The sequence below is a fragment of the Moschus berezovskii genome, chromosome 19 (assembly GCF_049115385.1).
Source record: "Moschus berezovskii isolate FMDL1 chromosome 19, NW_MosBer_1.0, whole genome shotgun sequence".
Taxonomy (NCBI): domain Eukaryota; kingdom Metazoa; phylum Chordata; class Mammalia; order Artiodactyla; family Moschidae; genus Moschus; species Moschus berezovskii.
This window is the reverse complement of record NC_142478.1, coordinates 57,141,640-57,256,853: the sequence shown is the minus strand read 5'-3', so window position 1 is coordinate 57,256,853 and position 115,214 is coordinate 57,141,640. Positions and strand designations below refer to the sequence as shown.

At 43.8% G+C, this 115,214-nt stretch overlaps 1 protein-coding gene across 2 annotated transcripts; it reads left to right on the top strand.

The window, feature by feature from the left end:
• The first annotated feature begins 34,633 nt into the window (after positions 1–34,633).
• Positions 34,634–98,840, top strand: P2RX7 (purinergic receptor P2X 7). Of its 2 annotated transcripts, none has more exons than XM_055405466.2 (13): positions 34,634–34,838; positions 64,744–64,912; positions 66,055–66,123; positions 70,425–70,497; positions 72,236–72,332; positions 77,131–77,211; positions 77,798–77,927; positions 83,157–83,293; positions 89,536–89,626; positions 91,242–91,307; positions 91,394–91,543; positions 93,299–93,400; positions 94,916–98,840. In XM_055405466.2, exons 1-13 carry the CDS (start codon positions 34,714–34,716, stop codon positions 95,411–95,413), a joined length of 1,788 nt encoding a protein of 595 aa, XP_055261441.2. In that variant the 5' UTR covers positions 34,634–34,713; the 3' UTR covers positions 95,414–98,840. The 2 variants fall into 2 exon arrangements, with proteins under 2 accessions (XP_055261441.2, XP_088684293.1); XM_088828167.1 differs by lacking the exon at positions 34,634–34,838 and adding an exon at positions 60,251–60,441.
• The last annotated feature ends 16,374 nt before the right edge of the window (positions 98,841–115,214 follow it).

Below are 115,214 nucleotides of genomic sequence, written 5' to 3'. Positions count from 1 at the left end.
ACATCCTATGAGATAGGCGAGAGGAGATCTTAATGCCCAGATAACAGAAGAGGCCAGGAAGTCTATAGAAGCAGACAGAACCCTAGGATTTTACTAACTGGTGTTAGGAGAGAACTTACTCGGTGAATGGTATTTTGAACTGCCTCTATCAGAGTGGACACCATTGTACTTCATGATGTCAGCTGGCAGTGAAGAAATGAGAAGAAGAGGAAAAAAATGAAACTCCTCACACTCTGAAAACTTAGTAGCCTGCTCGAACATCTTGGAAGAAACCAACTACGGATTTAGCATCAGACTTACAAAATAAAGCAAAATGAAACAAATTCCTTACTAGGCATCTCCTGTATGCCCTGCTCTGTGCTGGCTGCTGGGGATGCAGTGGAGGGCACGGAATTACCTGGCCTCTGACTTCATGGAGCTGACAGTCTGTGCAGGAAGAGTGACAGTTGAATGGGCAACACCAATACAACAATAAATGCTATAAAGAAATATCCAATGACGGGAGAGTCCAGATGAAGGGTCTCAAGTTTATTTGGAACTGAAGGGACTGTACTGTCAGGAGAGGTTCCATCAGACAAAAAGATGTTTAAGGGTCAGTAAAAAGTAGCCAAACAAGAAAGGGGAGAGGTTTTTTTTGGGCAGAGGGAACAGAACATTCCAAGATGGGTACATCACTGGCTGCAGGGTGCTTGGAGAGAAATTAAGACAGGTCCCAGTTCACAGATGCTCAAGACTAGTCGGAGAAGGCAACACTGAAAACCTTGAAAAGTTAACTCTGGATGACTAAATAACAATAAAAGATGCATGCCATTGTCATGTCTTTGCGACCCCATGGACTATAGCCCTTCAGGCTTCTCTGTCCGTGAGATTTCCCAGGCAAGAATACTGGAGCAGGTTGCCATTCCCTTCTCCAGAGGATCTTTCCAAACCAGGGATCGAACACATGTCTCCTGCACCTCCTACACTGGCAGGTAGATTCTTTTACCACTGCATCACGTGAGAAGCCCAAAAGATGCATACAAGGGATGATGTAATTACTTGACCATATTGGGTATGTTAGGAGATTTTCCTGGCTACCTGAATTTGGAGTTTGGATTGCCATTGTATGGCTTCACTTGAGATTTCATTTCCTCATCTATAAAATGTGGCTATAATAATACTTTCCTAAAAGGGTTGATGTGAAGATTAAGTGAATTAATACGGGTTTTGAGATTAGAACAGTGCCTGATATTAGAAGAGATAAGTACATGCATGCATGCTCAGTTGCTCAGTCATGTCCAACTCGTTGCGACCCCATGGACTGTAGCCTACTAGGCTCCTCTGTCCATGGGATTATCCCAGCAAGAATACTGGAGCGGATTGCCATTTCCTTCTGGGTTGGATCTTCCCAACCCAGAGGTTGAATTCGAGGTTCCTACATTGGCAAGTGGACTCTTTACCACTGTGCCACCTGGGAAGCCCAAGATAAGGACATCTTACCTACCCCCCCCCACTTTAAAAAAAAAAAGATACGGTTAGATTTGCTCCTTCTCTAGTCTACAGATGTAGGCTATACAAAGATGAGTGGTTTTTCCAGTAGTTTTTAGTTCCTCTCTGCCTATTGCTGCTATTATAAAAATACTATATATTTCAGTTATAAAAATGCAATCCTGGGCTTCCCTGGTGCCTCAGTGGTAAAGAATCCTGCCTGCCAATGCAGGAGATATGGGTTTGGTCCCTGGTCCAGGAAGATCCCACATGCTGTAGGGCAAGTAAACCTGTATGCCACAACTATTGAACCTGTGCTCCAGAGTCCAGGGACCATAACTACTGAAGCCAACATGTCGTAGAGCCCGTGCTTCGCAACAAGAGAAGCCACCCCCATGAGAAGCCCTCGTACCAGGCTTGCCACAACTCGAGAAAAGCCCACATGGCAACGAAAACCCAGCCCAGTCAATAAATAAATTGATATTTAAAAAGAATGCAATCCTGTGTAAATTCAAGTGAGCAATGGAATCTGCTCTTTGTACTCAAACTTGAATTGATTTTATGCTTAATGTGATTGCTTTGAAACACAGGAAAGAATTTGAAGCCAGTCTGCATGCTGCCTGGGATCTATAACTGAGAAGTTTATATTCCACCTAGAAGCAAAGAAGATAGGCATAGAGCGGCCTTGCACATGTTGAGTCCCCGCCTACCTCTCAGGCCCACACACAGGACAAAGGAAGATTTTGCAACCATCCCTTGATTCATTTAAGATAAAAAGATTCATTGAGGGATCCAAAAAGAACCTATCAGCAATAATTTCACAACCGTGAAGGCATTGCTGATTTTATCCCAAGTTAAACCACCCACATGCATTCTTTTTTTTCCCTTAGGTTCTATATTGAGTCCTCCTTGTAAAGAAGATGCCACTTGGCTGAACTATAGTTGACATTTTTAATAGGTGAAAGGAAGTCTCAGTCACATGAGACAGCCTCTCTGAAAGATTCCTGCTCCTACCCTGACCCTCTTTCTCTCTTTTTAATAGCTTATTAAGATAAAATTCACACACATACATTCCACTCATACGATTCCATTGCTTTTACCATATATGCAAAGTTGTGCAACCATTACCACTATCCAACCCCAAAACATTTTCACTACCCCTGAAAGAAATGCCATTCTCTTTAGCTATCATCTCCCAGTTTGTAATTTAAAAAAAAAACACCCACTACTTCTCAGCCCCTGGAAACCATTAATCTGCTTTTCTTCTCTATGGATTTGTCTTTTCTGGACATTTCATATAAATGGAACCATAACGTATGTGGTTCTTCATGTCTGGTTTCTTTCACTTATTTTCAAGGTTCATCCATATTGCAGCATGTATCAGCACTTCCATTCTATGGCAGAATAACATTTCATGGTATGGATTTCTGTTCATCTGTTTATCTACTATAGACATTTGGATTGTTCACACTTTTTGGCTACAATAAACAGTGTTGCTATGAACATGCATGTACTTACCTCCACTCGCATGGATAAAGCACTTCCATTGGCTAAATAAGGTAGCAGGGTATGCACTTCAGGGACATGGGTTAATGGAGGGGTGGCCTTTCTTGGATTTGTCTTTTCCTTTCAATTATTGTTAATTTTGGCCTCTTTGTTGCTCACGGTTGCAGACTATAGGACCCAAGATGTAGATTCTTTGGAGTTTTTGGTTGTAAAACAGACTGTTGTTGAAACCTACACTTCCCTTGCTATTAAAGCACTAAAATTCCCAATCTGCTTTTCAAAGTCCTCTGATAAGAAAATGTTATTATTTGGTATTATCACCGGCCTCCAGTGGAGGAGAAGGTGGGAAGTGTGGAGGAGATGAGAGAGAAACTGGAAGCTGCACCTTCTAGTTCCCTTATTTAACCTTGTAGATACTACAAGGACCATCAACACTTGTGCACCTCTGCTCTGGTTATTCAGAGGGGAAAAAATTGCTCCTAGTCAAGTGCCTTTTCAAGACTGAGTTTGATATTAAATTAAAAATAAGGAGATTGGTCATTATCTCATGTAATTGTGAAACCCAAGGAAATTACTACCATCATGTATGGCTTGATCTGGGAACTCAATGATGTCATCTTAACTTTCTAACTCCATCTTAACTGTCTCTCATGCCCACTTTTCTCTGTATGCGCTGTTAGTAGCAAGAGGCTTACATTCTTCAAACCTAGCAACTTCAATAAAAGAATCTTTAGGGGAATTCCCTGTTCTTCTCAATGCCAAGGGCCCAGGTTTGATCTCTGGTCGGGGAACTAAGATTCCACAAGCCATTCCCCTACAAGTCACATAGTGTGGCAGAAAAAAAAAAAAAAAAGGAGGATCTTTGCTTTCATGGTTCCAGCAAATTCCCAGGGCAAACCCTTAATGGACTTAAGTGTGTCTGATCATTCTTGAATCAATTGTTATGGCTCTGATAAACATAGTAATAGATAGGGTAAGGGCAGTTTCCCAAAAGAAAGGGCTGGATTTTCTTACCAGAGGTATAGATACTGTGCAAACAAGAATAACAGATGTCCTGTTCAGGTGGTCTGGGAAGGTGGTTAAATCTTAAAACCTGGGTAAGCACAACCAGAAGAGGAAGAAATGAGCCTGTACTTATTGTGGGGTGTTTGTGTATCAGTGTAAACCTTCTCCCTGATTTCCTTCCAACAAATTATCTTCCTTCAATGCAGGCTTCCAGCATGGGCCAAATGAGATCTTGGGATAACAGCAGACCCTCAACGTCCCCATAAAAATCTGACAATGCTATGAACTTAATGTCTCCAGCCCCTTCTCATTTCAGAACTTTCCAACAAGAACTTTCCTGTGCAGAATACAGGGAAGCCAAGCCAATTTTCTGTTTTGGGTATTAAATTTAGACCTTTCATCCTGACCATGAGGTATTTCTGGATTCTTCATGAGTATTCAGTGAATGCCAGTTTTCAAGATGCTATCCCATCTGGGGCTACTCTGCATACTGCCCACTTTATCTCATTCTCTTAAACCGGAGAAAAATGACCCAGACACAGGAACAAATTCGGAAGTGGGGTATTCTGTTATCCATTAATGTTATCCATTTAATGCCTTTGCCATCTAGGTTATTTGGAGATGAAAGAAATTAAATTTAAATGGAAACCTATTCAGTTTTGCAGAGAGGCTAAATTGTCTCTGCTCTGGCAATTTAATCTTGTGGGTATGTTTAGTAGCAGAATGTGCTTTCCTAAAAGGTTAAAAGGTAAATCATATGTGAAACATTAAACTGAATGCATGAGATTCCAGAGATCTTATTAAATGCATGCCTGGTACGACATTTTTGTCACATGGTTTTTTAAAATGGGTTTTGTGAGATTAATGGGCAATGCAGAGAAGCCAAAATAATATGCAATTCATATTAGTTCCTTGATTATAATTATGGCTTGAAATATAGAATGCACCTAACATTCTTACTGGGCTCAAATAATAAGTATAGCATCACTTATTGAGTGCTTACTGTATGTTAGGAACATTGTTAAATAATCCATGTATGTGTCAGAATTTATAAAAATATTAATTTATATGTGTACTCCTTCTGTTTTCCCTCTTCTTGAAACAATCTGCATCACCTTGAGTTTTACAGGCCAAAATTAGAAGTTGCCCTTACATCTTTTGTAAAGGTCTGAAGTCTTTAGGGGAGCTTATACTGGTTGTCCTCAGGGTGAGTATGGACAGGGAAGTTCAGAGTAAGAATAGAGAAGAGTGATGCTGAGAAGATTGGGAAAGCATTACAGGTGGTAAGTTTGGGGTAGCTCTTAAGAAGGTGAAAATACCCCAAGGAGGCCACATTATCCATCTGGTGGCTTCTAGTGTGACCTAAGCTTACCTTGTCCCAGGTCTCACATGGAAGCATCAATTCCATTGGACCTAAAAGGCCCAGGCACCCCAGGATGATGGGTGGGTGACCTGGTAGTCAGTCACCAGGATGGGCCATTGACAGAAGACTATGAGTGATTCTCCGAGGGTTTTGTCACTGCAAAAGAACCCAGAACCTTGGCATCTCCCAGGAACTGTGTGAGGGAGAGAAACTCAGCACTGACAGCATGGGGGCTCAGAGTTGGATTTCCGTTGATTATCAAACAATATACTTCCCCTGGCAAATCTGAGACGTGAACTAAAATGGGTGACCTCTGTATCAGTCAGTTCCCTGGCAGGATAAAGATGGCACATTCTGGGCAATGGCGGAGAGCTTAACAAAGGACTATTTATAAAGGTGTGGGCAGGGTTTAGGGAAACCAACAAGCATCCAGCAACAAAGGCAGTCATGCGTCCCTAAGCCTGAAGCAGCCAGAGAAGGGACCAGGTACCAGAAGCCCAACACAGCCCCTGTAGGGGGAAGGTTGCTCAAGAGGAGCCTCTAGGTGCAGCCAGTCTTGGCCTCAGTCTCCTCCCACCCTCTGATCTTCTGCTTGGCCTCCTGTTGGCTAAACCTGACAGGGAACCAAAGGAGCAGGCAACCACTTGATATTATCCATGCAGACTGGTCTCCCAAGGGAGAAAATGGCAGGGTGGAGATCTGGAGGGGCAGATGGACTGAATTATAAAGCAAATTATACAATCAAAATGATGGGCCGAAAGGCCTTGTGAGGTCAACCAAATCACCTCCACATGGCCAAGCTGCCCTGATTCTCCAGCTGAAGTTCCAGGCATCTCCTTGAGTTAGGTCTAATTTCATTTCTGCACACTGCCCACACCCACATCATCTCACTTAACCTTCACAATAGATTTGCAAGGACAGTATTACTTTTTCCATTTTGTAACAAAGGAGATTGAGTCCTGGAGAGTTAATAGAGGGCCCAAGGTCACACAGCTAGCGGCTGGCTGAGCCAAGATTCAAACACCAGTCTGCTTGATCCCGAAGCCATTGTTACCAGCCTGGCTAAACTGACTCAAAACCAGCTCAGTGGAGTCTGGAAGAAGGACCATAAATCACACTGCTGAGGCAAAATGATTTTCTGTGTGAGGCAAAGGGATTTTCTGTGTGGGAGGGCCAGGGTTAACACGCTATCTGGCTTTCTCTGCCTACGAGGGCTTTGCCAAGGAAGTTCTTTTCTTTCCCAGGTAGGGCTAATGGTTTGAAATCCAAGCACTTATCCTGGAATCAAAGAGAGAGAGAGAAGATGGAGAGAAATGCTTGGCTGATGATGGGAAAAAAGTATATTTTCATTTCAGATGCCTTTCAAGTTCTTTTTTTCCCAGCTGAGTGTTGGTGTATTTATAGAATTCAGGGGGAGTATTTAAGGGTAACCAGCAGTGAAGCTGCATTTTGGGCCATCAGAAAGCTCAGAATCATGCAGGAAAACGTTGATGGGAGGGGACAAGAAAAGGCCAGGAGCAGCAGGGCATGAAGCTTCTTCATGTTGCCAAGACCTTTTCTCCTTTCTGGGCTGATGACGTCAAATCAATGTCTATAAGAGTGCTACAGATGGAATTATAGAATCAAAATGACAGCCAAATGGATGACTGGCTAAAGAACTGGTGGGAATATTATTCAGCCACAAAAAAATGAAGTATGGATACAGGTTGCAACAGGGATGAAGCCTGAAAACACTTTCAGTGAAAGAGGCTAGAGACATCAAAGGCCACCTACTGTATGACTCCATTTATATGAAATATCTAGAGAAGGCAAACCTGTAGAGACACTATGCAGGCTGGTGATCGCCAGGGGCTGGGAACTAGAGAGATTGTGGAGCAACTGCTTCTTGGGGACAGGATTTCCTTTGGGGGTGATGGAAATGTGGAAACAGACCAGGGTAGTGGTTGCACAATATTGTGAATGTACCAAATACCACTGTGTTTTCCCTTTAAAAAGGTTAGTTTTATGTTAGATGGATCTCACTTCAATTTTTTTAAGAAAATGATGGGCAGTCAGGCCCTTGGGAGGTCACCCTACATCTTCCAAGCTGTGTTTGCTCTCAGTGGCTGAAGTCTCAGGTGCTGCCTGGTATAAGATCTGATTTCACACTAGATTTCCCTTCTTTCTCTGCTCTCCTGACCACTGGTTTCCGTTCAGTTGCTCAGACACACCAAACCTGTCCCCATCTCAAGACCTTTGCGTCTGGCTGTTCTTTCCCCAGATCTTCACCAGCCTGTCTCCTTCTCCCCATCCAGATCACAGCTCAGATGTTAGATTTTCAGGGAGGCCTTTTCTGATGCTGTTACTTAAAAGTGATACATCTATGGGTCATTTTCCTTCACTGTGTTTTTCAGACTGTCAGTTATGGACCATTACTAGTAGGTATTGAAATCAGTTTAATGGGTCTTTTTTTTTTTTTAAAGAAAGGGGGATGCCCAGCTCTTTAAAATATATATACATTTATTTTTGGCTGCGCTGGGTCTTTGCTGCTGTGTTGGCTTTCCCTAGTTGTGGAGAGCAGGGAGCTACTCTCTAGTTGCAGTGAGCGAGCTTCTCATTGCAGTGGCTTCTCCTGTTGCAAAGCATGGGCACTAGGGAGTGTGGGCTTCAGTAGTTGCGGCACACAGGCTCAGTAGTTGCAGTCCCTGGGCTCAAGAGCATAGGCTCAGTAGTTGTTGCACATGGGCTTAGCTGCCCCATGGCATGTGGTATCTTACCTGACCAGGGGTGGAATGGGTGTCCCCTGCATGGCGAGGCAGATTCTTAACCACTGGACCACCAGGTAAACCCGGGTTAATGGGTCTTGATTAAAATTTGAAAAAACTGAAATGAAGTGGAATAGAAAATATCATGGGTAAATGCTTCTTTGGTCAGAAATATTATTTGCTGCGTAACAAACCAGTCCAAATTTATTGGCTTAAAAACAACACCTTTCCCCCCGAAACAAGTCTGTGGGTCAGCTGGGCTCAGCTGGGCAGTTCTTCTGCTCCATGTAGTATCTTCTGGGATCACCATGTTACTGAGTTCGGCTGGGAGGGGGCTGGAACATCCAAGATGGTTTCTATTCCTTCTGGGACTCAGTGCTGGCTACCATTTCTCCTTCAAGTGGACTTTCTCTTTCTCCTTGCGGTCCCTCATCATTCAGAGGTCTAACCTGGGCTTCTTTACATGGCAGCTGTATAGTAGGGGAATAAAAGTGAAAGCCACCAGGCCTCTTAAAGCTGAAGCCCAGAACAAGTACAGTGTCATTTCCATCACATTCTATTGGTCAAAGCAAGTCACAGGATCCTATTAGGTGCAGAGTCCTGACCACTGGACTACCAGAGAATTCTCTAGACTCCACCTCTTGACTCAGGAGTGGCACGTGCATACCAGGAATGATGTTAGCCAAATTCCTGGTAGACATCTTCATAGACAATCTACCACAACTTATGTGAAAGTTTTATTTCAGCTTAGTAAACATGCATGTGTGTTCATTGGGTCACACAATAAAAATATTTCTTACTGTGAGTCACAGTCAAAAGACTTAAAAAAACACTCTGGGACTTCCCTGGTGGCCCAGTGGTTAAGAATCCGCCTTCCAGTGCAGGCGACTTGGGTTCGATCGCTGGTCAGGGAACTAAGATCCCTCATGCCATGGAGCAACGAGGCCTGCACAGTGCAACTACTGAGCCCAGCTGCCCTGGAACCCGTGTGCCATAACTAGAGAGAAGCCCTCACGCCACGACTAAGATCTGACGCAGCCAAATAAACAAATATATATATTTTCAAACTCCACACTTCTTCCACATTCATTTTTTTAGTATCTTCTATAGCACTTAGTGGAGAAGGAAATGGCAACCCACTCCAGTGTTCTTGCCTGGAGAATCCCAGGGACGGGGGAGCCTGGTGGGCTGCCGTCTGTGGGGTCGCACAGAGTCGGACACGACTGAAGCGACTTAGCAGCAGCAGCATAGCACTTAGTACTCTCAGAATTTAATTTACTTTACTACATGTCTCTCCCATTAGAATATAAGCTCTCTGAGGGCAGGGACCTTGTCTGTCTTGTTTACCATTATATCCCCAGTACTTATCAGGCCCTGGCACTTAATAGGTGCTTAATAAACATCTGTTGTTGAATAATGATAAGTTATCATTTACTAGGTGCTGAACATTTAAAAGAACTATGTCATTTAACTTGTTTAATACACTTGAGCTTCTATTGTGTGCTGGTAAAACAACAGTGAACAAAATAGATAATAATTTTGCTGTCACATGAAGTTTACATTACACTATGACACTAGAATACTATCGAGTAGATTGTTGATATTATTTTGACAGATAAGGAAACAGAGTCAGAGAAGTCAGTCAGTTTACCCAAGGTCACACAGCTAATAATTTCACCCTGACACCTGGCTCTTCTCCACTCAGCCACAGATGTTAGGTTTTGCCCAGAGATGGGCCTATGTGGTTACAGATCTCAATTCCTGCAATTGCTTCTCTGAAGGATTAGACTTCTTTCTGGGAATCAGGCACAGGGCAGTGGGAAGAGGCAAGTCCCATGACCTCAGAGTCCCTGCCTACCCCACTCCCTGCCCTCCCCATTCTGTGACGATGTCTCACACCTGGGGTGTTGCAGATTTGAGCCACAGGTCTCAGTCACCCCCCCACTGTCTTATCGGCATGTGACATCCCCAAGTGGCTGGGGCCTGCAGGCCTGGCAAAGAATGCAGCCCGAACAAAAATAAACCTGCCACATTCCTTGGCAGCCCCCTGCCCCTTCCCGCTCTCCAGCCATCCATCCTCACTGCAAAGCTTGCCAGGGAAGGCCGAGAGGGAGAGCAGGGTGGAGGAAGTGCTGCGGCAGCCCAACCCTGAGAAAGAGAGGGAGAGGGGAAGAGAGGAAGAGAAAGAAAGAGAGAGATCACCTTATATGGGAACGTGCGCAGACAATGTGTGGCAATGGCTTAGAGGGCAGCAGAGGTCAGATACCAGACAGATGGAAGAAATTAAACATGGGACAGAGCGTGTTCCTAGGCCCTGAAAACAGCTCTTGTTTCACAGCGAGTTCGCACAAAACCTGGCCCGTTTTCCTTTTTTGCCTAAGCCAAGCAAGATGTGCATCCTAAACTCTACATGACTTTGAGTCAGGCCCCCGACTCTGGGGTCCCAATCCTCTCAAGTCATTTCTTTGACGAACAAAATTCCTCTTTGGAAAAAAAAAGACTGGGCTTGTTTCCCAAGAGTTTCCAATATCTCTCCAAAGCACATAAATTAGCAGTTAATGAGTAAATACCCCTTCACTTCTCATTCATCCATTCACTCATTCAACAAATACTGAGGACCAATTATGCCCCACGCATTGAGCCAGGGTCTGAAAAGACAGTGTTGATGATGATGATAATTGTAAAAATAGTAACATCAATAATAATAATAGTTACCATTTGTTGATCTGTATTCATCTGATAAGTATTTTAATTCATAATAATTTACGTAGTACCTTCCATGTTCTAGTCATTAATGATACCGAATATTGATCTTAAATCATCCTGTCCCCACCATTGTGGAGTTTACAAGGGAGTGGGGGAACAGAAATGACAGATATTGAACACATGATCCCACTGGATCCTTACAACAGCTTTTAGAATTAGTTACCATTACCGTCTCCATTGTATACAAGGTTTTCAGCCTCAGAGCTATGGACATTTTGGGTTGGACCATTCTTTGCTGTGTGTGTGTGTTGGGGAGACTGCTCTGTGCACTGTAGGATACTTACCAATATCCCTGGCCTCTACCCAGGGCTTTCCAGGTGGCACTAGTGGTAAAAAACCTGCCTGCCAGTGCAGGATTATAGGAGATACTGGTCAGGAGGATCCGCTGGAGGTGGTCATAGCAACCCAGTGCAGTATTCTTGCCTGGAGAATCCTGTGGATGGAGGAGCTGATAGGCTGCAGTCCATGGGGTCGCACAGAGTCGGACACAACTGAAGCGACTTAGCATGCACACACTGGCCTCTATCCACTAGACATCAGTAGCAATACTCACCCCCCTCCAACTCCTCCACTTGTAACAACCAAAAAACACCTCTAGACATTGTCAGATATTCCTGGGGGACAAATCACTTCTGGGTGAGAATCTTTTTTTTTTTTTTTTTTTGAGAATCACTTTCAACAGATAAGGAAGTAGAGACTCAGCGTGGGTTATAAAGCCTCCTTAAGGTCATACCACTGGAGAGTAGGGCTTACACCCTGATCATTCTGATTCCAAAGCCCATGGGCCTAAGCGTTACAGCGTTACTGTTTCCTTGTTCTAACAGATGATTCTGGATTCATATGATTGTAGACTTCACTGGCTTATTTCACAAAATGGAAGTCATCTGTGTTCAGATTCCCTGAGAAGCAGGTGTTAAGATGGGCATAGATTTGCAAGAGACTTACTGAGGATTTATTTATTTATGCCTATGAAAGATAAAGGGGAAGGGAGGGAGGGTAGGCAAGAGACTGTTCAGATTGTGAGGCTGGTCTGATACCTTTGGCAGGAGAAGGGGACGGGAGGATAGTGTAGGAAGAGCCTTGGACAGCAGCACGGTTCTAAGAAAGTTTTGGCCATGCTCAACAGGAGTTCCCCAGCCACAGTCAGCTGGATGAGGGATTCCAGGTGGCACAGCAGTGGGGCTTCACTAGCACTGTCATTGGCTAGGAGCAGCCCCGGGAGGTATCCTTGGCGGATCCAGAGGGGTAACTAGTGCTGTCAGTCAACCATGCTCTTCAAAGCAGAGCTCTCCTGAAGGAGCTCTGAGCGGTGCACTCCACTGCCACATCATCAAAGAAGTTCTGCCCAGTAGTTACATCCACTTTAAGACAATGAGATTTAAAAAGCACTGGGGATGCAGTGGGTAACAACGCCAGCTTGGCATCCTTGAAGCAAAAGGGTTCCTTTTTCCCTGCAATGTCTTGAGCTTCTTGGTGAACTTCGAAGTCAGCTCCAACTTGGGTACTATCAGTGAGGAGGTAAACAGTGCAGCCTTGAGGGTCCAGTTTGTAGTCTATGGATGTGAGCACTGTCTGAGCCTTAGTTTCCCCATCCACATAATAGAATTAACTTGCCTTATCTCATAAGGTTCATGTGAGGATTCAACAGATGTTCACAGAATTGCTTCTCAGGAGAAGATGGAGCTCCTCCTCTGCAAACTTTCTGCCCATGCTTTGGTTTTGTACAGACATCTCCCTACTAGCCACCGTCTCATCCTTCCCACTAAGATTCATCTTGGCATCTACCCAAGAAACAAAAAACTAGCATCTCCAGGGCTAAGTCTGACAGATAGACTAGTTGTGTTTGGCTCACAGAATGCTAAACAGATAAACCAACATTTGAAAATTGAGATATTTCAGGAAAAGAAGAGTCAAAACCAGTGAGACTCAATTCTGTTCATTGGGACTGTCTGGATTTCTGGGTTCCATTGAAATTTTAGGAAATCAGGATATACTGTATGGCAGATTGGCTGAAGCTGAGAAGAGGCTGCCTCCTTCAGATGGGACGTGCACTGACCTGTTTGTCACAATGTCCATCACTTCCTACCATGAAGCTGTTGTCAGTTGCTGATTATCATCACCTTTGTGCTGCCATTCTTCATAGAATGATATTCCTTTGTCTCATGCACCTATTGAAGAGGAGAGTGTAGATGAGGAACCCCATGTTCTTTCTTGTACCTGCTCCTATTTCAGTCACTTAAATCATCTCCTGCTGCCCGCAGCATCCAAGTTTACCTTTAAGCTTGTCATCCTTTTTTAGCCCTTCTCAAATCTTCTTCCTAAAATTATCCCTGAAATTTCATAACAGATCTCTACATTTTTATTTCCTTTCAGTTGGCAAAGCACTGTCATTCACTTCTATTATTTCTTCCATTTATTTATTTTAAGTGTAGTTTAAAAATATATCTTTATTTTTTAATTATTTTTTTGGCTGTGCTGGGTCTTTGTTGCCACACACAGGCTTTCTCTAGTTGCAGTGAGTGGAGGCTCCTCTTCTCTATGGTACACTGGCTTCTCATTGGGGTGGCTTCTCTTGTTGCAGGGCATGGGCTCTAGGGCATGCGGAGTTCAGCAGTTGTGGCCCACTCCCCAGAGCATGTGGGATCTTACCAGTCCAGAGATCGAACCCATGTTCCCTGCATTGGCAGGTGGATGTTATCCACTGAACCACCAGGGAAGTCCTGTTTCCTCCATTTTTGAGAGGAGTTGTCTTAGAGGGGTGAAGGGCAGTGCCCAAGAACACAGCTGGTTAGTGGCCGAGCAAAGTCCTTCTGACTCTAAGTTTAATACTTTATCCTTTAGGCTGCAAAGTGTGTTACAGCTTTTAGTTGCAAAAGACAGAAAGTTTGCTGAAACCAGCTTAAGCAAAAGGACAATTTATTAGCTCATGTAACTAATGAGCTAATCCAAATGAGCCATAGGCTTTAAGCATAACTGGAAGTAGGAGCCCAAATGTTGTCCCAAGGACTCTGTCAATCCTTCTCCATTTCTCTTTATTGACGCTTTACTGTGGTGCCTTTATTCTCAGGCAGCCATTCCACTCACAATGGCAAGATAAACATCATCTGTTAGTTTCCAATCCAAAGGAAAAAGAGCTGCTCTTTTGAGACCAGCGGGGACAAACATGAACTAAGTCTCATTGATCCTGATTGGCCTGATCTAGCCATGCACCCCTTAGCCAATCACTGGCCAGAGAAATGTGGTGTTTTGATTGATCAGTTTCAGTCACATGACCACCTCCAAACAAGGGGATGGGTTAGCTACAACCAGACAGAAGCTTCTGTTTGACAGCGGAGGAGAGATGCCCCAAAGGAAAAGTGGGTGCGGTTATCAGAAGGGAGATGAATTCTAGACGGACTAAGAACCATGTTCATTACACCTAGGCTCTTCTCCACCACTGACTCCTTCTCTCTAGCCTTCCCAATATGCATCAGTTTTCTTCTCTACTCCCACCTGCCCTGCCTTCTTCCTGGGACATTCCCTTTCTCTTACTGGAAGGCCATCTTCAGACCCTCTTTCTTCATTCAAACTGACTTCAAGACCCAGGTAAAGCCTCACCTATTCAACCATTCTGGGCTACAGTGAAATTGTTCTCCTGGGAACTCCTAATACAGTGAGAATCTGAACGACACACACCCGCACTCAACTCCATAGCTGTTGAATGAATGAATGCAAAGATAATTTACATGAATTTCAATAATTAGAAAACGGGGTCAAGACTAGAATGAAATAAACAAAAATGTTAGTGGTAGCTATTTTGATGGGTTATGGGTGATTCTGTCTTAATTCCTTTCAGTATTTTGTACAATTAAGAAAAAGATTATGATAAAAGCAGTAATATGAGTTTGGTTTAAACATCTAGACTATAAGTGAAGGCAAGGGCTAAGGGTTAATTCTGATACACCTCCTAGCTCCCGGCAATAGGGCACAGATAGTGTAAGAGCTAGTTGGAGCTCACTGGAAGCCATGTTATTAATAACAGCAACAGGGCTTAGAGACTGTCGATTCCCTTCCCCAAAGCCAGTCCCCTTTCCTCCTTCAGACTCTCCACACCTCAATTTTATGTGGTGTCCTTTGCTTCTTCCTCACTGCCATGCGCTTCATGGAAGAAGACTCCAGCCCCAGGCCCTGCACTGATCAGTCCAACCCAGGGTTTCTCAACCTCAGCATTACTGACATTCGGGGGCAGGATAATTCTGCTAATGTTGAGTTGTTGCATAAGCCACCCTGGAGTTTACTTGTTGTATGAAGTAAAAACTTTCCTTAATGTTTAAGCTCATGTGAGTTGTGCCTTTTTGTTACAACATCTTAACCAATCCAGGGGTCTGTTAAAGACATTGCACACACATACATACACACCATCCAAAATGTGATAATCTGGGGACTTCCCGGTGGTCCAGTGGTTAAGACTCTGCGCTTCCAGTGCAAGGGGTGCAGGTTCCAACCCTGGTTAGGGAACTAAGATCCCATATGCCATGGGGCAAGGCCAAAAGGGTGGTTGAGGGTAAATAACAGAATCTGGAGTTTGGGACAAGTGTATCACTTGATAGCCTCTTGTGAGTACCACTGCTAATCTAAAACAGTTTCCAGTGCCGGTGAAATTGCTGATAACTTGTAGAGATGCTGAGACAACGAGAGGAGCTTAATTTCTTTTGCAAAACGAGCAATATCTGAACTTGAACCCATTAGGACCCATCATATGAAAACTGCTGAAAAACACCAATTTCTGTAGTTGTTAAGCTAATATTTTGGGGAGTCTACCAAACAGTCTCTCACATGGTGCTTTTAAGTTAAGAAAATACTAAGCCAAATGACATAACCTCTAGAAGCCTCTCAGTTTGCTCATCTGTAAGCTGGGTAGAACAAGATGAGAATCCCCTGATACCCAGGATCAGAAAACACTTCCTGAACCATAAAGTAGGTAGTAAGTTATCAATACTAAGCAGACAAGACATACAGCAATGCTGTTTCTAGCATTGGAATGTTCTAAATCTAAGATGTGGTATCACCAAAATTGTGTGTTGATTGTTTCTTATGCTTCTGAGGTTCTGCTTTCTCATTTTTGTACTATGGCAAGACCTCATTCTGACTCTGCACTGAGGATAAAATGCGGTTCTTTGAAAAAGAGAAACATATTACTATTATTTCCCACGATTTTTTGTCCCATGTCAGACGATAGCAAGAAGGCAAGCAAAATAGACTTGGAGGCAAAGACTCCATAGTTCACCGCTACCCTCTGCTGGTCATTCAGCAGTGCCACAGATGGATACAGAGAAGAAAGGGTCCCGGAGGGACCCCAGGAAACTGAGGCTCAGAGAGGGAAAGGAACTTGCCTGAGGCACAGAGCTAGCCTTGGACAGAACACTAGGGACTCCTGATTCTTAGCTTTTTCCAAAGGGAGGAAAATGAGGACTAGAATTTCACTCATTATGCTCAGTCTTGCTAGGTTCTCAGAAGATTTCCTAGACATTCTGATTGGGATTTTTCTCTCCTGTTTTTCCCTCACCACCCAAACTGCTTGGAACTCCCAAGCTTTTCTTCACACCAAGGTGCCCTCCATTGGCCCTGAGGCTATGAGTCCTGTTGGGTGCTGGATGCTTTACAAAAAATGATCTCAGATCCTTACAACTGCTTTGTAAGGTAAGCCAGGAAACTAAAGCTCAGAGAGGTTAAGACTCTTGCTCAAGGTCCAACAGTTGGTAAGAACAGGAACCATGATCTCAACTCTCACCTGAGACCCCAAAGCCCACATTATGCCTGCCACCAAAAAAAAAAAAAAAAAAGCAAAACATCATGGCAACATGTGTTGAAGGCATGATTAAAAGTAATCTTGTGGCGTTTTTTTAATGCCTCAGATGGCATTTGCTGGGCAGACAGACATAGGATGACGCAAAGAAAGAAAGGAATTATTTGAGCACCTACCACATGCCATTGACACTCATATACATCATCTGTCAATTCTCCTGTGACATATATATGCTCTTCAATTCTGTCGACAATATTGAGGCACAAATGAGAAAATTGAGTTCAAAGAGATTAAGAAATTTGCCTAAAGTCACTTGGTAAAAGCTGGCATTCAGACTCTAATCCCCCTGACTGGTGTTAGTAGATAAACAAATCACATTCTTAAAAACAAGGAGCACAAAGGAGGGTATATGGTAGTCTGTGTCAGGCTCGACTGCAGGCCTCCAGCCACGAAACCCCTCAGGCTCTCCCACAAATCATTTTATTCCTGGAGCCCTCAGGATTTGAAGTCCTCCTGATCTAGGTTCAAACCCATTTCTGAGCATGACTATGTGCCAGGCCCTGACTGGGTATTTGATTCTTGAAAGAACACTGTGAGGTAGATAGCAATTATTATTCCTGTTTTACAAGTGAACAGATTGAAGCTCTGAGAAGTACAGTTGACCCTTGAATAGGTTTGAACTGCTGTCACCCACTTCCATGAGGACTTTGTTCAATAGTGAATACTGTAGTTGATTGAACCTGCAGATGTGGATGAACCACGGATACGGAGAGTTGACTATAAGTTACACTGGGATTTTCAGCTATGCACAGGGTCAGTGCCTCTAACTCCTGTGTTACTGAAGGGCTGTGTGCTGTGCTGTGCTCAGTCGCATCCAACTCTTAGAGATCTATGGACAGTAGCCCGCCAGGCTCCTCTGTCCATGGGATTCTCCAGGTAAGAGTACTGAAGTGGTTTGCCGTGCCCTCCTCCAAGGGATCATCTTAACCCAGGAATCGAACCCATATCTCCGGCATCTCCTGTATTGCAGGCAGGTTCTTTACCCACTGAGCCACCTACGAAACCCCTATTGAAGGGTTGAGAGTGAAAGTGAAAGTTTCTCAGTCGTGTCCAACTACACAGTCCGTGGAATTCACCAGGCCAGAATACTGGAGTGGGTAGCCGTTCCCTTCTCCAGGGGATCTTCCCAACCCAGGGATTGAACCCAGGTCTCTCGCATTGCAGGTGGATTCTTTACCAGCTGAGCCATCAGGGAAGCCCATTGAAGGGTTAGCTGTACCTTATTCAAGTGTGAGCAAGCCCAGGTGTTGATAATTTGCCAATATTTTATATGATATTGTCTTCATGGTCTTATTCTTCCCCATTAGCAGATAGGAAAATAGAGTTAAAGACAAGTGACAATGACTTTCCTCAGGGCCTTTGCACTCACTGTTCCCTCTGTGTGCAATGCTCTTCCCAGGCATCCAGAGGGCTTGCTCCCTCACCTCCTTAGGTCTTTACTTAGTCATCTTCTGGATGTCCCTGGTGGTCCAGTGGTTGAGAATCCACTTGCCAATGCAGGGGACATGGGTTCAATCCCTGGTCCAGGAAGATTCCACATGTCTCCGAGCAGCTAAGCCTGGGAGCCCCAACTAATGAAGCTGCACTCTAGAGTCTGTGCTTTGCAACAAGGGAAGCCACCACAATGAGAAGCCCGCACATCACAACTAGAGAGTAGCCTGAGCACAGCAATAAAGACCCAGCACAGCCAAAAACAAATAAATAAATAAATTTTTTAAGTCATCTTCTAAAATGGAACAGGACCCTATGGTCCTTCCCGCCCCAACCCCTACCACCCCATGTCCTCTGTCTGCCTTTTGTCTGTAGCAAACTTTAATCAAAGAATAAGTTTAATTAGAGAAATGAGAAATACAGAAACAAAGGAAAACAATGGAGACCAAAAAATAATAATGTAGTCACTAAACATAGTCAAGGACCTTTAGTTCTTTCTCAAGGGCTATAGATAATATTCTGAGCCACATCCCGTGACCTGTCTTACATATCCTAGAACACAAGGGTGAAGAAGTTAACTATATGATGACCAGATTGTACCCACGACATGAGCTGCCACAATTCTGAGAACTGGCCTCAAAGAAATGGGAACAAATGGACCCTGGAATTGAAGATTAACTGTGTCTAAAATAATCAAGATGATGCTGGTCAGAACCCAACGACCAATTTGAAGATGACTGTAAGAGATGACTGTGCTGCTTCTACATGTAGGCCCGTCCTTCTGTCTATAAAAGCTCCTGCCTCACTGGTTTTCAGTGTAAGGGGAGGGAGTTGGCCTTTGGACAGATGTCTGCCCTCCCCTCCATCTGGTTGCCAGCATCTGAAATAAAGCAAACTTTCCTTTTCACCAACCTGGGCTGTTTATCAGCTTTTGAGTGGCGAGCAGCTGGACCTCACACACTCTTTTGGTAACCCTTCTAGACTTCTCTGGTGATCCAGTGGCTAAGACTTCCCACTCCCAATGCAGGGGTTTAAGGTTCAATCCAGGTCATGGAACTAAGAGTTCACCGGCCATAACTAAAGATCCCACATGCTACAATGAAGATCAAAGATCCCGCATGACACAACTAAGACCCAGTGCTGCCAAATAAATAAATATCGTTTTAAAAAAACAATGTCATCTTCCTAAAGGAGGCCTTTCGTGACTGCCCTATTTAAAAATTTACCCTCAAATCTTACACCTCAATGACAAAAGACAGAAAACCCAATTCAAAAGTGGACAGAAGACTTAAATAGATGTTTCTCCAAGAAGACATGAAAATGGCCAATAAGGACATGAAAAAAGGCTCAACACCTAATAATCTGCATTAGGGAAATGCAAATCAAAACCACATGAGATACCACTTCATACCACTAGGATGGCTGTTATTTACAAAATGGAAAATTACAAGTGTTGGTGGCGTGGAGAAATTAGAGCCCTCAGACATTGCTGGTGGGAATGTAAAACAGTGCAGCTACCGGAGAAAACAGTTTGGTGGTTCTTCAAAAAGTTAAGTATACAACCCAGCAGTTCCACTCTTAGGTTTTCAACTGAAAGGACTGAAGACAGGAGGACTTCCCTGGTGGTCCAGTGACTAAGATTTCATGCTCCCAAAGCAGGGGGCCAGGATTCCATCCCTGGTCAGGGAACTAGATCCCTCATGCCACAATTAAGAGTTCGCATGCCACAACTAAAGACCTCACGTGCTGCAACTAAGACCTGGTATAGCCAAATAAATATGTAAATAAATAATATTTTAAAAAGAATATGCTTTGGAAGTAGATAGAGGTAGTGTTAAGTCCCTTAATACATCTTATCTCCCTTCCTTGTTTGAATTTTCTCCATGGGAAAATCACACACACACTATATTAGGATCTACTGTTCAGCCTGTTTCTTTAGAATATAAACTCCAAGAGGGGAGGGATTTTGATCTCTTTAGCTAACTCACATAAACCCCCAAAGAGTTGCTGACACTCATTAAATATTTGTTTTATAAATGAATTAGAAAAAATGTAGTGATGAAGCAGAGTCCGGCTTCCCCAACGTTCTATGTGGTTGTTGTTGTTTAGTCACTAAGTCATATCTGATTCTTTTTGCAATCCCATGGACTGTATCCTGCCAGGCTCCTCTTTCTATGTAATTTCCCAGGCAAGAACACTCAAGTGGGTTGCCATTTCCTTCTCCAGGGGATCTTTCCAATCCAGAGGTCGAACCTGAGTCTCCTGTCTTGGCAGGTGGATTCTTTTCCACTGAGCCACCTGGGAAGCCCCCTCCCCTCCATCCCTGTCTCTAATTCTGACTGGCTCTTGCCCCTCAAACTTATGAACAATAATCCTCAGTCCGGGTTCATTTTTTCCTCCTTTTCCTGAAGAGCTAAATCCACAAGCTCTCAGCTCAGCCCCATAAACCCTTCTCTGCAGAGAGTCTGAGAGAAGAAGGGCAGGAGAGAAGACAATGAATCCATCACTATGTGGAGAAACACTGTCAGCTCCGTCACTCTGTGGCTGCCCACAGCAATTGATTGTAACCCCACACCGGTGCTGTGAGGCCATCTTGGCCCCCAGCCAGCAAGACGTCGTTCCCAGCTGCTGCCCAGGTGCTCTTCAGTGGGGACATTTAGAGAAATGAGTCAATAACCATTTATGAACAGCCATTCTAACAGCCCTGTACCAGGCACTTGGCCAAATTACAAACGTAAGATATGATCATTCACTCATTCATGTGATTATCAAACATTCATTGAGCACCTACTATGTGTCTTACACTGTGGCCCTTGATTTCACCATTTACCATTCTGAGGCACCAACACCATATAGACCAGATTTTCTCAGCTCTGGGCACTACTGACATTTTGGACCAGAAAATTCTTTGTTATAGGGGATTGATCTGTGTATTGTCAGATGTTTAGCAGCATCCCTGACCATTAGATGCCAGTAGCATTTCCCTGGTGGCTCAGCTGGTAAGGAATCCACCTGCAATGCGTGAGACCTGGGTTCGATCCCTGGGTTTGGAAGATCTCCTGGAGAAGGGAATGGCTATCTGGCCAGGTATTCTGGCCTGGAGAATTCCAGGGACTGTAAAGTCCATGGGGTCACAAAGAGTCAGACACAACTGAGTGACTTTTACTCACTCACTCAGCACTCCCACAATCATGACAACTAAAAATGTCTCCAAAAGTTGCAAATGTTCCCTGAGGGTGCACAATTACCCCTGTAATAAACCACTGGTTTAGATAAGTTGCTGTTGCTTAATTGGTCAGTTATGTCCAACTCTTTGCAACCATATGGACTATAGCAGGCCAGGCTATACCACCACACCGCATATACTCAGCTCTTGACACAGAGCCTTTCACATAGTAGGTGTTCAATAAACATATGTTGTCTGCATTAATAAACAAAATCTTTAAAAATTTAAAAACATTTAAAAAATGTTTATTTTTAGCTGTGCTGGGTCTTTGTTGCTGTGCACAGGCTCTCTCTAGTTGCAGCGAACAGCGGCTACTCTTCGTTGTGGTAGGTGAGCTTCTCATTGTGGTGGCTTCTCTTGTTTTGGAGCATGGGCTCAGTTGTTGTGGGGCCTGGGCTTAGCTGCTCCCTGGCATGTGGGATCCTCCTGGCCCAGGGATTGAATCCTGCATTGACAGGTGAATTCTTAACCACTGGACCATCAGGGAAGTCTAATTTATACTCTAGCTAGAGAGATACCAGTTGGTCACTGGCCAGCCAATGGTCTGGTTCTGCTTGGCAGTTGCCCATCCTCATCAAATCAGCCATGGCATCCCACTCCAGTACTCTTGCCTGGAAAATCCCATGGACGGAGGAGCCTGGTAGGCTGCTGTCCATGGGGTCGCGAAGAGTCGGACACAACTGAGCGACTTCACTTTCACTTTTCACTTTCATGCATTGGAGAAGGAAATGGCAACCCACTCCAGTGTTCTTACCTGGAGAATCCCAGGGATGGGGGAGCCTGGTGGGCTGCTGTCTATGGGGTCGCACAGTTTCGGACACGACTGAAGTGACTTAGCAGCAGCAGCAGCAGGGATATGAAAGGCAGGGGCTGCTGGTTTCAGGTTGAGCTAGAAGAAGTTAGGCATGGCAGAAAAATGTATTACCTCTGCTTAAAATTAAATCTTTAAATATTGGCTTATTGAACCTGGGCAAAGAGCAACCACTGTCCTTGTCTTCTAGGATCTTATATCTTCATCCTATTATTGTTACTATAATTAAGAACATATCACTATTAATTAACAGCTGCAATTCACCAAACAGTACTATGTACCAGGCATGGTGCTTTTAATGAGTAATCTCATGTTAATTCCTTTAAGGAAAATCAGTCAGTCAGAGACCTTGAATCATGTATGGCAACCCAGAGACATTTGGAATGAAGAGGTATGCTTAGGGAGAAGAAGTATAATTATTCAACTTTCACTTATTTGGAGAAACTAAGTGGTAGGTGCAATTGAAAGGAAGGCAATCTCCTGGGTAGGCAGATGCTAAGTAGAAGGCTGTTTAGGCATAAGAGAAATGCGGGTGGGAGTGAAAAAGAGACAGACAAGGGAAATTAAGTTTGACTGGATAAAGTGGACAGTGGGCGTTCTGATAAGAGCAATGAAAGGGCAGGGAGAGGGTCACAGATCTTCAAATCACGGACTCCTCCAACACCCTCTCCCTCTTTTAGCAGAAGAGAATTGGGGTGATCTCCCCACCTCTTCATGGGACCTCCTAGAGCTCAGCCTCCTGGCCCACTCTCAGCTAGCGCCCTCACTTCCTGTTTGTTGTACCTGCTCTGTTACATGTCACCATCTCTGTGTGTCCGGCCCCAGCCTGGTGACCTGATCCCAGTTTCTATCCATTCCATTGGCTTCTTCATGTGGCTTGGAGCTCTTGAGCTGGACTGAGACTACCCTGATGAAAGCCACGTCAGTGACTCCACAGAGAGGGCAGAAGCAGGTCAACATCTTTGACATGAAGATTTTGTCAATTTGACAGGGGCCAAGATAATGAGACTATTTTAGTAAACTTGTTTGATTGTGAGGAATAAATACTCAGTCACACTGGGTCACTGTGACATAATAGGAAATATATGTTAGGTCTCAGCTCCTGGTTCCTGACACAGAGTTCCTAAATTTCTTGGAATTCCCTGGGTGACAGGAACGACTTTTGTCCTAATGAGGCCACTCTTGGTGGGCTACTGGATAGGTTCAGGATAGGGGATGGTCACCAGAAAGACCAAGCCATGATTAGAGGCTTGAAACTTTCAGTCCCAGCCCCCATCTTCCAGGGAATGAAGAGGGGCTGGATATTGAGTTAATAACCCATCGTGCCTATGTTATGAAGCCTCCATAAAAACCTAAACTATGGAGCTTGGAGAACTTCTGGGTTGGCAGACAATCCACGTGCTGGGAGAGTGGCACACCCCAACTCCATGGGGATGAAGCTCCTGCACTTGGGCCCCTGCCAGGCTTTGCCCTATGTACCTCTTCACCTGACTGTTCTTGTCTCTTATCCCTTACAATCAACCAGTAAACATGTTTCCCTGAGTTCTGTGAGCCATTATAGTAAATTACCGAACCTGGGGAAGGGGTCACAGGAACCCCCGTCTGTATTCAAGTCAAAACCTGGGACCCACTACTTGTGACTGGTGTCTGAAGCTAGGGGCAGCTTTGTGGGACTGATTCCTTAACTGTGGGCCCGTGCTAACTATAAGCAGTCAGTGTCATAATTGGATTGTAGGACATCTAGTTGGGGAGAGACAAGAGAGACTTGGAAAATTGATTGGTGTGGAAAACCCACACATTTGGCGTCAGGAGTGTTGTGAGTATAGAGACAGACAGAAGTTTTTCCTTCTAGTCACAATTATTATGCATGTGATCAGAGAAAAATATGTAACATGGGATTTCATGAAAAAAACAAGAAACAAAAACCAAGCAGTTGTAAATGGGTCAGGCTTCTTGGACTCCAGAATTAATGAAGAATTCTCTGTTCAGGGTCACTCCAGGGACCCTTAGAGCTGGTGGGTCTTCATGCCAGTCCCACTCTCATCTTCTCTCTGCTTTCTCTCTGTCTCTTACTTCTACTTTTAATTTCATGTCCTAAATTTCCATCTGTGCAGCATAACCTTATTCAGTGTTTCCCTCTATTCTGTAACAGAATGCCCTGTTGGAATTAATGGTTTTCATCTCTGCTTTAATGAGAGAGAAGGTAACTCACTGATATGAGGGAAATATTTCCCCTCCTGAGGGTGAAATATTCAGCTTTAGGGTTAAAAAGGAGAAGCTTTCATGTGGATATCCTGTTAAGTTAAAAACAAAAAAAAAAAACTTGGTTTCTAAAAAAATTAAACATGCAATTATCATGATCTAGCAATTTCACTTCTAGTCATATACCCCAAAGAACTGAAAACAGAGGCATGACCAGAAATTTGTACAACCATGTTCAGAGCAAGACTTTTCACAATAGCTAAGAAGGTGGAAACAACCTAAATCTCCACTGGTGGGTGACTGGATAAACATATACAAAGAGAGAAAGACAGAATTATTCACATTTTAAAAGGAATGAAACTTTTTTAAAAACTGAAGTATAATTGATTTATAACATGTGTTAGTTTCTGGTGTACAGCAAAGTAAATCAGGTTACACACAAAGATTATATATATACAGCTACTTAAACCCAGGTGATTGGTCCGAGCCGCTCATGGTCATTTCTTCTTTCTTGTCAGTAAAGGAACAGGCATGTGACTAACTTCTATTACTAGAAGGTAGAGTAAGGTGGGGATAAGGGCTCTGGAAAAGATTTTTCTATGAAAGAGACAAAGAATAGATCTTTCTTTCTGAAAAGTGAAAATGTTAGTCGCTTAGTTGTGTCCGACTCTTTGTGACCCCATGGACTACAGCCAGCCAGGCTCTTCTGTCCTTGGAATCCTCCAGGCAAGAATACTGGAGTGGGTTGCCATCTCCTTCTCTAGGGGATGATATTGGATGTTCCCAACCCAGGGATCGAACCAGGGTCTCCTGCATCTCAGGCAGACTCATTATCGTCTCATCCACCAGGGAAGACCCCTTCTTTCTGAGGATGAACCCAGCAACAAAGATTGTAAGGCAGAGATGTAGAAAGAACCTTGATGATATTGCCAAGCCACAAAATCCACCCACTCTGAAATTTGTCTTCCCTCTCAATACCCTATTACATGAGATAATAATTTATTTCATATGAAGCTAGTTTGAGTCAAACATTCTACTTCTTTTACATAAAAATCACCCTAAATGACATAATTTTTAACTTCCAGCAAAAGATCAGCCCTGGATCAATATACATATCCTTCTGTATTGTATTCATACCTGTCCTGCTAAAAGTGATGGAGAAAACAATGGGCCCATGGTCTTGAAGAAACCCCACACACCTCTCTCCCATCCATCATTAGAAGAATGCCAGTTTTCCCCACCCTTTCCCTATCCTCTGTGTTTAGGTTTACAGAACACCTCAGTTATCACCTGAATTGGCCAGCTCTTAAAATTATATATATATTTGCTTGGCTGCATTAGATTTTAGTTGCAGCATGTGGGATCTAGTGTCCTGACCAGGGATCAAACCTGGGTCTCCTGCACTGGGTGCAGCTAGTGGACCACCAGGGAAGTCCCTGAAGTGTCCAGTTCTCGACTAGGAAATGGATTTTAAAAGCTCCCAATAAGAGCATGTGTATTTGGCTTGGAGAGAAGATCTTGGGATAAAAGAACCCCAGCACCCATGAGAAGGATACAGGAATTACACCCAGAATAAATTGAGTGAACCAAGTCATTCTTAGGGCTCTGGTTGAGTTAGAGGGAAAAGAGGAAGCTTCTTGCCCTGCACTCCAAGGGATACATGACCCAGCAGAAGGGTGACTTTGGTGGAAGGAGAGGCAGAGACGTAGCTTTGCTCACGTTTCTGGAACAAATATCAAAGACCAGAATAAAGGCAGTAGATATCAATGATTACAAACTCTAAAACTATCTGAGCCACTTGGCAAGCACTGGTTGGTCTCTAGGTGTGGAGGTGGGAGGTGAATCCTGTAGGTGGGAAGGCACCGAGGCCTTTATCATAATTTTAGTCAATGTAGACTGTTGCAATAAGACATTCATAGTCTTTGATTCTCAGTACTATCCTGGAATTCCTGTTTTCCTTGTTGGCTTGCTTCTCTTGGTTACCATAACAACCAAGAATCTTGTTTTGAATCTTCTTCTAGCTCACAGAACCTCCTACCCCTCTGCTTCCAATTCTCTTGCATCCTATTCTCTCTGCCTCCTATCTCACACAAAAAATAGATGCCATCTGACTGGGACCACCCTGACCTTCCTCATTTACCTGCAACAGTACATCAACTTCTCCTCTATCTCACATATTAGTCAGTAGTGTTGTCCGATAAAACCTTACAGTAGTGGGAATGTTCTACATTTTCAATATGGCAGCCATTGGCCACATGTGGCTGTTGAGCACTTGAATTATGGCAAGTGAGATAGAGGAACTGAATTTTAAATTTAATTTGATTTTAATTAAATTAAATTTAAACAGCCATGCATGGCTCCTGGCCACCATATTAGAAAACACCAACTTAGTGTAACTCAAATAAAAACATTTTCGAATAAGAGGGCACTAGGATTTCTCCTAACTCTGTGATATCCCTGAGCAGTAGACTCTTGACCAACTTATGAGAATTATGAATTGGGGGATAAGAAGGAAGGAAGTGAGGGTTAGAGAGGCAGGTTCACAGGAAATTGCCATGGAGCAATAAAGGTGAAATAAACATCATTTTGAAGTGCTGCTTTTAGTAGCTCCAGTTAGTTAGTTCAGTTGCTCAGTCGTGTCCGACTCTTTGCGACCCTATGAATCACAGCATGCCAGGCCTCCCTGTCCATCACCAACTCCCAGAGTCTACTCAAACCCATGTCCATCGAGTTGGTGATGCCATCCAGCCATATCATTCTCTGTTGTCCCCTTCTCCTCCAGTCCCCAATCCCTCCCAGCATCAGGGTCTTTTCCAATGAGTCAACTCTTCGCATGAGGTGGCCAGAGTATTGGAGTTTCAGCTTCAACATCAGTCCTTCCAATGAACACCCAGGACTGATCTCCTTTAGGATGGACTGGTTGGATCTCCTTGCAGTCCAAGGGACTCTCAAGAGTCTTTTCCAACACCACAGTTCAAAAGCATCAATTCTTCAGCCCTCAGCTTTCTTCACCGTCCAACTCTTACATCCATACATGACCACTGGAAAAACCATAGCCTTGACTAGATGGACTTTTGTTGGCAAAGTAATGTCACTGCTTTTTAATATGCGATCTAGGTTGGTCATAACTTTCCTTGCAAGGAGTAAGTGTCTTTTAATTTCATGGCTGCAATCACCATCTGCAATGATTTTGGAGCCCCAAAAAATTAAGTCTGACACTGTTTCCACTGTTTCCCCATCTATTTGCCATGAAGTGATGGGACCAGATGCCTTGATCTTCGTTTTCTGAATGTTGAGCTTTAAGCCAACTTTTTCACTCTCCTCCTTCACTTTTATCAAGAGGTATTTTAGTTCCTCTTCACTTTCTGCCATAAGGGTGGTGTCATCTGCATATCTGAGGTTACTGATATTTCTCCTGGCAATCTTGATTCCAGCTTGTGCTTCTTCCAGCCCAGCGTTCCTCATGATGTACTCTGCATATAAGTTAAATAAGCAGGGTGACGATATACAGCCTTGACATACTCCTTTTCCTATTTGGAACCAGTCTGTTGTTCCATGTCCAGTTCTAACTGTTGCTTCCTGACCTGCATACAGGTTTCTCAAGAGTCAGGTGAGGTGGTCTGGTATTCCCATCTCTTTCAGAATGTTCCACAGTTTATTGTGATCCACACAGTCAAAGGCTTTGGTATAGTCAATAAAGAAGAAATAGATGTTTTTCTGGAACTCTCTTGCTTTTTTGATGATCCAGCAGATGTTGGCAATTTGATCTCTGGTTCCTCTGCCTTTTCTAAAACCAGCTTGAACATCTGGAAGTTCACGGTTCACGTATTGCTGAAGCCTGGCTTGGAGAATGCTGAGCATTACTTTACTAGCGTGTGAGATGAGTGCCATTGTGCAGTAGTTTGAGCATTCTTTGGCATTGCCTTTCTTTGGGATTGGTTCCAGTTACCAGGAAAGAAACCACAGTGAATCTTGGCTAAAACACTGCATCCCTGAAGGAGAGTAAGAGGCTTGCATCATCATCTTATCATCTATTATCACTGCAAATCCATGCTAGACTTGCGACTAAGGCAAAGTTTGAGTGGGAGAAAGAACCAAGCACCAGCCGGCTACCGGTGTGGTGTAGTTATCAGTTGAGTTATTTCAAACAACAAAACAACAGCCAATTATCTTTGCATTTCTACCATAACACAAAATGTGTGCAACATGAACAGAATGGTGGCTTGATGATCTCTGATTCTATCATATTTCAAACAGTTGCACATCTTTTTTAATATGAAAGGTTAGAATACCACATCCCTCTCCCACCACCGACCTCCTCTAAATAGCTGGCCAAATGCTCTGAGATCACATTTTTTAGTAATTTCTTTCTCCTCTGATTGTAAATGCTTTTATCATACACTAAGTTCCTGCCTATCCTGTGTTTAATACTTGACTCTATTCTGTTCCATTAATTTACCTGTCAGCCTCCTAACTAGTGCCCTTTAATCCTGCAGCATTATAATCGCTCTTAATGTCTCCTGTGGCCACTGGCTTCTTTGTGAACCACTCTCTCCTTGCCTTCAGAGTGCACGCATGTCCTTGGTCTTCCTCTCCTTCCCTGATGCCTCGGCTGAGTCTCCACAGTGTTCGATTCTTTGGGGATCTGTCCTCAGCCTCCCTCTATGTCACGATGCCCCCTCTCTGGGCTGAATGCCTGCCTCCACTCTTGCCCCTTCTATCCACTTTCCACGGTGCAGCCAGAGTGACTTTACTAAAGTGAAAACAAGATCATGTCACAGCGCTGCTTAGAAATTGACTTATTGCTCTCAGAATAAATTTCTGACTCCTTAACAACAGTAGAGGAGGCTGAAATAGACTGGTTTTCCCAAAGTAGACCCTGAGACAGGATCTGGGTGAAAGTAGCTTATTTGGGATATGAGCCCAGAAAGGGGAGTGGGGAAGTGGCACAGAGAAAGAAAGGAAGATAACCAATACCCTAAGGTTCACTCCCCTGGAATTCTGGAGTTGGGCACTGATCTGGGCTTTCACTTGAATGTGAAAGCGAAAGTTGCTCAGTAGTGTCCGACTCTTTGCAACACTATGGACTATACAGTTCATGGAAATCTCCAGGCCAGAATATTGGAGTGGGTAGCGTTTTCCTTCTCCAGTAGATCTTCCTGACCCAGGAATTGAACTGGGGTCTCCTGCATTACAGGTGAATTCTTTACCAACTGAGCTATCAGGGAAGCCATCACTTGAATGGTGGACCTCTAACCATGATAGCCTCTGAGAAGCAGAGATGGCCTGTGTTTAGAGAGAGACACAGTGGGTGGAAAGAGAGAAATGCAGAGGGGGGAACATCACAGCTTTAGACAAATTGGAAGAGCAACCTCAGAAAAGGACCATTTTGTTTCCTATTCTCCTGATGGGTTCTCACCATTTGGGGCCACATTTTATGCATTTTAGTTCTGTGAGATAACAGTGTTTCCTAGAAACAACAACAGCAACAACAAAATCTTCCTTTTTTTATGAAGCAACTCATTTGATTTTCTGATTTTGTAACCAGAAACACACACAAACACCCTTGACTAAGAGAAATTCACCCAAGCCCTCCAGCCTCCGTTTCATTCAAGACCTAAGCTCTACTTCACAAGGCAACAGACCACTGTAGCCCATCTCTACTGTCTCCACTCTCATTAATCCTTATTTGCTCTATTATTTCATGGGAAAGTATCCCATTTTGAAGTTGTGATTTGAAGGATCTGTGGGATATTTGGATCTGGAGTTTCATAGACTACAGATGTGGAATTCCAAAGGCAGGTTTGGTCTAGAGATACAACTTTTTAAAATCTGTCAGTGTTTTGGTTTGTTTTTTGGTAAGGACTGCAAGGAGATCCAACCAGTCCATTCTAAAGGAGATCAATCCTGGGTGTTCATTGGAAGGACTGATGCTAAAGCTGAAACTCCAATACTTTGGCCACCTCATGCGACAAGCTGACTCACTGGAAAAGACTCTGATGTTGGGAAGGATTGGGGGTGGGAGGAGAAGGGGACGACAGAGAATGAGATGGCTGGATGGCATCACCGACTCGATGGACATGAGTTTGAGTAGACTCCGGGAGTTGGTGATGGACAGGGAGGCCTGGTGTGCTGTGATTCATGGGGTTGCAAAGAGTTGGACACGACTGAGCGACTTAACTGAACTGAGCTGAATGCATATATAGGGGGTGGAAAAAAATTCACAGAAAAGTAATAAGTAAGTCTCTTGATAAGGACTAATACCCAATTCTCTCCCTGGAGACCATCTTATACATTGCTTCAGATACAGCTAACTGCATGGACATGAGACCTGTACGGTCACACAGGAACCTAGGCTTAGAACAGATCTGAGCTTGGATTGATGCCCTGCAGATGCCATCTTGAAATTCTTCATTTTTAAATAAGGACACCTACATTTTTAATTTGCACTGCCTCTCCCCCAGTTAGGCAGGAGGACATGTTTCTAGCTATATATCTCAGAGTTAAACAAATAACATTTGCTCCTCTCACCCTTCCCTCCTCCTTTTTTTTTAGCTTTTGGTGATTCTTAAAACAATACGTGTGAATTAAATTTTCCAGAGAGAAGATGTAAAAGTTATCAATACTGTTCACTAAATATTTCTGCTTGTTTCTGGGGACATGAGGGATATAGAGTAAGACTGAATTTTCTGGTTCCCCAGCAGTTGGATGGGGTCAAGCGAGCATTTAAATGCTCATTCAAGAGTTCGAGGTACTGGTTGTTCAATTAGTCTTAGTCTCTGGGTGACTACAATGAGCAAAACCTTCTGGGTGACCCCCCATGGACACTGTATGGATGAGAAATAAACTGTCATTGAAAAAAAAAACTGGCATTGTTTTAAACCATGAGATTAGGGAGGTTGCTTGCTATTACAGTATAACCTGTCCTTTCCTGACTGATAGAAATATTAAAATGCTGACACATAATTCACGGGAACCAACATTGAGAGCCAGGGCGTGCTGTGATTCATGGGGTCGCGGAGAGTCGGACACGACTGAGCGACTGAACTGACTGACTGACTGAACATTGAGAGCCATAGGAAGATAAGGGAAACAGTCAGAGAGGTAAAAATGAGAAACTAGGAGAAAATGGGATCCAGGGGAGTTGTGGAAATCAAGGGAAGAAATTACTCCAAGCAGTAGCATGGTCAACAGTATTGAATGTGTCTAAGAGGTCAAGGAATATAAGAAATACAATATATGCACTAAATCTAGCAACTGAGAATTGATAAGTTTATAAAAAATAGTATCCATGAAGTGCCGGTGGTGTGGAAATAGTGGACAGAGGGCTGAGGAAGCAGACAGGGAAGAGCACAAGGGATCAGCATAATAGTTCAGCAGAAACTCTAGAAAAAAAATAGATGTCTTTGGGTGGTGGACAAGGGCAATACTGAAATGATTCGCCTGTTCTGAACATGTCCTATAAATAGAATCATACAATATGTAACCTGTGTCTGGCTTCTCTCACTTAGCATAATATTTATAAGATTCATCCATGTTGTAGCATGTATCAGGACTTCACTCCTTTTTATGGCTCAATAATATTCCATTGTAAAAACCATACTAAAAAAAAAATCTTTCATCTGTTGATGGACATTTGGGTTATCTGCCTATTCACTACTATATCACTATGACAGGTACTCTTGGGAATGAATGAAAGAATAGCACAAACAGCACTGTCCAAGGTTCCAGTGGCTAAGACTCCACACTTCCAATGCAGAGGGCCTGGATTTGATCCCTGGTCAGGGAATTAGATCCCACATGCCACAACTAAGACTGAAGAAAGTGAAAATGAAAGTTGCTCAGTCGTGTCCGACTCTTTGCGACCCTGTGGACTATATAGTCCATGGAATTCTCCAGGCCAGAATACTGGAGTGTGTAGTCTTTCCCATCTCTGGGGGATCTTCCCAACCCAGGGATCGAACTGGGGTCTCCTGCATTGCAGGAGGATTCTTTACCAACTGAGTTATCAGGGAAGCCCAAGAGCAGCCAAATTTAAAAAAATTATTAATTTTAAAAAGAAGCTAGACAATTAGTCCCTCATCCCTCAGCACCTGTGCTCTAACCGTCAAGCTTTACTGTGGATCTCCTCTTCACACAGATGAAGATAACTATATTATTCAGAGTCCTGGCGGGAAAGCAGTAGTGTACTCCAGCAAGATAAGTAATGATGGGACCATTTACAGAGGTGTGGGCAGAGTTCAGAAAAACCAGTAAGGGATGGTGAGCCCCCTGGGGCTGGCAACCAAATCTGAGCCTGAAGGGGTAAGGAGGGAGTGGTGCCCAGAAGTCCTACCATGTGCAGTTGGGTGGAGAGAAGCCAAGAAAACACGTATCTAATCTCACTGTCCTCCTGTTCTCCTGCCTCCTGAACTGGAAGCTGGGAGGTAAGAGAGTCCCTGACACAGCAGGTGAGAAAGTAAAAATCAGCTCAGATTGGAAAAGTAAAAATCTGCCTGGCTACTTAGCAGGCAGGAAGAGCAGAAATGGATAAATTCCACTGCAAGGGGAACAAGAAACAGCATTTCTGTATAACTACAAGGTGACAGTGGAGAAGGAAATGGCAACCCACTCCAGTATTCTTGCCTGGAGAATTCCATGGACAGAGGAGCCTGGCGGGCTACAGTCCAATGAAGCGACTTAGCACGCACAAGGTAATAATACTCCCCATCTTTGAGTGAGTGGCTGCTGCTTTGTTACTCACTGAGAAACGTCATCCTCTAACATCACAGACTATCAGAAACTTTGCTATTTGAAATTATATCAGTAAGAATGAAATATTCCTGGGATTTCACTGATGGCCCAGAGGTTAAGAATGCGCCTTGCAATGCAGGGGACGTGGGTTGGATCCCTGGCTGGGGAACTAAGATCCCACATGCCTCGGGGCAACTAAGCCTGTGTGCTGCAGCGAGTGAGCTAGAGCCTATGCAGCACAGTTAGAGTCCATGTGTCACAGTGAAAGATCCTCCATGATGCAATGAAGATCCTGCATTGCTGCAACTGAGACCCAACACAGTCAAATAAATAAATATTTAAAAAAATAAAAAAGAATGAAAGTTCCTGTTTTGCCTGGAGAACCTAAGTCATCTTGATACAGAAAGGCAGTCTCGATTTGCAGCTCAGGTGCAGAACTTCCTATAAAGGGTTTCTGGAAACAACAATCAACATCTATCTTAGCTTTATTGCTTCCAAGGAAACAGGGCCCTGGGTCCATTTTGCAATCCAAATCTGAAGTTGGCCATTTTATATAAACCTGCTTTGCTCTGAGCCTGTGAAAACTTGTGCATGCTCGTGCTCAGTTGCTCAGTCATGTCTAACTCTTTGCAACCCCACGGGCTGTAGCCCACCAGGCTCCTCTGTCCATGGGATTTTCCAGGCAAGAATACTGGAGTGGGTTGCTATGCCCTTCTCCAGGGAATCTTACCGAATCCAGGGATTAGTCCCTGTGGCTCCTGCATTGGCAGGTAGATTCTTTACTACTGAGCCACCTGGGAAACATGCTTTCATTTAAATTTGATCTAAACTCCACCTTTCCCAGAATCTGATGAGAACTCCATCCCTTTGATTGATGATGTGCATGCCCTCATCGAATGGATTAATAAATCTAATTTTGTTGGATGGCAGGTTTGTTTCTTTTAGGCTGACTGGGTAGGTCATGGGTTGACCTCCCAGGGCATAGAGCAGGGTGGAAAGTGGATCTAGAGGGTTGGCAGGAAATATTCCCCCTAGAAATAAAGTCCTCTCCCAAACCCAGCCCCCAGCAAAACAGAACAGAGTGTTGTGAAGATGTGAGGGAAGGAGGAATGGGGAGACCTTCATTCATCCAGTGTTCACATACATCTGGGGCTGAATAAAGTGTTCCAGACATGAACTGATCTGTCTCTGAGTGGGCCTTGAGACAATGGAAAAATCTGGGCTCTTTACTAAAGCACAGTGGAAGCACTGGGTCTTCTGACATTTAAAGGGCTGTCCCTTTACCCCAGCTGAAATGAACCAAAAAAATAGTGAAAGGAAAAAGGGAACAAGGCAGAATTCTTAAAATGCCCTTCCTTTGAACACCATCTTTGTGCAGGCATCTGGGGGAGGCTGGCTGGGGCGTGGACATCTGTAGCACTTGGCTTCACTTGTTTATTCCCTGACACTTCTGGGGCAATTGCCAGGACCCGCCCCCTCTCTGCCGTCATTGGAGGAACTCAAACTTAAAGCCTTCTGCTAAGAATCCGGACATTTCACTCTCCTCGTCTTGGCGGGCCTGCTGTGGAGGGTTGAGCCCTGGTCCAGCCCTGAGTGGAGAGCGAGCCTCTCACCATGACAGCCTGCTGCAGCTGGAATGATGTTTTCCAGTATGAGACAGACAAAATCACCCGGATCCAAAGCAAGCCTTATGGCACCATTAAATGGTTCTTCCACGTGGTGCTCTTTTCTTACATTGGGTAAGTGGGGTGTGGGGATGACCCTAAGGCTCTGCAGTGGTTGGCAGCACAGAAAACCTCAAGGTTCAGCTTCTGGGGCACATCCTGAATTCCTTGAGGTTTTAAAATCTGAGATGTGAGGCTGACAGCCAGCTGGGGAGGAGTGGGAGTTGAGGGAGGAAGCAGCAGTCAGGAGGAAGCAGTGCTAGTCGGCTGCAAGAGGAAGCCACGGGAAAGGAGTGTGACACCTTGGGTTCTAACCCAGGCCTGCTAGGGCAAGCTGAGCCAGGGCATGCCCGGGGAAGGTGGGAAAATTCAGGGCAACACCCTGGATTCCAGCGGAGGAATCAAGGATTCAGGGTGCGCCTGGTATAAGGCTGGCATCTATGTGAGTCATCACCACTTCAGGGAAGAATAGGATCAGACCTGTAAATTCACTTTAGGCCCTCCCAGGTGTCAAGAAGACTTTCTTTGATTTTTTTTTTTTTTAAAACATCCTATCGGAGAAAGCAATGGCAATCCACTCCGGTGTTCTTGCCTGGAGAATCCCAGGGATGGGGGAACCTGGTGGGCTGCCGTCTATGGGGTCGCATGGAGTCGGACATGACTGAAGCGACTTAGCAGCAGCATTGAGGTATAATTCACATCCCAAACAAGTCACTCATTTAAAGTGTATAATTCAGTAGTTCTTAGTATAGTCAGAGTTGTGCAACCATCACCATAATCAATTTCAGAATATGTTCATCACTTCCAAAAAACCTCTCCCACATCCCTTAACCATCACTTTCATCCACCTATTTCCCTCAGCTCTAGGCACCCACTGTTGTATTTTCAGTCTCCATGGATCTGTCTATTCTGGGTATTTCATATAAATGGAATCATGCAATATGTGGTCCTCTGTGTCTGGCTTCTTCTACTTAGCATTGTGTTTTCAAGGTTCATCCATGCTGGAACATGTATCTCTACTGCACTCCTTTTTTTTGGCTGAGTAATACTTCATTATATGGATATACCACTGTGGGGTAGAAATCTGGGTTGTCTCCAGTTTTAGGCTATGATGAATGGTGCTGCTATGAATGTTTGTGTATGAACATGTCTTCAGTTTTCTTGGGTATGTACCTATAAATGGAATTGGTGGATCCTTCAGTAAACTCTATTTTTAACCTTTTGAGAAACTATCCAGTTGTTTTTCACAGCGGCTGCACCATTTCATATTCCTACCGACAATGTATGTTCCATTTTCCCCACATCCTCATCATTACTTGATATTGTCTGTCTTTTGGAGTATAGGCATCCTAGTGAGTGATTAACTCATTGTGATTTTTTAAAATATTTTTATTTTTGGTTGTGATGGGTCTCCATTGCTGCATGCAGGCTTTCTTACTGCACTGACTTCTATTGTTGCAGAGCATAAGCTCATGGGCTTCAGCAGTTGTAGCTCGTGGGCTCAGTAGTTGTGGCCCATTGACTTCGTTGCTCTGCGGCATGTGGAATCTTCCCAGACTAGTGACTGAACCATGTCCCCTGCATTGGCAGGCAGATTCTTATCCACCGCGCCACCAGTGAAGTCTTCATTGTGATTTTTGACTCATAATTCCCTAATGGCTAAAGGCCCCTTGCACTCTGTGATGATGGTGGTGATGATGATAACCTGAATCTATTAGGGAGACAGTGTAGTTTATCAGTTAAAGGTTAAAGCAACTTATTTCATAAGCCTGGCTAAGTTTCCTTGACTGAGTCACTTAACCTCTCAGAGCCTCAGTTTCTGCATCTGTGCATAGCACTGTTGTGATAATCACATAAGAAAAGGCCTGACACGCCCCTATTGTTGCCTAGTGTAGGGTAAGTGAAGAAGTGAAGTGAAGTCGCTCAGTCCTGTCCAACTCTTTGCAACCCCGTGGACTGTAGTCTACCAGGCTTCTCCATCCATGGGATTCTCCAGGCAAGAATACTAGAGTGGGTTACCATTTACTTCTCCAGGGGATCTTCCCGACCCAGGGATCAAACCCAGGTCTCCTGCATTGGAGGCAGACGCTTTAACCTCTGAGCCACCAGGGAAGCCCCAGTGTAGGGTAAGAGCTTCACAAATGATAGCTCTTTTAAAAATAATCTTTTTGAATATAATAGGTACTTTCACAAACTCTCTCTCCTTTGACTTTTAAAGTAACCATGCCCAAGCTTGGATTTGAGATCTGGAATTGTGAATTCAAAAATCCTTCACTTTTTTAAGCCTTGATTCCTCATCAGTAAAATGGGGATAATGGTTGTGAGAATTAAAAGAATTAATAAAATGTAAAACGGCTGTGAAAAATACTCAACATATGGCCAGGCCAAAGTGTTAGTTCTTCTTCTTAATAATATTACCAGGATTATCATTATTTGAGTCATATGTTTACTATTCAATAAATAATAAGCATGTATATTAAAATTATAAAATAAAACATATTACTTAGACCAGATATTACTGAACAGATAATGAAGAACATAGTTAGCAAATGCTCCCTTTTGAGTCAATACATAGATCACATGTCACAGTTCTACACTGTGATGTGGTTTCCCGGTATTCTTGGGTCTAGCGCACAATGGCTTAAAAGCAGATCATTGTATATATAAGAACAGATTATTATGAGAACACCTTACAATGATAAATATTTTTCTTTCATATGGTGGAATTTTATCTTAAGAGCATTTAATTCCTTCAATTCAGCTGTACATGATCCACAGGAGCATGAAGAGAGAGAGCATAATTTATTTATTTTTTTAATTTATTTATTTTAATTGGAGGCTAACTACTTTATAATATTGTGGTGGTTTTGCCATGCATTCACATGAATCAGCCCCGGGTGTACATGTGTTCCCCATCCTGATCCTCCCTCCCACTTCCCTCCCCATCCCATCCCTCTTGGTCATCCCAGTGCACCAGCCCTGAGCACCCTGTCTCATGCATCGAACTTGGACTGGCGATCTGTTTCACATGTGATAATATACATGTTTCAATGCTATTCTCTCAGATCATCCCACCCTCGCCTTCTCCCACAGAGTCCAAAAGACTGTTCTATACACCTTTTTAACACAGTTTAAACAGTGCAGTGATTCAACAATTGGGTGCCCGGGACTAAGCTCGTGATAGGGTTCCGTCAGTCTCTGTTCCCACATGCTTCTCATAAGAGTGAGCATCTTGCCACTCTACCTGTGAATGTTTTCCACCCAAAACGTCCCCTAAAACAAGCCAACTCCTTCACCTTCACCTAGAGCAAAACTGGAAAAACAGCAGCTTATTCCAGAGCTGAAAGGAAAATTGGCTCTGATGAACTCATGCAGAGGTGGAAGATCTGTTTGCTATGCTTTGTGGACAATTTAGGGTCTTACCTGGTGGCTCAGCGGTAAAGAATCTGCCTGAAATGCAGGAGATCCAGGTTTGATCCCTGAGTTGGGAAGATCCCCTGGAGTAGGGCATGGCAACCCACTCCAATACCCTTGCCTAGAGAATCCCATGGACAGAGGAGCCTGGTGGGCTGCAGTCCATGGGGTCACACAGAGTTGGACACGACTGAAGTGACGCAGCAGCAGTAGCAGTGACAATTCAAGGATTTACCATAGGCAACTTTAATAAGACACAATTTTTACCTTAAGTGCTGACTTTACAAGATAACCTCCACATAAAATGCTTCTCCACTGTTTATAATTTATTTTATTTTTTTATATTTTCTTTTTATTTATTTTTTATTGGAGGCTAATTATTTTACAATATTATATTGGTTGGTTTTGCCATACATTGACATGAATCCACCCCGGGTGTACATGAGTTCCCCCTCCTGAACCCCCCTCCCACCTCCCTCCTCCTTTTATCCTCCCTCTGGGTCATCCCTGCACACCAGCCCCGAGCGTCCTGTAACATGCGTCGACCCTGAACTGGTGATTTGTTTCACATATGACAACATACATGTTTCAATTCCATTCTCCCAAATCATCCCACCCTCACCCTCTCCCACAGAGTCCCAAAGACTGTTCTATACATCTGTGTCTCTTTTGCTGTCTCGTATACAGGGTTATCATTTGCATCTTTCTAAATTCCATATATATGCATTAGTATACTGTATTGGTGTTTTTCTTTCTGGCTTACTTCACTCTGTATAATAGGCTCCAGTTTCATCCACCTCATTAGAACTGATTCAAATGCATTGTTTTTAATGGCTGAGTAATACTCCATTGTGTATATGTACCAAAGCTTATCCATTCGTCTGCAGATGGACATCTAGGTTGCTTCCATGTCCTGGCTATTATAAACAGTGCTGTAATGAACATTGGAGTACATGTGTCTCTTTCAATTCTGGTTTCCTCGGTGTGTATGCCCAGGAGTGCAATTGCTGGATCATATGGCAGTTCTATTTCCAGTTTTTTGAGGAATCTCCACACTGTTCTCCATAGTGGCTGTACTAGTTTGCATTCCCACCAACAGTGTAAGAGGGTTCCCTTCTCTCCACACCCTCCCCAGCATTTACTGCATGTAGACTTTTGGATAGCAGCCATTCTGACTGGTGTGAAATGGTATCTCATTGTGGTTTTGATTTGCATTTCTCTGATTATGAGGGATGTTGAGCATTTTTTCATGTGTTTGTTAGTCATCTTTATGTCTTCTTTGGAGAAAAGTCTGTTTAGTTCTTTGGCCCATTTTTTGATTGGGTCATTTATTTTTCTGGAATTGAGCTGCAGGAGCTGCTTGTATATTTTGGAGATTAATCCTTTATCAGTTGCTTCATTTGCTATTATTTTCTCCCATTCTGAAGGCTGTCTTTTCGCCTTACTTATAGTTTCCTTTGCTGTGCAGAAGCTGTTGATTTTAATTAGGTCCCATTTGTTTATTTTTACTTTTCTTTCCAATATTCTGGGAGGTGGGTCTTGGAGGATCCTGCTGTGATTTATGTCGGAGAGTGTTTTGCCTACGTTCTCCTCTAGGAGTTTTATAGTTTCTGGTGTTACAATTAGCTGTCTAATCCATTTTGAGTTTATTTTGGTGTATGGTGTTAGGAAGTGTCCTAGTTTCATTCTTTTACAAGTGGCTGACCAGTTTTCCCAGCACCACTTTTAAAGGGACTGTCTTTTCTCCATTTTATATTCTTGCCTTCTTTGTCAAAGATAAGGTGTCCATAGGTGCGTGGATTTATCTCTGGGCTTTCTATTTTCTTCCATTGATCTATATATCTGTCTTTATGCCAGTACCATACTGTCTTGATGACTGTGGCTTTGTGGTAGAGCCTGAAGTCCAGCAGTTTAATTCCCCCAGTTCCATTCTTCTTCCTCAAGATTGCTTTGGCTATTCGAGGTTTTTTTGTATTTCCATACATATTGTGGGATTATTTGTTCTAGTTCTGTGAAAAATATCATTGGTAGCTTGATAAGGATTGCATTGAATGTATAAATTACTTTGGGTAGTATACTCATTTTTAAAATATTTATTCTTCCAACCCACCAACACGGTATATTTCTCCATCTATTAGTGTCCTCTTTGATTACTTTCACTAGTGTTTTATAGTTTTCTATGTACAAGTCTTTTGTTTCCTTAGGTAGATATATTCCTAAGTATTTAATTCTTTTCTTTGCAACAGTGAATGGAATAGTTTCCTTAATTTCTCTTTCTATTTTCTCACTATTAGTGTATAGGAATGCAAGGGATTTCTGTGTGTTGATTTTATATCCTGCCACTTTACTGTAATCATTGATTAGCTCTAGTAGTTTTCTGGTAGAGTCTTTAGGGTTTTCTGTGTAGAGGATCATGTCATCAGCAAACAGTGAAAGTTTTACTTCTTCTTTTCCAATTTGTATTCCTTTTATGTCTTTTTCTGCTCTGATTGCTGTAGCCAAAACTTCCAGAACTATGTTGAATAGTAGTGGTGAGAGTGGGCACCCTTGTCTTGTTCCTGACTTTAGGGGAAATGCTTTCAGTTTTTCACCGTTGAGGATAATCTTTGCTGTGGGTTTGTCATATATAGCTTTTATTATGTTGAGATATGTCCCTTCTATTCCCACTTTCTGGAGGGTTTTTATCATAAATGGATGTTGAATTTTGTCGAAGGCTTTCTCTGCATCTATTGAGATAATCACATGATTTTTATTTTTCAGTTTGTTAATGTGGTGTATTACGTTGATTGATTTGCGGATATTGAAGAATCCTTGCATTCCTGGGATAAAGCCCACTTGGTCATGATGCATGATCTTCTTAATGTGTTGTTGGATTCTGATTGCTAGAATTTTGTTAAGGATTTTTGCATCTATGTTCATCAGTGATATTGACCTGTAGTATTCTTTTTTTGTGGGGTCTTTACCAGGTTTTGGGATTAGGGTGATGGTGGCCTCATAGAATGAGTTTGAAAGTTTCCCTTCCTCAGCAATTTTCTGGAAGAGTTTGAGTGGAATAGGTGTTAGGTCTTCTCTAAATTTTTGGTAGAATTCAGCTGTGAAGCTGTCCGGACCTGGGCTTTTGTTTGCTGGAAGATTTCTGATTACAGCCTCTAGTTCCATGCTTGTGATGGGTCTGTTCAGATTTTCTATTTCTTCCTGGTTCAGTTTTGGAAAGTTGTGCTTTTCTAGGAATTTGTCCATTTCTTCCAGGTTATTCATTTTATTGCCATATAATTGCTGATAGTATTCTCTAATAATCCTTTGTATTTCTGTGTTGTCAGTTGTGATCTCTCCATTTTCATTTCTAATTTTATTGATTTGGTTCTTCTCCCTTTGTTTCTTGATGAGTCTGGCTAGTGGTTTGTCAATTTTATTTACCTTCTCAAAGAACCAGCTTTTGGCTTTGTTGATTTTTGCTATGGTCTCTTTTGTTTCTTTTGCATTTATCTCTGCCCTAATTTTTACAATTTCTTTCCTTCTACTGACCCTGGGGTTCTTCATTTCTTCCTTTTCTAGTTGCTTTAGATGTAGAGTTAGGTTATTTAGTTGACTTTTTTCTTGTTTCTTGAGGTGTGCCTGTATTGCTATGAATTTCCCCCTTAGCACTGCTTTTACAGTGTCCCAGAGGTTTTGGGTTGTTGTGTTTTCATTTTCATTCATTTCTATGCATATTTTGATTTCTCTTTTGATTTCTTCTATGATTTGTTCATTATTCAGCAGCGTGTTGTTCAGTCTCCATATGTTGGCATTTTTAATAGTTTTTCTCCTGTAATTGAGATCTAATCTTACTGCATTGTGGTCAGAAATGATGCTTGGAATGATTTCAATTTTTGAATTTACCAAGGCTAGATTTATGGCCCAGGATGTGATCTATCCTGGAAAAGGTTCCGTGTGCGCTTGAGAAAAAGGTGAAATTCATTGTTTTGGGGTGAAATGTCCTATAGAGATCTATTAGGTCTAACTGGTCTATTGTATCATTTAAAGTTTGTGTTTCCTTGTTAATTTTCTGTTTAGTTGATCTATCCATAGATGTAAGTGGGGTATTAAAATCTCCTACTATTATTGCATTGTTGTTAATTTCCCCTTTCATACTTGTTAGTAATTGTATATTGCGGTGCTCCTATATTGGGTGCATAAATATTTATAATTGTTATATCTTCTTCTTGGATTGATCCTTTGATCATTATGTAGTTTCCTTCTTTGTCTCTTTTCACAGCCTTTGTTTTAAAGTCTATTTTATCTGATATGAGTATTGCTACTCCTGCTTTCTTTTGGTCTCTATTTGCATGGAATATCTTTTTCCAGCCCTTCACTTTCAGTCTGTATGTGTCCCTCGTTTTGAGGTGGGTCTCTTGTAGACAACATATATGGGGGTCTTGTTTTTGTATCCATTCAGCCAGCCTTTGTCTTTTGGTTGGGGCATTCAATCCATTTATGTTTAAGGTAATTATTGATAAGTACGATCCCGTAGCCATTTTCTTTATTGCTTTGGGTTCGAGTTTATACACCCTTTCTGTGTTTCCTGTCTAGAGAAGATCCTTTAGCATTTGTTGGAGAGCTGGTTTGGTGATGCTGATTTCCCTCAGCTTTTGATTTCTCCTTCATATTTGAATGAGATCCTTGCTGGGTACAGTAATCTGGGCTGTAGGTTATTTTCTTTCATCACTTTAAGTATGTCTTGCCATTCCCTCCTGGCCTGAAGAGTTTCTGTTGAAAGATCAGCTGTTATCCTTATGAGAATCCCCTTGTGTGTTATTTGCTGCTTTTCCCTTGCTGCTTTTAATATTTGTTCTTTGTATTTGATCTCTGTTAATTTGATTAATATGTGTCTTGGAGTATTTCACCTTGGGTTTATCCTGTTGGGGACTCTCTGGGTTTCTTGGACTTGGGTGATTATTTCTTTCCCCATTTTAGGGAAGTTTTCAACTATTATCTCCTCAAGTATTCTCTCATGGTCTTTCTTTTTGTCTTCTTCTTCTGGGACTCCTATGATTCGAATGTTGGAGCATTTAACATTGTCCCAGAGGTCTCTAATATTGTCCTCATTTCTTTTAATTTGTTTTTCTTTTTTCCTCTGTTTCATTTATTTCTACAATTCTGTCTTCTAGCTCACTTATCCTGTCTTCTGCCTCTGTTATTCTACTGTTTGTTCCCTCCAGAGTGTTTCTGATCTCATCTATTGCATTATTCATTGTTTATTGACTCTTTTTTATTTCCTCTAAGTCCTTATTAAACCTTTCTTCCATCTTCTCAATCCTTTTCTCCAGGTTATTTATCTGTAACTCCATTTTGCTTTCAAGATTTTGAATCATTTTCACCACCAAAATTCGAAATTCTTTATCAGGTAGATTCCCTATATCTTCCTCTTTTGTTTGTGTTGGTGAGCATTTATCTTGTTCCTTTATTTGCTGGGTATTTCTCTGCCTCTTCATCTTGCTTATATTGCTTTGCTTGGGGTGGCCTTTCCCTCTTCTGGCAGTTTGTGGAGTTCTCTTTATTATGTAGTTTCCTCGCTGTGTGTGGGGTTGGACGGGTGACTTGTCAAGGTTCCCTGGTTAGGGAAGCTTGTGTCGGTGTTCTGGTGGGTGGAGCTGTATTTCTTCTCTCTGGAGTGCAATGAAGTGTCCAGTAATGAGTTATGAGATGTCAGTGGGTTGGAGTGACTTTGGGCAGCCTGTATATCGAAGATCAGGGCTATTTTCCTGTGTTGCTGGAGAATTTGTGTGATATGTCTTGCTCTGGAACTTGTTGACACTTGGGTGGTGCTTGGTTTTAGTGTAGGTATGGGGACGTTTGATGAGCTCCTATCGATTAATGTTCCCTGGAGTCAGGAGTTCTCTGGTGTTCTCAGGATTCGGGCTTAAGTCTCTTGCTCTGGTTTTTGGTCTTATTCTTGGAGTAGCCTCTAGACTACTCTATCTGTCATTTCCAAGGTGGTTCCCTCTGTTTTAGCTTCTGTTTGCTGGTCTCTTCAGTGTCTAATTTCCGCCCTGACACTAGGGTGCAGGTGGACACTTTTTAAAGGCTCAGTTGTTCAGACCTGTTCTGGGAAGGGAGGAACACTGCAGACAAATATCTCTGGCATCTGCGGGGAGTACTCGCAGCGTCTCGGCCACACTGGGTTTGCCCCCACTCACAGCGCGTGTGCTGTCCCAGTCTACACTGCACAGGCTCTAGGTTGCTCTGCCGGGAACTGTTCGAGGCCAGCGCTGGGTTGTATGCACTTCCCAGGTCTGAGCAGCTCAAGTTCAAGTTCTGGGGTACTCCACAAAGGCGCAGACTTGGTTGGGCCTGCGTTTTGTGCCTTCCCAGGTCCGAGCAGCTCAGGTGACCAGGTGTTTGGTGAGTGCGGTCGCTGCAACTTATCGCCTCCCCAGTCCCTGCCACTCGGTTTTCTGGGTGTACAACCGGCGCACCTTCTCAGGCGGATATTGACCGGCCCAAGCCCAAGAAGTCTTGATTAGCAACAAGCCTGCCTGCAGTTTGTATCAGATGCCTTTCTGGGGCCGTGGTTGCCCCCTCCGGCTCTGGCTGACCTCCCTGCCTGTCTCGGCGGGGGATGGGGGATGGGCCGACCGCAGCCAGCTCGCTCTGCTCAGTCCTTTGTTCTGTGAGCGGGGCTGGCGGAGTCTTAGGTTAGAGCTTTCCGCCTTTTCACGGGGAAGCTATCCCAGTCTACTTTGCTATCCCCAGTTCTCTCAGATTGTTCTCGCGGCATTCAAGCCTAGTCCTCTCTCTAAGCAGTTCAGCCAGCTCCTCCTTGCCCAGCCCCCGCTTGCTAATGGCGTATGCGGGCGTCTGCGCTGCTTCTCCACTGGGAGTTACCATTTGGCGGGTAATCTGTGGGTTTTAAAAAAATCTTAAAAAAAAAAAAAGGAGGGTTATGTGGCCCTCTGAGGTTCCAAGGCTCGCCACAGATTTGCCAGTGAGAATGTTTCCTGGTGTTTGGAAACTTCTCTCTTTTTAAAGCCTCCCTTCCCGGGACAGAGCTCCGTCCTTGCTTCTTTTGTCTCTCTTTTTAACTTTTATGTTTTTTCCTACCTACTTTCGAAGACAATGGGCTGCTTTTCCGGGTGCCTGATGTCCTCTGCCAGCATTCAGAAGTTGTTTTGTGGACTTTACTCTGCGTTCAAATGTTCTTTTGATGAATTTGAGAGAGTGGTCTCGCCGTCCTATTCCTCCGCCATCTTGTTCCTTCTCCCACTGTTTATATTTTAAAATATAAAACTGAAGAAAAAGTATTTCTGGCTTTGCTTTCTCCCCCCTTTATGTTAACCATATATTTATTTACATCTCACTGAATGAAGTCCCATAGAACACTGGTCTCCAGCCTTTTTGGCACAGGGACTCGTTTTGTGAAAGAGAAATTTTCCACGGATGGGGGGTGGGTGTGTGGAGTGGGGGGGCTGTATTTCAGGTGGTAATGGGAGCAATGGAGAACAGCAGATGAAGCTTCCTTTGATAGCCCACAGCTTATCTCCTGCTGTGTGGCCCACTTCTCAGCAGGCCACGGCAAGTATGGGTCAGTGGCCAAGGGTTTGGGGACCCCTGCCATAGAACACAGCTTGGAAAATGCTGCCTTACAACGTACTGTGAGGCCTCAGGTTGATATAACTTCAGCTAGGTGGGGGCCTGGTGGGCTTCCATCTATGGGGTCACACAGAGTCGGACATGACTGAAGTGACTTAGCAGCAGCAGCAGCAGGCCATCTGTGAAATGGGTAGACCCACGATGCACTGAGGGGAGGTAGTTGACATCAAATAGGACTAATGTGGACCAGAGGTGGAAATCCAGACAACTTTAGATAATACTCAGGATATATATAGCAACAGGAGGAGGATTCTGGTCATGTCCTGGGTTCAGAAGCTGTCTACACTCTGGCTGAAAAGGCAAAGAGTCAGGATAATGAGAGAAGACAGGGAGGTACAAGGCAAGGAGGAAATAAGACAAGAGGCTGATCAGCATCTCACAGTCCCTCACAACTGGGTTCAGATTTAGAATCAAAGGCAAGGGCTGTAGCTACAGGCAAGATCAAGTAGCTCCAGATTCAAGGGCACTGGGAGTGTGTGAAGAGGATACTGAATAGGACTGTGTACTAAGTGAAAGAAACCTAAGCCATATTAGCCACATAGGGGGATTTATTTTCATGTAACTGGGCAGTGGAAGAGATGGAGCTGTCCTCAGACATGGATGGTTATAAAAGTTCAAGCTTTGTGAAACTGTGGGGGCTGGGTCTCTCTCCACACACTTCCCCCCCCCCATTTATATTTCTCTCCCCACATTTTGGCTCTATTTCTTGAATAGGCTCTCTATGTAGCTAGATGTCACATTCATATCCCCACATCCTCCCCTTTGAGCAACCCCAGAGGAACAAACAAGTCTTTTCTGATAGCTCTGGCAAAAAATTCACAGAAAAAACTCTGACTGGTTGTGCCGTGCATGCTAAGTTGCTTCAGTCATGTCTGACTCTTACTGACCCCGTGAACTGTAGCCCGCCAGGCTTTTCTGTCCATGGAATTTTCCAGGCAAGAATACTGGAGTGGGTTACCATTTTCTACTCCAGGGGATCTTCCCGACTCAGGGATCCAAGCAGCATCTCTTATGTCTCCTGCATTGGCAGACTAGTTCTTTACCACTTGCGCCACCAGGGAAGCCCTGACTGGTTGAAGTCGCTTAGTCATGTCCGACTCTTTGGGACCCCCATGGGCTGTAGCCTGCCAGGCTCCTCTGTCCATGGGATTCTCCAGGCAAGAATACTGGAGTGGGTTGCCATTTCAAGCTTGAGTTAAATATCCATCCCTGAACCAATCCTGTGGCTAGGTGCATGGTGTCACCTGATTGGTCAGTCCTGGATCATGTTCTGGCTCCTGTGGCAGGAATTAGGGAGAGGGCACAGAGCTGAACCATGTCCTGTGGCTCTTAGAAAAGAATTCTGCTGCCAGAGGAAGTAGGAAATGTGGGTGGAAGGAAGAGACAGACAAAAACCAAATAGCCACCACAGGTCTTTCCAAAAGCCAGGAATTCCAGGGACTTCTGAAGGCTATAGATCTATCCCTGGCTTGTCTCAACCCAGCACCTGGGCTGTGGAGACTCTGCCCCAAATTATTGTCAAGCTGGGACATTGGTATTCTCAACAGAAAGTGCCTCTGAGAATCAGCTCCTGGTTATCCAAGACATAATCTGTTTCATCTTCTGGCCTCAATGAGATGGGAAGAATGGGATAATGATGACTACACTCCAGGAAAACTGAGATTCAAACACCTGAATGACAATAAAGATAACTTCTTCCTACTGTTAGCTTTATTTATATCATCTCATTTGATGTGCTGGGACTTAAGTATTGTCTTCATTATTTCACAGATAAGGAAATGGAAGCTATGGAGTTACATTATAAAAAGTAATCCAGTTAGAAAGTGAGTGAGTGAAGTTGCTTAGTCGTGTCTGACTCTTTGCGACCTTATGGACTGTAGCCTACCAGGCTCCTCTGTCCACAGGATTTTCCAGGCAAGAATACTGGAATGGGTTGCCATTTCCTTCTCCAGGAGATCTTCCCGACCCAGGGATTGAACCCAGGTCTCCCACATTGTAGGCAGACGCTTTACCATCTGAGCCACATTTCAATCCAAAACCAATGTTCTTAGCCCACAAACCATACTGCTAAAGTAGTTATCTGTCAGACTTTGAAAGCCTAGGCACTGGGTCTCCTCAACATTTAGCCAATCATTCTTCCTTTTCACCAGGCTCTTCTTTGTCTTTCTGAGTTGACCAGGGCAAGTGAAGGATGAGGATGGAGGCTGGGATGAGCATCCCATCACTTTGTCTTTCTCCATTGTTTATTCATTCCCCCAATGTTATTATTCCATTTTGTATATTTATTTATGTGGCTGCATCAGGTCTTAGTTGTAGCATGCGGGATCTTTCCTTGCGGCATGCAAACTCTCCGTTGCGGCATGTGGGATCTAGATCCCCAACCAGGGATTGAACCTGGGCCCCCTGCATTTGGAGCATAGAGTCCTAGCCACTGGCCCACCAGAAAAGTCCCCATTCCCCAAATTTTAGAGTATCTACTATGAATCAGACACTGTTAATATTAATATAATAGAGATTATATTAATAACAGTCAGTGAAACAAAGTTCTGGCAACTCATTGCATTATATTCTAATGGAGGAAAGAGACATGGTATGAAAATGCAGAAACATAATAAAATGTCTGATGGTGTCAAGTGCTATGAAGAATACTAAATTAGGGAAGAGGACAGAGAACAAGCATATGTGTGATAGAGGCATATAGGCTGAGATCAGCGCAAAGAAAGGGAACAAGTCACGGAATATCTGGAAGAAGAGTGTTTCTGATGGAGGAAATAGGAAGTGCAAAGGCCCTGAGGTAAGGACTTGATAGAGTACTCAAGGAAAAGCAAGGAGGTCAGAGTGGTAGAAGCAGAGTGAACAATGTATTGAAGGAGAGGTAACCTGGGTGGAGATGGGAGGACAGGTCATTCCTTGAAGGCCCACTCTGAGTTATTTGGATTTTATTCTGAATGAGTTGAGAAGCCATAGGAAGATTCAAAGCTGAGCAGTAAAAGATACTGGTGTTTTCTTAGGAAGATTTCCCTCTTCTGAGACTAGTCCTCTCAGAAGCTTTTCCAATAAATACAGAAGAGCAGGGAAGGTTGAGAGAGAAACAGGAGAACAAACTCCACTCAAAACTGCTTCTTCTGCCTCCAGTTAGCCTCCGCCCAGGCCAACAGCAAAGGCAACATTGTCCTGCACAGCTTCAGGCTGTCTGTCACCATGGAGATGGTGCTGTTGTGCTAATTTGCAATCATTAAATGTAGCTCCTGGCTGGCTGCCCATTACCGTAGGGTGACCACACACTTGTGTGGCTGGGTTTCCTCCTATTGAATGGAAGTGAGTCCACCGCACAGGCAGAAAGAGTCACCAGAGGCCAGAGAGGGGCAAATCCAACTCAGGCATGGCCCCTGCCACTTGAGGGTGACAAAAACATGACAATATCTGCCATGTTCTCAACGCACCCCGGATCGCTGCGTGATGCGACAGAGATGGGAAGGCCTAGAGGAGACCCACTTCAGGAGGAGACCCCCTCCAGGAGAAGAATTGAGCCACCTTATAGATGAGGCCAAGAGACCAGCAAACACAAATGAATGGAAGCAAAAAAGAGGAATAGTCAGAAGGTCAGCATGTTCCAGAACCTGATGAGTGAGAAGGAAGGAGCAGGAGCTGAGGACAGAGGTAGGCAGGGGCCAGGGTTGGGATTTGTTTCTCAATGCCATGGGAAGCCACTAAAAAGTTTTATACAAGGGAGTGAAACCATTTGATTCACACTTTTAAAAGCACTGTCAGGCCACTGTGCAGACTGTTGATTGTGGTGGGGCAAAAGGGGCAGTGATGGGACCAGTAAGAAGGCTATTGGAGCCACCCAGAGGAGAGAAGGTGGTGACTTGGACTAGAATGGGGCAGTGCAGCTGGAGAGAAGTGAGCAAACGGGCTGTGTTTTAGAGGTGGAACTGACAGATTTTCTAGAAGGCAAAGACGACTCTAGGTTTCTTGGTGGATGATGATGCCTTTTATCAACATAAAAGACCAAGAAGAGGCTAGATTGCCAACTAACACAGCATTGTTAACTATGTCAAACTATTAAAACACCTCGACTACTACCATATTTCAGCTTCCCTTCACTAATGTCTAAACCAAAACATTAAAAAAGCTAGAAGCACAGTCTTTAAAAAACAAACAAACAAAAAAAAGATGGTCTTTTTAAATGAATGATTTTCACTTTATGAAGAGCTTTTTTGTCCTGCTGTCCTGGTTTTCTCATTTCAGTGCAGAATGGCAGAGGCCTCTCTGTGGACCAGCTATCATGTACCGACCGGCTTCTGGGCACCACACTCGAGCCCCGCTTCCCACCAGGGTAGCAATCTCCCAGCCCCCCTGGGTTTTGAGCACCATGCTGGGAAGAGCAAGGACCAGATTACATAGATTATTCACACTACTACACATGTCAACTGACTGGTGTGCAAAATGCCAGAGAAGTGGAACTAGAGAAGCCAGCAGGAATCCAACTGGGTACAGGCTTGAAATTCATCCTGAGAACACTGAGAAAGGAAGAAAAGTCTTTCCTACCCCACTGTCAACATTTTATTATGAAAAATTCCAACCATAAAGGAAATATTAAGTGTTTTATAGATTCAGAGTTCATACTGAGGGTTCATAATTTCATTTTAGAGAAAGCATTCTACTTTCAATATGGCAACACCTAGTAAGTACTACTGAGTGCTTAGCATGCGCCAGATTCTGTTCTTAGCTTATGACATGTATTAGCCTGTTTAATCCTTGTAAATAACCCTACAGAATTGGTCCTCATAATGTGTAACCATGATTTGAACAGCGTTCAGTTCAGTTCAGTTCAGTCGCTCAGTCGTGACCGACTCTTTGTGACCCCATGAATCACAGCATGCCAGGCCTCCCTGCCCATCACCAACTCCCGGAGTTCACTTAAACTCATGTCCATCGAGTCGGTGATGCCATCCAGCCAGGTAATGGGTTCCACCTCTTGACTGTATGTCACAACTTAATTTCTCAGCCTCCCTTGCAGCTAGGACACAGGCGTGAGACCCCAAGCTTTTCAAACGTATGCACCATGCAACAATGCTTTGGTATACAGGAAATAACATGGGGTGGTGGGCATGAGCAGAATTCATCTGAAGGAATATATGGGGCTAATACCAGCCTTGACTGACACCATAGGGGCCACTTCCTGGACCCAATGTTTAGAGATCCCACCCTGGCCCTCTGCTAGCTGTGAGCTTCCCTATGGAGTAAGGAGCCTGTGGGACTGTATTAGTTTTCTATTGCTGCATAACAAATTACTACAAACTCACCTAAAATACTGCCACTTATTAGCTCACAGTTCTGTAGGTCAGTAGTTTGGGCCTGGCATGGCTCGGTTCTCTGCTCAGGGTCTCACAAGTTTGAAATCAAAGCATTATGCTGTGCTGAGTTCTCACTTTGGGACTTGGGGGAAAATTCACTTCCAAGCTCATTCTCCCTGTTGGTAGAATTCAATTCCGTGCCATCATGGGACTCAGAGCTCTGCTAGCCAGGGGCCACTCTCAGATCCTAGAGACCACTTGCATTTTTTGTCGTGGGGCTCCCCTCTATCTTCAAGCCAGCGATGGCACAATGTTTTCATGCCTCAAATCTCTGACCTCTCTTCTGGGACCAGCCAAAGGAAATTCCCTACTTTTAAAGGCTCAGGGACTTCCCTGATGGTCCAGTGGTTAAGAATACCTGCCAGTGCAGGAGACATGGGTTCAATCCCTGGTCCAGGAAGATCTCACATGCCACAAGGCATCTAAACCTGTGGGCCTCACGTACTGCTGCTGGCACTCTAGAGCCTGGGTGCCACAACTACTGAGTCCACGTACCACAACTACAGAAGCCAGTGCACCCTAGAGCTCTAGAGCAACAAGAGAAGCCACTACAATGAGAAGCCTGCACATGGCAACTACAGAGTATAACTAGCAACTAGCTCACCACACTTAGAGAAAGCCCCCGAGCAGCAATAAGACCCAGTGCAGTCAAAAGTAAATAAATATCTTTAAAAATACACTAGAAGGAATTAATTGCAAAATAGAGGAGACAGAAGAATAGATAAGTGAGCTGGAAGATAGAATGATGGAAGTAACTGCTATGAAACAGAATAAAGAAAAAGAAAAAAAGAATTGATGATAGTCTCAGAGACCTCTGGGACAACATTCAATGCACCACATTCAAATTACAGGGGTCCCAGAAGAAGAAGAGAAAGAGAAAGGATTTGAGAAAATATTTGAAGAGTATATAGTCAAAAACTTACCTAATATGGGAGGGGAAATAGTCAATCAAGTCCAGGAAACACAGAGAGTCCCATATGGGATATACCCAAGAAGAAATATGCCAAGATACATATCAGTCAAACTATTAAAAAATTAAATACAAAGAAAAAAATATTAAAAGCAGCAAGGAAAAAGCAAAAATAAAAAGCACATAAGGGAATCCCCGGAAAGTCTGTTATGACTTTCAAATGTTTAAATAAGCAGTATGTGGGCCTCCACTAGTTCTCAGTTGTTAGTTTCCCCTCACTGCTGGAACAATCCAACCACAAACTTGGTAACATAAAACAACAATTTATTCTCTCCAAGTTCTGGAGAGATACCTAAAATCAGTATCACTAGGTCAAAACTGAGAGGTCAGCAGGACCATGCTCCCTCCAGAGGCTCTAGAGGAGAAGACTTTTTTGCTTCTTCCAGCTTCTGGGGGTGGCCTGTGTTCCTTGGCTTGTAGTCACATCATCCCAGTCTTCAAGGCCTGCAGCCCTGACTCTCCGCTTCACCTTCATGAACCTTTCTCCTGTATGTGTGTATATATGTGTGCATGAAATCTCCTCTATTTTTAATTTTTAATTAAAAGTTTTTGGATTTTTGGCTGTGCTGGGTCTTTGCTGCACACAGACTTTCTCTAGTTGAAAAGAGGGGGGGCTACTCTGTAGTAGCGGTCCATGGGCTTCTCAAGGCAATGGCTTCTCTTGTTGCAGAGCACAGGCTCTAAGACATGAGAGGTTCACAGTAGCCGTGGCTCAAGGGCTCTAGAGCACAGTCTCAGTAGTTGCAGCTCACAGCCTTAGTTGCCCCGCAGCATGTGGAATCTTCCTTAATCAGGGATCAAACCTGTGTCCCCTGCATTTGCAGGTGGACTCTCAACCACTGGACCACCAGGGAAGTCCCTCTGTCTCTCTGTTATAAGAACACATATGATAGCATGTAGGGCCTACCTAATTCAGGATAATCTCACCATCTCAAAATCCTTAACTTAATCACATCTGTAAAGACCTTTTCCCCAAACAGGGTAACAGTTATAAATTCTGGGGATTAGGACATGATTGCTTTGGGGTCATTATTCAGCCTCCTATAGGAGATGTGGCCCCAGGCATTGAATTCATTGGGGCATGGCAGTGACTAAGATTCTGGCACTCAAACACTATTGGCATGAATTTCTACCTATGGCTCAGCCATGGCTGGCAGAGTCTTTTCTCTGGAAGAGTCCCTATTCTCTGGGTGTTGTTCCTAGCTGCGCATTGTTTCAGCAAGCCGGGTTTTTGGTCTACTAAGAGACTGTTTGAATTACCTAATGTCCTTTTAAAATGTCCTTCTTCCTTTATTTTTTTAAACAACTTTCAGTTCAGTTCAGTCTCTCAGTCACATCCGACTCTGCAACCTCATGAAATGCAGCATGCCTGGCCTCCCTGTCCATACCATCTCCTGGAGTTCACCCAAACTCATGTCCATTGAGTCAGTGATGCCATCCAACCATCTCATCCTCTGTTGTCCCCTTCTCCTCCTGCCCTCAATCTTTCCCAGCATCAGGGTCTTTTCAAATGAGTCAGCTCTTCACATCAGGTGGCCAAAGTACTGGAGTTTCAGCTTCAACATCAGTCCTTCCAATGAACACCCAGCATTGATCTCCTTTAGAATGGACTGGTTAGATCTTCTTGCAGTCCAAGGGACTCTCAAGAGTCTTCTCCAGCACCACAGTTCAAAAGCATAAATTCTTCGGCGTTCAGCTTTCTTTATGGTCCAACTCTCATATCCATACATGACTACTGGAAAAACCATAACCTTGACTAGATGGACCTTGCTTGACAAAGTAATATCACTGCTTTTTAATATGCTGTCTAGGTTGGTCATAACTTTCCTTTCAAGGAGTAAGCGTCTTTTATTTTCATGGCTGCAATCACCATCTGCAGTGATTTTGGAGCCTAGAGAAATAAAGTCAGCCACTGTTTCCACTGTTTCCCCATCTATTTGCCATGAAGTGATGGGACCAGATGCCATGATCTTCGTTTTCTAAATGTTGAATTTTAAGCCAACTTTTTCACTCTCCTCTTTCACTTTCATCAAGAGGCTTTTGAGTTCCTCTTCACTTTCTGCCATAAGGGTGGTGTCATCTGCATATCTGAGGTTATTGATATTTCTCCCAGCAATCTTGATTCCAGCTTGTGCTTCTTCCAGCCCAGCATTTCTCATGATGTACTCTGCATTTAAGTTAAATAAGCAGGGTGACAATATACAGCCTTGACGTACTCCTTTTCCTATTTGGAACCAGTCTGTTGTTCCATGTCCAGTTCTAACTGTTGCTTCCTGACCTGCATACAGGTTTCTCAAGAGGCAGGTCAGGTGGTCTGGTATTCCCATCTCTTGCAGGATTTTCCACAGCTTATTGTGATCCAACAGAGGTTTAATTTATTACGTCATAAAAGTCACCGATTTTAAGCATATACTTCAATGATTTTTTAATAAATTTGCAAGATGGACAACCATCATCACAATTCAGTTTTGGAATATTTCATTACTCCAATAAGATCCCTCATTTCCACTTACAGTCACTCCCCATTCCTATCCACTGGATCCAGGCAAACACTAACCTATACCCTGCCTCTATAGATTTGCCTTTTCTAGACAATCTTAAACTTGGCTGAGTGGACTCTGTTGTTTAAAACTAGAAACCCTGGCCAATATAATTCTGTCGTGTCTGACTTTTTGCAACCTTGTGGACTGTAGCCCACCAGATTCCTCTGTCCATGGAATTTTCCAGGCAAGAATACTGGAGTGGGTTGTCATTTCCTTCTCCAGGGGATCTTCCTGACCCAGGGATTGAACCCACGTCTCTTGCATCTCCTGCACTGGCAGGCAGGTTCTTTACCAGTTGAGCCAACAGGGAAGCCCAATATAATTCTAATATCCCCTAATTATAGAAGAAGCGATGACTCAGAAAGGCTAAGTAGGACTTCCCTGGTGGTACAGTAGAATAGAATCCACCTGCCAATGCAGGGGACATAGGTTCGATTCCTGGGCCAGGAGTAACTAAACCTATGTGCCACAAATACTGAGCCTCCATGCTACAACAACTGAAGCCCGTGCACCTACAGCCTGTGCTCCGCTACAAGAGAAGCCACTGAAATGAGAAGCCCATGGACTGCAACTAGAGAAAGCCATCACGCAGCGATGAAGATCCACTGCAACTAAAAATTAAATTAAAAAATAAAGAAAGGCTAAGTAACTTACCCAAGGTCATGTAAGTAGTAAGTGATAGAGCCGATGTTGAACCCAGAACCCAAGCTCCCCATAAAGTCCTGTAGAGAATGGAGGAGGTAAGAGTACAAACAGAGGGAGGAAGACCATTTAGGAGAGTATCGGGTCATCCAGGTGAGAGCTAATGGTGATTTGGAATGAAGAGTTAACAGCGGTAGAGGAGAGAAGTAGATGGTTTTGAATAATGCTAGGAAGACATAACAATAAGATTTGACAACTGAATGGATGGGGGGATGAGGGAAAGGATAAATTAGGCAGTTTGCCATGTTCTGGCTTGGACCACTGATGAATGGTTGAAGAACTTATTGGGGATAGGAAATGTGAGGGGGGGAAACACCCATCTAGGGTGGAAGAGGAATTCAGAACTGAAGGCGCTAAAGGCACAAGTCTATGCGACATACAAATGTACATACTTATTTGATAGATGGATATGTGAATCTGGAGCTGCTGCTGCTGCTAAGTCACTTCAGTTGTGTCCGACTCTGTGTGAGATGTAGATTTCTATATTGCCAGCAGAAAAATGGTTAACTAGAACTATGGCAGTAACTGCAACTGCCCAGCAAGAGAGGGTGTAGATGAGAAGACAAGAGGGCTTAGAACAGACCCCTGAGGAATTCTAACCTTTCAGTGATGAAAGGCACAGAGGTCACCCAAGGATCTCAGAAAAGGCAAACATGGAGATCCAAAGAAAGTCAGGAGAATGTGGATTTGGGAAGGTGAGGGGAAAAGTGGAGGCATGGTCACTGGTATCCAATGCTGTTGAGAATTCCAGGAAGCTCAGGTCCATGGCACGTCTACTGAATTCAGCGATGGTGTTGTTGTTTACTTGACAAGAGAGGCTTTATAGAAGTTCCAGGGGTGGGAGCCAGTTTGGAGTGGGCAGAGGAGTGAATGGAGACTTGGAAATGGATGTGGTGACTCACTTTTTCAAGGGACTTGGATACAAAGGAAGAGGCAGCAAGTAGTAGGAGAAGAATGTGGGGTCAAGGGAAGGTTTATTTTTAAGATGGGAAATTGATGCTGAAATGGAGAGGAGACTCAAGAGAAAGGGAGATGATGGGATAAATGAAAATTATCATCATTGCTGTCATTGTCATCACTGTCTCCAGCTAGCAACTACAGGGAAAGCTTGTTCTGTTCTGGGACTGTTCTAATTCTCAGACATTTCTTCCTTACACTGAACCAAAATCTATCTCCCTGTAATTTTTCCCTTTTGGTTAGAGTTCTGCCCTGTGGTCTATTTTCTACTTGACAGTTTCCAAATGGCTTCAGCCTGCTATTACATGTCTCCACTTCTCCAAAATAATAGCCGAAGTCCCTCTGACTCTGTACCCCTAAGACAGTATCCAGACTCTTTACTATCTCAGCCAAGCCCGCACAACCACACTCTGGTTTGTTAAGGCTCTCTTAAAAAGTGATGCCTGCACTCTTGCATTGCTGGTGAAAACATGAAATGGTTCAAGCTTTTGTGGTTTGGTAAAATGAACTGAGATAAAAAAAAAACGTGCACGTCCTTTGACTCAGAGACTTATCTTAGGGTGTAAAATTTACCTGAAGTGTGACAGATTCTTGTGTAAACATGTGCCTGGCAACGTGAAATGGGAGAGTGGAGAATTAATGAAGTATAGTGTTGAAGAGAACAGACTGAGCCTCAAAAGACTAAGGGTTTCCCCCACCCCCAAAGATCAGGAACAAGACAAAGATGTGTGTTTTTACCACTGAAATGCCTGTTACTCAAAACTGTATTCGACATTCTAGCCAGCGCAATTAAGAAACAAAAAGAAATAAAAGGCATCCAAATTGGAAAAGAAGACGTAAACTATACTTCGATGATAAGATCCTATATATGGGGGACTTCCCTGGAGGGTCCAGTAGGTAAGACTCTGGGCTTCCAATGCAGGGGGCCCTGGTTCAATCCCTGGTCAGGGAACTATATCCCCCATGCATGCCACAATTAAGAGGTCTGCATGCCGAAACTAAAGATCCTGTGAGCTGGAATGAAGACCTGGTACAGCCAAAATAAAATGTAAAAAAAAAAAAAAAAAAGATCCTATATATGGAGAATCACAAAGAATTCACAAAAAACCCATTAAAGTTAATAAACCAATCTGTAAAGTTTCAAGCCGCAAGATCAACACACAAAAATCAGTCATGTTTCCACACACCAACAATGAGCAATCTAAAAAAGAAATTAAGAAAACACTTCCATTGACAATAGCACACAAAAGCGCGTGAGCTGGGAGTTAATGCTGCTACTCATCGCGTGTCTTAGTTCACTGCAACAAGTACCAAAGACTGAGTGGCTGGTAAACAACAGAAGTTTATTTCTCATGGTTCGAGAAGCTGGAAATCCTAAGGTCAGAGCAACATCAGACATGGTTTCTGGTAAAAACCCACTTCCTGGTTCACAGATGGCCATCTTCCTGCTGTATTCTCACACAGCGGAAGAGGCCTCTTATAAGGGCACTACTCTCATTCATAAGCACTCCATCACTTTCCAAAGGCCCCACCTCCTCATACCATTGCATCAGGGTTAGGTTTCAACTTATGAATTTGGGGAGGGGGTCACAAACATTGAGTCTACGGCACTGTGTGAACTTGGGCTCACTTCCTTAGCGTCACAGTTTGCTCAGCTCTAAGGTGAGGGTAAGACTGTTCCCTCTTTACAGGGTTATTTTGGGGCAGGTGAGGGTGGAGAGAGTTAGTATTTGTTATTGATATATGCTTAGAAGAGTGCTTGACACATAGTAAAAGCTAAATCAAGACTACCAAAAATGTTTACAAAAGCTGACAACTTTTCACAATTCACCTCTTAGGCTGAACTGCATGGAATTGCCAATATTCTATTGTTTTGTCTACAAAACGGGCAATTTCATATGTTCCAACCTATGAACTAGAATACCCTGTAACCATTCAAAGTGGGTACATATCATAGATCTATCTCTATCATCCATTTTGCACTACCATTGTGAAAAGAGTTAATAACATAGTATTGAGCAAAAACAGCAAGTTATTTACTAGCATGTAGAGTGTGGCCATGTTTGTGTGTCTAGGTGGGGGCATAAAGAGGCATCAGAAACATGTGAACAAATTTTCAACAGTGATAACCTCTGAGAGGGAGAACGTTGGAAACTTTCCATGTTCTTTGTGCTTTTCTGTGAAGCTTATACTTTTACAAACACCAAAGGGATTCTCTTTAAATGTGTGGCTCATAAGACCTGAACACAGGGCTCCTTCTGCTTGTTGCCTAATTAGGGCATAAGTCATTGGCTTATCACCACCCTCAAGGAGAATATTCTACTTCTCTCACTAAAGCTTAAGATGACACTAGTTTTTTGGGTTTTGTTTACTAGAGGATATAACACAATTTTGGCTAATATGGGTTTGGACTTACTTAAAATGTTGGGCCTCTAAGATAAACCTCTGCCAATTTGGGTGGTCCATGGCCTGTATCTGTATCTGAGCTCAATGCCTTTACACCTATCCATTATACTGGGTTGGCCAAAAAGTTTGTTTGGATTTCCCCATACTGTGTTCTGGAAAAACCCAAATGAAAATTTTGGCCAGTCCAATATTTCCTCTAATTGGTAAACATTAACTAATAGATTAGGACTTGCTCTCTTTTCTCCATATAGTAGGATATGTAGAAAGTATTGTGTTCTGGAGTAGGAGTTTTTGGAACGAGAGAGAGATAGTTTAAGAAGTATGAAAAGGAAGGTTTTTCCAAATGAACTAGATAGTAGATGAGTGCAATAGTCAAAGAGAACTGGAAGAACAGATGATGTCTTAGCCAAGCTGTGAGTAACAAGAAACTGAACCCCCTTCACTAGTTAGCTCAAGGAACGGTGTGGCAGAGTAGAACGGGCTTGGTATATTGTTGTTGTTTAGTAGCTAAGTAGTGTCCCACTCTTTAGCACCTTCATAGACTATAGCCCACCAGTCTCCTCTGCCCATGGGATTTCCCAGGCAAGAATACTGGAGTGGATCACCATTTCCTTCTCCAGGGAATCCTCCTGACCCAGGAATCGAACCCACGTCTCCTGCATTGGCAGGTGGATTCTTTACTGCTGAACCACCAGGGAAGCCCTGCCTATATTGTAGGAGGCTGAATAATGCCCCCCACCCCGTGTCAAATCTCCATGTCCTGATCTCTGGAACCTGTGAATATGGTACCTTATGTGGCGAAAGGAACTCTGCAGATGTGATTAAGTTCAAGGTCTTGAGATGGAGAGCTTATTCTTGATTATCTGAGTGGCCCCAGCATGATCACAAGAGTCCTTATAAGGGGGAGGGGCAAGAGAGTTGAAGCTGAAAAAAGAAAACGTGACAAGAGGAGTTGAGGGTTGAGAGTTGTGGTTGTGAACCCAGGGATGATCTAGAAGCTGGAAGAGGTGAGAACAGACTCTTGATCACCTTGATCTGAATCCTGTAAGAATGATTTTAGGCATCTGACTCCCCAAAAGTAAGAGAAAAAAATGTTTGTGTTATTTTAAGTCACTAAGTTCTTGGTGGCTTGTTAGAGCAGCCACAGGAAGCCAGCATTTAACTTGCCTTTCAGGGTGCAGGCTCTCCTCCACTTTCTTCGCCATACATCTCTGACTGCCTCTGGCCCCTTTCTGACCACCCCCACGCGCACACACACACAGCTGAGTGGACCAGGGTTAGACACAATCAGATTCTTCTCTTGGGATTTTAAATATAAGATATAGAGGCTGCAGGCTCAACTACTCCACGAGGCACAGAGGGCCCAGGACCCACAGTTCTCTTAGGGGCTCACAGAAGTCTATTGGCCCTGGGGTAGGTATCAGTTAACCGGATGGGAGGATGGTTCACTTTCAGGTCACATCCTTTCACTCTAGCGTTACCTTTGTTCAGTGAGCTCAGGTGCTGTGTGGGTGAAGTCTGGCTTTGCTGAGAGGCACTTCCTTTCCGTGGCACGTTGAGGACTCTCTCACCATGGGTGCATGCCGCCAAACCCCCCTGAGATGCCAGTTCGTGTCTGTGAAAGTCCTTCTCATTGAGAATTCGTGGATTGGGTGTCTGAAAAACCTCTTTATAGTGTGCATCGTGCTCTACAACTGGTGAGTCAGGTGCAGTGTGCCAGTCTGGGGACTCCCCCAGTGGACCTTACCCTCCGTCCTTCTGTCCTCCTGCTGCCCCTCCACAGCCCTCCTCTTCAGCTAGACTGGCCTGTGAGGACCCAGGCTTCTCTCACTTTTATTCTCTTCCATCTTCCCAGACTCTTCAGCTTTCTTCTCCCCCATCTCCTTCTATCCACCCTACAAGGCCCAGCTGAATTCCTCAGCTCTGTCATGCCCCTGTTCACTCCAGGGACCAGTGGTTTTGCCCTCTTCAGAATGCAGAGAATTGCAGCTTCTTAGAGCTGAACAGTCATAGGGATTAGGGAGCCAGGGAGTTATCCCCCTGTTGTTGTTGCTGTTCAGTCGCTAAATCGTGTCTGACACTTTGCCACTCCATGGACTGTAGCACACCAGACTTCCTCGTCCTTCACTATCTCTGGGAGTTTGCTCAAATTCACTTCCATTGAGTCGGTGATGCTATCTAACCATCTCATTCTCTGCTGACTCCTGCTCCTTTTGTGTTCAATGTTTCCAGCGTCAAGGTCTTTTCCAGTGAGTCGGCTCTTCACATCAGATGGCCAAAGTACTGGAGCTTCAACTTCAGCATCAGTCCTTCCAATGAATATTCAGGGTTGATTTCCACTAGGATTATTTGGTTTGATCTCTTTGCTGTCCAAGTTATCTCCCCATTCAGGGACTAAATCCATTACCCAAAGAGGTGGCATAGCTTGCCTGATTCACCAAGGAGATCGGAAGACAGCTGCTGGGACAATCTTTAGAATGTTCTTTCCATTTGCAGACTCTTTTGTTTCCTCTTTATTTTCTTTGATGCATCTCTGAAGCATTTTGATTCTTTTCGAAAAACATTTCTTTCTTTATTTGGCTACATCAGTTCTTAGTTGCGGCACATAGGATCTTCAGTTTTCGTTGTGTTAGGACCTTTCAGTTGCGTTAAGGTCTTTAGACCTTTTAGCTGTGGCATGTGGGATCCAGTTTCCTGACCAGGGACCAAACCTAGGCCCTTGCGTTGGGAGTGTGGAGTCTTAAGACACTGAACCATGATTATGTAAAGACAAGTTTGCTGATTTCTAAGAGGGTTGGATTCCATTAAAGCTGATCTCTACCACGTCATACATTTGGGGATGAATATGAGAGACTAAGGGCTTCCCAGGTGTCTCAGTGGTAAAGAACCTGCCTGCCAATGCAGGAGATGCAGGTTCAATCCCTGGGTCGGGAAGATCCCCGAGAGAAGGAAATGGCAACCCACTCCAATATTCTTGCCTGGGAATCCCATGGACAGAGGAGCTTGGTGGGCTACAGCCCATGTGATCACAAAAGTGTTGGATGTGACTGAGCGACTAACCAACCAGAGACTGAGCTTCCCAAATGGAGGGTTAAATGGACACTGTTACTCTGGGAGACTGTTGCAATATCCAACACAAAAGAACATTGCACATACCATGTGCACGTTGTGATGACAGGCTGAAATACACTGTTGAATAAGCATTATCCTATTTGTCTGTGGAGTTACACTAGATAGCTCCGTCTCATATATGCTCATTGGATCTCAAATTGGGCTCTCTGCAAACCTCATTATGTGGATTTCCCTGGGGGGTCCAATGGTTAAGAATCCGCCTGCCAATGCAGGGGACATGGGTTCAATCCTTGGTCTAGGAAGATTCCACACGCCGTGGGGCAACTAAACCCATGCACCACAACAAGAGAAGCCGCCGTGATGAGAAGCCAGCATACCGCAACTAGAGAGTAGCCCCCTATCCTGCCCGCCACAGCTAGACGAAACCCTCCCACAACAATGAAGAGCCAGCAGAGCCAAAAATGAATTTCAAAAAACCAACGACACCCTCATTATGCACTTACTTCCCATTTACCCCTTCCGCCAGCCCCAGGAAGCCATCAGTCGACTGTCTCGGTGGATTTACCTATTCTGGATGTTTCACATAAGTGGAATCGTACACTACATGGTCTTTTGTGTCTGTCTTCTTTCACTTAGCACAAAATTTTTTGAGGTTCGTCCGCAGCATGTGTCTCCTTTCATTCCTTCCCATGGGTAGATGATTGTCCATCATCTTTTAATGGACGTGTGGGTTGTTTCCACCTTTTGACTACTGTGAATAGTGCCGCCATGAATATGTGTGGACAGGTATTTGTTTAGGCATATAATGTTTTTAATTTCTTTAAACTTTGTCTCATTCTGTGGCATGCTTTCCTTACTCAACGTTACGTTATTTCCACATTGATGCAAGCAGTGCTCCATCCTCTTTCACTCTTACAGAACATTCCAGTGAATAAATCCAACAATTTATTCACCCATTCAGTGTTGGAGGATATTTCCATGATTTCCAGTTTTCCCTATTATAAATAGCGCGGCTTTACAATTTCCTGTATATAACTTGTTGGGCGCCATCTTTGAAGGCTCCTCTGGGGCATACACCTAAGAGTGAATTTGTTGGGGCCTGGGAAATGCACCTCAAATGTACAGTACTTCATATTGCCAAATGTGAGCTGTTTTTCCATGAGTCTCTTAGGGGTTTTCAACCCTGACTGTGCATTAGAATCAATTTTAGAAAAATATATAGGCACCTGGATAACTCCCCAGACCTATTGAATCAGAGTTTCCAGGGATGAGACCAAGGAGCTGCAATTTTGAAAGCTCCCTAAGTAATTACACTGTACAGCCAAGGTTGAGAACAGCTGGGACCAATCCTTGGCCCACAGTATCTCGGTTTCCCAAGATCAGCTCATAGAGGAAGGCTACTGACTACCTAACAACATTCAGATATTAGAGGCTAAGCAGAGGGAAGAGACCAAATAGATACATGCCCAATGAATAAACAAAGCATTTAAAACAAACTCTTAAGGGATTTCCCTGGTGGTCCAGTGGTTAAGACTCCACACTTCCACTGCAGGGGAGGCATGTGTTTGATCCCTGGTCTGGGAACTAGGATCCCATATGATGCATGGGACAGCAAAAAAATAAATAAATAAAATAAATTCAATTATTCAGGGCAATGGGAAACAGGAAATGGATAAATGGAGATGGAATCTACCATTTTTAGTTATCAATCCCACTTTTCCCCTCTCTTTCCCCCACCATAATAACTTAGAGTCATATTCTAAAGAAGGCTGCTGCTGCTGCTGCTGCTAAGTCGCTTCAGTCGTGTCCGACTCTGTGCGACCCCATAGACGGCAGCCCACCAGGCTCCCCCGTCCCTGGGATTCTCCAGGCAAGAACAATGGAGTGGGTTGCTATTTCCTTCCCTCTTATTAATAGATCAGAAGGCAGGAAACCAGAGGCAAAGCCATATCATGTATGAACAAATATAGCACATGGTTAAGAGGTCTTGCTCTGGGCTCTACGGTAGACCAGTTAAAGACCTCAGGCCTGCCACTGATGACCTGTGAGATCTTGGGCAAGTTCCTTCACCTCTTTGAGCCCATTCTCTCATCTACAAAAGCGGGATGATTACAGGAACTGTCTCCTATCACTGTTGTGAGCACTAAAGGAGGTGATGCATTTAGAACAGGTACTAAGTACTCGATAAAGCATAAGCTGCTATTACCAATGCTATTTTAAACCAGGCAGGTGTTTCTAGAAAACAGGAAGCTGACCTGCTAGACGTGTGTGTGTGTGCATATTAAGTTGCTTCAGTCGTGTCTGACTCTTTGTGACACTATGGATTGTAGCCTGCCAGGCTCCTCTGTCCATGGGATTCTCCAGGCAAGAATACTGGAGTGGGTTGCCATGCTCTCTTCCAGAGGATCTTCCTCACTCAGGGATTGAACCCAGGTCTCTTATGTTTCCTGCATTAGGCAGGCAGGTTCTTTACCACTAGCGCCAGTTGGAATACCTGGAACAAACCCTTAGGTAGATGCTAATGTGTTACTGAGTCCCAGAACAAAGCTGATGGACTGACCTGGTGTGGACTTCACTATTTGAGAAGGCTATCTATAAATTAAGGTCTATATTAGGTGATATTAGAGACTGGTATTGGGGACAACAGTTTCTACATGGTGAAAGCTCACTATGAGCCAGATACAGTGCTGAGGAGTTTGCATGGGTATCTCAGTCCATCCTCAAAACAACCCCATGAGGTAGGTATAACTATTCTTCCCATTTTACAGTTAAGGAAAATGAGTCACAGAGAAGGCGAGTCACTTGCACAAAGTCACCCAGCAAAGCCTGGATTTTAATGGAGCTGGCTTTCAGTTCCTGAATCCAAAATCACAGCACTGTGTCTCCCTTGAGAAAATCGCTGATGCTTTTCTGTGTCTGTCATTTAGCTTTGCTTTGGTGAGTGACAAGAGGTACCAACGGAAAGAGCCTGTCATCAGTTCTGTGCACAGCAAGATAAAAGGGATAGCAGAGGTGAAAAAGGAGATTATGGAGAACGGACAGAAGAAGGTTATGCGGAGTGTCTTTGACATGGCAGATTACACCTTCCCCTTGCAGGTGAGCACCTGTCAGCATCCTCCCAGGACTCGTCCCTGGTCACTGTCCCCAGGGCCTCTTCCTCCTCCCCTGGGACCTAGAGACTCGCTCCAGAAAAACACTGGCCCCATTTAAAAAGCTCTGTGAAAATCCCAACTGAGAAAACCTAAAAATTGCAAAATTGGGTCAGATGCAGCCACTCAAAGGAGGTGATACTTTGCTTTATCAAGTCCCACAGGGTTTCTCAAAATAGCAGTGTGTCCTGGGGCATTGAAAACATGATTTGGTTCACTCAAACTTTATTTATACATAGCTTTTCAGAAGCAGGGCCATCAAGTCAGCAAGTTTTGCTTAGATCCAGAAGGGCAAAGAACTTTCTGCCTTGAGGGGACCAACCCTTCAGTATTGTTTGTGTGGCATTTTATCAACAAAATGTCTCCAGGAAAACTCTTGACTGCAGTTTTGCACAAGGGAAGGCTATAGATGACAAAGAATGGAAGGGTGTGGACCATAGCGAAAGGGCTTGAGATTGTCTCAATCCGCAAAAAGAGAAAATGAACCTAGAATTCTCAAAAGGGAGAGACTGAAGTAGAGTTGAGAACACCAAAGAACAGATGGAGGGGGGTGGTAAGAGGGACAAAAGGGCCCATTGGCAGCCCCTGGAAGCTGGAAAGCTTTGAAAAACCATAAAAGCCAAGCTGCTATCCATTTGTTTCTAACAGAGGGTCATTAAAATCTCCACCTATTGCGCAGGTGGTGGGATGCCCTATGACCCGTTCATTAAAGTCCTGGATAATCTGAACAGCATTCTGATGGAGGTAACAACCCCACCTCTGCCTCCCCACATCTTTTGGTTTTCAGTGTAATGGGACTTACTGTGTCCCCCAAAATGAAAAGGCTGCTTTTGAGGCTGGACTGGAAAATGAGTGCTCAATCAATTTGAATGTTCCTCCGCTCTCCCTCGGCTCAGCAGGGCGGCTCATCCAGCTTGGATATTAAGCGCTCTGGGTAGTCGATTTACTTCCCAGACCCAGATTTCTAGACTGAAGCTTAGAAGAGTGGAAAGGTTCGCCCCCAGGCACTTAGCCAGTTGAATTACTATGATTAAGCAGTTCTGTTCTCAAAGGGCTTGCCATTTTGCCTTCTCTCTTTTTTCTCTGCAGGGGAACTCCTTTTTTATGATGACAAACTTTCTCAAGACAGAAGGCCAAGAGCAAGGGTTGTGTCCCGAGGTAAGGAGGAAGGGACAGGTGATAAGAGTTCCTGGAGGAGGCGCAGTTCAGAGGAAATAGAAATTGGGACCAGGGGTGTTGTGGAGCCCACAAATATTGACTGAGCCTCTGCTTGTTACAGAGCAGGGGTGTAGATCTGGGCTGGCTGGAAGGGGTGAGAAGACCCTGCATTTCTCGCTCTGTAACCACCAGATCTCTGTCTGTCGCCCTGGGTCTCCAGCTGCAGCACTAGGAGCCTATGCAGCTCGAGGCCTGCTTTCTCCATCGCTTGCTCCCGGAGCAGCTTGGGGCAGCAGGGATCCTTGGCGTTTGCACAGCGTCTCATGTTTTAGTGGAGCCTCACAACAACTTTAGCGGGGTAACAGCACTCCCAGCCTTATTTTACAGGTCAGCACAAAGATCAGAGAGGTTCAGTGACCTTCCCCATATCACACAGCTTGCTGGAGGCAGAGCCAGACTTAAAATTCAGCTGTCCTTATTCACAACTTCTCCCACTGTTCACTGTGAACTGCCTGCACGGCCAGCCTGGGAAGATGTCAGACAGTGAAAGTTTGATATTTCATTGCACTTCTTGAGTTTTAGGCTCTGCGTGACGTGGGGAAGCCCCGACGTCTCCCACCCTCACTACCACCATCCACTCACTCTTTCCCCACCTTGCTTTGCCCTCTCCATACTCTCTCTCAACCTTCTGCCTTCTTCGGGAGAACTTTCTTCCCTATAAAAACAAGTGTTTCTTGTTCTGTCCCATCCCAGTCTTGTCCATCACTCTGTAAAATGACAACTAGCTATTCTGATAAGTTTGTCTACAGTGATGTCTTACTAGGCAACACCCTCCTGTTGTTCTGCTCTCGAGTAAGACGCCTGTGTTTTTACCAGGGACTGTCCCAACACTGAGAGGTGCGGGTGCAGCGCCTGTGGGGAACACCAGCTTTGCCTGTGGGTCTTGCTCATCGGCCCTCTCTGGTGATTTCTGAGTGTCTGAGAACTCAGTGTGGATATGCTCTCTCGCATCACAGTCCTTGCCATCATTTCTACCTAAATTTGGAAACAAGCAAACGTTCCCTTCAGGTCTATCTCAATAATGCTCCCCTAAAAAGAGACCTCTCTACGTTTATTTTGTCTCCATCTCCCCTTAAATGTCCCTGCTACTCTAACGACGTAGCCAGGTGCCTGTCCAACTAAATATTCCCTTCCATCTCCCTATCCAGCAGCATCTGAAGTTGAATCCAGTTTGGGGCTTTTGGTTCCCTCCTGTCCCATACCCTGAAATTGCTACTCACACTCTTCTTCCCACCCCCTACCCCAGCCCCTACCATGGCACTTTTCACAGATACTTTTCAAGTTATTGAGACTTATAAGAAATCAATAAAGAGACTTGTAAAAGAAGTCAAGGAAGAGAGGATAGGGCAGAGATTAAGAGCCTGGGTTTTAGGAGCTAGATTGCAAATGGTTCAAAACTTGACTTATTACCTTTGTGACTCTGGGCAGGTAACTTCACGGCTCTGTGCCTTGGTGTATTCATTTGCAAGATGGGGCTGATTGCAAAACCTAGCTCTTGGGATTATTGAAACAAATGAGCAAATCTCTGTGACAGGCTGGAAACAAGGCATAATACATTCTAAAAACAATGGAATGCGAGCTGTTATGACCCAAATGACAAGTTACTCCTTCTCAGACAGTATGTCACTCAGACTGAGCTCTGTGGATGCAATGCCAGCCCGGAGAATACTATGTAACTCTTGGGATTTTAATCTGTGATCTGAGCTGGTTTGGGTTGCTCTAATGTGAAATTTGCCTCCTCTCTTTGCATATCAATACCAGCCCCCCCCCCACCCCACCCGCAACTCTTACCAGAAGGTGGAAGTCAAGAATAGGGCTTGACATCTGTCTCCAGCAAATATGTCCAAGCCCCAGATGTACACCGAAATGAAGAGACATTGGTCCTAATAATCTATTGCTGCATAACAAACTACCCTGAACCTGCTGGATTTAAAGCCACGAGCATTTCTTTAAGATTTTTTTTTTTAATGTGGACCATTTTTTTAAAAGTCTTTTCTGAATTTGTTACAATATTGCTTCTGTTTTATGTTTTGTGTTTTTGGCCGTGAGACGTGTGGGATGTTAGCTCCCTGATCAGGCACTGAGCCTGTACCCCTTGGATTAGAAGGTGAAGTCTCAACCACTTTAGGGAAGTCCCTAAAGCCATGAGTGTTTTAGGAACTCTCATAGTTCAGTGGCTGACAGAGCTCTGCTGGGCAGTTCTGCTGATCTTGGGATCTGTGTGGGGACTCTCATGGCCTGGGCTTGGCTGGCCTTCTCTTCCTCTCTGGGGACTCTTAAGGCTTCTCCTCCTTTCAGGATCTCGCCACGTAGTCTTTCCAAACTTCCTCACAGCAGCTCAGGATCCCCCAGACCAAAGGAACCTTCCGGGCCGCTCAGGCTCAGGACTAGAGCTGACACAGCGTTACTCCCACTGCCTTCTGATGGTTCTTCACTCAGAGGCAGGCCTAGCTTCAAAGGGAAGGGAAGATGCTCTCTCTCCCAATGGCAAGAGTGACAAAGAACTTGTGGCCATCGTTGATACATGTGACAATCACAAAAGAGATGATTCTAATGTCTATTACTTTTTCCTTTTTTTAAATTTTGGAATTTCTCCTTGAGAGTAAAATAGCATTGGTTTATCTTCTTTCCTGAGATTTCTTTCCAATCCATAATCAGAATAACGTAACTTCCCATGAGCCACACTGAATGATCACTCATTCATTCTTTCCACATTTATCCAGACCAACTATGTGTCAGGCGCTCAGACTACAAAGACACAACCCAGGCCTTGTGTTCAAAGGGTTCATGATATAGTCGGGGATCACAGGAGCAGCAAATCAAGGACATACTGGGTGACAGGAAGAAGGCAACCTGGGAAGAAAAGACAACATGAAAGTGAAAGAGACTGAAAACTACCGGAAACATTCACTAAGCAAAAGCCACATGCTAACCCCTTTCTCATCATAACTCATTTAATTTCACAACAACCATATAAGGCAAATCTGTCCATTCCCCTTCTACAGGCGAGGAAACTGAAGTGCAGAGAGCAAAGTAACCTGGCTAAAGCCATTCAGCTAGAAAATGGTGCAGCTATTGCCAAACCTGGTTGCACCTGAGTCCAAGCCCTGGGCCCTCCCCTGAATTTCTGTAACACTGCACGGAAGAGCCTATTTTCACAAAACCCCCAGTCTCCCTAAGACTGGCCATTAAACCTGGTCCTCAGAAATTGGGAAATCGAGAATGCATAAACCAAGACATCTCACTTTCCTTTTCCTCATTCTGCCCTCAGCCCTTAGTCTTGGAAGCTGACTGACCTCATTTTTCTCAGGCCAGGAGAGAGGGCTGGCTGGAGTCCTTTATTGCCACATTTCCTGCTGAGCCACTGCACCTGTCTGCTTCACTTGGTTCCTCAGCCAAAGGCTGCATGATCCAGGCCCCCGCTCTCCAAACCAAGGGCTGTTCCCTGAAAGTGGCCCTTGGCATATGCTTCTTACACTTTTACTTATTTTTATATATTTATTAATTTTAAAAGTATTCATTTATTTGGCTGCATCAGGTCTTAGTTGCGGCATGCAGGATCTTCATTGCTGCATGTGACATCTTTGTAGCAGTGAGAGGGATTTAGCTTCCTGACCAGGGATCAAACCCTGGCCTCCTGCATTGGGAGTGTGGAGTCTTAGCCACTTAACCACCAAGGAAGGCCCTATTTTTATTTTTATTGAGATATAAGTCATGTACCATAAAACACACCATTTTCAAGCATTTAGCTCAGTGGTTTCTAGTATATTCACCGAATTGGGCAAACATCATCTCAGTCAGTTTCCAGAACATTTTCATCATTCCAAAAAGGAACATCATACCCATTAGCAGCCACTCTTAGTACCCTACTTCCCTCAGCTCCTGGCGACCACCGATCACACTTCTGTCTATGGACTTGCCTGCTCAGAACATTTCATATACACAGAATCATAAAATAGTGGTCTTTCCTGTCTGGCTTCTTTCACTTAGCATCATGTTTCAAATTTCATCTACACTGTAGCATGTATCAGTACTTCATTCATTCCTTTTCATGGCCAAATAACATTCCATTGCATGAATGTCCTAGATTTTAGTTGTTCTTTCATCGATTGGTGGCTCTTTGGGCTGTTTCGATTTTTGAGCATTATCTTCACCCAAATGTTTGTGTGAACATAGACATCTGCTCTCCTATATCTTAGAGACACAATTTATTCCCCACTATTTTGTCCTTCTTTCTGCAGTACCCCACGCCCAGGACGCTCTGTTCCTCTGATCGGGGTTGTAAAAAGGGATGGCTGGGCCCGCTGAGCAAAGGTATGTTCTGTTTCTTTTTCTGAGACCTGCAGGGGGATGGTCTGGAATCCTGGTTATGTTTGAGAAGCCCAGCTCTTTAGCTTCTGGCTCTCAGCTGCCTTCGGCCACTTCCTTGGGCCATGGATGAGCCTGTGCCTGCCCCCTGCCTCGACTCTGAACCCAGAAGACCAACTGCTAACTATGAATGTGACTCCAATTTCCAGTGAGGGTAGCTCGTGAAAACCTCACAGAATTAGCCCCTTCAGGGTTCTCACTGATAGAAAATTTGAACGGCCCAGTAGCATCATCTGAGTATTCTACACGTTTCCTCTTGAATTTCCCCAAAGGTTGAGAAGCATGAATGTGTAACGCCCGCCCCCTCTAGGGCCCCTGGGGGCAATATCAACCTGCAGAGTTTCCAGAGATCCTGTTTTAACTGAAAAAGGCACATAAAATTAAAACAAATTTCGCAAAAAAGAACAAGAAAAAGTAAAAATATCACTGTTTTGTTTTGTTTTGAAGTGGAGGACAACTGCTTTACAATGTTGTGTTAGTTTCTGTCGTATAACACCTTGAATCAGCCATAATATACACATGCCCTCTCCCTCCTGAGCCTCTCTCCCCTCCCTCCTTCACACCCCTCTAGGTCATCACAGAGCGCCAGGCTGGGCTCCCTGTGCTATACAGCAACTTTCCATCAGCTGTCTGCTTTACACGTGACAGTGTATATATGTCAATGCTACTTTCTCCATTCGCCCCACTCTCTCTGTAGCCCACTGTGTTCACAAGTCCGTTCTCTACATCTGCTTCTCCATTCCTTTAAATAGGTTCATTGATATCATTTTTCTAGATTCCGTATATGTGAGTTAATATATGATATTTGTTTTTCTCTTTCTGACTCACTTCACTCTGTACAACAGGTTCTAGGTTCACCCACCTCACTAGAACTGACTCATTTGTTCTTTTACATGGCTGAGTAATATTCCACATCTTCTTTATCCATTCATCTGTAGATGGACATCTAGGTTGCTTCTATGACTTGGCTGTTCTAAACAGTGCTGCAATGCACATTGGGGTGCATCTGTCGTCTAGAATTGTGACTTTCTCAGGGTATATGCCCAGTACTGGGATTGCTGGGTCATATGGAAGATTTATTGTTAGTTTTTTAAGGAGTCTCACACTGTTCTCCATAACGGTTGTATCAGTTTACATTCCCACCAACAGTGTAGGAGGGCTCCCTTTTCTCCACATCCTCTCCAGCCATCAGTGTTTATAACATGTGCTAAGTCACTTTAGTTGTGTCCAACTTTCCCCTCAAATATCTGTTAGTCACACTGATACTCCAGAAATACGTGCCATGCTTATTGCATGGCCCTGTATATCCTGGTCCATGCTGTACACACCTAGAGGAACTCAGATGCCTGTCTGGAAGCCATGTGCTAGTCCATTTATACCAGGCAAAAGAATGCACCCTGTTCTGCCTCCCTCTCAGGCATCTTTTCTTGTGAAGAAACAAACAAGCAAGCAAAAATCCAACAGCATCTGTGGTCTATCTCTTCTCTTTGATCGTTCTTTGAAAAACTTAACCGTTCGATGTGTTGCTTGCTTGGTTTTTCTTATGTAAGCCTGTGGTTTGGATGAGGTTACACAGAAACTAAAACTGCTTGGATTGAGAAACAGCCTCTTGCTTGAGTGGAGTGGAGTTTCCTCCCACAGTTCTTTCACACCTGTGCTTCTACAACCCCTTGACCCTCCACAGGAATCCAGACCGGCAGGTGTATAGATTATAAAGAGAAGCAGAAGACCTGTGAAGTCTTCGCCTGGTGTCCTGTCGAGGCAGCGGAAAAGGCTCCAGAGTGAGTTGTAGGGAGGGGACAGACACAGTGGCCCGCAGCTTCAAGCAGGTGAAGCCCTGCAAAACACTGCTCAGCTTTCCTTCTCAGCACCACCCTCCCTCCCCAAGTTCCGGGTCTTACTGGCTTAGTGACTCCCAGGCCAGACACACTAGCAGTCTCTGGGAGGGCCTTGCTTGTGGTCAAAATATTGATATAATTCTGGACCAGCTGGTAAATAGCTACTACCTTAAGCACCCTTGGGTGCCCCCTGCCCCTTGAGTGTTCCATTACTTTGCAGGGCACCTCCAGACACCACCTCTAGTGCTATAGCAGGGTCCATTCTGACTGTCAGTGTCTGTACTGGGTGATTAAGGAAGAGAAGGTGGGAGGGGAAATAGGAAAAAGGAAGAAGAAGGGAAGGGAGGAGAAACGGAAGGGAAGGGAAAGGAAGTTTTCTTAAATGTTCACAGTGACATACACATTTGTGTTGATTCTTCTCAAGGTCAGGTCCAGAAGGCAGAACTTGATGTTAAATCTCAGAAAACACTGGGAGGGATGCATTTCAGCAGAGAATAAGGAGAGCTGGATTCAAATCCGGGCTTTAATGCACCCTTGCTATGTGACCTTGAACAAGTGCCTTAACCCCTTTGGGTTTCAGTTTCCTTGTCTTTAAAATGAGAATAACAGGACTTCCCCAGCAGGCCCAGTGATTCAGACTCTGCACGTCCAACGCAGGAGGCGCAGGTTCCAACCCTGGTTGGAGAACTAAGATCCCATAAACAGCGTGGCCAAAATATGTTTTTTTTTTTTCAGTTAAAAATAACATGAGGATTAAATAACTGCACCAACCTTACTGGGCTGTTGTGAGAATTAAATGAGATGATACTTGTACGGTGACTGCAAAGTGAGCCCTGTGCTTGGCACACCATAAAGTGCCCAATAACACACAAAGACACACATGATCTGCCCCTAGACGTGTGGTGGTTCTAGACCAGCACCATCCAATGGAACTTTCTGCAATGACAGATTCTGAACCTCCACCATCTAATCTGGTTGCCACTAGCTACATGTGGCTATTAAGCACCTGAAATGTGGTTACCACAACTGAAATGAATTTTGAGGTTAATTTCAATAGTTGAGCTTCCCCAGTGGCCCAGTGGTAAAGAATCTGCCTCCAGTGCAGAAGACATAGGAGACCTGGGTCCAATCCCTGGGTCAGAAAGATCCCCTGGAGGAGGAAACGGCCACCCACTTAGTATTCTTGCCTGGAGAATCCCATGGACAGAGGAGCCTGGCAGACTATAGTCCATGGGGGCACAAAGAGTTGGACATGACTGAGAGACTGAGCTCACACACACACAGTTTAAACCGTCACACACGCCACACATGCCTAGGGGATGTTGGACAGTGTAGTTCTAGAGAAATGTGACTCAGGGCCACACCATCAGCATCTATGGGGCTAAGAGAAAACTTCCCCAAACTAACTTTTTAGAAGCATCAGGCAGAAGTTCCTGATGTCAGAGTGGGAAACACTAGGCAGTACCAGCTTGTCAGGTTGAGAGCTTGTCAGGCTCTCACTCGCTGATGGCACCACCCAGGTTCATTTGTAGGTCAGAGAAGATCCTTTGTCCCAGAAGAAATTATCTAGGACCCGGGCGGAACATGAGCCTACATTCAAGAAGGCCCTGGTTCAAGGCAAGAGGCTTCTTGATTACCTGTAGTTTTTAGTCCTGGCTCTGCCAGCAACTCATTCATCACATAAATACCGTGCATCTCTGGTGTTCTGGGACCTGGGCTGCAATTTTACATGACCCTGGACAAGTAACTCCCTTACCTTCAGTTTCTCATATGTTATACAAAAGCATTACTAAGATGATTCATTTAATTGTTTCTCCAGCACGTCCATTATCAGACAGTAGGGAGAATTGTGCTCTTTTTTTTTTTTTAAAAAAATACAAGAAGGCCCAGATATGGAGGAGGTCCCAAGGGTTTTGCAATCTAATAGAAGAGATAAGACACATGCACAGAGGGCTGTCAAATTTTTAAGTGCTGTGAAAGAAAAATAAAGGGGACCATTTAGTTCTTTGATTCTGAGCATGTTGCCCAGAAGTGTGGGATGTTCTAAAGGCAAAGGGTCTGGCAAATAGCAGGCATCTGTTGTAAACAAGATTTTGTATGTGATGCTAGGAAAGGTTGGGGGCGGGAGGAGAAGGGGATGACAGAGAATGAGATGGCTGGATGGCATCACCAACTCTGTGGATATGAGTTTGAGTGAACTCCGGGAGTTGGTGATGGACAGGGAGGCCTGGCATGCTGTGATTCATGGGGTCGCGGAGAGTCGGACACGACTGAGCTACTGAACTGAACTGAAGTGACAATATAACTTCAACTGGCTTCAGAAAAATAAAAAAGGGACTGTTAATTTTTGGCTTGTGTTTTTGACTCACGTAAATAAGAAGTCCAGAAATACTAGCTTCAGGCAAGGCTTGATCAAGGCTTTAAATGATGTCTTAAGATTTCCTCTCTCTCTTTCTCTACCTTCTCCTCTCCCCAACCTCTAGCTGTTCTTTTCTTCCATGATGGCTGTCCGCTCACTGTGGTCTGGGGTGCTCCAGGTTTACATGGTCCTTGCTACTAATAATCCTAGAGAAAACAAGTGTTTCTTTCCCAATAGTTCCCACAATAATCCCGGGGTGTTCTCAATGGCCTAAGGCATGTGACAGTCAAAGAATCAATCACTGAAGCCAAGGGGATTGGATTACACTGCTTTTTTCCTGTCATTATTGTATAGTTTTATTATTGCTTTTATGTTAGTATTTTCCAATCAGATTAGGGACTCTTTGAGGTGAAAATGGTATTTTATCTCTATCAAGATGGCTCAGCACAAAGCTGGTTGATTAAATATTTTTTAATTGATGATTTATTAAAAATGTAGACTATATTAAGACTACCATGAATTTCAAGCTGCTTCATTTGGGATGTGATTTTTTAAATTAATTAATTTATTTTAATTAGACGCTAATTACTTTGCAATATTTAGTGGTTTTTGCCATCATTGACATGAATTGATGTGTCCTCCATCCTGAACCCCCCCCCACCTCCCTCCGCATCCCATCCCTCAGCGTCGTCCCAGTGCACCAGCCCTGAGCGCCCTGTTTAATGCATCGAACCTGGACTGGTGATCTATTTCACATATGGTAATATACATGTTTCAATGCTATTCTCTCAAATCATCCCACCCTCTCCTTCTCCCACAAAGATGACCCTATATGCAAGACAGCAAAAGAGACACAGATGTAAAGAACAGACTTTTGGACTCTGTGGATTACACTGTTAAACCAGCTCCGGGTCATATGCCCACCCTGGGAGCTGTAAGGGATGGGCAGGAGATGAGAGTGGACTGAGAGTGGAAGAGACCTGGCTTTCCTAAAGGGAAAAAATTGAGGTGCTACGGCTAGAGGGGGGGAATTGATGTAGAAAGCAAAAATTACAGCCTTCTCTATAATTACATCCCAAGTAGAGCCAAACTTGGGCTCTGGAAGTCCTGAAATAAAAAGCAGATCATTCTTTTTAAAAAAAAATTTTTACTGTATTGGATTTTAGCTGCGGTACACAGGATCTTTGTGACAGCACGGGCTCCACAGTGTGTGGGCTCAGTAGCTGCAGCACCCAGGCTTAGTTGCTTTGCGGTATATGGGATCTTAGTTCCCCAACCAGGGAAGGAACCCATGTCCCCTGCCCTGGAAGCATGGAGTCTTAACCACTGGATCACCAGGGAAGCCCCCAGAGCAGATTATTCTTGATTTTCCCTTCCAAATACCCTCCACCTTTAGCCTGTGCTTCTCCCAATGTATATTATTTGCCACTTACTCAGGTGTGCCAGGCAACAGGATACCAGCGGCATCATTTTGTGGAGCCTGTTCTCTCCATCTTTAACAGATTCTCAACCTCACCAGGACAAAAACCTCGATTGTCTTGTTCATTGCTGCGTCCCAAGGGCCCAGCACCGTTCCCGGTACAATAAATATTTGTTGAAGGAATGAATGCATGGATGGTGGGTGGCCCTTCCGTCAGTTTAGAATTTGGGCTCCTCTCACTCATGGAGGATTTTATACTACTCAGAGCCTCTAGAGCGGGAATGATAGAGTCAAGTATGCATGTGTGGCCCTGCTCCAAAGGCTGAGGATGCCAAGATGAGAAAATTATTGTCTCAGCCCTGCAGGATCACCAAGCTTATTGTGGAAAATACAAACAGGAGTGTGCTAGAGCTGGCTTATACCAACTCTGAGCCATTTATGCTCATCCCTTCCCAATTCCAATTCAGTGATGTTCTATCGGTAGCTTGAAATCAACCATGGAGGGGGTATTCATACCACAATAGTCAGTAACTGCTACAATATCAGGGCTTATTGTTTTCCTGGAGAGCTGGTTTTTAAACATTTACCAACACACCACTGTGCATACCTAAACATACCATTGTATCAGAGTGAGAAGTATTACAGTAAATGCCACAGAGTCTTTTTTTATGCCATCTCACACAGCTGTGGCATCTCGGTTCCCCAACCAGGGATGGAACCCCTGCCCCTGCAGTGGAAGCAAGGATTATCAACCACTGGACCATCAGGGAACTCCTTCTATGGGGTATTAAGAAGGGAGAAATTCTTCCTGGAGAAGCTGGAGAATTCTGGAAGGTTTTCCCCCCTGGATTGCATTTCTCTTCAACCATCATATTGACCCAAGCAAGAAATCAGAGCCTGTGGTCCCTGACTCCCTTGGTCCCTGTAGTCACTGACCCCCATTTTTCACTTCTCTCTCTCAGGCCTGCACTTTTGGTCAGTGCTGAAAACTTTACTGTACTCATCAAGAATAATGTCGACTTCCCTGGCCACAATTACACCACGTAAGTGCCCAGAATGTCTGGCTGTATTTGTTATCTACTGTTGCGTAACAAATCACCCCAACACTTAGAAGCTAAAAACAACAAACTTTAATTTTTCTCACATAGTTTCTGAGCATCCTAGAGTGACATCTGGGAATGACTTCATTGGGTGGTTCTGGCTCAGGGTCTCTCAGGATACAGTCAAGCTGTCAATGGGGGCTGCAGCCATCTCCAGACTTGACTGGGGCTGGAAAATCCTCTTCCAAGCTCACTCAAGTGACTGTCATCAGGAGAACTCAGTTCTTCACCATGTGGACTTCTCCTTCAAACTGCTTGAGTCCCCTTGGGACGTGGTGGCTGGCTTCCCCAGAGCAAGTGATCCAAGCCAAAGAGCAAGCATGCAAGATAGTAACCAGGAGAGAAGCCACTGTATCTTATAATCTAATCTCAGAAGTGACACACCATCACTCCTGTCATATATTACTGGTCACACAGACCAACACTGTACAGGCCCTCACGGTGCCAGGTCCCACACTGGTTCACTCCCATGAAAGAGATGGATCCCAGTTTTCAATAGAGATGCTTGTTTGCTTTCCATCATGTGCAGGAGAAACATCTTGCCGGATTTAAACAGCACTTGCACCTTTCACAAGACTCGGGATCCACAGTGTCCCATATTCCGACTAGGAGATATCTTCCAAGAAACAGGAGATAATTTTTCAGAAATGGCAATTCAGGTTGGTGATGCCTGTTTGTAAAGTGGAATGTGGGGAGGGTGGGTCAAGGGATGGAGAATGACAAATGGCCAAGAGGCTGGACCACTGGGTCTTAATAATATGCTCATATTTATGGAGGATTTTGTAAGCCCATGTTCAGTGACAAGGACTTTTCCTGCATCACCACATCTAATCCCACAACAACCCTATGTGTGAGACCCTTCGTCTATTAGTTTCCTGTGGCTGCTGTAACAAATTAACACAAACTTTGTGGCTTAAAACAACACATTTTTTTTACTGGAGGTCAGAAGTCCAAAATGGGTATCACTGGGCCGAAATCAAGATACCGGCAGAGCCATGCTCTCTCTGGAAGTCCTAGGGGAGAATCCATTTCCTTGCCTTTTCCACCTTTTAAAACTGCATTCCTTGCATTTCTTAGCCCATAGCCCCTTCTTCCTGCTTCAAAGCCAGCAGCATAGCATCTTGTTTAAACGGTCACATTGATTTCATTTTTCTTTTCTTTTAAAAAAATATTTTTATATTTATTTGGCTGCACTGGGTCCTTGTTGCAGCACATGGGATCCTTCACTGTGGCCTGCAGGCCTATTTGCTCTGGGGCACGTGGGATCTTAGTTCCCCGACCAGGGATCAAACCCGTGCCCTCTGCACTGGAAGCATGGAGTCTTAACCACTGGACCACCAGGGAAGTCCCCTACATTGATTTCTTATCCTGTGTTAAATCTCCCTCTGCCTTTCTGTTCATAAAGATCAGTTTGTCTTTATAGGGTCCACCCAGATAGTCCAGATTTCCTTTTCTCCAAATCTTTATTTAATCACACCTGCAGTCTCTTTTGGAGAAGGAAATGGCAACCCACTCGTGTTCTTGCCTGGAGAATCCCAGGGACGGGGGAGCCTGGCAGGCTGCCGTCTATGGGATGGCACAGAGTCAGACACGACTGAAGCGATTTAGCAGCAGCAGCAGCAGTCTCTTTGGAGAAGACAATGGCACCCCACTCCAGTACTCTTGCCTGGAAAATCCCATGGACGGAGGAGCCTGGTGGGCTGCAGTCCATGGGGTCGCTATGAGTCAGACACGACTGAGCGACTTCACTTTCACTTTTCACTTTCATGCATTGGAGAAGGAAATGGCAACCTATTCCAGTGTTCTTGCCTGGAGAATCCCCGGGATGGGGGAGCCTGGCGGGCTGCCGTCTATGGGGTCGCACAGAGTCGGACACGACTGAAGTGACTTAGCAGCAGCAGCAATCTCTTTGAGGGGGTTCCCCAGTGGCTCAGTGGTAAAACTGAGGAAACGTGGGTTTGATCCTTGGGTCAGGAAGATCCCCTGGAGGAGGGCATGGCAACCCACTCCAGGAGAATTCTTGCCTGGAGAATCCAAAGGACAGAGGAGCTTGGTGGACTGCAGTCCGTAGGGTCACAAAGAGGCGGACACGACTGAAGCAACTGAGCACGCACCCATGCAGTCTCTTTTGTCATTTAAGGTAACATATTCAGAGATGCGGGGATTAGGACCTAGGATTAGGTATATTTGGGGGGCTGTTACTCAGGCTGGGCTTCCCTGGTGGCTCAGTGGAAAAGAATCTGCCTGCCAATACAGGAGATGTGGGTTCAACCCCCGGGTCAGGAAGATCCCCTGGAGAAGGAAATGGCAACCTACTCCAGTATCCTTGCCTGGGAAATCCCACAGATAGAAGAGCCTGGCGGGCTATAGCCCATGGGGTCACAAAGAGTCAGACACAACTTAGAGACTAATAACGACAATTATCCAGACTACCACACTTTGGTTACTCAGGATTATTCCAGTTGCAAATTATAGTAATCCAACTCAAGTGATTTAAGCAAAAAATAAAAAGTAATTTGGGGGCAAATAACAGAAACAAAACCCAAGTGACTTAAGCAAAAAAGGAACCATATTAACTTGTGTAGAAAGACCAGGAGGAATGAACATTCTAGTATACCCAAAGCATCTTCCTACCTTGAGAGTTTTCCCTTGCTGTTCCCTCTGCCTGGAAGAGTATAGCCCCAGACATAGTATTAACTGCCTCCTACACTTACTTCCAGTATTCACTCAAATATAGCTCAGTGAAGCTGTCCCTCACTGCTGCATTTACAATGACAATTCCCACCTCTATCCCAGCAGGCCCTTTTCAGGTTTATTTTTATCCCTGGTACCAAGCATTATCTGACATACTATATATTTTACATCATATCCATTTGTCTGTTGTCTATTTTCTCTGACTAGAATGTAAGTTCCATGAAGGTAGCTCTTTTTTTTTTTTTGGTTCATTTTTGTATAACATTCAGCACATAATGGGCAGTAAATAAATATTTGTTGGCTGAATGAAGAGAATGATAGATTTAAGCATAGCTGCATCCCAGAACTCAAATGATGTCTTCAGGAATCTGTCTTCTTTCATTTTTTTATTGTTTCCTTAATGATGACATTCTTCACATGTCAAGTCAAAGCCACCACAGCTCTAGCACTGTGCTATCCAATATGGTAGCCACAAGTCACATGCAGCAACTTTAACTGAGATTAAAAACTTATTTCCTTGGTCATACTAGCCTCATTTCAATAACCACTGGCTACTGTCTTATAGGGCATGAATATAGACTATATCCATCAGCATAGAAAATCCTATTAGATAGTGCTGCTTTAGACTTTCACACTCCGTAACTAGTGGTCTCAACCAATAGAGGACCTTTTTCCCCTATGGTTCTGGCAAAATGTCTCAAGGAGAGTTCTGATTAACCCTACCTTGGGCCACATAATCTATCTGAACTAATCATCAGGTCCATAGGGAATCACTGTCCTGATTGGCCAGGACTGAGTCAGGTGCCCACTCCTGGGAGAGGTCACAGCCCCATTCAAACCACGGAGAGTTAGGAAAGGTGTTTCCCAAAGGAAATTCCAGGTAGCTTTCCCAGAAGGCAGCAAAATGGATGCCAAGTGACAAAGGTATTAATCCATTCACTATAGTAGGTAGAGTGCTTGGCTTAGTGCCTAACCCCCCCAAAAAAGGCAGTTGTGATTATTCTGTATTACTTCTCCTCTCTCCAAGTCAGAACCTCTTTGTTACTCATTTCTGTATCCTCAGAATGCTACATCTAGCATACTGTCTTGAAATGCCTAATTTCATTGATTCAAAGAGATATCTTTTTTTCACTTTTAATAATTCTGAAATCAGTAAGTGCTTTCAGTTGATGGAGTCTCACAGTTTAATTGACACCAGTTTTTTCCTTGGAGGAACATTAAAAAAAAAAAAGCCCTGTGTGTCTTACAAGCAATGGTGTCTAAGCGTCAATGAAATATGATGACCAGTGCTAAAAAAATGTCTGTAGAAAAAAAAGAAGTACCAAGTATAGGTAAGAGATTCTTTAGAAGTTTAGAGGAGAGAAAGGTCACCATGAATTGAGGAATATAGGGGTGTTTGAGTGGATGGGGAAGGATGTTGGCTGGGTCTTGGAGGATGAGCAGAATCTAGCTAGAGAAGTGGGTGGGATAAATGTTTCACTGGGAGAAAAGGTCAAGAGCCAAGATTAAAAGATGCAAAGTATACCCAGCAATTCCACTCCAAAGTATGTACTCCCAAAAAATGACAACTTATATTCACACAAAAACTTGTACGTAAACATTCACAGCAGTATTATTCATTATAGTCAAAAGGTAGAAACGACCCAAGTGTCCATCAAAGGATGAACGGATCAACAAAATGTAGTGTATTCATACAATGGAATATTCTTCCACCACAAAAAGGAATGAAGCACTGACACTTGCTGCAACATGGATGAACTTTAAAAACATTATGCTAAGCGAAAGAACGGAGAAGACAGTGGCACCCACTCCAGTACTCTTGCCTGGAAAATCCCATGGACGGAGGAGCCTGGTAGGCTGCAGTCCATGGGGTCAGGAAGAGTTGGACACGACTGAGCGACTTCACTTTCACTTTTCACTTTCATGCATTGGAGAAGGCAATGGCACCCCACTCCAGTACTCTTGCCTGGAAAATCCCATGGACGGAGGAGCCTGGTAGGCTGCAGTCCATGGGATCGCTACAAGTCAGACATGACTGAGCGACTTCACTTTCACTTTTCACTTTCATACATTGGAGAAATAAATGGCAACCCACTCCAGTGTTCTTGCCTGGAGAATCCCAGGGATGGGGGAGCCTGGTGGGCTGCTGTCTATGGGGTCGCACAGAGTCGGACACAACTGAAGCAACTTAGCAGCAGCAGCAGCAGCCAGCAGCAAGCAAAAGAAGCCAGACATAAAAGATCGTGTATTACATGATTTCATTCATGTGAAAGTTCAGTATAAGGAACTCTACAGAGACAAAAAGTAGATTAGTGGTTGCTTAGTGTTTAGAGTGGTAATAACTAAAATTTACATGTTTTTTTTTGGAGGTAGTGAAAATGCTATAAAATTGACTGTGGTAGTAGTTGCACATATACATGAATGTAAGTGTGGAATTGTACATGTTAGGTGGCAAATTGTATGCGAATTGTATCTCAATAAAGCTGTTGAGATACAGCTTTATTTTAAAATAAAAAAGAAGTGAAAATGCACAGTGTGTCTGGGAAAAGCATAGCCTGGCATAACAGCTTTCTCCAAGGGAGAATTCAGAGATAAGCAGAGAGGAAGTGATGGAGCACGCTGAATCCCAGTATGATAAGCCTCAACTTAATCTTTAATGGGGGTGGAGGCATTAATAATGTCTGATTACAGGAGGGGTTTGTTGAAAGTTGGGCTTCCCTGGTGGCTCTGATGGTAAAGAATCTGCCTACATTACCAGAGACCTGGGTTTGATCCCCGGATCAGGAAGATCCCCTGGAGAAAAGAATGGCAACCCACTCCAGTATTCTTGCCTGGGAAACCCCATGGACAGAGGAGGCTAGTGGGCTACAGTCCATGGGGTCGCAAAGAGTTGGACATGACTGAGCGACTAACATTACTACTACTTGTTGAAAGTTGTATTTTAGGAAAGTAAATTTAATGGTTTAATGTTCCAGGTGGGAGGAGGAGCAGGGAGATGCATTTGTAGTTGCCAAAGTAGTAGTTGTATGAGTTAAACTGGACGGTACTTAGGGCTCTGAAAGTTTTTATCAGCATCTTTTACCCTCAAAAGCAAACTTTCCTTTCAGTGATCATCACTATGCAGGGAGATGTCTGATGGCTGCATAACCCATGTCCAGCGAGGCTTAGAGATTATCTCTTGTTTTCTTCCCCAGGGAGGAATCATGGGCATTGAGATCTACTGGGACTGCAACCTGGACAGATGGTTCCATCACTGCCGTCCAAAATACAGTTTCCGTCGCCTTGACGACAAGACCGCCAAGGAGTCCTTGTACCCTGGCTACAACTTCAGGTAACAGTGCTCCAAGTCAGATTTGTCCAGTAACTACCCGTTGGCTCCCCAGGGACCTCCCAGACCCTGCTGAATTGTATCCCCAGCAGCCAGTAAGACTAGTTTTGTTTCCTAAGGCAACAAGATTAATGTAAAAGACTTCCTCTCAGAGCTAGGTAGTGACTGAATTTTTGTATGAAGTATTAAAGAACTGCACTCTCTTTGTAAGAAAAAAACAAAACTTGGGAAACAGAGATAACCATAGAGAAGAGGATAAAAATCACCCATAATTCCTCTATCCTGAGATAACCGAAGATAACCTTCTGGTGAAATTTCCTTTGTCTAACCAACTTTTTTGTGAGACTTATATGAGATCATATAATATGTATAACCTGGTATTCTGTGAGGTGTCTTCATATGCCAGTTCAGTTCAGTTCAGTCACTCAGTCGTGTCCAACTCTTTGTGACCCCATGAACCGCAACACACCAGGCCTCCCTGTCCATCACCAACTCCTGGAGCTTACCCAACTCATGTCCGTTGAGTCAGTGATGCCATCCAACCATCTCATCTTCTGCCGTCCCCTTCTCCTCCTGCCTTCAATCTTTCCCAGCATTAGGGTCTTTTGAAATGCGTCAGCTCTTCGCACCAGGTAGCCAAGGTATTGGAGTTTCAGTTTCAGCATCAGTCCTTCCAATGAATATTCATGACTGATTTCCTTTAGGATTGACTGGTTGGATCTCCTTACAGTCCAGGGAACTCTCGAGAGTCTTCTTCAACACCACAGTTCAAAAGCGTCAGTTCTTCAGGGCTCAGCTTTCTTCATGGTCCAACTCTCACATCCATACATGAATACTGGAAAAACCATAGCCTTGACTAGACGGACCTATGTTGGCAAAGTAATGTCTCTGCTTTTTAATATGCTGTCTAGGTTGGTCATAACTTTCCTTGCAAGGAGTAAGCATTTTACGTGCATTTTATGATATGTTAATTATATCTCAATAGAACAAACAAAGAAATCCAATAAGACCATTTCAGATGATGATACATGCTTCAAAGAAAATCACACAAGATAGGTTAATAGGGTGGGGAGCAGGAATGCAACCAGAAAAGGCCTCTCCAAAGATGGGATAGGAATCCCCCATAGGCACTGTGCACTTTCCTGAAGAGTGAGCTTTCCCAGTTAAGAAGGGAAACTGCACACATAGGAGTCCATTTTAGTGAATCAACTTGCAAACATATCAGCTTCCCTGAATACTTTTACTAATGGTCTGGACTCTCAAAGTGTGAGTCCCCACATCAGCATCACGTGGGATCTTTTTAGAAATGCAAATTCTCAGACCTACTGAATTAGACACTCCTGGGATTGTTCTTCCCAGGTTATTTGGATGCAAACTCAAGTTTGAGAATCACTAATCTCAACCGATACTCAAAATGTGATCCTGTTACCAGGAACATGGGCCTTGCCTCAACATGGGAACTTGTTATGATGTAAAAATCTCAGCTTCCACTCTTAATTTACTCTTATGTCTCCTGCATTGGCAGGCAGTTTCTTTACCACTAGTGCTTAGAAACTACATCTTATGATTCCCAAAAGATTCATGTGCACATTAAAATTTGAGAAGCACTGGTCTAGGCTATGTCATCTAGCATCCCAAACATGCTTTCTTCTTTGATGTTTCATTTGACTATATTTTGTTTCTTACAACCAGGCTGCTAGTTGCCTGGGAGAATGAATAAAATGAGGTGTCTGCTTAATCTGAGCATGCAAGTACAGGCCAAAGTGCATATGCAAACACACACACACACACACACACACACCCATTCACTGCCTCCTAACCCTTCTGCTAGCTCTCTTATTGACTTTTTGTTATCCACTCAAGCAAATGGATCTATTTATATTTTAGGTAAAACAGCATCATTAACTGGCAAGCAGACTTCAAACTTTTTTGTTGCTGTTGGTCAATGTTTTGAACGTTGAGATAGTCTACATAAAATTATGGACTTCCTACTTTTCCTGAAAAATTAAACTATTTGGAAAAAAATCAAACCATGTGACAACACTGGCTTTATATCCCACAGGAAAGCTCTCAGCTGGAGCAGAGGATCAGTGGTTCCCTCTTGGTTTGCCACAGTCCTCACCACTCTTTATTGCCTCATACCTGGCTGCATCACTCATTTCTGTTATCTGTCTGGCCCCTACAGGCATCTGAGTTTGAAGCTACTGACTAAGAGCTGGCTGAGATCAACACATAAGAGGCATTTTTAAAGAATATTGACTTTGCTTCAGTGACTTTATTTTTTTCATATTTATTTATTTGGCTTCTCCCCCTCCCTCCCTGAGTCTTAATTGCTGCAAGCGGGAGTTTCGTTGCAGCATATGGGAGCTTCGTTGCAGCATGTGGGATCTTTTTAGTTATAGTATGTAGGATCTAGTCCCCTGACCAAAGATCGAACCTGAGCCCCCTTTATTGGGAGCTTGGAGTCTTAACCACTGGACCACCAGGGAAGTCCCAAAAGAGGTTTTTTGCCTTCTCTGGGTCCATGGAGTCTCATCCAGGGCCCTGAAACCAGCTCCTAGTTTAGGTAATGTTTTGATCATTCCCTGCTGCTCTACTGAATAGGCTTGTGGCCATTAGTAGGAAGCGAGGCTGGGTCAGTGGTCCCCGACTGCCCTCACAGGCTGTTTTTTCAGCGGCCAGCAGACACATGCAGGGCAATGTACCCATCAGATGTTAGCAAATGTCCTTCAAGTCTCTGAGCTGAGCCTAAGAACATTAGCTCCTGGAGAGATCTGAGCTTTCTGAAGAACTGGTTGTGATGTTAATACTCTTTCAGATCAAAGTGTTAGAGCATTTGTTCTCTGGAATCAAGCACCAGAAGAAATCTGTAGCCAAAAATAAATTGTGGAGACCTGATGGTTAACTGGACAAGTTATTTTCAAATAGCCACAGAAAAGAGAAGGAAATTAGAGGTTATATGAGGTATATGAGAAAATATAAGCTTTCTAAAACACAGGAAGTTGAAGGAATTGATCACGTTGCAGAAATTTCATCCTTTACCAAAAGATCTGTGGCCAAAGGTCCTTAGTCAATGATTTGGTTTATTTACAAGACGTGTAAAGCAGGGAAGACCCACCCAGGACAGAATGCCTGATGGGCTTCTCTGCTCTCAGAATGTGGCAGCCCACTCCAGTACTCCTGCCTGGAAAATCCCATGGATGGAGGAGCCTGGTGGGCTGCAGTCCATGGGGTCGCTAAGGGTCGGATACGACTAAGCGACTTCACTTTCACTTTTCACTTTCATGCTTTGGAGAAGGAAATGGCAACCCACTCCTGTGTTCTTGCCTGGAGAATCCCAGGGATGGGGGAGACTGGTGGGCTGCAGTCTCTGGGGTGGCACAGAGTCGGACACGACTGAAGCAACTTAGCAGCAGCAGCAGCAGCTCTCAGAATAGGTATGTATGTGTATTCATTTCCTGTGGCTGCTTTAACAAATTACCACAAACTTGGTGGCTTTAAACAACAGAAACTTTTCACAGTTCTGGAGGCCAGAAGTCCAAAATCAAGGTGTCAGCAGGGATATACTCCCTCTAAAGGCCCCAAGGGAGGATCTCTCCTTGCTTCTTCTGGCTTCCAGTGGCTCTTGTTGTTGTGCTTAGTCACGTCTGACTCTTTGCGACCCCATGGACTGTACCCGCCAGACTCCTCTGTCCATGAGATTTTCCAGGCAAGAATACTGGAGTAGGTAGCCATCTCTGACTCCAAGGGATCTACCTGACTCAGGAATTGAACCCGAGTCCTCTGCACCGGCAGACAGATTCTTTACCACTGAGCAACCAGGGAATTACAGATCTTCACTGGTGCTCTGCTCTTAATGTGACTAATGCTTATTTATTCTGCTTCTGAAGGATATCAGCTTGCAATATATAATTGACGCTTGAACAATACAGGTTTGAACTGCGTGGATCCATTCACACACGGACTATTTTAAATAATAAATAGAAAGCTGATCGCCGAAGAATTGATGCTTTTGAACTGTGGTGTTGGAGAAGACTCTTGAGAGTCCCTTGTACTGCAAGGAGATCCAACCAGTCCATTCTAAAGGAGATCAATCCTGGGTGTTCATTGGAAGGACTGATGCTAAAGCTGAAACTGCAATATTTTGGCCACCTCATGCGACGAGTTGACTCAATGGAAAAGACTCTGATGTTGGGAAAGGTTGGGGGCTGGAGGAGAAGGGGATGACAGAGAATGAGATGGCTGGATGGCATCACCGACTCTGTGGGCATGAGTTTGAGTGAACTCCGGGAGTTGGTGATGGACAGGGAGGCCTGGCGTGCTGTGATTCGTGGGGTCGCGGAGAGTCAGACACAACTGAGCGACTGAACTGAACTGAACTGAACTGAATACTATAGTACTAAACAATCTGCAGTTGGTTGAATGCACAGAGGGAGCATGAATATTAAGGGCCAACTGTAAGTTAAAGTGGATTTTCCACTGATCAATTCCTTCAACTTTCCACTGGGTGGGCACCCCAACCCCTGTGCTGTTCAAGAGTTAACGCTATAGCCCTTCTAATACCAGCACTACATCTAGAACTTCATTTTTTTTTAATAGGCCAATTCTAGTGGGTTTTTTTTTTATTTCAAATTCCTAAGACAGAAAATTTGATTGACCCAAAATATTGTTTCAAGCCAATTCCAACAAGATGAAACTGCTTGGTTCTTAACTCGTGGCTGCCTCCCTCCAGTATCTGCCTCCGTCTTTACATGGGCTTCCCCTCTGTTTATGTTTCAACTCTCCCTCTCTTTCCTCTTATAAGGATACAGTCATTGCATTTAAGGCCCACCCTAAATCCAGGATGATCTCATCTTGAGATCCTTAACTCATTTGCACTTGCAAAGATCCTATTTCCAAATAAGGTCACATTCGCAGGTGCAGGGGTTAGGCACTTGAGACTTGCCTTCGGTGGGGGCATTATTCAACCCACTACAGCACGCAAAAGCATCCTTGCCCATGAGGGCCTGGTATTTCTGAGTGTGGTCCACTGTTCACCTGTATCAGAACCAGCTGGTCCCTTTCCTAGACATACAGGTTCCCAGAAACATTTCACACCATCTGAATCACCCTTTGGGGGTGAGGAATCTGCCTTTTGAAAATGCTTCCCAAGTGGTTCTTGCCCCTCAGTATGAGAACCACTGTACCAAGCCCCTGAAAACTGGAATTCAAGTATTTACTACAGTGTTAACCTTCCAGCAAAACAGTTTGCATGGAGAGATTATGCAACCCTGGGGCATGGAGTGGTGATGCATGCTTCCTCTGCATTTTAAAAAGCAAATCAGGTAATAGAGCAAAAGAAAGTTCTGTCATTAAATGAGAAAATTCAGATGCAAAGAAACTGAAACCCCTTTGGCCAGAAACAGGCACCAAAGTGCTGAGAACATCCAGTTCATCTCTATGTCAGATCTGGAGAGCTTCAAAAAAGAAAAAAAATAAGAATTTCAGATGTTCCATACTATATTTTGGCAGAGCATTCATTTTTTGTTTTCTTCTCTCCCCACACCTATGTAGGTTATGAGTTAATAACTCAAAGAAAAAAATGTCCTGGGACTTCCCTGGTGGTCCATCTCTAGTGGGTCATCTCTATGCAGTGGTGTCAGCAGCTACTTATATCTTTGCTGTAAATGTCTGTAACACTCTGAGCTCCCAATGCAGGTGGCCTGGCTTCAATCTCTGGTCAGGGAACTAGATCCCATATGCCACAACCAAGTTCGAAGATCACAACTAAAGATCCTGCATGCTGCAGCTAAGACCTGGAGCAGCCAAGTGAAAGTCACTAAGTCGTGTTGGATTCTGTGACCCCATGGACTGTACAGTCCATGGAATTCTCCAGGCCAAAATACTGGAATGGGTAGCCTTTCCCTTCTCCAAGGGATCTTCTCATTGCAGGCAGATTCTTTACCAGCTGAGCCACGAAGGAAGCTAAATAAATATACAAAAATATTTTTTTAAAAAAGCAGACTTTCCATCACTCTGTTATGCCAAAAGTAGAGGAGGTGACGTGGGGAGGTGGTGCTTTGGTTCCAGGTGAAGAGAGAGAGAAATTTGTGTTATTCCCTTTGCTAACAACAGCAGAGCTGGAAGAAGACTAGATCAGACAAACAAGACTAGTGTTTTCGGCTACTGTTTCGGCTTTTTCTTTTCATAAAATACCAGCACTTTCACATAGATCTTCATAAATATGGATCCTTTTCCTCCTACAGATATGCCAAGTACTATAAGGAAAATAACACTGAAAAGCGGACCCTGATAAAAGCTTACGGGATCCGTTTTGACATCCTGGTTTTCGGCACCGTAAGTCTCTTCTCCGCTCTCAGCCAGTGGCATCTCCATTCCTATGACTGTGTCTTAAATTAATGCCATAGTATCTCAAAGGATGAATGCTTTGGTCATAGTCATTAGCTGGCACTGTGCACTTTGCAAGTGGGATACAAAAAGGGGAAGAAATGTCCTTGTTCCTGGACAAGTCTTCTAATGAGTACAAGAGTGGGCTTGGGGAAAAAACCTAATAACTCAACTTTAAAAATACTCTGATGCTTAAAAAGGAGAGAGAAATCATATATTAATGCATATATATGGAATCTAGAAAGATGGGGGGAGGAAGGAGATGGTGGGATGGATGAGGAGAGTAGCATGGAAACATATACACTAGCATATGTGAAATAGATAGCCAGTGGGAATTTGCTGTATGACTCAGGGAACTCAAACTGGAGCTCTATAACTACCTAGAAGGGTGGGAAGGGGTGGGAGGTGGGAGGGAGATTCAAGAGGGAGGGGACATATGTATACTTATGACTGATTCATGCTGTTGAATTGCAGAAACAAACTCAATATTGTAAAACAATTATCCTTTAATTAAAAATAATTTTTTAAAAAAGGAGGGAGAAAGAGATCCCTCTGTAAAATAGTTTGTAAGGAACAGAACCCAATTCAAATTGGGTTAGGGGAAAAAAAAAAAGTCCTTTTTTTTAGTTCACATAACTGATAAATCCAGAGGCAATTTTCAGGCTTCAGGTATTGCTGAATCCAGATGTTTTAATAACATCATGAGGAACCTGCCCCCCTCCATCTCTTACATTTTTCTCCTCTGTTCTGGCGTCATTCCCAGTGGGTCATCTCTATGTGGTGGTATCAGCAGCTACTTATATCTTTGCAATTTAGCAACCGCCACGGAAAGAGAACCTCTCAGCAAAAACCTCAGCAGATGCCACTGGCTTTGACTGGCCCGATATGAGCCACATGCTCACTGATGAACTAATCACTGTGACTAGGGTCACTCACAATGGCTAGTCTTAGACCAGCCCTGAACCAGCCTCTTCCCTGCAAACTACAGGGACTGAGTATGCAGAGATGGTTCTCCAAAGGAAAGCTGGCATGCTGTCTCCAGAAGGAGGAGAGATGCAAAACCAGTGGATGCCCTCATATCTCGTCTGACAGCATATTATTTACCTAACGTGGTAATAAGCCCCACAAGAATCAATGAGATACAGTGAGAAGATACAAAGACACTGAGAATAAAAATCACAAGGACATCTGAGGGGAGACTGTGCAGACATTCCTTCCCTCTGTTTCCAAAGTAATTTCAAATCACTTTTAGGGAAAGCTCTTCTGAAACCCTCACCTTGCACGGAAAGATAAACTTTCAGTGGCTTTCCTCTCAGTGTGTGGGTTCCAGTGCTTCTTAGTTTAAAACACCCATGTTTTCAAGCACATCCTGAGAGACAGAAGCAGAAGGAATAGGATTCATATTTTCAGTCTCCTTAATCTTTCTTACTGTGAACACATTGGATGCAGTTGTCAAATTCATGGCACTAGACTCCCTCCTCTGCTGGAACTTACAATTACATGTTAGAGCAGAAAAGCATGATTCTGAATTTCAACCAAGTAATCTTTTGTACTCTGTTTTCAGGGGGGAAAATTTGACATCATCCAGCTGATTGTGTACATTGGTTCAACCCTCTCCTACTTTGGTTTGGTAAGAGATTCTTTTTCTCACACTTTATGAAAATGATGTGGCTAAAGGAAGTTTCGCTGACAAGGTGCTTGTCTGGTTTTTTCCAGGCCACTGTGTTCATTGACATGCTCATCAACACTTATTCAAGTAAATACTGTCGATCGCATGTTTATCCCTGGTGCAAGTGCTATCAGCCCTGCGCAGTCAATGAATACTACTACAAGAAGAAGTATGAATCCATTGTGGAGCCAACACGGGTAAGACTCGATATGTCTACGGGATATCAAAATCAAAACACCTGATGGGCCCGTTGGATCACTGAGGAGAGTGCAGAAATAAGGCCAAAATCATAGGTGCAGTCAATCCCGTGGTGGATAAGTATCAGGATCCTACCCCAATCCACATTCTCCCTCAGATGAATCCTTTCATTTTAGTGAAGAAAAGAGACAAAAATGGAGAAGCACGATATAGGGAAAACAAATGTTTATGTTCCAGGATTTGTCAATTTGGTCAGATTTATTAAACTGGTTGTGCAATAAAAGTATAATAACTCTGGAGAACAATTTGTCAATCTAGTAACATTTAAACAGGACATACTTTACACCCTGGCATTTCTGCTTCTCCATACTTGCCCTAGAGAAACACTCACATGGGTGCCCAAGTAGTGCACGTGTACAAGATGTCTATCACAATGCTATGTGTGGCAGTGACGAAGAGCATCTGCCCAAATGCCCAACAGGTGAATGGCGAAATGAACTATGATAAGTCCATAGTAGGGAATGCCTGGCACCAGTTTTAAAAAATGACGCAGATGATTATAAAAGCAAGTGCTCGTATAGAGTTCCCAGTGCTATGTATACATTAACTCACTGAACCTTCACCCAGCCTTACAGGTGGGTTTATAGGATTGTGTGATTATCAGTAGAACTCTAGATAGGTACCACTGTTATCTTTCTGCAGATAAGGAAACTGAGGCACAGGAAGGTTAAATTATTTGCCTAAAGTCATACAGTTGGCAGAGATGGAATTCTAACTCAGGCAGGCTGGTTTCAGAATCCATGTTGATAACTATTATGTTAGAGGTATTGACATGAGCAAATATCCAAGATTGCTGAAAGTGAAAAAGCAAACTATGGAACAATATCTGTGGTATGATAAGTAGGTTAAAAAGCAACTATACACAAAAACTATTTTATGAATTTTCTACACGTATATATGTCTATTTATATACATACATATATATTCTGTACATTTCTATGTGCATTATACACACACATGTAAATGTGTGTGGGGAAGTAATAAATGTGTACAAAAAGGTTTGGACACTCACAAATCACTCACAGTGATTGCTTATGGAAAGGAGTCTCGGATGGGGGAGTAGTCAAAGGAAATTTTAGTTCATCTGTATGGTTTTGATTTGATTCATTTGGAATTTGATTAGTTTTAGAATCCATGATTTCCTCCAATCAAAGAGAAATCTCTGGTACTTTAAAAAGAACAAAGAGGGTTTCTTTCCCTTGTCCAAGAACACTGCTGTCCTTTTGTAGCAGCTGAATGCACAATTCATTGTTCATTGTACATGTATTTGCAATTAAAATCAAAGTTCATCTTTGCAACCAAAATTAATCACCATTTCACGGCCCAAGATGGGAGGCAATTTAATGAAGATATAAATAATTTAAGTTGTAATAGTATAACTTTCTGGAGCTATTCAACCTTAGCATAACTGAAATTGAGGGAACACAACAAAGGAATTTTATATAGCACTTGGGGTACCTGGAGATAATAGGCAGTAAGCTGTGGATACTCTAAGTCTACAAATTAAGGTAGCGGGGGCTCTGTTTCTGATACTCAGAATCAATTCTTTCTTAGTTAGCAAGAGTTTCTGGTTAGCTTGTTGAACGGGTTGTCATTTGGTAAGTAGGAATAACAGTTGCCTTTAAATATGTTCAGATACACAGTAGGTGTAACTCTGTACTAAAATGGCTAACCCTTTAATTTTTATCTCCTAGACATTAAAATATGTGTCCTTTGTGGATGAACCCTATATTAGGATGGTAAATGAAAGATTACTTGGGAGAAGTCTGCAAGATGTCAAAGGTGAAAAAGTCCTGGTATGTTGTTTAGTGCTTGCTTTTTGTTTTTCGGCTACGCGGCACAGCCTGTGGGATTTTAGTTCCCTGATGGAACCCACACCCCCTGCAGTGGAGGCTTGGAGTCCTAACCACTGGATCCCCAGGGAATTCTCATTAGTCTTTTCAAACTAATTAACTGGTTAATTTGGTTGCATGGGGTCTTAGCTGTGGCACACAGGATCTTGCGTCATGTGGGATCTTTCGTCGAGGCTCACGGCCTCTCTAGTTGTGGTGCTCTGGCTTCGGCAGTTGCAGTGTGTGGGCTTAGCTGCCCCGCTGCTTGTGGGATCTTAGCTCTCCGACCAGGTATCGAACCTGTGTCCCCTGCATTGCAAGGTGGATTCTTAAACACTAGACCACCAGGGAAATCCCAGTCTTTTTAAAAGAATACTTACTGTTAAATATAAATATATCTAGAAATGTGTATAAATCACAACTGATGACAAAGTAAACACCATGCAACACATGGTACCAGCACCCAGAATTTAAAAGTGAATATTACTAGCAGAAGGGAATGTACTCAACTCACACTCTCTTTGTCTGGTGAATAAAGGTATCTGTCACAAAGAATAGACATAAATGATGGCAATTATGGCAAATTCCCTTGAAGGATAACAAATGGATTTTTCAGAAAAGGGAGCATGGTGAGAAAGGAGAGCTAAGTCAGCAAATATTTATTGTCTACTATGTGCTGGGCCGTGTCCTAGGCACTGGGGATACAGGGGGTAAACAAAGCAAACAGGGCCCCTGCTTTCATGTGGAAGAAGAATCATCCAGGAAACGTACCGGTTCATAAGGTCATTTCAGATGGTGGTAAGCACTGATGGAGAGCAGAGAAATCATCATGTGGTGAGAGAAGGACCTGAGAAGAGGGGAACTACCTAGATCAGGTGGGCGGGGCCCGGAGGGCTCTCTGATGAGAGGATATATGCACTAAGGCCTGGCTTTTCTGAATTTCACTTCCAAACCTGTAAAATAGAGATCAGGATGCATACCTCATGAGGTTTTCCTTTTTAAAAAACACTTTTATTTATTTATTTTCAGTTGCTCTGGGTTTTCATTGCTACACGCTGGCCCTCTCCAGTTGCAGTGAACAGGGGCCACTCCACCGAGGTGCACGGGCCTCTCACTGCAGTGGCTTCTCCTGTTTCGGAGCACAGGCTCCAGGCACGTGTGCTCAGAAGTTGTGGCTCACGGGCTTTAGTTGCTCCGCGGCATGTGGAATATTCACAGACCAGGGGTCAAACCTTGTCCGTTGCATTGGCAGGCAGATTCTCACCCACTGTGCCACCAGGGAAGCCCTCATGAGGTTTTTGCAAAGCTTGAATGAGGCGATGCTTGCGAAACACAGACTTGACATGTACATTTAATAAATGAGAGCTACTAGTATTAATGTAGTATTAAATGTAATTTTATAAGTTCATAAGAAAATTATAGAACCCGGAACCCTAGGGATTGTCACTGCTGATGGGTTTGGAAAATTGCCTTTTTCAGAGACCCCAGCTGGACTTTACGGACTTGTCCTGGCTGCCTCTGTCTCTTCACGACCCACCCCCCGTTCCCGGACAACCAGAGGAGATCCAGCTGCTCGGTGAAGAGGTGCACCTTAAATCCAGGGACTGCCCGGATTGGTGCCAGTGCGGAAACTGCCTTCCATCCCAACTCCCTGAGAACCAAAGATGCCTGGAGGAGCTGTGCTGCCGGAAAAAGCTGGGTGCCTGTATAACCGCCTCAGAGCTATTCAGGGGCCTTGTGCTGTCCAGGCGGACCCTGAAGTTCCTCCTGCAGTACCAGGAGCCCTTGCTGGTGCTGGATGCAGATTCTGCCAACAGCCGGCTGCGGCACTGTGCCTACAGGAGCTACACCACCTGGCGCTTTGGCTCCCAGGACCTGGCTGACTTCGCCATCCTGCCCAGTTGCTGCCGCTGGAGGATCCGGAGAGAGTTCCCCAAGAGTGAAGGCCAGTACAGCGGCTTCAAGAGTCCTTACTGATGCGCTGAGCAGTCACAGAACATTGCCTTTCCTTCACCTTGAGCTTCATCTGCAAGGATGTGTGTCCAGATTTTCAGCCAAAGGGAAATGGGCTTTCCTCTCCCCCAGCTCTATGTGTGTCAGAGAGCAAAGTGACAGGGTAAACAAACAACAGATAAACCAGAATCCCTCAGCATGGACTGAGAGTCAAGAGATTCAGATTCATTTCTCCGTTCTATCCCTAGGAGGTTGAGATCCTAGGCCTTTAACCTCTGTACCTTAGTTGCCTTGTTAGCCAACCTACTGTTTCACAATTAGAAGAGCAAATTGAGACACTGTACACAAATTTTCTTATTAATGCATAAAAACTACACGAATATGGGCTTCCCTGGTGGTCAAGTGGTTAAGAATCCACCTGCCAATACAGGGGATATGGGTTCAATCCCTGATCCAGGAAGACCCCACATGCTGCAGAGCAACTAAGCCCATGCACCACAACTACTGAAGCCCATGCCCTAGAGCCCATGCGCAACAAGAGAAGCCACTGCAATGAGACGCCTGCATACTGCTGCGAAGAGTAGCCCCCACTCTCTGCAACTAGAGAAAGCCCGCGCATGCATAGCAATGAAGACCCCGGCTCAGCCAAAAATGAATTTTTTAAAAAAAAATTTTTTTCAAACTAGATTAATATGAAGCAGATCATTTTGAGGTGAGACTAGGATAATGTCCAACCATGAACAAACCCTTTGGGTCCTGGTTAAAGAATGAGGAGGGTTTAAAGTAGTCACAAATTTTTTTGACATCTGTTCCACAGGACCTGAGGGTTATATCTCCTCCCCTTCGGTCTTGACAGCTTTGATCACTTTATCCAATGATAAAGTGATGCTGTATCTGATTCAGGGTCTTGGTCCTAAGATGCTGACAGCTTCCATTTCCTGTCCCTTGAAACTCTTGCTGCAAAGAAAACCAGCTCTCAGGTAAAAACCTGCCCATTTGGAGTCCACCCTGCTGTGAGGAAGCCCAAACAGCCACGTGGAGAGGAGAGATGCCTGACCAACGCCCAGCACTCAAGACATCTGAGCTTGTCACTAGACATGGGAGAGAAGAAGCCTCCAGACTATTCCAGATCCTGCTAACATATGACTGCAGCTGCACAGACACCCTAAATGAGAGTTTCCCAGTGAACCCACAGAACAGAATTGTTATCTTAAACTATGTTTGGGGTCGTCTGTTATACAGCAACAGATAACTGGGACAGACAGCAAGTCCGACTCATAGGACATAGACTCAGCCTATACCTTCTCTGGTTCTAAGGTTCTTAGGCAGCCTGGACATCCCTGGAGCCCGTCGAGGGCTTAGGTTTCCTTTTATTTTAATTGGAGGATATTTGCTTTACAAAGTTGTGTTGGTTTCTACTGTAAAACAATACGAATCAGCCATAATATATATATGTTGTTATTGTTCAGTTCCTTAGTCATGTCTGACTTTTAGTGACCCCGTGGACTGCAGCAGGCCAGTCTTCCCTGTCCTTCACCATCTCCCAGAGCTTGCTCAAACTCATGTCCACTGAGACGGTGATGCCATCCAACCATCTCATCCTCTGTTGACCCCTTCTCCTCTCTTCAATCTTTCCCCACATCAGTATCTTTTCTAATGAGTTGGCTCTTCACATCAGGTGACTGAAGTATTAGAGCTTCAGCTTCAGCATCAGTCCTTCCAGTGAATATTCAGGACTGATTTCCTTTAGGATTGACTGCTTGGATCTCCTTGCAGTCCAAGGGACTCTCAAGAGTCTTCACCAACACCACAGTTCAGAATCATCAATTCTTCAGTGCTCAGTCTTCTTTATGGTCCAAGTCTCACATCCATACATGACTACTGGAGAAACCATAGCTTTGACTATATGGACCTTTGTTGGCAAAGTAATGTCTCTGTTTTTTAATACACTGTCTAGGTTTGTCATAACTTTTCTTCCACGGAGAAAGCATCTTTTAATTTTGTGGTTGCAGTCACCATCTGCGATGATTTTGGAACCCAAGAAAATAAAATCTGTCACTGTTTCCATTGTTTCCTCATCTATTTGCCATGAAGTGATGGGACTGGATGCCATGATTTTCGTTTTTTGAATGTTGAGTTTTAAGCCAGCAATATATGTGTGTGTGTATATATATATATATATAGCATATATGCACCATATATATCTTCAGCAATATATATGTGCTGCAGGTCAAGTCAGGTAACTCACCAGACCAGCTCTGGAATCCATCAAATCTAACTGCTGAGCTATCCAGTACATTGCAATCCACATCACATTTCTATGACTGGAAGTAACTATTGCTGTTAAAAACTGGAAAAAATAAAAGCCACCTTTATGCCTTTAACATCCTGTACTTTGCAACCAGTTACAATGGATACAGTCTGATTGCTACTTAAAAAGCAATTGACAGTCAAAGCTCTTACCATTTCTATCCATCAACTGCTGAGAGTGTAAAATTGAATATCAGGTTTTAGGATCCTCCTCAGGATTTCCTTTTCAAGGTTTTAGCACTAGAACAGACTGTTTCTAAATGACAACTATTTTAAACAATAAATACAGAGCACTATTCAAAACTGTGACTAATTAATGGTGTGTGAGTTTTTATACATACTCTTTAATATTTAGCGTTTTTATACTTTTTAAAAATCACCAGCTTTCTACTGTATTAATGTAAAATAATATGAACAAAAACCTTTCTTTTTTGACCTAGCATTTTATCTGGCTTTAAATTCAGGAATCAAGTTAACTGGGCCAGATTTAACTCTCATTTTTACTACCTTTCAGAGATATTTTTGAAAAGTGAATTATATATGACTTCTTCAGAACTGAAATTTTTTGCTCCAAAAATTCTATGTACTTGCTACAGATTTCCATTCTGATAGCCTCTGAGCCTTCACATGAAATTTTTTGGTGCCTTATTCCTAGTGTGTTTTTCTCACCTTGTGGAGGCCCCAGATGGAGTCAGAATTTGGAATGACAGATAATCACTGGATCCACCTACTGTTTTCCTTCACCTTTCCCAGATGCTCTGGGTGAGAGGGTGAAGTGTTACGTCAACTGCGTGTCTGCCACTTCCTAGAATAACATGCATCACATTTATATTCTTATTTTTAGTCTACTGTAGAAAACAGTGTCATCGCCAAAGGCATCCTAATTAAAGTCACATTTTATAGGGTCTGTTTTTCATACTTAAATCCATTTTTCTTTTATAGTAATTGCACAGTATCCACTGCTTCATCTCTGTATCGGAGATCTGCTTTCTTGTAACCCTGCCTGATTTCATGTAGCATTGGTTATAGACTTGCATTCCTCTCTTTAGTGGGAATCTTTCTTAAAACCCTTCCTAATTCTAGCTTGGCAATGCAGATGTCTTAACTGTTTTGATAATAATAAAAAAATGTGTAATTTGTATTTATTGAAGTATTCCTTTTACTTTCTTTTCTCAGAAGATCCCCAAATCAGTAGTTCTATTCACTGACACATTCACTCAACATATACACCCTGAGGCACTATGTCACACAAAGATGTATTTTAGTCTCTGCCCCCAGTTCCTGACACAGATCTAAATCCCCCGGAATTTCCTGGAGATAGAGTTAAACTACCGCACAATTGCACTCATCTCACACGCTAGTAAAGTCATGCTCAAAATTCTCCAAGCCAGGCTTCAGCAGTATGTAAACCGTGAACTCCCAGATGTTCAAGCAGGTTTTAGAAAAGGCAGAGGCACCAGAGATCAAATTGCCAACATCCGCTGGATCATGGAGAAAGCAAGAGAGTTTCAGAAAAACATCTATTTCTGCTTCATTGACTATGCCAAAGCCTTTGACTGTGTGGATCACAATAAACTGTGGAACATTCTGAAAGAGATGGGAATCCCAGACCACCTGACCTGCCTCTTGAGAAACCTGTATGCAGGTCAGGAAGCAACAGTTAGAACCGGTCATGGAACAACAGACTGGTTCCAAATAGGAAAAGGAGTGCGTCAAGGTTGTATATTGTCACCTTGCTTATTTAACTTATATGCAGAGTACATCATGAGGAACGCTGGGCTGGAAGAAGCACAAGCTGGAATCAAGATTGCTGGGAGAAATATCAATAACCTCAGATATGCAGATGACACTACCCTTATGGCAGAAAGTGAAGAGGAACTCAAAAGCCTCTTGATGAAAGTGAAAGAGGAGAGTGAAAAGGTTGGCTTGAAGCTCAACATTCAGAAAACAAAGATCATGGCATCTGGTCCCATCACTTCATGGGAAATAGATGGAAAAACAGTGGAAACAGTGTCAGACTTTGTTTTTTTGGGCTCCAAAATCACTGCAGATGCTGATTGCAGCCATGAAATTAAAAGACGCTTGCTCCTTGGAAGGAAAGTTATGACCAACCTTGATAGTATATTAAAAAGCAGAGACATTACTTTGCCGACCAAGGTCCGTCTAGTCAAGGCAATGGTTTTTCCCGTGGTCATGTATGGATGTGAGAGTTGGACTGTGAAGAAAGCTGATCGCCGAAGAATCGATGCTTTTGAACTGTGGTGTTGGAGAAGACTCTTGAGAGTCCCTTATACTGCAAGGAGATCCAACCAGTCCATTCTAAAGGAGATCAATCCTGGATGTTCATTGGAGGGACTGATGCTAAAGCTGAAACTCCAATACTTTGGCCACCTCATGAGACGAGTTGACTCACTGGAAAAGACTCTGATGCTGGGAAAGGTTGGGGGCGGGAGGAGAAGGGGACGACGGAGAATGAGATGGCTGGATGGCATCACCGACTCTGTGGACATGAGTTTGAGTGTACTCCGGGAGTTGGTGATGGACAGGGAGGCCTGGCGTGCTGTGATTCATGGGGTCGCGGAGAGTCGGACACGACTGAGCGACTGAACTGAACTGAACTGAACTGAACTGTGTTCTAATGAGGGCAGTCTTGGTGGGCTCCTGGATAACTTCAGGAAGGGGGCTGGTCACCGAAAGACCAAGCCATGATTAGAAGCTTGGAACTTTCAGTCCTATTCCCTTATCCTCCAGAGTGGGGGAGGGGGGTGGGATGGAAACTGAGTTAGTCACTGATTTTGACTATGTAATGAAGGTTCTGTAAAAATCCCTACCTTATGGGGTTAAGAAACTTTTCATATTGAAGAACACATCCACATTTGGGGAGAGTGGTACACCCCCAACTCCACAAGGACAAAAGCTTCTGTACTCAGGACCCTTCTGGCCCTCACTCTGTGTAACTCTTCATCTGGCTATTCATCTGTATCTTTTATTATATCTCTTATAATAAGTGAGTAAATGTGTTTTCCTGACTTCTATGAGCCACTATTGAACCTGAGGAGGGGGTTATAGGAATCCCCAATTTATAACCCGTTGGTCAGAAATACAGATGACAGTCTTGGATGTCTGAAATGGGGGACAATCTTGTGGCACTGAGCCCTTAACCTGTGAGGTTTATGCTAACTCCAGGTAATTCATGTCATAACTGAATTGCAAGACACCCACTTGGTGTCTGGAGAGTTTTGGAGAACTTCCTGTGCTGGAAAACCCCATGCACATTTGGTGTCAGAAGTGCTATGAGCAGACTACAGGTAAACAGGAGTTTTGTTTTAGGCATTTACTAGAGATCAAAGATAGATAAGCTGCTGCTCTCATGGTGACGTGAGGAGATAAATGTTAATCAAATAATTCAAATAAATGTAAACTTGTAATTTATGATAAGTATCACGATGAAGAAGATGTTTTGAGAGCCTGTAATAGGGGAACTTGACCTATGTGGGGAAATCAGAGAAGTCTTCCCTGAGGAAGGAGCCCTTCAGCTGAAATCCAAAGGATAAATTCTAGATGAGTTAGATGAGCTGGAGAGGAAAGAGCAATCTAGACAAAGAGAATAGAATGTGCAAAGGTCCTGGGGCTGACAAAAAAAACATAGAAGCTTTGCAGAACTTAAAGACTTGTATGCCTGTTCCATAAATAGTATGGGGAAGTAAAGAATAAAGTAAGACTGGATAGGCAGGGGTTGGACTGCATAAGGTCTTGAAGGCCATGGCAAGGAGTTTTGTCCTTCTCTTAAGAAAGATCAATGGAGACCCATTGATAGGAGCCTGGTAAGATTATATTTGATTCTTCAAAGATAATTCTGATCATTAAGAGTGGTGGTAGATATAGTTTTAATTTTCATTTCAGTCTTTCCCCACTCCATGAAACATCTGTCCCAAACATGCAGCAAAACAGACTGATTTTCTATTCTCTCTTTCTCTTCCTCTTGGGCTTGTAGGATCTTAGTTCCCTGGGGAGCGAATCAAGGGCCTCTCAAGTACTAAACATCGGACAGCCAGGGAATTCCCATTGTGCCTTGAATTTTAGAGTATCTCCTGTCCCAGGTAGATGGGGATGAGAACACTCATTGACTTTGAGTCAGGGGCAGGAATGTGCCAAATCTAGAGACAAGGGGCAGTCAACAGAGCCTACAGATGCATTCCACCCTGTGGTGTAAAGCCTAAAATCAAGGTCTAGTATCACATGCTGCCTTAACATCTGGTGAAATCAGGAGGGCCTAGCTTGGTTTAACTGCAAGTTTCTCTTCTGATAGAAAAGCTCACCTAGTTCAACAGCTTTCCCTCAGTAGATGGACCAGATGCAGTTCCTGCTGATCCCGGCAGAGTGGATTTGAGTTCCCCACCGGGCCATGGAATTATCCAAAAGAGCCAATGACATCCTCCTGTGGGAAGCACAGGACACCTCACCTTCCTGACACTACAAAGCAAGCGTGACCCCCGCTGCTCTGGTTGTGCGCTCTGTTCCTAAATGCCATCCCCAAGTGACCCCGCGAGGAATGGTGTCCATCTTCCCTGTGCTTGAGTGCATGTGACTAATGAATTGTTGCTGCTTTCATCTATCCAGTGCTAGATGTCGTATGCTTGGCCATCCCCATACCCTTAGGATGGGAATCCCTCCCTTACCAATGGGGTGAAGAGGAGGAGATTCAGGTACCCTTAATTCCAGTTGCCCTAAAAAATTAGAGGCTTGGCTTCTGTGTAGTCACTGTGCAAAGTCCTGTTTCCTCGAGCCCACAAGACCTGGGACCATTACCCCCATTTATGCAATTAACCATCTGAGGGCAGTGGGTGTGGTTACACTTTCTGCTGCTTGTGTGTTTTTCAGCGCATACTCTGATCCTATGCAGTCATCATTCTGGGAATCCCCGAGTCCCCTGACTGAAATCCTTCTGCTCCATTTTGAATAGACATAGTCATCACTATCTTCTTTCACTTTTACTGTGATCTTTCAGATTCCTCTGTTTTAGTTCCAGGAGGGTTATGAAACTTGTTTCCAAAACAGATGATGATCTGTGGAGAGGATTTTGCATTTCCAACATCCTTATTTCTTCTAAATGAATTATGAAGGTCACATGAATCTGAGTCTTCAGGAATCAGAGGAGGCCAACACTAGTCATTTCAATCAAATAATTACTGTACTTGACAGACTTGGATAGGAGCCTGAGGCAAGCATGTGGAGGACAGTTTAAATTATGAGTTCTATTTTACTTCCCCAAGCAAACAAGAAGCTCCTCAAAGACAAAGGGCTTGGCTCTGTGTGCCTGCTTGCCTATTCCAGCACAGTGGTGCAGTGGGGAAGAGCTGGGATGCTGGAAACCAACCACCTGGGTTCAAATCCTAGCTTGCCCATTAATTAGCCGAGTGGCTTCAGGCAATTTATTGAATCCTTAGAAACTAGTTGCATATTTGTGTCCAAAGGTTGTATTTAATATTAAATATTCTAAGTGTCAATGTATGTGAAGCACTCAGCACACTGCCAGGTACAAAGTAAGCGGTCAATTAATGTGAGGCATGATTATTATTTAAGTTTAACCATGTCTAATGATGCTGGTGAGTAAAGTCATGCTCAAAATTCTCCAAGCCAGGCTTCAGCAATATGTGAACCGTGAACTTCCAGATGCTCAAGCAGGTTTTAGAAAAGGCAGAGGAACCAGAGATCAAATTGCCAACATCCGCTGGATCATGGAGAAAGCAAGAGAATTCCAGAAAAACATCTATTTCTGCTTCATTGACTATGCCAAAGCCTTTGACTGTGTGCATCACAATAAACTGTGGAACATTCTGAAAGAGATGGGAATACCAGACCACCTGACCTGCCTCTTGAGAAACCTGTATGCAGGTCAGGAAGCAACAGTTAGAACTGCACATGGAACAACAGACTGGTTCCAAATAGGAAAAGGAGTACGGCAAGGTTGTATATTGTCACCCTGCTTATTTAACTTATATGCAGAGTACATCATGAAGAAAGCTGGGCTGGAAGAAGCACAAGCTGGAATCAAGATTGCTGGGGGAAATATCAATAACCTCAGATATGCAGATGACACCACCCTTATGGCAGAAAGTGAAGAGGAACTCAAAGGCCTCTTGATGAAAGTGAAAGAGGAGAGTGAAAATTTGGCCTGAAGCTCAACATTCAGAAAACGAAGATCATGGCATCTGGTCCCATCACTTCATGGGAAATAGATGGGGAAACAGTGGAAACAGTGTCAGACTTTATTTTTTTGGGCTCCAAAATCACTGCGGATGCTGATTACAGCCATGAAATTAAAAGACGCTTACTCCTTGGAAGGAAAGTTATGACCAGCCTAGATAGCATATTAAAAAGCAGAGACATTACTTTGCCAACAAAGGTCCGTCTAGTCAAGGCAATGGTTTTTCCCGTGGTCATGTATGGATGTGAGAGTTGGACTGTGAAGAAAGCTGATCGCCGAAGAATTGATGCTTTTGAACTGTGGTGCTGGAGAAGACTCTTGAGAGTCCCTTGGACTGCAAGGAGATCCAACCAGTCCATTCTAAAGATCAATCCTGGGTGTTCATTGGAAGGACTGATGCTAAAGCTGAATCTGCAATACTTTGGCCACCTCATGCGACGAGTTGACTCACTGGAAAAGAGTCTGATGCTGGGAGGGATTGGGGGTGGGAGGAGACAGGGACAACAGAGAATGAGATGGCTGGATGGCATCACCGACTTGATGGACATGAGTTTGAGTGAACTCCGGGAGTTGGTGATGGACAGGGAGGCCTGGCGTGCTGTGATTCACGGGGTTGCAAAGAGTTGGACACAACTGAGCGACTGAACTGAACGATGCTGGCTATATTGTTATTTGGACAGTACCCAAGCATCACTCCGGAGAAGGCAATAGCAAGCCACTCCAGTACTCTTGCCTAGAAAATCCCATGGATGGAGGAACCTGGTGGGCTGCAGTCCGTGGGGTCGCTAAGGGTCGGACACGACTGAGCGACTTCACTTTCACTTTCACACATTGGAGAAGGAAATGGCAACCCACTCCAGTGTTCTTGCTGGAGAATCCCAGGGAAGGGGGAGCCTGGTGGGCTTCCGTCTATGGGGTCACACAGAGTCGGACACGACTGAAGTGACTTAGCAGCAGCAGCAGCAGCATGCATCACTCCTAAGCTCTAGGCCCCTATATTTAACTGCCTGTGGATGATATTCTACTTAAACAGTGTAGAGGCACCTCAAATAAGCACAGAGGAGAAATCATCATCTCTGTTTCCTCCACTCTGCCCACAGGTGCTCTTCTAGAACTCCAAAGCTCAGTTAGCAGCAGCACCTGCCATCAGTTCAATTTCCCAAGCCAGAAATCCAAGGGACAGCCTCAGCATCCCCCATCTCTTTCTCCATTCCATCCAATCCCACACCAATTCATTCAGCAAAAATTTATTGAACACCCTGGCACTGTGTAGGTACGGTACCAGGATAAACAAATGAACAAGAGGTTAGGTGCAATGGGAAAGATGGCAAGCAACATGTAAATAAATGAAATGAACACAGCCTAGGATAAAGGGTCTGAAGGAAACGAGAAATGTTCTTTAATTTTTTCAAAAATGGAGTTACTTATCTCTTTCTAAAAGAATATTTATTTAGTTAGTTGTGCCAGGTCTGAGTTGCAGCACCCAGGATCTTCTACCTTCATTGCAGCATGTGGGATCTTCAGGTGCACCACGTGTGATCTAGTTCCCTGACTAGGGATTGAACCTGAATTGGGAGAGGAGAGTCTTAGCCACTGGACCCCCAGGGAAGTCCCAGCAATGGGGTTACTTCTGACAGGGGTCAGGAATGGCCTCTCCAAGGAAGTGACATTTAAACTAGATCTGAATCCAACCAGTCCATTCTAAAGGAGATCAGTCCTGGGTGTTCATTGGGAGGACTGATGCTAAAGCTGAAACTCCAATACTTTGGCCACCTCATGCAACGAGTTGACTCACTGGAAAAGACTCTGATGCTGGGAGGGATTGGGGGTGGGAGGAGAAGGGGGTGGGAGGAGAAGGGGACGACAGAGAATGAGATGACTGGATGGCATCACCGACTCGATGGGCGTGAGTTTGAATGAACTCCGGGAGTTGGTGATGGACAGGGAGGCCTGGCGTGCTGTGATTCATGGGGTCGCAAAGAGTTGGACATGACTGAGCGACTGAACTGAACTGAACCATGATGAGTTGAAGGCAGAACATTTCAGGTAGAGGGACGGCAAGCACCAAGCACCAAAGTGGGAAAGAAATGAGAACATCCCAAGAATGGTCGGATGGCCAGTGTGACTGGGACATTTACAACAAAGCCCTTACCTTCTAGTCTAGCCAGGAAGGGACACAAACTTACTTATTTTCTTACTGCTTCATAAACTGTGTAGTCCCATTCAGTGAGACAGAGCTCAAAGAAAGGCAAAATAAAAATCCATACTGACAAGAATAACCACAGGGGGCTTCATATAGCTTATGATACATGTGCTGGCCCTCCGAGATGAAGACTGCAAATATTCAGTGAGATGAGAAGAGGGATTCCCAACAGGACATGGCACCAGCCAGGTCCAGTGAAGTAAGTATAATGTGTGCTGAGATTACAAGTAGACTTGGCTGGCTCCCCATGTTGGGAATTAAGTGGATGAAAATTAAATAGAGGGTGATTTGGGGAAATCTTTTTTTAAAAAAGGCGGGGATGGGGGGAGGACTTCCCTGGTGGTCCAGTGGTTAAGAATCCACTTTGCAATGCAGCGGACACAGGGTCAATCCCTGGTTGGGGAACTAAGATCCCACATACCGCAAGGCAACTAAAGGAAGTCTGAGTGCTGCAAAGACCTAGCTCAGCCAAAATTTTAAAAATAAATTTAAAAAAAAAAGGGAATTTCATAGCGGTTCAGTGGTTAGGACTCTGTGTTTCCACTGCAGTAATTGCAGATTTAAGATGGAGTCATTCTTGGGTTGGTGGGTGATGTGAGGAAAGCAGTGACTTAAGAACAGTCTCAGTCAGGAGGACTGTGAGGGAAGGGGGAAATCCCAGGAAGGAAGATTACTTTTAGACGCCTGCTGGAATCATATTAGAGTGATTCAAAAAAGCAAGCGGGACTACTAATTGGGTGGTGGTGATAGAAAGAAAAGAATCTGAGTAAGAATTTTTAAAATTCCATGAACTCCAACATTAGAAGGTTGGTTAAATAAATTATGGAACACTCATATAACAGAGTTGTATGCAGCTATTTAAAATGATGCCATAGAAGGATAGTAAGTGACACTGAAATATGTTTAAGACAAAATACAATCTGCATGATGTTTCTTGCTTAAGGGAAATGTGAATCTTCAATTAGAGTTCATTTTTTCTTGCAAAGATAGTATTTATTACAAACGTTTAACCCTCGATGCACATCTAAAGAGACAAAGAATCACCTCATTCCACACTGGAAAATGTCACGGATAATGACAAATTCAGAGACAGCAGGAACGGTTGATGGCATTTCTTGAAATCCAGAAATCAAGTTTAAAAACCATCTTTTGGGTTTTCCTATACCCTGATTTGTCTTGGGTAAGTCACTAATAGCATACCCACCACCACCAAAATGTATATATTGAAGTCCTAGCCCCCATTATCTCAAAAAATGACTATATTTGGAGATGTAGTCTTTAGTGAGGCAATTAAGGTAAGATGAGATCACATGGGTAGCTCCTAATCCAATCTAACTGGTATCCTTATAAGAACAGGACACAGGCAAAGAAGGAAATCAGATGAAGATACAGGGAGAAGATGGCTATCTAAGAAACAGGGAGAGGAGCCTCAGGAAAAATCAACTCTGCTCACACGTTGATCTCATACATCTGCTATTTAGGCCCCACCCCCACCCCCCGCCACAGCCTATCCTGGGTCAGGAAGATGCCCTGGAGAAGGAAATGGCAACCTGTTCCAGTATTCTCGCCTGGAGAATCCCATGGACAGAGGAGCCTGGTGGGCTACAGTCCATGGGGTCACAAAGAGTAGGACATGACTGAATCAACTGAGCACCCACACATGCACCAAGTCTATGGCCAAATAACTCTCTTCCTTTTAAGTGTGATGAATATATTTTAGTACAAAATCTAATGCTTGAGTTCGTCAAGTATTTGTTACTCATAAGAATTACCTTACGATCCAGCTATTATGCTCCTAGGTATATACCCAAAAGAACTGAAGGCAAGGGCTTGTACACAAATGATCATAGCAGTACTATTGACAATAGCCAAAAGATGGAAACAACCCAGGTGTCCATGGAGAGATGAATGGATGAACAAAATGGATTATATACATACACTGGAATATTATTTGGCCATAAAAAGGGATGAAGTATTGCCATTATGCTATAGCATGGATGAACCTTGAAAACATTATAGAAATTGAAGTAAGCAAGACACAAAGGCCACCTGTTGTATGACTCCATTGATATGAAATAATCAGAAAAGACAAATTCATACAGACAGAAAGTAGAATAAAGATTTCCAGGGGCTGCTGGTGAGAGAAGAAAATGAGGAGTTCGTGTTTAATGGGAACAAAGCTCCTGATGATGAAAAAATTCTAGCACTGGATAATGACCACAGTTATAACTCCACTAAATCATACACTGAAAAGTAGTTAAATTTATGTTATGTATACTTACCATAATTTTTTGCATTGGCAAAAGCAGAAACCAGTGCTTAGGCAACTGTAGGATTTTTACAATTCATGGAAATTTCCTTATATCATTAAAAGTATAAACTTTTTTTTTTTTTGCAGCATCTAGAATCTTTGTGACAACAGAGGATGAAATGGTTAGGTAGAATCACTGACTCAAAGGACATGAATAGGAGCAAACTCCGGGAGATAGTGGAGGACACAGGAGCCTGGCGTGCTGCAGTCTGTGGGGTTGCAAAGAGTCCAACACGGCTTAGCAATTGAAGAACAGCAACAATAGATTGTTTTAGTCTGAGTCTCAGTTGGAGGCTTGGCTCAGCTTGTTGTTCATACATTTTGTTCCCTCCAAACACATATAAATGTATCCTGTCAGAAAATATTCCAACGGAGATCCCCAGCCTGGTCAGCAAGCCAGGAGAATAATATTTGTGAGGACATGCAAAGTAGAAGGGATAAGCCAGTGGTTGGTGGATATATATCTTACCTTGGGCTTTCTCAGTGTGGAATTTGAGGCACTGGCCTTGCCTGAGGATTTGCCATCCACTATCAGGAAAGACATTTTCACTCTTCTGGGAATAAATCTGCCTTCAGCTTCAGATAAAGCACTAAAGGACTTGGTTCCCACAGGCACTTGCTGTTGCCAGTGAAGACTCAGGCTCATAGTTAGGGAGGCATCCATGCATACCACGGGCACATGCATACCATGACCATTCTGAGGACTGCCTAGAGCGGCACCTGAATCAGCTTTGCTTGCTCAGGGTGCATCCACATTAGCTCCTGTGCTGCTGGGAGAGCAGAGTGGCTCGGCCTCCAAGGTGGGTAAGGTGAGAAAACCCACATGCAGCCAGGCAGCACTTGTGGGTAATTACTGAGAGTGTCTTTGCGATGCAGAGGTTTCAGAATGTGCCACAAAGGCCTTATCAAAAAAAAAAAAGTGCTGGGGTAGGTTGTCCTGAAAATGGGACAGCAGCAGCCTGAAGGTGGGTTGAAGGAGGGTATAAGGTGGGTTGAAGCTGCTACCTCAAAGAAACAGATCCAAATGTTGAAGTGAAGCAGAAAGGGGTATAATCAGAGTGAGCAGAACATTTGAGCAGAGGAGGGAATCCCTATGGGAACCTCATGTTGTTTTTTGGATTTTTTTTTTTTCTTATGGAGAGCTGATTTTTTTAAAAATATATATTTATTTCCTTACTTGGTTGTATCAGGTCTTAGTTGCGGCACATGGGCTTCTCTCTAGTTGTGGCACTCACGGATTCGGGAGTTGCAGTAGCACGTGGGCTAGCTACCTCCTGGCATGTGGGATCTTAGTTCCCTGACCAGAGATCAAACCCATGTTACCTGCACTGGAAGGTGGATTCTTAACTCTAGACCCCCAGGGAAGTCCTGGGAAACTCAGTTTATAAAATAACTGGGTTTGAATAAACCTCATCTATATAAAAGTCATGGGAAATAGATGGAAAAACAGTGGAAACAGTGTCAGACTTTATTTTTTGGGGCTCCAAAATCACTGCAGATGCTGATTGCAGCCATGAAATTAAAAGACGCTTGCTCCTTGGAAGGAAAGTTATGACCAACCTTGATAGTATATTAAAAAGCAGAGACATTACTTTGCCAACCAAGGCCCGTCTAGTCAAGGCAATGGTTTTTCCCGTGGTCATGTATGGATGTGAGAGTTGGACTGTGAAGAAAGCTGATCGCCGAAGAATCGATGCTTTTGAACTGTGGTGTTGGAGAAGACTCTTGAGAGTCCCTTGGACTGCAAGGAGATCCAACCAGTCCATTCTAAAGGAGATCAATCCCGGGTGTTCATTGGAGGGACTGATGCTAAAGCTGAAACTGCAATACTTTGGCCACCTCATGCGACGAGTTGACTCACTGGAAAAGAGTCTGATGCTGGGAAAGGTTGGGGGCGGGAGAAGGGGATGACGGAGAAGGAGATGGCTGGATGGCATCACTGACTCTGTGGACATGAGTTTGAGTGAACTCCGGGAGTTGGTGATGGACAGGGAGGCCTGGCGTGCTGTGATTCATGGGGTCGCGGAGAGTCGGACATGACTGAGCGACTGAACTGAACTGAACTGATAAAAGTCTAGATTTACAAAATTAGTAAATAGGATGGGTAAGCAAGATTTTTGCTTATAACAAGGTAAGATTCCTTTCAATAACATTTGAATGAAATTATATAAAAGTGGAGTCCTCTCTTTTAGGATTTTATCTATCAGAGTAACAGGAGATATCCAAAGCCTGAACTTCAACTGGCTAACTGTGAAACCCCTCTAAACCTCATCTTAGTTTTCATATTTGCAAAAGGATTGGGCTAAATACGCTCTCTAAGATAGCTTTGATCTCATAGTGCTTCCTCCAGTGCACAAAATGCAATCCGTTTGTACTTGCACTCTACAAGACCTTTTAGAACTAACACCCAAAAAAGACGCCCTTTTCCTTATAGGGGACTGGAATGCAAAAGTAGGAAGTCAAGAAACACCTGGAATAACAGGCAAATTTGGCCTTGGAGCACGGAATGAAGCAGGGTAAAGGCTAATAGAATTTTGACAAGAGAACGCACTGGTCATAGCAAATACCCTCTTCCAACAACACAAGAGAAGACTCTACACATGGACATCACCAGATGGTTAACACCGAAATCAGATTGATTATATTCTTTGCAGCCAAAGATAAAGAAGCTCTATACAGTCAGCAAAAACAAGACCGGGAGCTGACTGTGGCTCAGATCATGAACTCCTTATTGCCAAATTCAGACTTAAATTGAAGAAAGTGGGGAAAACCACTAGACCATTCAGGTATGACCTAAATCAAATCCCTTATGATTATACAGTGGAAGTGAGAAATAGATTTAAGGGACTAGATCTGATAGAGTGCCTGATGAACTGTGGACAGAGGTTCGTGACATTGTACAAGAGACAGGGTTCAAGACCATCCCCAAGAAAAAGAAATGCAAAAAAGCAAAATGGCTGTCTGAGGAGGCCTTACAAATGGCTGTAAAAAGAAAAGAAGTGAAAAGCAAAGGAGAAAAGGAAAGATATACCCATTTGAATGCAGAGTTCCAAAGAATAGCAAGCAGAGATAAGAAAGCCTTCCTCAGAGGTCAATGCACAGAAATAGAGGAAAATAATAGAACAGGAAAGGCTAGAGATCTCTTCAAGAAAATTAGAGATAGCAAGGGAACATTTCATGCAAAAATGGGCTCAATAAAGGACAGAAATGGTATGGACCTAGTTCAGTTCAGTTCAGTCACTTAGTCGCGTCCGACTCTTTGCGACCCCATGAACCACAGCACGCCAGGCCTCCCTGTCCATCACCAACTCCCGGAGTTCACTCAAACTCATGTCCATCGAGTTGGTGATGCCATCCAGCCACCTCATTCTCTGTCGTCCCCGTCTCCTCCCACCCCCAATCCCTCCCAGCATCAGACTCTTTTCCAGTGAGTCAACTCATCGCATGAGGTGGCCAAAGTATTGCAGTTTCAGCTTTAGCATCAGTCCTTCCAATGAATACCCAGGATTGATTTCCTTTAGAATGGACTGGTTGGATCTCCTTGCAGTCCAAGGGACTCTCAAGAGTCTTCTCCAACACCACAGTTCAAAAGCATCGATTCTTCGGTGATCAGCTTTCTTCACAGTCCAACTCTCACATCCATACATGACCACGGGAAAAACCATAGCCTTGACTAGATGGACCTTTGTTGGCAAAGTAATGTCTCTGCTTTTTAATATGCTATCTAGGCTGGTCATAACTTTCCTTCCAAGGAGTAAGCGTCTTTTAATTTCATGGCTGTAATCAGCATCTGCAGTGATTTTGGAGTCCAAAAAAATAAAGTCTGACACTGTTTCCACTGTTTCCCCATCTATTTCCCATGAAATGATGGGACCAGATGCCATGATCTTTGTTTTCTGAATGTTGAGCTTCAAGCCAAACTTTTCACTCTCCTCTTTCACTTTCATCAAGAGGCCTTTGAGTTCCTCTTCACTTTCTGCCATAAGGGTGATGTCATCTGCATATCTGAGGTTATTGACATTTCTCCCGGCAATCTTGATTCTAGCTTGTGCTTTTTCCAGCCCACTGTTCCTCATGAGGTATTCTGCATATAAGTTAAATAAGCAGGGTGACAATATACAGCCTTGACGTACTCCTTTTCCTATTTGGAACCAGTCTGTTGTTCCATGTGCAGTTCTAACTGTTGCTTCCTGACCTGCATACAGGTTTCTCAAGAGGCAGGTCAGGTGGTCTGGTATTCCCATCTCTTTCAGAATTTTCCACAGTTTATTGTGATGCACACAGTCAAAGGCTTTGGCATAGTCAATGAAGCAGAAATAGATGTTTTTCTGGAACTCTCTTGCTTTCTCCATGATTCAGCGGATCTGTCATGCAAAGATGGGCTCAATAAAGGACAGAAATGGTATGGACCTAACAGAAGCAGAAGATATTAAGAAGAGGTGGCAAGAATACACAGAAGAACTGTACAAAAAAGATCTTCACGACCCAGATAATCATGAAGGTGTGATCACTCCCACTCACCTAGAGCCAGACATCCTGGAATATGAAGTCAGGTGGGCCTTAGGAAGTATCACTACGAACAAAGCGAGTGGAGGTGATGGAATTCCAGTTGAGCTATTTCAAATCCTGAAAGATGATGCTGTGAAAGTGCTGCACTCAATATGACAGCAAATTTGGAAAACTCAGCAGTAGCCACTGGACTGAAAAAGGTCAGTTTTCATTCCAATCCCAAAGAAAGGCAATGCCAAAGAATGCTCAAACTATCGCACAGTTGCACTCATCTCACATGCTAGTAAAGTAATGCTCAAAATTCTCCAAGCCAGGCTTCAGCAATACGTGAACCGTGAACTTCCAGATGTTCAAGCTGGTTTTAGAAAAGGCAGAGGAACCAGAGATCAAATTGCCAACATTCGCTGGATCATCGAAAAAGCAAGAGAGTAGGGTCTGACCTCACCTCACTCTCCTCCTTGCCCACTTTGCTCAGGCCTTCTTTACATTCCTAGAACACATCAAGCTCATTCCTACCTCAGGGCCTTTGCACTTGCTGTCCCCTTTGCCTGGGATCCTTTCCCCCCTGATTTCCAGCTGTTGACTCTTTCCAGACATTCAGATCTCAGTTCAAAAGTACTTCTTTACAGAGGGCCTCCCTGAAGCTAATTACAGAGAATTCAACACGCACCAAGAATCCAAGTTCTTTTAGGGTACACATGGAACAGTTACAAAAATAAACATGCATGTTTCTCCTTCAACATATTCCCAATGAACAATATGATATATATCAGGTTCTCCAGTGGCATTTCAGGAAATTTGAAATTAATTTTTGAAAGATAATTGTTTAGAATATTTGGAAACCAAATAAAATATGGCTCAATGACTCTTGGAAATATTTTAAACTAGATAATAGTGATAACACCACATGTCAACATTGGTGGGGAACAGACAGTAAAAGTACTAAAGGCAAATTTATAGCTTCACATACATTTATCAGGAAACCAGAAAGGTTGAAAAATACACGAGCTAAGCATTCAACTCAAACACAGGGAAAGCAGCAGCAGAAACAACAGAAAGAAACAGAAAATAACTAGGAAAGCAGAAATTAAAAAAAATACAGAACAGCTGAGACGGCTACTAAAACTAAATGCTTCCATGAAAAGATTAATAAGATAGAAGTCTTACTGGAGGTGTGTCTAAGAAAACGGGGGGAGGGAAGCAAACAATTTATAGAATAAAAAATAGAATATAACCACAGTCACAAAATATATTAAAAGTTATAAACGATCATGGGGTAATAAATTCACATGGCTTTCCCTGACTGCTCCTACTTAGTATTGTTATCGTCTATCATCTGTCCCTTGGAATTGAAATGGAAGCTCCTTGAGGCAGAGATTTTTGTCTCTTTGGTTCACAGATAACCAGCAACTATTTGATGAATGCACAGATGAATGTCCCCAATAAGCCAGCACAATGAGATCAGATAAGTTCTCAGCACAGATGTTTTGGTCTTCAGCAGATCTGCCCAGAACAAGGACAATTGCAAAGGAATCTCGCTAAAGGTCTCTGGGATCTGATCACACCACTGGCACACTGTTACTGTACCTTAGTAATTTCTAGAGCAACTCAAAGGAACTACGAATCTCTGCCTCAGCAGGTCACAAATGTGCAGAAATCCTGAGTATGAAGACTAAAGAAGTAAAACAGTTTGGTGATCCCTCAAAAAGCCAAACATAAGCCAAACATAGATTTATCGTATGACTCAGCAACTCCACTCTTAGGTATATACCCCACAGAACCGAAAACCCAATTCAGAGTAACACTAATAGACGAATGCTCAAGCAGCAGTATTCATGACAGCCAAAGGGTGGAAGCAACCCAAATGTGGATGTGAAAGTGAAGTTGCTCAGTCGTGTCCAACTCTTTGTGACCCCATGGACTGTAGCCTGCCAGTCTACAGAGGACAGGTTCCTCTGTCCATGGAATTTCCCGGGCAAGAATACTGGAGTGGGTTGCCATTTCTTTCTCCAGGAGATCTTCCCAACCCAGGGATCAAACCCAGGCCTCCCACATTGCAGGCACTCTTTACCATCTGAGCCACCAGGGAATTCACCCACAAAATGTGATGTATCCATACAAGAGAATACTGTTGCTGCTGCTGCTGCTGCTAAGTCGCTTTAGTCGTGTCCGACTCTGTGCGACCCCATAGACGGAAGCCCACCAGACTCCCCCGTCCCTGGGATTCTCCAGGCAAGAACACTGGAGTGGGTTGCCATTTCCTTCTCCAATGCGTGAAAGTGAA

Excerpts from the sequence above, each read along its gene's own strand:
- P2RX7 (XM_055405466.2), top strand. The coding sequence starts at position 34,714 with ATGACAGCCTGCTGCAGCTGGAATGATGTTTTCCAGTATGAGACAGAC. Across the intron at positions 64,913-66,054 it reads ATTACACCTTCCCCTTGCAG|GGGAACTCCTTTTTTATGAT; the intron begins GTGAGCACCTGT and ends TTTTCTCTGCAG. Across the intron at positions 91,544-93,298 it reads CCATTGTGGAGCCAACACGG|ACATTAAAATATGTGTCCTT; the intron begins GTAAGACTCGAT and ends TTTATCTCCTAG.